The 129,654-nt window shown below is 46.7% G+C and overlaps 2 protein-coding genes and 2 long non-coding RNA genes across 10 annotated transcripts; 2 read left to right on the plus strand and 2 right to left on the minus strand.

Annotated features, from left to right (window-relative positions):
* Positions 1–3,005: 3,005 nt before the first annotated feature.
* On the minus strand, positions 3,006–9,078 carry LOC306812807. Its single transcript, XR_013776904.1, has 5 exons — positions 8,955–9,078; positions 6,624–6,785; positions 6,472–6,529; positions 5,321–5,916; positions 3,006–4,888 (listed from the first exon to the last, which is right to left on the minus strand). It is a non-coding gene; the product is annotated as an uncharacterized lncRNA (long non-coding RNA).
* On the plus strand, positions 8,822–51,698 carry TLK2 (tousled like kinase 2). 6 transcript variants are annotated; one of them, XM_079327657.1, is made up of 23 exons: positions 9,039–9,317; positions 11,119–11,207; positions 12,970–13,035; positions 19,615–19,686; positions 22,085–22,154; positions 23,182–23,225; positions 24,277–24,372; positions 27,037–27,204; positions 27,741–27,836; positions 30,632–30,724; positions 32,235–32,345; positions 33,476–33,612; positions 34,964–35,116; positions 38,900–38,966; positions 40,775–40,872; positions 41,241–41,322; positions 42,970–43,061; positions 44,100–44,189; positions 44,602–44,771; positions 46,219–46,357; positions 47,431–47,542; positions 48,455–48,562; positions 49,038–51,698. In XM_079327657.1, exons 2-23 carry the CDS (start codon positions 11,127–11,129, stop codon positions 49,209–49,211), a joined length of 2,319 nt encoding a protein of 772 aa, XP_079183783.1. In that variant the 5' UTR covers positions 9,039–9,317; positions 11,119–11,126; the 3' UTR covers positions 49,212–51,698. The 6 variants fall into 6 exon arrangements, with proteins under 6 accessions (XP_079183785.1, XP_079183783.1, XP_079183787.1 ...); XM_079327659.1 differs by lacking the exon at positions 12,970–13,035 and having other exon boundaries at positions 8,822–9,317; XM_079327661.1 differs by lacking the exon at positions 27,037–27,204 and having other exon boundaries at positions 9,042–9,317.
* Positions 51,699–58,201: 6,503 nt separating this feature from the next.
* Positions 58,202–87,605, plus strand: MRC2 (mannose receptor C-type 2). 2 transcript variants are annotated; one of them, XM_079327648.1, is made up of 30 exons: positions 58,285–58,511; positions 69,022–69,420; positions 69,695–69,868; positions 70,049–70,213; positions 70,370–70,483; positions 71,387–71,530; positions 71,960–72,148; positions 72,887–73,041; positions 73,318–73,425; positions 75,672–75,787; positions 75,925–76,073; positions 76,190–76,407; positions 76,635–76,777; positions 77,221–77,323; positions 77,412–77,550; positions 77,802–77,837; positions 78,310–78,470; positions 78,773–78,840; positions 79,131–79,231; positions 79,332–79,477; positions 79,860–79,974; positions 80,054–80,217; positions 80,418–80,526; positions 80,980–81,218; positions 81,306–81,474; positions 81,653–81,802; positions 82,821–82,940; positions 83,424–83,603; positions 84,011–84,037; positions 84,896–87,605. In XM_079327648.1, exons 1-30 carry the CDS (start codon positions 58,385–58,387, stop codon positions 85,114–85,116), a joined length of 4,449 nt encoding a protein of 1,482 aa, XP_079183774.1. In that variant the 5' UTR covers positions 58,285–58,384; the 3' UTR covers positions 85,117–87,605. The 2 variants fall into 2 exon arrangements, with proteins under 2 accessions (XP_079183773.1, XP_079183774.1); XM_079327647.1 differs by lacking the exon at positions 84,011–84,037 and having other exon boundaries at positions 58,202–58,511.
* Positions 87,606–95,452: 7,847 nt separating this feature from the next.
* LOC306812930 lies at positions 95,453–96,658 on the minus strand. Its single transcript, XR_013776918.1, has 4 exons — positions 96,520–96,658; positions 96,268–96,339; positions 95,857–95,937; positions 95,453–95,579 (listed from the first exon to the last, which is right to left on the minus strand). It is a non-coding gene; the product is annotated as an uncharacterized lncRNA (long non-coding RNA).
* Between the last annotated feature and the right edge of the window lie 32,996 nt (positions 96,659–129,654).

Here is a 129,654-nt window from a genome sequence, read left to right on the forward strand (position 1 = left end):
GCTGTGGCTTGCAGGCAATGCCAGCATGGCCTGATGAACCTCCCAAGCAGAAGAGATTATTTCATAGTTCTTCACACGTGCTGCACTGGCGATCTTGGAGCCAGGCGTTGTTTCACTTTAAAAAATCTGGTCTTGCCTCTTGCCAGAAGATGGTGGATTTTCTTGGAGATTCATAGAATATTTTGGCTGGAAGGGAACTTTATCATCACCTATTGTGACCCCTCACATAATCCTTTTATTTAGGGATAATGCCATCAAGCCTTTAACTTGGATTTGGACTTGGAGTCCTTTAGAAAGGACTTTGATCCAGCCATGGTACTGAGGGCTCCAGTGAAGGACAAAGAAGTTTTTGCCTCCCCAGGTACATAATTCTTCTCAGAATTCTTCTCTTGTGGTTTCACAGACAGGCTATGAATTGGGAGGCAGGAGGGAACAGGGGAGGTGATGTGAACAAGGGGCTAGGGGAGATTTTTGATGCTGTCACTTCAAAATTAGATAAATTTTTAATTCCACTGCAAATCAGAGCTTTCACAGGATCTTCCTGACAGCAACATGAGAACAGCAGTCATCTACAGTGATTTGGATTGTTAAAACTGGTCATCAAATTCTTATTACCGGGGCATGTGAGTTTAGATACAATTATCTTTTCTCCCAAATAATTCTGCATTGCCACCTTCAGGTGTGTCGCCACCATTTCTAAACTGCAGTGAGTTCTAGAGCTCTGGGATAAATGAGACCTGATTGTTTTCACTAGAAGAGAGATGTGAGCAGAGTGAACTTCCCTGTGCACACACAAGCAGCTTACAGCACTGTATCATAGCGAAAGCTGGAAGAGCTTCTTACTGTCATTGGTGTTGGGATGAGCCCTGGCTTGTCACCACTGCATTCCCTACAGGAACTGCAGATCCAAGCTGAACTGAACTGTTTTTCCTGAACACTACTGAAAGTTGCACAAGTTTTACTGCCTAGAAGCGAGGATGGGGCTGCAGGAATCAAGTTATTACAGGATTGGGGGACCATCCTTCCATCTATGTAAACACACATGAAGGGGAACTAAGTCATGCAGTCTTTGTTCTGATCAGTCTGCAGGATCTGATTTGTCAGTCAGAGAAGTGCCACCATTTTTGGTTTGTTGCTGTATTGGGGAAAATAAGTCCATGAGGGATAATGCTACAATCAGGACCATTTTTGCTATTGTACCTATTCCTTTTCCTTGATGGGGGTGCCTGGCATGCATCCTTGTGTGTAGTGTCCCTAGACACTGACTTCAACAGAAGTTCTGATTTTGACTGTTTCAGGGCAAGATAGAAATTACTAGAAAAATGAGGACTAGTAGGAGTTTTTTGGAGGACCCATCTGATAAGTGAGGTGCTCTGGAGGAAAAAGAGTTGTCAGCTCTGTGCTTAACCAGCAGAGCTCTGGAGTTTGTGCTTTTAGCTCTCGCTGAAGGCAGCAAGTTCCTGTGTGTAACTGCCTGGCTGCATGGGAGCTTGTGTTGCTTAAAAAGGGAGATGCATTGCAGGAAATTACCTTTGTAGGCAGCCCTGAGTGCTAATCTGAACTAAGCAGGATATAGTATGAGCCAGAAGAGCACAAGCCAGGCCTGGACACTTGGCTGGAACACAGGCAGGGAAAGGCAAGGGAATCTGAGCCATGTGTGCCTTGGCTTTTCCCTCCTGCTCAGGGATTGTAGGGATGGCAGTTGTCATGCCAGGGAAGGCTTTTATTCTTGGTCTCTGACATGCAGTGGGATGAGCAGGAAATGGCAGTGGTTGGAAAGCAGTGATGGCAAAGCTCACTGGCAACTCTTACATGTCAGCACCTGCCAGGAGATCCCAGCCTGTTGGCTGTTTCCAGGAAAGAAGAAAATCCTGGTGAGGTTTGAATCCTGCTGTTCTAAACTCTGGTCTCTGGTGCTAACCCCAAAAGTCCCTCACTGGAAGCACCAACATAGCATGGGAACTGCATCTTGATTTTGGGGTGGAGTGTGACTGCTGTATTCAGGTTGTCTTTGCTGTCCAGAGGACCCTTATAGCTCTTGCAATTTCTTATTATGTGGAAGTTAGGGAGTTCTGGGGGATTGCCAGGTCTTTGGAATATGAAACTTACTTTCAGCTCCTGTGAAGTGAGCTTCACAGCTCCCCACTGTGAAGTGGGGAGTTGCTATAGGCAGTACCTGGATGCAGGGATCAGGCTCATACCTCTGGGCTGTGTGTGGAACACAAGGGGATCTGCTCAGGTATAAAGAGAGAGGTACTCTTCCCTGGTGTCACTGGATGTGGCCTTCCTGGTTTGAAGATTAAATTGCCTGCTCTCCCCTCAGACTCCTTCTTCATCCCTGGGACCAGGCTCAAAGCATGCTAAATATCCCCCTCACCTGGGGAGCAGTACCTGAGCAGGGCCACCTCACTGTAGTCTGTAATTACAGTTACATGTTTTTTTCCACATGCAGTGCCAGTGGTGGGTGTGAAGAGGAGGTCACACAGAAAACTAAATCTGGCTTTTCCACAAGTGCAAGTGACTTCTTCCCTAGTGAGGTGAGCCTCGTTAGGAAGGTTAGCATGTACTTGCAGACATTCACAAAGAGGCTGAATATGCTTTAAAAAAAGGTGTGTGCAGTACCTCAGGCTTTACAATAAGATGTTGATTTAATTTTCCTCTTACACAAATCTCAGAGCAGTTTGTCTAATTAAGGTTTTCCAAGGCACTGTAAGGTACAGTGTTGTTATGTGTATCAACTGAGGCACGGGCTGAGCCCAGCAGGAGTCTGAGCCGTTTATTCACAGACACCAGCTGGGTTTGTACCTTCTCCCCAACACGCTGTTTCCATGTATGGCAATTGTCACTCAGCGCCCTATGGCACAGCGCCACGTCAGCAGCACGCGCTCTCCGTGTCCTTCTATGGGCTGGTGACGCTCTGGCCACCTCTGTCACTCCCAGCCGCTCCTCTCTGCAGGGCTCTGCCTTGACACCTCCTCCCCACGAGGTCAGCTGGAGACCTCCCTGTGCTGCCATGTGCTTCTGTGTGCTCTGCTGTGCTGCTGCAGGTGCACACCACAGCCTGCAGCTCAGCTCCATCCCATCGCTTCCCGCGGTTTTGCCCATTTTGTGCAGGAGAAAGAGAAGCACGGGACAAACCCATTTGAGAATAAAGTGCTCTTGTATTCTGGGAATGCGAGAGTTAGTGAGGACAGGGAAGGACTTGCTGGCACATTCAGGAGATCACATTTTTTCAGGTGCTTGCAGAACCAGTGGATATTTCCAGTACTGTGTGCTTTGGGATCACAGAGGTGTTCTTTTCCTGCCTGTGAGGTTTGGTTCTCCTGGCTGGGCCGTGGTGGCTGTGCAGTTCCACGTGGCTGCACACAGCTGCCATCCTCCTCCAGTGGCAGGACGTGTTGCCTTGGATCAGGGCTCTGAGGCTGCACATGGCTTGCTGCTTCTGTGGAGGCTGAGTGACCTGGATTCTTTCCTACTGGGTTTGGGTATCAAAGCATCCCTAATGGGATACCTGAAAATGTAGACAGAGGAAGGGGCAGGAACAACCTCAGCAATAAACTCCATTGTGTGAGAGGATGGAGGTTCTGAGAATGGCCTCAGGAAGTAGTCAGGCAATGGCATGTTATCTTTGATGTGCTCAAATACCAGTTTTCTCCCTAAGAAAAATGAGGAAAGACACTCTCAATGTTCCTAGTGTGGCAGAAGCCCTACCCTTAGCAGACATGAATCCGCACAAGGGTGACATGTTTTGAATGCCCCAAGCCTAGAAAAATCTTCACTGTCAGCTCATGCCTCATTAGGTCTAACAAAATCTGCTGTGCAGACAAGGGTCAGCCTCTTCAGGATGTGATGCCTAGAGCTGACATCATCCCCTACTGCTAAAATCTTTAAAAGTCTATTGAGCATTGTACTTTTGTGGGTTTTGGTTGAGGCTTTTTTTTTTTTTTTCACAGTGCTGTAATATGTTTGGATTTGAGGTCACCCCTGCCAGCTTTTATATTTTAAAGGTTCAGGCTATTTGTTGTTTTTCTCCAGTCCCCAGCTGTCTGTGTCCCAGTATCACTGAGGGATCTCAGCTTTTCTTTTGTGTACCTTATATCAATAGATTTACAGACCTTGTGGCAGTACAGAAATGCTTGGGCAAATGCAGTTAGTGTATTCCACAAGCCTGGAAAGCAGAAGCAAAGTCACCAAAACACATTTAAAATATCAGAATCTTGGCTTCTGACATGTTATCTTTTCAAAATTGAAGGCAGAAGGAACTTGTTATGTGCTCTGTTAAAATCTCTATAATATCTTACCCAATTTTGGTCTAATCTAACCTGTGGGTAGCAGAGGCTGTGGTGGGAAGGCAGGGCTTGCTGCTGTTTTGCTGTATGTGCTGTGCCTGTGGAGGGGAGCACCAAGCTCTGGTCAAATCCATTGACAAAGAAAATGGCTGTGACAGCTGAGTTGTTCTTCCAAACATGATACAAGTGCTGTGTAGGGATATTACTGATATCCAAGGAGGCTGAGACAAGAAGAGAGGAGCTACCACAGCAGTGTCATCAGAGGCATTAACACCAGATGATGGAAATCCCGGAGAGCAGGATGTGCACAGGAGCCATCTGGCAGAGCTGATGATGGGGGAGAGCTGGCTTGTCCCCATGGATGAGATAATATTTGGTCAGCCATGTACATACTCTGTTGCTCATAATCAGCTTCTCTGAAAGGACCAGAACTCAGGGGCTCTTAAAAAGTTAAGGAAAAAAAGGGAAAACAGAATAGTTTAATATGTCACCCAGGTGTGAGCTGGAAGGAGAAGTTTTCCTGCATGAGAATTCTTGGAGATCCAAATAGACTCCTCTTGCTGGGCCAGAATGTGAAACACACAGGAATTGCTCCCTAACTGTAATATGATGGGAAAAAACAAGTTGAGGTCAACAGAATCTTGATTTCTAACCTTGCATTGTTTTAGTTTTGAGGCTTTATAAGCTTTTAGAAGTAGTGTCTTAGAAGTTGACATTAGAATTTTTAATTGAATCAAAAAATTTCCTGTACAAAATTATGAACTACTTACATATTCCAACCACTTTGAAGAGCAAACCTTTCCTTGTAACAACAAACTGACCTTTTCTGACCAGAAGCACATTCCAATAAGTTGGCTTTTCTTATTTAAAATAAACCAACAACAAAAATACCACACAATTAAAAAAACCCAAACAAATAGTCCACCAATTCTCTGCTGAGTCCAAACTTGGGAGATCAGTTCCCAACAGAGAAGATGTTTTAAAAAAACAATTCATGTGTGATGTGTCAACACAGATAATTATATTTTTACCTGAGAGACCCTTGCTGTTCCAGGGAGCCCAATCTCAGATGTGCTGGCACAGCACAGTTGGAAGTGTTGTACCAGGCTGGACTGTGCAGTGCATCCCCATTCAGAGCTGTGTCCTGATGGAGTGCAGGAGGAGGAAGTTCTGACATTACTGGTCACTGGGAAATTTATCCAAGTAACTTCCTTCCTATTGTTATCTGACAAACTTGTCTAAAATCTCTTGTACCTACCTGTATTCTGTTGACAGCAAGTGGAATTCTTAAAGGCTGCTCTGAAATTCCTGCTTACAGCCAGAAATACAGTTAAAACTTGATGATTCCTTCCCTCACTGTGCCACAAAGACAGCAGCTATGCCTGGTGAGAGGTACAACTTCAGCATCTTGGAAACTGAAGCTGAAAGTGTTTCTCTGAGCTGCTCTTCAGAGGATGAAGGTGGAGAGGATCATAGTTGAGTGTGCAGCAGAGGAGCTTCAGGAAGGATATGACTGCAGCTGAGGATGAGCTGCTGGACATCCAGGAGCTGAGCTAGCAGAGCTCTTGGACTGCAAAATACAAAGGACCACCTTTCCAGAATGTGCTGAAGGGGATGTGCTCCAGTCCTGAATTTGAAAGTGAGAAGAGAAACCCCAATTATTTCAGAGGAATGCAGGGCAGGAGAAGGGGAGTCACAGGAGGAGGATGGTGCTGCCTCAGTTTTTCTGTTCCTTATCAGATGTCACCGCCTTCTGTTCCAGTCTGACCCATCAGAGCCCAGTGCTGTGGCCATAGTCCTCTGTGAGGCCTAGAACTCAGCTGTGCATCAAGGGATGTCTTAGAAAACATTCCTGACTGCAGTGGGTTCTCCAGGGGGCTCTCCCCTGGAATTTAGTCCTGCCAGAGGGAAGGAGAAGAGGGGCATTAGTCTGTGATTTCAGTGAAAATGACAGTGAGCAAACAACCATTGGGAAATGTCAGAGGTTGTGGCTGTCCCATCCCTAAAAGTGTCCAAGACCAGGTTAGAGCAACCTGGTGTGGTGAAAGATGTCCCTGCCCATGGTAGACGGTGGGACTGGATGGGCTTTGGGGTCCCTTTCAACATAAACCATTCTGTGATTCTCTGACAACAAAAGTTTCTTCTGGTGGCCTACGTGGAAACACTGATGGCATTGTGATACCTGGCAATGCAGTCTCTGACAATGCATGGAGAAGGAGGAGAAAGTGCTCTATTGAGTGCTGTCCTAAAAGCACAGGGAAAAATTAGACCAAAGCGACTCCCATCACTCCTAAAACACAAAGGTGGGGGACAGTACCATAGATTGGGTGTTACTGGTGTCCGGTTGCTGCCCAGCACTCCAGGGGTGTGAACTGCTCTCTTTGGAGTTGGAGGTGTTTCTAAGGGTAGTGAAGGGGACCCCAGAAGAGCTGGGGGGTTTGGTAAGTCAGTCCCTTTATTGAGCTCCCACAACTTCTCTCTCCATCCAAAATTAAACTGAAATGCACAAATGAAATTGAAACCTCCTTCAACAATGTTCACTGCAAGTGGTCCTAATTAAAGTTCCCTAAATGGTTGTAATTAGCTACCAGCTGATGTAATATTTACTCCAGGATTTTTTCTTTAAAAAAACCCCACAACCCAACACAGACACAAGCCACTATTTATTTAATTATTTATTTTACAAATTCCTGCCACTGGTTGTGCTGAAAATGTCACTTACAGAGCAGGAGATGAAACTGGAGTGGCTCTTGTATTGAAAAAAACCTAAACAGATTAAAGCACAAGAAAAGCATCTTGCACGAGCAAGCAGCGCTCCCAGAGCCATTTGCTGCACTGACTTAACAAAGTACTATCAATTAGCAATTTTAAAATAGCACAGATTCCCCCCTCGCCTTGCAGAAGCGGTTTCTCCATGAAGCTCCGCCAGCTTCTCTCCACATCCCTTTTGCCAAACTAGTCGGTTCCAGTTCGGTCATAAATAGCTGGATGTCACGCAGTGAAGGGAGGTGACGGATGTCCCTCCCAGCCTTGGCGAATCCTTTACCGAGCTGCAGGAACTCCGCTCCCATTGCTAGTCCGCGCCTGCCTCCCCTTGGACAGGGCTGGCCACTTCCTTTCCCAGCAATCCTCTCCTGCTTGTTTGCTTTTCCAGAGCTGATTCAGCCTTGGGGCGAGCGGCTGCAGCACCCGCAGCGCTTTGGCTCCTGCCCCCGCTGCCTGCAGTGAGCCCACTGAACCGGGGTGGAATTGCTCCACTCCAGCCAGGACATTATTAATCTTTATTAATCTTGGGGGCTGTTTTCCCGACTGTGGTGGCAGCTTGGCCTTGGAAAGAGCTGTGGACAGTGTGTCATGGGGGCTGCTGAAGCGCCTGGGCTGTGTTTCACATGTGATAGCCGTGTTGGATCAGCTCCCAACCAGGGCCTGTTCCTAGTGCTGTTCCCAGGGGGCAGGGATGGAGTGGGGGTGAGTTGGGGGTGCTGAGATGCCCTTGCATTCTCCCTTGGGGGTATGAGGGTGGTTTGGGGAGTGAGATTCCTCATGGGTGTGTAAGGTCGAGACTGGAGAGGAGGCAAAGAACTGGGGGGTGCATGAATGTCATACCTGCCCCCTCTCTGGGGCATCCTGGGGCAGGGGGTAGATCAACCTCTGCTCCCCTGGTGGTGACATGTCCCTAGGCCTGCCCTGCCCCATCCCCCCCCAGCCCTGGCTGGATCTGACCCCCTCCTTGTGCCTGTCACTCCCCACCACACTCTGGCCCCCCTAAGACCCTGACCCTTGCTGCCCCACCACTCGTGATTACCCCCTGTCCCCACCTTGCTGATCCTCAGCCCTGACCTCACCCCAAGGCTGGATCCAACCCTCCCCTTGTGCCTGCCCCTTATCCCTCCATGACCCCACAGTCCACCTTGACAATCTGTTGCCCCTGAGCCCTGTGTGCCCACCCTCCATACCTCCCGCTCCCCCCAGACCTGTCCTGACCCTCAGGTCCTTCTGACCCCACCTTGTGCCTATCACCCCCAGCCTTCCCGACCCCATGGGACTCTGACCTCTGCTACTTACCCACACGTGTGTGACACTCCAATGCCCCCCAGACCTGTCTTCATCCTGAAGCTAGATCTGACCTGCCCCTGAGCACGCTGCTCCCTCAGTCCCCCTGATACCCATAACACCATGCTCCATCCTGACCCCTTGTTGCTCCCCCCGTACCTGTGTGACACCTGCCATGCCCCCTGCCCCCTCAGACCTGCCCTGACCTCCAGGTCCTAATGACGGCCAAGCCCCGCCCCGATCCCACAGTACTCTCACCCCCTACTGCCCCCCCTGCCCCGTGTGAACCCTCCCATTCCTCCTGCCCTCTTCGACCTGCCCTGACCCCCCAGACCCCACTGACCCCCCCCAACCTGCCGCCCCCGCCCCTCCCTCCGCCCCCTTAGGCCCCACCCTTATTCAAGCCACGCCCCCATTGACCCCCGCCCCCCGTTCCCCCCCCCCCCGCCGCGCAACTCTCGCGAGACGCGGCGCGGTTTCCCCAGCGCGTGTGCCCCCATCGGCCGGGCCGGGCCCAGCGCCGCGGGGCGGGAGGGACGAGGGGCCGCACCTGCCCTGGCCCTGTCGCGCCCGCCGGCCCCGTGCACCCCCCGCCCCGCCCGCCTGCCCCACCTGGCCGCCGGATCCTCCCGCGAGGCCTTTGTCCTGCCGCCGCTGGCCCGCGCGCGCTCCGGCCCGGCCAGGCCCCTCACGCGAGGCCGGGGATCTGCGGCCTACTCCCATCCCAGAGCCCTCCCTCTCCACCCCCCGCCACCCTTCCCCTCCGCCCTTCTCAGCCCCGGTGCCCGCGGCACAGGCCGCGGAGCCGCCCCCGGCCTCCTCTTCCCGCCCGTGCCGCCGCCGCAGCAGGTTCCCTCCCTCCCTCCTCCTCCTCCTGCTGCTGCTGCTGCTGCTCCTGCCCCCGGCGGCGGCGGGATCCGCGCGGTGCCCGGGGAGCGCTGGGCCGGGCAGCGGCGGTAGGAGCGGCAGCGCCAGGTGAGACCCCCAGGGGCGGCGGGGGTAGCGCGGGGACACCTCTCGCCTGGTCCTCGCCCGGCCCGAGGCTGGGTGGGGGCGGCCACGGGGGAGGCGGTGGCAGGGGCCGGTACCGCCGGCCGGGCCGGGTCACGGCCAGAGGGCCGCGGCCTGAGCCCCAGGGCGGCGGCAGCGCGGCCCGAGCCCCTCGCCGGGCACGGAGCAGCGCAGGCCCCGCGGCCTGGCCCGGCCTGGCGGCGGGGGTGAGAGCTGGGGGCAGCGCGGGGGTGGCGGAAGGTGGGCACGGCCTGCGGAGCCTCGGGCTGAGGCGGTGCTAGAGGGGAGGGAGAGGGAAGAGGCCGAGGTGGTGCAGCAGCTGGCAGCGGGGCAAGGCTGCTCGCTCGGCGGCTGGTGCCTCTGCGTCCCGAGTGGGTAGGAGGGGGTGCTCCAAATCCTCTCCCAGGAGGAAATGCCAGCCCTGCCTGGAGGGGTGCAGCGGGTCGCAGGGCTGCTCCCGGCGTGGGGAACTTGTGTCAGCCCCTTCCCAGAGCAGCATCCCGGTGTGGGGATGTGATTCCCTGCGTTTGCCCCCCCATGATGGGCGAGAGCCCTGGGAGCACTTTAACATCTTGGCGTTTGCGGTTCATCTGTCATTTTCCTCGCTTCTCAGATTTCCTGTTTTGAAAACTGGGCTGAGAGCTTTGGGCTTTTAGAGCCCATGTCAGAAATATGGTCGTTTAATAAGCACTTTTAGGATCCCATTGGATTTTGAGGCCTGGGACTGATTTGGGAGAGCAGTTGAGAATGCCCCCGGATGGATTCACTTTGCCCCTGTGACTTGGAGCGCAGCGTTTGGAGGAAGCGGCAGGGACAAAATGGACAGTTCATAAAAGGAACAATTGTGCACTGCCTGTTCTAGAGGGCACTTGCTGCCCTTCAAGAACTTTCCTCACCGCATATGCTCTTTACAAATCTTTATCTTCTGTTTCTGGCATATTTTTTTTCCTTCTTTAGTCCTGAAAATGAAACTGGAACAGACATTTCTGGAAATGAAGTTGATTGGTGCAGTTGGGAAGATGTGATTCACAGTTACAATGAACATTAAATTTTGTCCCATTTTTTCTCAGTTTAGGATTTGAATTATGTCTTTCCTGATTTTTAACTTGTTTGCACAGTTATGCTGGGTAAATTTTTAATACTTCAAATAAGGCATCTGTGGTTTTGGATTGCCAAGAGGTACCCCAGGTAGCTGCTGTTATTTTAGAAGTATCTGATGCATTACCTTGTAAATTAAAAGGTTTAATCGTGCACTATTTTCTTCTTGTAATCCCACTCTGTGCTTGGAAGAAGCAAAGCTGTTATCAGTGAAATCTGGAGTTTGTGGAGATCGAGTATTTCCAGGATTGGCCAAAAATAAATTATGGGGTAAAGAATGTTGCTTTTTTTTTCTCCTAGTCATGCAGCACGGATGAAAAGCTCTGAAGCTTTTAGTCATAACACTCTGGTCCCATGTTTTCTTTTTAATAAAGCATCCAGTGGGAGAATGTGACATAATTGGTTTCTTGGATTTAGAGATCTTGAAATGGCTGGTACAACAGAGAAGAGGAGAGGAAACTCCAGCAGGGTTATGGTTTAAGTACTATAATATGGTCGCAAAGTCTTATTGTTACTACATGGTAATCTTGCATTTCTCTTGCAAGAAAATGCTCTCTATGTGCTTGTGCTGCAGAACAAGCACTTTTAAGTCTCGTCAGTGGCACAGAATATTAAATGTCTCTCTCCTTTCCTTGCATTGCATAATCTGAGTGTCATTCTTCCACAGCAGCAGAAATGATGGAAGAATTGCATAGCCTGGACCCACGCAGGCAGGAGCTCCTAGAAGCCAGGTTCACTGGGGTTGGGGTTGCCAAGGTGAGTGTGTGAGTACCTGTGGTGACAGGTATAACTGCTTAGCCATCCTGGCTTGTGCTTTGGTTGGTTTTTTTAATTTCTACATGGATAATTTTGCTTTGCAAACAAATTCTATGTCACTTGCTGTGTTTTGACCTCTAATTTGTTTGAAGTATGTTTGAGAGGAATGAAAATAGGATCTCTGTAGCAGGTGTTTTACTGTACAGAAGATTTTGGGCTCTAAGTTCTTAGGAGTTGCTCCATCTTAAGGCAGCTTGTATGCCCAAAAAACTCCATGACAACTCTGTAGAGGAAGGAATCTCATCTGTCTCTTCCTTTTTCCAAGAATACATTTGAGAGCTGAATTTGGCTGCTGGTGGGATACAGTTTCGAGTGTTGTGTGTTGGATACAACACATAACCAGACTGAAACATTGACTTCTCTTCTTTGGGGTGCAGGAGCTAAAACAATCTACCCCATCAGGTGGAAAACACACAAAAAGTCTTTGCAGAGCAGCTCTCCTGTGTCTGATCCACAGCCTGCCAATAAAATCCCTTTATCCTCATGTGCAGCTTCCACTTGGTCAGGAGCTATCTAAAGCAAAGCACCTGAGTAACAACCTTGTGTGGTTGCTTGGTGTCCTGGCATTAGCTGTGAGTTCTCCAGGTGTTGGTACTGTTAAGGTCAGTCTTTTTAAGCCATGAAATAGTGACAGAACTAATTTTAAACTAGGTTTAGGGATAATGAGTTAATTTTTGAGAGAGATAACTGAGTTTTGAACATCAAGGTAGATGGTAAAGCAACACATTCTTGGATGGTTTTGTGAAGCCACTTAGAATTATTCGGAGAAAAAGCATTGTAGATGCCACATTTCTCAGAGAAGCACAAAATCATTCAAAACTTGAAAGAGTTTTGAGTTGTCACTTTTTTTTCTGCTCTGCCTCTCAGACAAAGTTGAGTTTGGGAAGAGAGCACAAGAAAGCCAAAGGCTCAGCTGTAAGAAAGTCTAGTAAGGAAGATTAACACTAGAAGTTAAGAGGTAACAATTTTGGTTGCTGAAGTAAGAGTGGGGATTTTTTTTTTTTTATTTTCCCCTGCTCTTAAGACTTTTAACATATTAAGTTATTTTTCTTCCATAAAAGTTGATGGCATTTACTGTACTGTGTTCTTGCTTCATACAACTTTACAACTTATCATGTACTTTATCAGCTGTTTCTTGCCTCTTTTCCCCTGTTTTGTTGCTTTAGAATATTCAGCTGTAACAGTGTAGATAAACCCGAACATCTTACTGGTGCAACTAAAAGCATAGACACTGGTATAGTTTTAAAGCAGTGTCAATGTACTCAGTGTTTGCAAAGAATGTTAGGAATTCTTCCTTTTAAAGGAATAACCTTTGAGTGATACAGGAAAGCAAATCTTAATTATGTTTCCAGTATGTTTGGAGTAGAAAGTACATGCCCTTTTCTGTGGGGTTGAATATTGAAAACTCGTTTCTAAAGAAGTCAAAGGAAAAAAGCCTCATTTGTTGGAGGCCTCACTTTGGGCAAAGCTGTTCTGTTACTGAGTTTTATTTTTACTTTTTGTTATGTAGTTTTACCTTGTACTAGTTAGTAAAGTGTTAAAGTGCATTACACTTATTGCAAACAATGTATTTATTTATTTACTTGCATTTTTGCTAATTTGCAATAGATCAGCCAGCCATTGATATAAATTAGCATGACTCTACTATGTTGCAGCAAATCTTGGTTGCAATATTAATTTCAGCTACTACATTCCCTCCCAGGTTGGTGCTTCAAATTCCCTCCCTCCCCCCCCAAGCCTCCGTCCGTCATGCTCCGCACTGGCATTGGTAGGTCATTGTCTTAAAGGGAATATATTGGGAAAGCTGTGATACAATTTTGTGTGATTCAGCTAAGATTTTTAGCTGGCTCCAATGAAATGTTTAAGGAAAGAACCATGGAGTAAGTGGGTGCCATCTAGTGGGACAGAGCCTGGCCCATCCTGGGATGGAAGGTGTCTGGTGCTGTTTATTGCATAAAAGGAAGAAATGTCATCTCAGATGTGATTGGGTGAAGGCAGCAGGCAGTTGTGCTGAGCTTCCTGCCTTTCTCCCACTGGGTGTATCTCACTTCTTTCTTTAAATACAGAGTATATTTTGGATCTGTATAAAACCAAAGCATTAGTTTATACTTTAGTACGACTTCAGCTTCAAGCCCACAGTTCCTCTGTGTTATTTTGGCAACACCTGTACTACAACAGCAGCTATAGATGTTTTGAGATATGAATGAGAGCAAGCTGATCTAGAATAAGTTTTGAGGCTGGAAACTGGAATAAAGCTTCTAGCCATGGAAGTCATGGGATTCTAGAAGAGCTTTCCAGTAACAACAGTAGAGGACAGAAATCCTAAACTGTTTTGGAAACAGCTGTGTGCTTGTCACCTCTTTTGGTAGCTGAAGGCACAACCCAATGACTGAGATAGTTTGCAGCCCCAAAGCGTCAAAATTCCTTCACAAGTCTGTGATGAAGTTTCTTACTTAGCTTACTTGGCTGAAGAATGTATTTCACTAGAAGCTTGGAATTAATTCATTGAAACAAATTTATGAGCAAGGAATGTTTTTAGGCAACTGTTACACTCCTGTGCTTCACCCATGTGCTAGATAGCTTCAAAAAGCTGGTGATGCTGTAGATGTCTATTCTTGCCATATGGTGAAGTGCCATTCTTCCCCAAATTCCCAGAGCAAGTCCCTGAATTAACACATGACACTTTGACACCTACTGTTCCTGCTTCTTTAGCTCCCATTTATATTTACTTGCTGGGAAAACCTAAGTGCATTCCCATGAGTCTTTATCCTGACTAGACATCTTCCTTGGGTCAGGAGGCCCAGGAGACAAAATGTGAGTTGTTTCTCTAGGTAATGTTTAATTTAGTTTCTTCTCATCTTCTACCTCCCTTCTTCCTATTTGGGTACTGCCTTTAAGATGTCAGGTGGGTTAACTTGAAGGGATTTGTCATTTTGCACAAACTTTTCCTGGATAAGAATTTGAATAAGTAGTTGTGGTTGGTGAATCTATTTGCACAGAGCTCTGTCTCGAGCTTAACCAGGGTGGATCCTCAGAGCAGCACATGCATCTTCTACAAGTTTGGTTTTCAAAAGATCTCTGAACAAAGCTCTGTGTGCTGCTTTATAGTTAAACTAAAATGGCTGAAATACTTCTAGGGAGAGTAGCTGGGCTGTAGGAGTCTCGTAGATCCATCTGACTGTGCCAGAGTTGAAAAAAGTGTTGGTCTTGGTAGTAGCTAGTGTTCCCTTCCTCCTGCTTTGAGGTAATGATGTAGAATATATGCTGCCAAAAGAATTGTTCATAAAGAACAGTATTTGCTCATATTAGTTTGGTTTTACTTACTCTCTGTAACTTCTGAAGTCTTGATCACTTCGGTAGCTCCAGTTCTGGGACGTACTCAGGGACGTTACTAAAAAAGCAGTTACTATGTCGAGAATTCGAGTTTGAGGATAATCATGTCCTCCTTGGAGGGAAGTGGTGCTCCCCAACAGGTGTCACAGGCCATGAGAAGAACCAGTTGATAAGAGTTTTAAAACTTAGAATTGAATTTAGCAGCTGCCACAGAATGTGCCAGGACTTTATGCCAGATACTTGAAAATTCTTTGGATGCTTTTGTGTGCAGCTTTACTCCAAATGTGTTGTCTGGCTGCTAGAGCCCAGAAATAGTTGTCAGATCTCAGTCCTATTTCTGCTTCTGAGCTGAGGATTAGGATGAGTTGCATGACCCTTCTGTCCAGTTTGCCATCACTGAAATAAAAACACAATATTCCCAGCCAGAGAAACCTCTTGAGGCATAATGGAAGCCAGGCAAATCCTGCTGCAAATTTGCTTGCCCATCTGATTGAGTGGAGGTTACCTGTGAACATCTGAGAGAAGATAAACTTCTCATGGCAAAAAGACCTCAGTGATTCAGGGATTTCATTATCAGCAGTAATACTGATCTTTTCTAAAAGTCCAATTAAGAAGCAGGTTGTCATTCTCATGTTTACATGATGCTTGAAATAAGATAAGAATATGTTAATTGAACCTGAGACAGTAGCACTGGACCAGACTCAAAACCATTCAACTATTTCACTTTGTTGTAAACCTGTGTGGAGTCAGCAGTACCCTTTAGTGGAACTAAGGATTGATTGTTTGCCTTTGAAATCTCCTGATCTGCTACAGAATTCAGAGGGACTCAGGTTATCCTGGCTGGAGGTAATGAGGTATGTGTATCTCCATGTTTCCTTCATTTAGACAGCAAGAGAATTTTGCATGTTGCTGTAAGCCTATGTTGGAGACTCTGGCTAGGCAGCTGGAATTCCTAGAGATTCCTTTCAGTACGAAGAGATGGAGATCACAAAATGGAGACTGCCCAGGTTGAGTTATGGAGTGATCGATTATTTCTGGGAACTTGGAAAGTCTGTGGAAATGCACAAGTCATGGGAGGCAGGAGATGTTAAGGGGGGCTGAGTCAGCTTGGTGTTGTTCTAGATGATCTGGTGGGAGCTATTTGCAGGATAAGTTGTTTCTTTTGAAGTCTCCACCATTGAAGCCTCACTGTGGGCTTTCCAGGGCCTCTGTGAAAGGGACAAATGACTAACCAGCTCCTGTGAGTGGCCAGATTTTAAATTCTTGCCTCTTGAGTAGGAGTCTTCAAAGTGCCTGCTGCTGTTGCATCCAGTTCTCAACATGGAGGCTTTATTGTGCATAGGTAGGTCATAGACTTCGAAGCAGCAGTTGATAGGTGAATCACAAGGGAAAAAAAGCATGCCAGCTTATCTTGGAGAGAAATTCCTTGTGGAGGAGGAAGTGTGTGCTGTTCTTGTGCTTGTCATTTGGGTAAACACTATAGGAGCTATTAGCTTGTTTCAGATGACCCACGTATTTTGAATTTTTGCTGAGCCCCATCACCAATTGCCTTGACAGGGCACAGTGGATGAGTGGGCTGGTAGTGAGAGCAGAGAAGTGCAGTATTATCCCAAAGTGGTCTTTGCTAAAGAAGTCAGATAACTTCTGGAATAAAAGTCATAAGCCTTTCCTGTGTAAACTATTGCATGTTTATTATTCCCCACTGCTGCTTCCCTTGCAATGTACTCATGTTAATGTTCTTCCCTTACTTTGGGTTTTATTTTTTTTCAAAATTTATGTTAATTCTTTTAATTCCTTTTGTGTCATGTCCACTTAAATATGGTATGCTAAAATAAGCACTGAACCTTCATTCCAAGTCAGTTGCTGAGTTAATGTAAATGTTAAATGTAAACATTCAGGAAAGATAAAATATAAATTTGGAACATTTTTTATTCACACATTCACTGAATGTTAGCTGAGGGGAGATACTCAGGTATGTGGTTTCTCACATCCATGCCTAAACCTGTTGCTATAAGCAGTTGATACCTAATTTCACACATAACCTTATGTTACCTGGATAATTGAGAAAACTTGCTTTTCCTTTCTCTTGACTCAGTACATGAGGAGGTGCAGCTGAGCACGAGGTCACAGTCCTGAAACATCCTAGGTATTGCATCTTTATTGCTTTGAGTACAGCATGTTCTAATGAACAATTCGAGTTTCCATACCCAGAATGCCTCAAAACAAGACTTTTTGCCAACTTTGCCAAGTTCAGCTCTTGTCTGTAAAGGTCTAATTCTTTAGAGTAAGAAAGGTGTCAATGAAAGGTCCTCTCAAATGTTAGCAGGGAAAAGGGAAAGTCATGCATTTGATCCATTGCATGGGTCAAAACATGTCTGCAAAGAATTAATTATGCATTTGTTCATGAATCAATACATGTGACAGTGAAATTGCTGGGTACCTGTAGACATTGACAAGCTGTTCTGTTCCTGTTCCATAATGAAAATTTGGTACCTTCTCACCCTTTCTACTACTGCACTGAGTTGAATTTTACCACATCATCAGTGTGGGTTGTAGAGGAAGGTTTAAAAGAAAAAAGGGGTTTTTTCTGTTCAAGAATCTGACCAGCATCAAAATCCTCTTTTATTGCAAGAAATGGTTTTGATTCCAGCTGGTAGAGCTAAAAATGTCCTATGCAGGGTAGTCAGTACAGGTGCTTGTAGTTTTGGAAGTAGGAAAAACATTGTGGATTTTGTATTAGGCATTTTTCCAGCTGCTTGCATCCCAGAACTTTACATTCAGGTGCGGACTGAGTGGATTTCTTGTACCAGAGAAGATAAATTGTATTTCTGCAAAAAATGTTAGTATCATTTCTAACTATAAGTGATGCCATCAGTTAATTCTCCAGGTGATCCAGAATACAGGGGCCTTTTAGAAGAATTGCCCTGTGTAAGCCACTGACATTACCCTTCAGTCATAATGTTCATGGAAAGTTCAAATGTGGTGTTTTTGCAACAGCTGCTCCTGTCATTTGCTATCCATCTGCAAAATGCAGACAGCAAGATTTAAGCAAATACGGAAACAACTTTCACTTTTATCTTCATTATGTCAGAACCTCAGTGTGAGACTGGCTAATGCTTGTTTGGAGAGATGCTCCTTTATCTCAATAAATTCTCACCTGGCACAGGAGGCTGATTGGTGCCTTGGATGTGCTGTTGGGGTTGGAGTTCCTGAGAAAATGGAAAGTCTTTGGAGGGCAGCATTTGTGCAGTTCATAAAACCTATAAATGAGTTGGCTTTTTTTATGAGTAAAAAGATTCACCTTCTGTTACCACTTGCCATAAGATTTTACAATTCTTTTAGCAGTGAGACTTTCATGTGGCTGTAGCTAAGGTTAGTATTGACACTTCTGTTAAGTCCTGGAGTCCAGGAGTAAATTCCTGGAGTAAGCAGGAGTTGTACCTATAACATTTGTGAGCCATCATGTTGGGTGGTAAGAAGCTTGTTGCTTTACTTAAAATAAACTGTTGCTGAAGAGATCAGGTGAAACATTTTTCTGGTCCTGAGCTATTTGTGTGATCCTTTGAAGGAATAATGGTACAGCTTAAAGAATGTAAACCTGCAATTTTTCCTTAAGGGAGTACTAAAATGTTTAGCTTCTTGAGCTATTCAGGTGTTGGGGATTTTGTTTTGGTTTTTTTTCTTTGTTTGTTTGGGCATTGTTTTGTTTTGATTTTTTTGTTTGTTTTGTTTTGAAGCAACTGAGCTTGTCATTCTAGGAGAAACAAATTTGATATGTAACACTCACAGTGAATACAGAAGGCAAACTTTTACTTTCAGCAGGTGCCTGCTTAGGAATTGGAGTTAGTAATAGCTAGGTTATGTCACAGTTTTATAATGGTGTTGGTCCCTTAAACAGGGGAGGGAGAACTGGTCTCTTAAAAAATTACCTACTGGGGAGTTCCTCTGTGGTGTTAAGGCTTCTCCACCACTTGAATCTTCTGCTCTCATGTATAATGAGAAATGGTTTTGCTTTGAGGAAAGATTGATTGGTGGGAAGTGGTTACTGCAAAGTTAAAAATGCTAAAATAGAATGCATCTTGGGGAAAATACGCTCGCAGGTTATTAATGGACAACTGGCTTTATCATGTCATTCTTCCTGTTAATGCATTCCATCATTAATTGTGAATCTTGTTTTTACATCTTTGTCAAATTTGTCTTCGTTTCTTAAGTTACATCTGTAGGAGGATACTTTTGTGTCAGGATAAAACAGAGTGACTTTGCATGATTCATTTTTTCCTTTTCAAACTAGTTTTATTAGAGAGCTTAAATAATTTTCAAATTACTTGGATATGTAGAAATGCAGATGTGTATCCAGCAGAACCTGCAAAGATGCAGACTCTTGAGGTACTGGGTACAATTTTGATAAATCTATTCTGGCCTCTTGAGTTTCTGCTTTGGCCTGGTGAGAGGAGATGATCTGCAGGCAGGTCTCATATGGGTTTATAAAATAGCCAAGTGGGAGAGTTTGTATTATGGGTACCAGTTGTACTTCTATTAAGACAAGTTTCACTTGTTCACTTTTCTGGTGTTAAAAATAGCATAACATAACACGTTTAAATCAGTGGTACAGGCAGCATCCCATAACAGTAATAGCTGGCTTGCCAGATGAAGATGTGTTTGAATGCTTAGCTCAGGGTCAAGCAGATGCTTGCTGGAGAGCTGAGCTAAGAACTCCTGGTGCTCAACAAGTCAGGCTGTTTTGTGGATGTGGGTAAATAGACCAGTTAGGGTATGAACTGATGCAGAAATGCTCCAATGGCTGCATCATTTTTCTGAGGAAAAAATGGATTGTTCAACACAATCCAACTGTCCTGCTGCAAATGGCTTCTGAAGCCTCTTAGTGCCCCATTCCATGTTTGGGAGTTTGACCCATGATGCTGCTGTAACTGTAGTTAGCCCAGAGAGTGTTTGTTGGGATGGGTCTGCCTTGTAGGGAAGTTGTTTCTAACGGTCTTTACTTGCTTTTCACTAGGGTCCATTAAATAGCGAGTCTTCCAACCAGAGCTTGTGCAGCGTGGGCTCTCTGAGTGATAAAGAATTGGAGGTAAGCAGGCACAACTGCTCGGGGTAGTCAAGTTTAAGTTGAACATGATTGATCTCAAAGCTTGGAAGAAATTGTGTGAGAGTCAGTCACAGTTGTCTTAGTTTGGAGAGTGAAAAGGGACCAGGGAACTATTTAGCTTGACCCTGCAGGCTTTTGACCTCTCTATGAAGCTCCTCCTTGAAAATTCCCACCACTACAGGCAGATTTTATCCAATCTGAAACACAGCACTCCTAAAGCTCAGCTTGGGAAGCTGTTTGCAGTTCATTGGGATGCATTTTTGGATACATGTAAAAAGCCAGAGAGCATTAATGGATGAGTTTGCCATATCTATAAAATATGTGAGTTTGCCTAAACCTATACAAGGCAGAGCATTTTTTGGGATGCTCGTGGAAATGTGGGGAGGTGGAAATTGATGCTTTGTCCCTGGTTAGTCTCAATTCTTTAGGATTAACTACTTCAAAATGCTCATTAAAGCAGAAAAATTAATTATTTTTTTATTCCAAAGTTCTATGTTAATAAACGAAATTTCAAATTTAAGTGCATTTGCTTATGCATTTCCTATGAACTTCACCCATAGTTACTAGGTAACTTTTGGATCATATTTCCCTCTATTATATGACAATACTGGTATGAGGGGCTTTTGAGAATGTGGTATCTTCAACTCCCTAAAGTAAATGTAGTTAATAATGAAAATCTGAGTATTCGTTCTTTTAATTGTTTGGGGTTTTTTTTAATGAACTTTTGTGGAGAGAGTTAAATTGACCAAGTTGATGTTCTCCCATTCCTTGCTTTTTCAGTTGGTAAAATATAATGTTGTGTATCATTTTTGTTATGTTAGTACTTGAATGGAAAAACAACTTAAAGTGATTCTCATTCATACACTCACAGCTCCATGGAGGCTGCAATGGAGCCTGTGGTGTTAGAGTCACAGCAGCACTGTTCAGGGGCTGCTCTTCCCTACACAATGAGGAGACAGTGTCACTGACTTTTACACATACAGGGGCTGCAGCAGTGAGTCTCTAGGTAGCTTTGGAGTTTCCAGTCCCCTCATTGTAAAAAAGTACTTTGCAGACACAATAACCACCTTTTTCTTAATATCCCCTCCATCCTCTTACTAAAACAACATTCTGCCTGTGAGTGCCTAGGTGGTAACATGGGGCTGTAGATGTCCAGCACCTAGTGAGTATACAGCCAGGTTAAGATTCAACTTTATCCTTTTCATCCTACTAAAGGAGGGAGATTGATTTCTCTGCTTAGTATGTGTAATTCTTTTGGTAGAGATCTTAAAATAGGGTACTTGAGATTGGGTTTCCAAAGAGCATGAAACTTATGTTTACCACAGACTCTGGCCATGGCTTTCCTTCCCCCAGAGCTGTGTTTTGCAGTGTTTTTCTCTCTGCCTCCAGGCTATAGTTCAGTGGTGGCTGCAGTGATTGGAGAACGTACAGCTTGGGAATTATTTGGGGCAATATGGGATAAGAGATGTTTTTAAAATGTCAATGGTAGTGGGAATGACAAGACATCTCTTTCCAGCAACCTCAGTGAGCTGCTTCCAGCAGTGCTTCCCAATGTCTTCAGCAGGTTTGGCCACAGATGTGACCCTGGTGATGGGGAAAGCACTGAGCAAGGGTTTCCTCCATCCTCACATGTTTAGGTTTGCTAGCCTTGTACAGACAGATAGGCATGACACTTCTGGAGCCCTCAAGCCTGTCGGCTGTGCTCTGTGTTGTGCGTGTGCATAAATAAATTGGTTGTGCATAAATCTACTGATCAGCTGTCCATCAGGTGTCTGGGTGCTCACAGAACTGGCACATGCAACTGACCCTTGACTTTAATGAGAGCTGCTGAGGAGCAAACAGAAGTCTGGATGAATTGCTGCATCTGTAACAGCTTTGTCCTGGCTGATGTCCTGGGATAGTTCTTAAAGCCATCTGCAGTGGGCTTTGAGGAGCAGCATTACCTGCAGGTTGAAGTGAATTGACTTAAGAGACTGATTGGACTGCAGATTTGGATGTCAGTACTTAAACCTCCCATCATTGTTCCCCTTGTAGCTGTGCCACGATCACCTTGGAGGGGTTTACGTAGGTTTTTATAAATGTTGAGCTTGCTCTGCTAGCCCTGTGAGGTCACTGGACAGTAGAGGCTGGCTTTCAGCAGCTGGATAGAAAAATTAAGTTTACCTCCTTCTTAACTACATTCTCTCCTTCCTGCAGCACATCTATGAGAGGGTAGAAACTCTTTGAGAGCAGTTGTCTCTTTAAGTACCAGCAATAGAAGCAAATGCACCAGAGGAATGAAATGGCCACTGGGGATGTGGAACAGATCATTGTGTTTAGGCATTTTCTTTAAATCTTGGAATCAGTGCAGTAACGTTAATTTTGAAGTATTGTTTAACAGACTCCTGAGAAAAAGCAGAATGACCAGCGGAATAGGAAGAGGAAAGCAGAAGCCTATGAGACTAGCCAAGGTAATGCACGCTCCGAGCCTGCGCAGGATTGCCGCGCGCGGTAACTCGGCACAATGTGCAGTGTCCTGGGAAACTAATGGCCCTCCTCAAGGGTGTGTCAGGCAGCTTGTTATAAACTACTCCATGATGCTGTATTCTCTTCTGGGAGCCTTGTTATCCTTACTGGCAGGAAAATACTTGGCTTATTTGCACAAACTCTTGCATTTTTATGTCACAGGCTGCCCAGAGGCTTTGCATGCTGCTCTGAAGTGTTGTTTTGGTCCTGTGTCACTACATACACAGCAGCCAGACTTCAGAATATGGCTTGTACTCTCTTCCTTGCTTTCCAAGATGTGTACCTGCCCTGTTAGAGCAAGCTCTCCTCATGACAAGCCAGGAACAAGCTGTGCCCAGGGAGGCAGTGCCATCCTGAGTACTGTGGAAAACCTGGCATGTTCAACCCAAGTTCAGATTTTCTAGTAAATGGGCAGAGGGGCAGATTTTGATTTCTTTCATTCTTCAACAAGAAAGTAATGAGAATTGTGTAAACAGAGCTGCTTAGATAGTATGATACTAAGAAAAAAAGACTAGGTTTTAATGAGCTGATGTTAAGTCACTGCTAATTATCTCTCAAACTCTTACAGGATTGCTTGTGAGAGATGTAATATGCAGTAATTTATCTGAAGGCAGAGGAGTAGAAGTATCCTTTACTCTCCTTATCTTGAAGGAAATTTTGGAGAACCTATGCAACAGTCAAGACCTTTAGTGTTTTCTAAGTACTTCAGCAAGTGCAATTGCTGTTTGATTGGATCTTAGATGTTTGGAATTGAAAGGTAATTGAATTGTCAACTGTAGAGCCTCCCAAAAACAGCATAAGGGCTGTAAACCCTGGAATGGGCTTTTGTTGTGCAGAAGCTTTGTTGTGGATAGGTGTTGCACTGAACAGGAAAAGGAGTGTCAAAATGTAGGAGGAGTTTTTTAGAATGGCATGGTAACTTCTCTTCTTAAAACTACAACTCTTATTTTAATCCTTTGCTTTCCTTTTTAGGGAAAGGCACTCCTAGAGGACATAAAATTAGTGATTATTTTGAGGTAAGGATCTTTCCATTGGCAAATCTGCCTTAACTTGCATTTTGCAAAATCTGTAGGTAGAAGTTTCTGATGTGGCACGTATTACTGATCTGTCATTGGGATCACAGATTGATTATGTCAATCTGATATGCTCATAACTGATTAGGCAGAGGGTATGAGGAAGTTGGTTTTTAAATTAACATTTAGTTGAACAGTTGATACAGCATGTGTAGGTTTGAGATTGGTTTCCATTGAACCTGTATTTCATTTGAGGATTTCTCTGGGTTTGCAAACAATTTTGATAAGGGTCCAGTGTTGCAAAAGAGCCCACCTACACAATCCTGCTGATTGGAGTGGAAAGTTCTTTACAGGGTTTCCTCTTAAGAAAAGCTTCCTATGAGAGGCTGGCATCGTAGGGACCAAACCCCTCCCCAAAACAGAGATGGGCATTCTAAAAATAAGTATTCTTTTTGCACTGCATAGTATTGGAAGTTTTTCTAGGGCTGCAAATCCAGAGCTGTAGCTCTTCTCTTAAGTTTATTCTTTATTTTATGGAGTAACTCTTGAGTCAGAAATTACTCTTTCCTGGGTAAATTGTTTTATGAGTGGTACATTGTAGGGGTTTCAGTGCCAACTGGAGCAGTTCCCCAGGTCCTTACCTGTCCTGCCACTTAACAGGGACTTGCACAGGTGCTTCAGTGGAGGTGAACATATCCTACCATTCCTGTGGTGCACATCAGACACATCTCCTCACAGAGAATGGGCTTACTAATTCCAGAGAATAAATAACTGATCTATGGCCAAGTGTGCAGTTTTTTTTTTTTTTTTTTTTTGTATTAGAAAGGAAAATGTACTCAGTGCAAATAAAAGTGTTTGTCTTAGGTACTTCTGTTATTTTGAAAACTTTGTGAACATTAAGGCTTTCCTTGTAATTTATGTTAAGTTTATGTAAATTATTCCCTGAAGCCTATAAGGCTTCATTTTTAAGATAAATGTGTTTCTTCTGTGTTGAATTTGGTTAACTGTGTACCTGTGTGGGATTCCTGATGATCAGATCTGTTTGTGTGCCCAGTTTGCTGGAGGCAGTGGCCCAGGAACCAGTCCCGGTAGAAGCGTGCCGCCCGTCGCCAGATCCTCTCCACAGCATTCCCTGTCCAACCCCTTGCCGGTAAGTGTTCTTGGGGACAGAGCTGGTGGCCTGGCATCAGTTTACTTGGTGGCCATGCTTCAGACAGGTAATACAAGGTTCTGGACAGGGAAGTGTCTCTTGGTGAGTGATCTGGCTTGTTCTCCATTTTAAATCTGAAACCGGGTTCTGAGAGCAAAGCCGTGTCTAAAGCTGTGTCTAGGACCCTGGGACAGTGTCTAGTCCAGCGGTAGCTGACATGAATATCTGAGCTTAAATTGTGCAGGATGAGTGTTTCTGACATGCTGTGTGGGTCCAGAGGGATGCCAGTCCTTAATAAAGGTAGAACTGACCTGTTAGTTCCCCTGTATTCTACTGTAGCGCATGAACGTCTCCATGGAGTTGGGAGTATGTGTTTGTGCAGTAGTGGTCCAGGATATTCTGATCTTGATTGGACCCCTTGGGTATCTTGAACAGTGTGCCCACCACAATTACTTTGGGAAGGCCTTTTACTTCTGTTTGTGTGCACATGACTTGCAAGGGGCATTAGCAAAAGCTTGAAGAGAAATGTGTGTACATGCACAGCTGGTGCTGGTTTTTGGCATGTAATTCCACTTTACTTGCAGCATTTCTGTGAAGTCTGGATGTAAAAAAATAGCCAGTGTTTTTAAACCATTTTAGGACAGAGTAGCTAAAAAAATTTGTTGCAACTAGAAAAACAGTATTCAGAGATTCTGTTGCCTGAGCTTTAGTTTTGACTGTTGGCTGGGCACCTTTTTAAGAATTTTCAGTATTTGTCACCAAAGTCTGGAGACGTTGTGGGAAAGGTTAGTATTCCCAAAGCCAAATGCAAAGTCATTAGTGATTACATTATTCTGCAGAGACCTTTGTGCAGTTCCTGACTGTACTGAACTAAACTCCAACACTGAACCCTCCTCAAAATTCCATGTGTTGCTAGATTTCAGAAGCTTTGTAATGCTGCTTGAAGGGAGGGCTTCACATATGCTTCTAGATGTTATTTAATGTTTCTAAAAATTAAAATACATCTTATTAATTGAATGGACTTTCATTCTATCATGTATTAATTCACTAATGCATCTCTTTAAAGAGAAGTTAATGAAGAAATAGCATCTCTGAATGTTGCAGATGTGTGAGGGATTAGGAACAATTCTTTCTTCCAGCAGATTAGATGCTCCACAATGGGACAAGTGGATTCTTCCTTTGGTTTTCTTCTTCTATGCTTGTATGTGTTGAGTAGGTAAAAGTTGAACAGAGTGTTTCTGGTCAATATTGATGTCACAGTTAGTTTCAGCCAGGTCAGTTTGTCTCTCTTCTTACACAGATGCTTGTCTTCTGTTCTTTACTCTTGCAACTAAACCTGTGATGTTTGCTTATTCATAACAAACTATTCTGGGCCTTTGCAAGATCTGTCCTCTTCTTACAAACTGAATGTCAGTGGTTTGATCTAATCCCCAAAAAAATGGGGGATGAGTGAAAATTGGAGGACACTGAGTGTCTTAACCCATTACAGGTGTCAGTGTGATCTTGGAAGGCAGTAGAGTGTTAAAATGTCTTTCACATGATACAAACCTCCTCCTGAGCTGAATTAATCTATACTGTACTGGAAAATTTCTGCAATCAGACCTTGCAGAGGAATTGTAATGGCCTCAGGATGTTACTACTTCTCTTCACATCTCTTGACTGATTTGAGTTGCCTTGCTTCTCATTTGATTAGAATGATTTGCAGGTCTTGAGACTCTTGCAAGGCCACTCTCATGCGCAAGCATTCTTTTGGGGTAGGAAGCACACTCTTGAAATTGGTAATGTTAACCAGAAAACAGGTTGCAATGTAGGTTTTTTAAGAAAAACTGAAGCCTGACCTGACTGTTTGCTTTCTCAGAGGCATTTTCCTTGCCTGGAGTTACACCTTGGAAGGACTTGGATGATTATTACCCAGATTGCCAAGTTTTAGCAGTGGTGGTGTGGCTTTGGGAGCCAGGGCGTTGAGATGCTGTGTGCTGTAATCAGTATAGCTCAGATGATTCTTGCTGTTAAACTCAGTTCCTCCACCACAGTTGGAAAGTTAATCTACTACAGGAGAAAGGAGCTGGCCCTTAAGTGATGTAATGGACCTTTAAAGGATTTTGAGAATGAATTAGTACTTGGCTTACCTTGCAGGAGATGGGTCCCAGCAGTAATGACAGAAGTGAGCTTACCCTGGTGTCTGGGTCCTATACATGGTTACGTTGCTGCCATTTAGTGCTTCTGACTCAGTTTACTTTGCCAGAATAGCAATACATCATGAAATTAGCTGTTTGAAAATGAGTTCTTGAGAAATACAAAAAAATATAATTGTGAATACATTGACCAAAATCCCAGTGTAGATTCTTGAACCTGGAGTCTATTTTGCCCTTCTGACTCTGAAGCACATGTATTTGCAAAGGAAGAGGATGTGTTAACTGACAAGGAATTCTGTCCTGTAGGTTCATTTGTGAGGGTTTTTTCAATTGTTAACTTAATTTCCTTGTTGGTGTCTGCCATTGCAACAATCACTGCAGGAGTCCTGTTTGAGTTATCAGATCCTCGCCTGCTCATTCCTGAGCTGCTGCTTCACTGACAACAGTTTTGGCAGAGTCAGAGAATCGCTTTTTTTTTTCATTTGAGAAAAGAAAAGGTAGTTGATTGTCTGTTTTTTGACTGTTGCAGCGGCGAGTGGAGCAGCCGCTGTATGGGGTAGACGGCAGCACAGCCAAGGAGCCGCAGGAGGAACACTCTGCTCTGCCAACGCTGATGTCGGTGATGCTGGCCAAGCAGCGGCTAGAGACTGAGCAGCTGCCACAGAGGGGAGGTGGCCTCTGTTTTACTTTTGTCTCGGTGAGCAGCTATCAAATTATTTGAATCCTAAGGCATGTGTCTAGTTGAGGGATGGGGAATTCGAAGCTTTTCTGCCCAAGTGTAGCATTGTTTTTACTGACCCCAGTCTGTCACCTTCTGGTAAGTTCATCTTCCTTGTGAAGAGTTTTAGATCCCAGGCTTTGCTTGTTTAAGTTTTAAGTTAACAGCTCAAAATATTACATAGATCAAAATGATGTCATCTGAGAGGATAATCTGATAGATGCAGAAAAGCAAAAGATTGAAGTATAGTCTTGTTGTGAGAAGTGTTTGGTTTGGCCTTGCTTAATCTCAGCTCCTGTGAATTATATCAGGCTTTTAAAAACTTGGTCTTCAGTAGGTTGGGCCAGGCTTCCTGGAGGAAACTAACACTGCTTTTACTGAACTGAATCCTTAAACCTGAACATGAAAGTGTGGTACAGGCCCGGCTGCAGCTCCAGTGTGGAGATGAATGTATCTGCATGGGCACTGGTGGTCATGCCGAGGGACATGTAACAATACACAACTTTCTTTTTCAGGCCCAGCAAGGCAGCCCATCTTCTACTGGATCAGGGAACACTGAGCATTCCTGCACCTCCCAAAAACAGATTTCCATCCAGCACAAACAGTCACAGGTATAGCTCACTAGACAACATAGCTCTTGGATGTGAGGTTGAAGCTTGATGCAGCTTGTCTGCTGTGCTAGAGGGTGCCACTGATAGTGGACTTGGTGTTTCCAGTGGGAAGAGCCAGTATTCCCAACTCCATCTGTAACTACTGAGTGAAGTTAATTGCTCTGAGATTTGTTCCTCATCCTGTAAAGAATGTTTTCAGTTACTGCTGCTGGAGTTTGTCCAGTCTGGTACTGAGGCTTTTCTATGTCAGTGCTGTGGGCAGTTTGTCAGCTGTGTGTGATTGTGCTTGGGAGAGGAACACCTCAACTCTGTCTGTTTCTGTGCTGTTGTATCCTCAGGGTTCTTCCTCTGTCTGGAAGTGAAGGTGAGAAGGACACCTGAGTGATAGTTGTGAATGTCTCTGTTCAAGCACTGGGTCTGTTCAGGCCCTGGGTCATGGGATGCATCACATTGCTTACAGTACAAATAGCCATAGTCTGGCTGGCAGCTCTTCCACCTCTGCAGAGTCCACATGGAATAGTTTGTCCTGTCAAGGTGGAACTTGTTGTTTTCCTGAAAGTGCTTCCCAGCAACTTCACTGACCTGGAGTCTAGAAGAGGAGTAGGTCTTCTGACTGCACTGTTAGCTTTTTGGTACCTTTTAAATTACTGGATTATTTTAGCTTTGTCATCTTCTGTTGCTTTTACCAGGGTGTGCAGCTTCATCTGCAATGCATGTGGTTTATCTCTTCTCCAAGCCTGCTTTTAATCTTCTTTGGATTTTCATGTCAGATCTCTGTGTCTTCCCTTGTGCAATTCTTAAACAATCATTTCCTCACACTAGTCTGTATCAGAGATGATTTTGTTGCTGGCAGTGTCCATTCTCCATTTACCCTGCAAGTGGTATAAGTTCTCTGTTCACCCAGGACAGCAGTCCCCCCTCTGGAGGTACTCACTTGCTCAGGTCTGGGTTCTGTTGTGTCATTAGGGTCACATCTGTTGTCTGTATTGTTAAAATGCTAGTCTGGGAAGATCTGTTTCCTAACAGTGCATGGAGAGGTCTGTCTATGAGAATGCCATAACTCAAGAACTTGCCAGGGATTGTCAATCTTTTCTGTCCCAACACCCATGCTTAAACAGTGGTCCCACCTGAAGGAAGACAAGGTGTTTTTATTTTCTTCTGTGCTTAACATGTTCACAAGATCTGTGTTCCTTGCAAGACATTGTCTGAGCAAGCTTTCTGCCAGTGTTCAACTTCATGATATTCCCCAGAGGTCTCAGTGGAGCTTATATGTGCAGGAAAGAATCTAGGAAGATATTTGGTTACATGATGAGGACATGTACACATTCTTGGCTTTTCCCATCCAAGCCTATTTGGAGTTGATAGAGTTAAAAAATAGATAAACTTCAGTGATTGCCAGCTTGAGTCACTTGTGGCAGTGTCAAAAGCAAATTGGCATGATGTAAATTGCTCAGTGTTTTCTGTTAGTACTAGGGCCTAAGTGCTCTGAGGTGACTTGGGGTGAAGTTACATATAAGAGTATGTACCCTGACTTCATGGGACACAGGGTAAGCATGTCTGTGCATTTGCCTAAGTGAAATAAGTCACTTACTAAAGAAACTTTCTGCTGTTTGGCCACCAGCGGCACCAGGTTCTCCACAGACATCCTGCATAGTGCCTACCATGGCAAAGTTTTTTCTGCAGGCAAAGAAGCATGAATCAAGTCGAGTCAGAGGTGAGGTGACCTGCCCAGGCCACCTCTTTGTCTCTTGGGATTTAGGCCCATCTTGCTTGATGTGCTGTGCTGGCAGATGCTTGGTTTGAGCTTTTCCCTACTGGGCATGCCTCAGGAAGCAACAGTCAGCCAGGTTTGTCTCTTACTCCATAGTGTTGGCTTCCAGGGAAGCTTGACATTTGGAGAACAGTTTTATAACAGCTCCACAGGTAAGTCTCTGCAATCTCTTCTCAGAAACAGAATAGGTGCCTGCTAACCACAAATCTGTGTGCAGTCCTAGAGAGTTTGCTCTGTGTTGCCTTGGCTACTTTAGATTCTGTGTTCGTGTGCATACTGACTCCTTCCCCTTTTCTTCCCCACCCTTTAATTGAAGTGCTGAATCTGAAATACTCAAAGAATATAGTGTGGTTCTGTTCCTGGGTATAACTCTCACTTACCACTTCACTGAAGATATTTGAGATGTTCTGCACCCAATAAAACTTTCCAGATGGTTTTCACTCAACAGCTATAAAGCTTCTGTCCCCAATAGGTACTATTACATTGGTTTATCAGAAACAAAAGTTTGTGCCCAATACTCTTGCTTTCAGTCTGTTACAATATTTTAAAATAAATGCCTTCCTTTTTCTGTCAGAACCACTTTAGAGTCCACAGGTGTTGTTTTTGTCTGCACATGGATGTCTGTGCTCATGAAAGATCATAAATTTGATATTCCAGCTAAGGACTGGGATTTAGTGTGGGTTTTTTTAAGCCTTTTTTTCTGTACAAGCTCTCCTGCATAGACACTACCAAAGAGTGCAAAACTGAACTATAAATGTAAAATTCACAGGACACAGAGGATATGTTAGGCTGTTGAGAGTTACCAGTTTGTGCTCTTCAGAGGTCTGTGCTAGAGGAGCCCACCATGCAACAACAAAATGAGTAATGGAGAACATTCTTCCTCTGAATGCCAGATTGCAGGGGATCAGTTCTTCTGAGACCCAGCAGTTCAGATCAGAGGGGGGTACACTGGGACGTTAGTGCTGACTATTCAAAACATGACCCATTTGTCTTAAACGTGGTTTATGGTGATTTTTTCCTACAGTCTGACCTCACAATGGAAAAAATATCTGCACTAGAAAACAGTAAGAACTCTGACTTGGAGAAGAAGGAGGGAAGGATAGATGACTTATTAAGAGTAAGTATTTAAAGTGGGAGAACTCTTCTAAAAGCTGCTATTTCAAGATACTCAGAATGCTTGTGCCAGCCAGACTGTAAAGCAGGGGCTTGTATACCAGCTGTAGAACCAGCATGTGCAAGGTAAGACAAATCCAGTGATTCCTTACTGGCAGGATAATTGTCTGGCCTGTGGATGCTGCTTGGGCCTGCTTGAACCTAAGCAGTGTCTGGGGACATACAATGCAGAGTTGTTGTATCTCATTTGTGTCCTCAGCAGTGCTGACCTCCCTTTGATCTCTTGCATGCTTATGTATTTTGCTGGCAAACCTAACAGGTTTCTCTGCAGAATTCACAGAATCATTAAGGTTGGAAAAGACCTTGAAGATCACCAAGTCCAGCCATCTGTGTAGCACTACCATGTTTTCACAAAACCATGTCCTCAAGTGCCACATATGCACATTTTTTGAACATTTGCAGGGATGGTTCCTCCCTTTTCCTTCCACCCAGTTATTCCCTTCTTCTAAGTCCTGAGGAGCTGACTGTGCCTTTTGCTTGGCAGTGTGTCTAGTAGCCTGGGAAGCTGTGTTTTGAAATGCTCATTCAGGAGGATCAGAGGCATGTATAGAGATGAGAGCATGCTTTGGCCAAACTAAAGGAATAAAGCTCTTAACCTATTAGTATTCTTCAGTGAAAGATAAATCCCTTCAAATCAAGGATCTTGTCATAGTTGAGGAGTTCTAATTGACTTAGCTTTCATCAACTGGAGAGGCAGCTCTTGTGAAGTGTTGAAAAGCATTAAAAAGCTTATTAAAGGGAGTATGTCTGGTCTCAGCACCTGAAAGAGCTCAGTCAAATTAATTGGAGACATAGGGCACATGTGAGCTTGTGGGAAACAATTCATGAAGCATGAAGTATATTTTATTTTTTCATTAATTTTGTTTGTTTTTTACTAGACTATTAGTTGGAATGGAAATGGGTTACATTTAACTCTTGGTAATGAAAGTGGTTGCACATACAGTCCTGCTGCATGCTGTGGTGGTTTGAAGCAGCAGCAGTTTGTGTAGAAAGGCTGATGAAAAGTGACTCAAACAATAATTTAACTGAAAATACAGAGTTCCTCCATCCTTTTCCTTTGCCAATATTGTGGGCTAAAGAGGGAGGATAGTCCAGCAATGACTAAGCTATTTTCAAACTTGATAGCTGTGGCAAAGTCTTAAATGTTTAACAAAAAAAAAAACAAGCAAAAAAACTTTTGCTTGTCTTTAGTCTCTTTCTACCTTATTCCTTACATGTAAACAAAGATGATGGAACTTCTCTGTTCTAGAGGGGTGTTAAGATGTGAGTGAGTTAAAAACTTAAGAGTTTATCTTGGATGTTTTGCTAAACAAAACCAGTTCTTTTATCCTGCTGGTTTGCTGACTTTAATCTGATCCCCACGGCTAGCTGGAGAAACTTCTTCCGAAGTGATATTTAGTTTGGCTCTTCTGAGTGGTTTAAAGTCACAGGCTTTGTTCTTTGTTCACTTTTAGGCCAATTGTGATTTGAGACGGCAGATAGATGAGCAGCAGAAGATGCTGGAGAAGTACAAGGAGCGGTTGAATCGATGTGTAACCATGAGCAAGAAGCTTCTTATAGAAAAGGTGAGCAGGGCACATCTCTGCAGTCAGTTCATGTCCTTGAAAGCATCTTTTATCTTCTTAGCAGTAAAACCCTGTTCCTGTTGCTTTAGTGATAAAAGATAATAAAAATTCTGTTTTAAATAATTTCTCTGCAAACTGGAGTGTAATCCCAAGACTAAAGTAGTTCAGAATGTTCAGATTTGGTCACTTTGCACAGTGGCAGAGTGGTCTCTTGCTTAAATGAAAGATCTCTAAATGCAGCAGGCATTGCTTGATTTGGAAACCCATACACTTGAAAAACAACTCTGTGCAGCTCAGGAGCAGTGTCCCATTGTACGGTGGAATTGCAGATAAGCTCTGAGGCATGGGCAGGAGATTTAGATCTTTCCTTCTTTCAAATGGCAAAGTTGGAGATGGTTGCTTTGTGTCGCTTGTGTGTTCTGAAAAGAACACACTATGGACAGTGCCAGGTTCACCAGCATCCAGCCTGGTTCAGCACTGAAAGATTTCCGGCTTTCCTGATGGTTAAACGGTGTGGGGGTTCATTTGCTCTTTCACCTGTTGGCCAGTTACACCTTATTGTCTGTGGGCACTGGATGGGCAAAACCACCCGGCTGCTGGCTGGAACATGCAGTCTGTTTGAGTTTATTTTGTTTGAGCTGATTCTTGGCTGAGCAGGGCACTCCTCTCTAGAGTGGTGACCTAGCTGAGATTGTGTCCCTTCTGGACATAGTACAAGAGTAGGACTGTGCTGGCTGATCACTGTGTCTTAGGTACATTTTCTTTCTTCACTTCCTGAATAAGAGCCTGGTCAGAGCCAGCTCTGCAGTTTAGCTAAGCTGCTGATACAAAGGGATAATTTTAATCTTGCAGTCAGGCTGATCTCAACTGATCATTGGATGGATGAACTGCCTAGGTAGTCATCAGGAGGAAAGAGTGAGGCTGAAACATCATGATGGAGGTGAACAAATGCCTGCCAGACGAGTGCGAAGCACCAGCAGTAGTTTGATCAATGATATTCAGCTGGGTTTCAGATAATCAGAACTGAAATAATAGAAAGTGGAAAGAATAGGTGGTGATTTAAAATGCAGCACAGCCCTTAGCTAGTAGTTTATGGCTTGTACTTTTACATGGCTTTATTTTGCTTGCAGTCAAAGCAGGAGAAGATGGCATGCCGAGATAAGAGCATGCAGGATCGATTGAGGCTGGGGCACTTCACCACAGTGCGGCACGGCGCGTCCTTCACCGAGCAGTGGACAGATGGCTATGCCTTCCAGAACCTCATCAAGTGAGGACAAACAGGATTGTCTTTGACTTCAGAGGCAGAAATGAAAAACAGCCCTAGCAATTGTGTGTGATGTCTTGCACATCAGAATGTGAGAATGGTGTGACTGATGCATGGAAGGATGGTATAGGAACTCCTGACAATGGGGAACTTTTTCACACTGAAGTGAGAAATCCACTTCCACTGCAACTTCCGGAGGCTTGAACTGAAATGAAATGGTTTGAGTTGTTGTTACCAGTCAGGAATCGTCAGTGTGCCCACCTAGCTGTGTAGTGCTTAGGGTAGAGGGGTGAACCAAAATCTCACATATATCATGAGTCAGTCAATTTGATTTGCATCCTTGCATATATTAGTCAAAGCTAATTAGCTTGCACTTTAATTTTTTCCCTTAAGTAGAAAGTGGAAAAGCTTGAAAGAGAAAATCCATACTATTTAACTTGTTTTGCCTTCTGGTAACAGTGATCAAAGGGGCTGCAGAAACCTGGAAATGAAGATCAGAGATCCTTTATGCAGAATGTTAATGGAAATATCCAGTCAATTCCCACCTGGCCTAGACCTTTAAGTAGGACTTGGCAAATTAATTGCACTAGAGAGCTATGTGTGAGCCTATAAAATCACATCACTTCTCTGTCGTCTGATAGGGAGGTGCAGGCCTTGTTAGGCAAAGATTAAGAACTGTATAATTCTTCCTTAGTTTGTGGTGTAAGACATGGAAAAAAATACTTCTGGAATATTTAGCTGCAGTCAGCTACATTCCTTTTTAAAAGGGAATTAGGTATGCAAATGCTTAGATCATTTAGACTTGAAATTTCAAGAGTGCTTTTATTACTGTAAAATGTTTCAGGATGGTCTTTTTATCTTGGAGGAAAGACAGTTCCTTAGTGAAATTGGGAATGATGTTGGTTATATTCCAGAGAATTTTAGATAGTTAAACTGTACTTTTGAAGTGTAAGGATACTTTCTCAGACAGTGCTAGACTTCAGGAATAGTTTTAACAGGAAAGTCTGAGATCTCTAACAGAGGCTTCTAGGAAAAAGTGCGTGGAAAGTTAGTGACTTGCCATGGATCCCAGGTTTCCGTGGCATGTCCTCTGCATGAATTAAACCTTTCACTTTCTGAAAGATTTCTGTGAGCCAGGAAAAGAATCCTGTTTTATGTAAAAATACCTTTAAAACTCTGACTCATCATGTTCAGCACATCCCCCTTTTCTGTACAAAAATATTTTGTTACAAATCTTACAAGTACAACTGATTTGAAATTCATGGCTCAAATCTGGTGAGAATAAATGCTGAAGACAACCAAGTGTGCAACCTTAGTTATCTGTGTCATGTTTTTTCTCCTCTCTGCTTTTCAGGCAACAAGAGAGGATAAATTCCCAGCGGGAAGAAATAGAGAGACAACGAAAAATGTTAGCAAAGCGGAAGCCGCCAGCGATGGGCCAGACCCCGCCAGCGAGCACCGAGCAGAAACAGCGCAAGAACAAGACCAACGGAGCAGAAAATGAAACGTAGGTTCTGTGGCCTTCTTGGTGCATGGCAAAGCCACAGGCTTTGATTAGAGCACAAAGTATCTCCTGGGAAATGGAAGCTTGCCCTTGCCTCCAGGCTTCACTCCGTGCACAAATGAATGTTGTGAAATTAGCCTGGCATTCAACAACATCTGGCTCTAGTTCTAAATAGTTTTCATTGAACTAAAGCAAGGATCATTGCCGAGTCCAGACTTTGTATGAGCTTAACTTTATTTTTTTATGAGTCCAGTAAAATTTTCAATATTCTTGTTGTGGTCAGGTTTAAAAAGTGGGCTCTGACTTTAGTGTTGCTAGTTCAGAATTTATGTTGGTGTCCGGGTATACGTGGTGCTTTATTTTTTCAGGAAAACAAAATTATACACATTCAGAAGCCTTGATTTCTGTGTATTTAATGTAGAGAATTCTGATTTAAGAGTTTTGAAACAATTCATTTGGGATGCTGGAGGAATAACATGCTTCCTGTAGAGACAATGCATTGAGCATTGGCCTGTTTTCCAAAACAATTCTTCACACATACATGACTCAGGGAAGTGGTGGAAGTGCTACTCTTCTCATGGATTTTTTTTTTTTTTTTTTTTTTTTTTTTTGCCTGCCCTGCCTCTTTTGAAGTTCCTGATGCTGTAAGAGATTTGATATTGTTCTAAAGTAAAGCTGGGGCTCAAAAGAAATTTATAACATTGTTTTTTCAGGAGTTTTTGTGAGTTGAAAATACATTTAGTCAGAGACTTAGCCCTACCTTCTCCTAGTTCCCTTTATAGACTTCATTTTTTTGCTGTAGGCTAATACCATAACCCTCATTGAGACTTTCATTTTTCATTATAAAATCTCCTGGGCTTCACTTGACCTCAAAGTTCCAGAAGGCTTTTGAATTCTTGGTCTTAATCTTTAAAAGGATGTGTGGAGCAAAAGCTCCCACTGCCTTCACAGTCTCAGCAGAGATGGCACGAGGCTGGCTGTGGTGCACTCGGCTCCAGGGCTGTGCCCTCCAAATTGGGTACAGGTACCTACAGATCAGGTGGGTTGTGTTCAAGAGCACTGTGTGCTTCTTGCAAATAACTAAGTTGGTTGAAGACATTTTCCCCCTTGTTCTGGCCAAGGGAGCCTGAAAAGAACTGAACAAAACTTTAAAATCATCCTTTTGTATTGCCTGGTTTGAGCTGAGAGAAATAAATAGAATGTACATGGATATTTTGAAACATTGCTATTCACTGTGGCACCCTTTCATTTCCAAAGGGCAGGATGAGCTTTCACTATTTTTGTGAGATTCTTTGTCTCCAGCAGTTGGTGCAACTGTAGTGTGACTTATTCTGGAGACGTGGCAGCACAGGTCCTGATGTGCCCTGGAAGTCCTGGTCATGTCTATGATGCTTCTGCTTGTGCTGCCAGCCTGCCCTGTCATAATCCAGCTTTACCATGCTCTGCCAGGAAGCCTCTTGGCCTCCCAAATCTTCTTTTCTGTTTCTTGCTGGTTTATCACTCTTCACTGATACATTTTAAGGTGATACCTTTGTGGTTTAGGAAACTTCATTTTGTGTGCTTGATAAAAACTGCTTGCCAGGGTATGGATATGGTTCATGTCGAGCATTGTAGCTTATGTGAAAACACTGGGGTTTTTGCAAGTCATCTGTAACCGCTGGACTGACTGACTGACTGACTACTTGCTTAATCATTAGTTATCCAGTAAGTGCATTTGTTGGACCACTGTGTATCAGGAGCAAAATTTTATGACTTCTGGAGGGAGGCTTTTCATTGTGGAACTCTTACAGAGGCTGACTTTTAGGCAATTTACGTATAAATATCTCTAAAATTGAATGAGAAGCCGGCACCCAAATTCCTTTTTGGTTCTTTCTGTGTCTTAAAAAGGAGAGGAAGGTGCTGTGATGCAAATTTAAACACAAGCTCTCCCAAAATGAGTTTTCTAGCCTGTGAATGAGAAAAGAGTTTTCATTCAGGAAGGTGCTGGGGCTGGGTGGAATTCATTAGGGCAGTTTGGGCAGCCTTCAGCTACACTAGAGGTAGGTAGGGTGTTTCCAGCATGTTTCTGTGAAACAGGATGGTGTTTGTCTCACAGTCCCCCTTGATTTTTGTGATGATTGCTGTGGCAGACTATTTTGGGCATTCTTAGCTTGGTGGTCCTAGTTACATCCCTGCCCTAATGAGTAGGCTGATGGTGTTTATTATTCATGCATGAACATATGTACAAACCTTGTTGCTGGTTTATTCAATTTTCTCTTTATTCCTTACACAGCAACACAAGAAAAGAATCAGCAAATCACAAAGACCTAAACTCTTGTGACAGTCTTCTAGATTATCTGAATCTAATTCAAATTCAGGCTCTGTGTGTGAATTGGAATCCTAGAATCACAGAATATCCTGAGTTGGAGGGGATTCCCGAGGATCATCAAATCCAGCTCAGGGCCCTCAGCTGTTTTATATGAAATGAGACAATGTGTGACTGGCTTTGTTTTCTATGTTTGTTTTTTAATTTGCAATAAGCAGTTCCTACTGCTTGAGATTCTTTCATAGGGAACTTGGCTTATGAGTTTTCCATTAAATTTATCAACTGCTTTAGGTCTTGTTTCAAGTAGCTGGACACAGTGCATTATGAGGGAAAGAGAGGGAAGCTGAAACAATTCAAGATGAGCACTTGATGAGCTGAATGCTCTCTCCTCTCAATTTACTGAATAAGGTCTCCCTGCACAGATGTAAGACTCGGTCCCCCCTTGAAAGAAATTGAGGTGTTGGTGCTCTGGAGGCCTCCTGCACTAACCTTGTGTGAAATATTGTGTAGAGTATAATTGCTGTTGCAGAAATCCTCCTGGGATATGCTTTGAACTCGCTTTGGGTTTAAAAAAAGATACTTATATGCTGTCACATGCAGGTCCTGTTTACAGAGTGAACAGATGCAGCTGATAAGGGCATCATGTTCACATGTGATATTTTTACCAAATTCCTTGTTGGTAGTAATGAGACAATTGCTATAGTGATTCATTTTTCTGATCCTAGAGATCTCAGCATGTCTCACTGCATTTCACTAGTGGTGGTCTCTGTCACTGTTTTAGTGTGCATTGCCCAATGTGTACTTGGTGTGGAAGATGTTGAAAACATTATGAAGCTTCTTTTGACCAACCAGCTAGAGCAGAAACTTTGCATGTCATTTACTATCAATAAAATAAGGAATTGTTCCCCTTACCCATTGCTTTTCCTAACTACACATGAGGTCAAACATAAAATAAAGTAAATTTCCCAAGGTTTCCCTGGAAGTCACCTGGCAGAACCTGAAACAGGAAAAAGTTCTGAATCCCACTTGATGTTCTGTTTCCAGTGGCTGTGTGGCCAGTGTGCTTCTAGTCTCAGAGTGAATAGCTCTGAGTTGAATTATCCATCTTTTATTACAAAGAAAAATTTGAAAGTGAGTCAGTAAAGCAAACTTTACGTGGAAAAATAAGATGTGGAATATTTAGGCTTCACTTTTCTATGTTTAGATTATGGTTTAGCTGTCTTCATTAAAAGTCAGTAACCTAGATAGGTGTTATTCAGGACTTGAATTTGAAATTAATGGATGTTGTTGAGGTTTAAGGTTTTGTTCTCCTGTAGACTTATTGTTAAAAGATATGGGTTGCAGAGTTCATGTAAAAAAATTCATGCTGGCTGTTGATGTACTCTCTGGCGTTGTTACTTCCACTGACAATGTGTATCTGCAGATTGTTCGCTTTATCACATTTGGAAACTTAATGTGTTGAGTCTTTCTTTTTTATGCAGGTTAACATTAGCAGAATACCATGAACAGGAGGAAATCTTCAAACTCCGACTAGGTCACCTTAAAAAGGTAAGGACTAGCTGCAGCAAAGGCTTTTTCTGTGAAAAAGAGCATTTCTCTGTAGAGACCACTACTTTTTTGATAATCAAGAGGGTTTTGTGCTTGGAAGGGATAGCCAGGATTTGTAATAACTTTTTGGATGGTGTTATTCACAGAAGATGTTCTTTGCTTCAATAAATAGATTTCTGTGTCCTTGCAGTTAGGATTTTGTGCAGAGTTCTACTTTTTTGATACATCTGTCACTGTTACCTGCCTGGTGGGTGCTGGGCTCCAGCATGTATAACATGGGGGAGCAGCAAGGAATGGACCAAGGGAAGAAAATTATTAGAACACAGCAAAAAAAAAAGCGGAAATCATTGACTTTTCCTGTTCTTTGCAATATTGAGTAACCAGCGTTATCAGTCCAATAAAATCTCTCGGGCTGTTAAAAACCAGTCGTGTTCAGGCAGCTGCAATGCGCATTTGTTCTCAAATACTTTGGCCTCAGTAGGAACTGTACCTGCAAGTGAGGCTATATTTAGATAAGCTGTTGGTTACCTTGAAAGTGATTGCAGTGACTTACTTAGAAGTTTTCTGGGGCACTTCAACAGATGAAATACTGGGGAAAAATGTAGATGTCTTCTGCCGTTTCCTGGTTAGGTGCAATCTCTGCTAAGGCCAAAGTTTTCTTTTGGAAATGAGCCAAAGAAGAACCAAATGTCTTGCTGGAGTGCCCCTTCCCTTCTCAGGTAGTGCTCATTAGATTTTTTTTCCTGTAACCTTGACACACAAGCTGAATGCAAGGCCTCATTAATGCGTCTGTACTCCACGTTATTTTCTGTGGAAGGGAAAGTTACTCCACACCCAGAATCTGCTAGCAGTCTGCCCATTATGCTTTATTGACCTATGAACAAAGAGAAGTGGTATGGGCAGGAGGTATGCTGGCTCTACAGCTCCTACATTGATCCAGGGGATTAACTGCAGATCCATCTATCCTGGCACGTACTGTTGCCACCCTGGAATGGAGGAATCCATTTGGAAATGGACCTTAATGGAAAATGAAGTAATATGTTGGGATTGTGGCATTGTCTGAAGTTGTGCTTATCCTTCTCCACTTTTGGAAACTGGCTCATTCTTTATGTCTAAAAATAGAACTGGTTGGAAAGGGAAGGAGCAGAGTCACAAGACAGATGGGTAATGGTGTCACATACACAAATTGTATTGCTCAGGGAGTACATTTGAATGGAGGTTTGCAACCCTGGCCACAGCAAGGTAAATTCTCGTGTCATTTTTAAGGGCACCAAAACTTCCATCTAGACAAACACTGTGTCAACACTTCCACATGACATTGAGGAACACTCTGACCTGCTGTAGCAGTTACTACTAGTAGAATATAATGTCATTCTCTCACTTCCCATCCTGTCCAGATGCTGCCCCATCCCATGTGGCATCATGACATCCCTGTTCTTACTGCTGAGGGCTGTCTTCTTTCTATTGTCCAACCAGAACTGAAATTCTTTCAAAAACAGTTGCATAGAACTTAGGGAAGGAGCAGGACCACAGCAACAAGGCTTCTTAAGTACAGAAAATATTACAAACAAGGATGTGTAAAGGAGGTTTCTTCCTGTGAACAGAATTGCCCAGTCAGTTGTCATTCCTGTTACTTGCCGCATGATTGCAAATTGACTCTGACCATCTCTCTGATCTCCCAGATAAGTTTTATGCTAATAACCTCTTCAGAAGTGGAATTGTATTTGTGTTTACATAAATCAGGTGGAAATACTACCTGCAGTACCTTACAGAGTGCTGTGTTTTCCTTTTGGTTTTTCCTTGTGCAGGAAGAAGCAGAGATCCAGGCAGAGCTGGAACGGCTAGAGAGGGTTAGAAATCTGCACATCAGGGAACTGAAAAGGATACACAATGAAGATAATTCACAGTAAGCACATGGGATTCAGGGATAAGAACTTAAAGTAATTTTTTATTTGTTCTCTTCATAATGAGAAACAATCTTTTCATCATGGGAAACACTTAATACTTTTTAAATTGATGTTATAACTCACTAGTCACTTGATTGTGTGGTGCTACAGTTACAGTTTGAAGGTCACATAAGACAAAGGATTCCAAATGCAGCAAGGTGCCATTAAATAGTTTTTCATTGGTGCAGAGTGATCAAATAGCATCAAATTTGTCAGTCATTAACATGATTATATTTCTCTGTCAGTTTCTTAGCTGTGCAGTAGCTGTAATTTATTGTGCAGAGGATATAATTATTTCTGTCTTCTTAAACCATGTCTTTCTCACCAGATTTAAAGACCATCCAACGCTAAATGATAGATATTTGTTGCTACATCTTCTGGGTAGAGGTGGCTTCAGTGAAGTATATAAGGTAATTTGGAAGTGGCAATCTGGTGTAATCTGTATCTGCAGGAAACACAGTTTTTACACTTGTTTTCTCAATGCTATGTGAGTTATGGAGAAAAGAAAGGAGGATAGCTCATGGTGCATCTGGCTTGCATTAGACCTCAGAGTTGAGATTTTTTAGGTGCTGGTCTTGTCCTCAGGGGTCAAATTTCCTTGAAATATGTGTCAAAAATTGTTGTGCCAAGTCTTCAGTTTTGATTAGGACAGAGAAGCAAACCACTTGTTTCTTCAAATGCTGCATACAAATAGCTGCAGTGACTAAGTGTTGCTGAGATGGCACAACAAGTCTGAACATCTCTGTAAATAAGAGAAAATAGCTCCAATAATAAGAGCAAAGCCTGTACTTCCTGGGGGTGTAAGAATTTGTTTCTGATGCCTTCATTTTACCCTCAGAAATAGCAGACTGGGGACAGTGTATGTTTGTGTAGTTTTGAGACTTCCTTAGAGCTGAGGGTTCCTGGTGTGTCAGCAATCTTAACAGCCAAGACCTAGGATACTTTGGTGCTTGCTAGTTGGTGGTTACACTTAGAGCTATTCCAGTTCTCGATATTCCCCATTTGTACTCAGAAGTTTGGAATTCTTGTTGAATATGGCTAGAATGGAAATAATTGTGCCAATGCAAATACTGGAAACTTCATGGTGCTTTATTATTTTGATGTGGCACAACAATAGGAACCTAAACTAAGGGGACTAGACTGCTCAGATGGGGGAAAAATCAGTGTGAGCTGAGTGTAAGTACTTTGAGCTGCTTTGCTGACTAAGCAAAAGAAAGTTTTAGCTCCACAGATGAAACCAAGAGAGTATGAATGTTTTCTAGCTGCCTGCTCTTAAGAGTTCTAACTGTTATTAAAACAAAGAAATACTTAACCCTTCTTCTCCAGGATCTTGGCTAATCTGTTAAGCATTAGGAATTAAGTAGACAACTTTTGAGATAAGCAAACAGGCATAATGTGTGTTCATCACAGCATTTTGTCCCATCCTGAAAATCATTATATTATTGTTGCTGCTTTCAGGCAAGGTAAAAGATTTCTGCATTGTTTTGTGAGTGCAATTTCAGACATCCATTCTACAAGGATTGTTTAAATAATAAAAAAGTAGAGGGAAGGATAAAAGCACAAGATCACACAGCTATGCTGTTGAATTCTTCAGCTTCTATAGGTGCTGAAACATTATGCTTCAAGCTGAGCTACCAGTGTGAAACAAAGCACTGAAAAATCTTCTGTATTTTTGGTAGTGGCTTTTTATTAACCCAAGTGTAGAAAATGAATTTTGGACATGGGAGAATAATAGCAGGGTCTTTTCCAGTATAAAAACTGTCTATATTTTAGTAATTTGGTCTTCCTGGGTCCCTGTGTAACTCTGGTAGTAAAATGCCAAAATCAATGCAGCGTGAGTTAGATTCTGTGGGGAAGGTCAGATCAAAGTACAGAATATTCACTTGTTTTCAGAGATCCTTGAACTCATTAGTGAAACTTACTGCATTAAAATGTGGATTTTCTTTTTCCTCACTATGTTTTAATGCTAATTTTCTGGTGGGAATATTGGTTGTCTGCTTTTGCAGTATTAACTTAATCCTATGATTCCTACTGATTTTCAACTCTTCTCTCTGCAGGCATTTGATTTAACAGAACAGAGATATGTAGCTGTGAAAATACACCAGTTAAATAAAAACTGGAGGGATGAGAAGAAGGAAAACTACCACAAGTGAGTGAGTTTACGAAGCAGCCAGCCACGTTTCCCAGTTCCTCCTGCATTTGGTTATCCTGTGAACAGACTGCCAATTTTCTCCTGTGTTTGCCACATTTCAAAAGCCACTTTCTGTCCCAGTAGCTACTTGTAAAAGTTCTGGTCAGATGAGAAATGTTTTAAATGTGTGCATACACACACAGAGTTTTGTATAAACCCTTTACCTCCGTTTTAAAGCATCAGTGCTCTGTGAGGGAAATGCTGAAGTGCCTTCTCTCTGAAACATCCAAGCAGTTCCAAGGGAAATGGTTTTTCTGGCCCATCTTGCAGGTATACACCTGCATTGTGCTCCCTGGAAGCCTCTCCCTTCCCTTTGTTTCCTAGAGTAAATCATCCTAATTGTGGCTTTCCACTACCTGAAGGAAGCCTGCAAGAAAGATGGAAAGAGACTATTTACAAGGGCATGGAGTAACAGGAGAAGGGAGGAATGGCTTCAGCCTGACAGAGAGCAGGATTAAATTAAATATTAGGAAGAAACTCTTCACTGGAAGCCTTTTGCTGTTGGTAACTTACTCCTTAATGCTATGGATTAGACAATTTTTGCAGAGTGACAGCCAAACCTTCTCCATAGGACTTCCAAGACAAAGCTGTGTTCTTAATTCCCCAACAAGTCACTGGGACAAACTGAGCTGAATTTGAAGCCTAGAGATTAGGCTGTTAAACATCATGGAATTCTTCTAGAACTTGCTGATTTTTGTATTCAGCTATCTTGGATCTCTTAAGGATTTATGAGGTTATTCTATTTTGGCAAACAGTACCATTAATCAAGATGAGTTATTTTGTAGCATTGCCAGGGTTGGAGCTGCACTCAGGTTCTGTGGTTCCCAAGAGCTGTTCTGTGCAGTTCCTTCTTAGCTTAATTTTTCTGAAGCTGTCTGAAGAATGTGCATGGGTTTAATTGAAGCTGGATGCTGTGTGGTATGTCTGGATACACTATCTGGAGAAATGAGAATTAAGTCACTTGTATGACTAATGCTCAGGCTTTGCTGTTTTCAGGCATGCATGTAGAGAGTACAGAATTCACAAAGAACTGGATCACCCTCGAATAGTTAAACTATACGACTACTTCTCACTGGATACTGACTCGTAAGTTGTGTTGCTCTGTCCTTTCCCATGGTTTACCTCTTCACTTTACTACTGAGATAACTGAGGCATACTTGCAGCATACACTGGTTTTCTAGGGACTCCAGCTCACAAACCAATGTGGTGTATTCTATCTGCTAAAATACTGGTAAATCCTGCTCTTGGCCCTGGGCAGATGCCACAGCTGATACAGCTTTCAGCCTCTGGATCTTTAATGGGGTGTCTCTGACCTTTGTACTCTTGAGCATTGAGGCCTGTGCTCCTGGTAGCTTACTTTTACAAAGGGATTAATAGGCTGAAGGACTCTTAATTTAATATATTGACCACATAGGTGAGATACAGATGAGCAGTCACAAAATATTCTGGTTTCTATCAGATGGTATGTTAACTGCAACAACACCTGTTTTTCTTTCAGGTTTTGTACAGTGTTAGAATACTGTGAGGGGAATGATCTGGACTTCTACCTGAAACAGCACAAGCTAATGTCAGAGAAAGAGGCACGATCCATTATCATGCAGATTGTGAATGCTTTAAAATACTTAAATGAAATCAAACCTCCCATCATACACTATGACCTTAAACCAGGTATGCTGTGCTGTCATGCTAAAGGATCCTAAGGAAATGTATTCAGTTACAGGTAATAAGAGGAAGTTTCCTTTGGTCAGACAGCAGAAAGAAGACAGAGCTGTCTGGGAAAGCTAACTTGGAACAAGAAAAAAAACATAAAAGGCATAAAACATTTGGAAAATGTGTAGAGGATGTTGTCTCCCAGAACTGCAACATAAAACAAGGAAGTGTAACATGTAAAACGAGGAGGTGTTAACATTTTAGACTGTGAACCACCAAGTGGCTGTGTTTGTTTTCTTAATGTCCTGCTTGTATTCTGCTGTTGAGAGCTTCTGTTATTGCTTCATAAAGGTTCCCACAACTGCTGGTGTGCTTCATGTTCCCATTCTTGTGGCTTATTCTTTCTGTAATCATCTGCCTGAAAATTTGATGGCAGAAGCTAGTTTTGAAATGTTCATTTTTTTATATTGTGTCTCAGCTTCCAAAGCTGAGGATGTACAGTCTGCTCAGGTTTGCCTTTGAATTAATTCAGTTACATCTGCCATGGAGAAAATCCTCCCCAAATGGTGGGGTATATTTTCTTTCTACTACTAGGGCAGAGCCACAAGGGGAAAAATGGAAATGCTCTGTTTTGGGATGGTACATTTTGGCTACATAGCTTTTTTTTTTTTTTTTTTTTTTTCCTAGTCCAGTAAATTCATTCATCTCTTTGGGCACTTATCCCTGGCTTGTCTCCTTGTACTGCTGGCACCTCATTGGTGTTGTGTAACTGGTTTGTGATGTGGTTTGTTGCAGCAGCATGAGGAGTGTGTACAGGAGATGGTGCTGTTGCACTGGTTGTAGTGACCACATTTCCTCCCTGACTGTTCCCAAGTTGTGTGAGTTCTGTGTGCAGCTGCTTAGAGCTGTGATTCATCTACTGCCATCACATACAGTTCTGCTACTTTATTGTAGGCTTGGAGAAAAACACTGATGATTTGACTTCTTGATGGGTTTGTGAAAAACCCTTGCCTAAGCAGTAATTGTCCTTTTTGAGCTTAGAAAGTCACTGGGGAGCACTGTCAGGAAGGAGAGAGTTTCTGGCGTGTTGAGAAGACTGGGCAAGTCAGAACTTCTGGGCAGAATGAGTCATAACTGTGTATGTGTACTTCTCTCCTTAATCCTCCTTTTTGACCTGCCCTTCCAACAGGAGCTTTGGGAGGGGTCAAAACAGCCTGGGCTTGAAGCTCATTTGGCTCAGGATCTGGAGGCTCCATGCAATATGAGGTCACTAAGTCATTCAAGATGGGCAGATCAGCTCTAGCACTTGGCAGTCGTGGAGTTGTCTCTGAAGTTCAGGGTTTTGAGAGTTTAAAACATCAGGTGCAGCTCACTGTAGGTCCCTTGTCCTTGTGCAGTGCAGGGCCAATGCAATTTTATTCTTCCTAAATGTGTATCCTAAGGGTTGTTTCCTTCCTCTGTCTAGGTAACATTCTTCTAGTCAATGGTACTGCATGTGGAGAGATAAAAATCACAGATTTTGGACTTTCCAAAATCATGGATGATGACAGCTACAACTCAGTTGATGGCATGGAGCTTACGTCGCAGGGGGCTGGTACTTACTGGTAAGTGATGCCTGGGGCACTTGCGACAACAACATCAGTTTGTAAACAGCTCTGGAAGTGTGGCAGCTGTGTGTGTGCTGCCATTGGCTGTGACAGCTTGACACACTGGAGGTTTGAGAACCTGGAAACTACTCTTGTTACACAGTTCCTTTTGAGGCTGGCAGCTTTTCACTGTTCAGTAGGTCAGTGTTTGAAACCAGCTTATATTCAAAAGGCTGATGAAAAACTTCATATGCTGCTGAAATAGCAAGCTCCAGAGTGGGACTTGGCTGTTCTTTCACAGTCCAGAGTGCCTCCGTCTCACATCTTAAGCAAAAATGAGGAAAATACTGTATCTATTTGGAAATTCATGTGCATCAGAGAGGTGAAGAGAGTATTCCTCTGAAATGAGGTGAAGGTCTGTAGTTAGCTTTCAAAAAAGATGTAAATCTCACAGTGTTGTGTATACCCAGAGATTCCTTGAATTTTGTGTTTCCAGCACTTATTTATCTTCTGTGCCAAGTGTCAGTGTATCACCCTTGCCTGAGAGCAGATCCTTGGTGAGTGCCACCAAGTGTGACTCTTAAATGTCACCCAAGCTGCAAACAGTCACTATGGGCAACAGAACATTTGTTGGGCCATTCTGTGTTGTACACCTTAGTTCTGTTCCTAAAAATGAAATTAGCTGTACCCTGAGTGAAGCTGAATGTATTTAATTGGGGGATGGCATCTGGGGTTGTATTTCCAAAAATATGTATTTTGGCTATGTGCCTTCATTGTGGAATTGTTAGCCAAACCCTTTCAACAGCAAATACCAGTTCTGAAGATAAAAGAGAATGGGCTTGTTTTATGTGCTCTGTGAAAAGAAACTGACTGTGCTGACTAGCTCAGAACACGAGTGTCTGGAGAGTCCTTGAGATCAGTGTTCCCAGAACGAGTAGGCAGTGGTGATCTTGGCCCAGAGATGCACAGGAATGAAATGGGACCCCTGAGTCCCAAGCCAGTATCTGATCATAGAATTTTCTGTTCTAAAGGAAATAATGGAAAATACTTGAAGCTAATCTCATAACTTCTTAACGCTTTCTTCTAATCAGGTATTTGCCACCAGAATGTTTTGTGGTTGGGAAAGAACCTCCAAAGATTTCAAATAAAGTTGATGTCTGGTCAGTGGGAGTCATCTTCTATCAATGTCTATATGGAAGAAAGGTAAGAAGGTGTTTTGTTACTTTTCTTAGTGGTTTTTCCCAAACCTTTTGTGAGGCAACCGAGGCTTCTACTTTCTTCTCCACAGACTTTGAAGGTGCTGTCTTGTCTCCTTGCCATCAGTTCCAGGGCAGAGTCCATGCTAATGAAAGGGGGGGGGGGGCATAGACTAGGCTGTGTTGTGCTCCACCTTTAGCATTTTCTTCAGAAACTACATTCTGCAGAATATCCCTTTCCACTGGGCATGTTCCCACTGAGGCCATTTTGAGCAGGTGTGTCATTTGTGGTCTGAGGTTTTGGTCTGGTCTTGTCTGTGAGACTGTCAATGCCCTGAGTCTTTGTTGGTCTTGATGGCTGCAAGGGAGGGGCAAAATAGATACGAAGACCCACTTTAGAATTTTTTAGGATAGCTTTTGGAAGGGAAGAGTGTGGATCCAGAAAAGGCGATTTGTTGTGAGAAAACACAGTTTGCTTTATGGCAGCAGAAGAGATAGGATGGAGAAGGGAAAGGATTCCATGGGCTCGTTTTTGGGAGTCCCTTGTAATCAAGTGTTGTGGAAGCCAGGGCTGACACACGTTGCTGCTCAGTGCTGTCAGTCAGACATGTGGAAACAGCCCAGCAGAGACAAGTGGGTGAATCTTTGCCAGCTCAGATGGATGACAAATGCTGTTACAGACTCACAAGGTCTGGAAGGGACCTGGAGATCCCTACTGGCTAAGCAAGACGTGTTCCAGCTTGATCCCTTTTATTCAGTTGGGCATGAGTCCTGATCCCCTGGTATCTGCAGCACCTTCCCAGCTGTTGTGGGCTGCTTGCCTGGAAAAATGCTGATGTCAGGTGATGATAAACAGTAGAGCTGCAGGCTTTTTATGCCTGACACCAACCTTTAACAACTTTTTTCTTTCTTTTGGTAGCCCTTCGGTCACAACCAGTCACAACAGGATATTTTGCAGGAGAACACCATCCTAAAAGCTACTGAGGTGCAGTTCCCTCCAAAGCCAGTAGTCACACCAGAAGCAAAGGTAAATCTGCTTGAGGCTCAGGCAGCACAGGCAGTCCCTGCCTCCTGATTTCCATAAAACAAGCAGGAGTCCTGCATGTAATGCTCACCCATCCCACAGTGATCAGAGGCTTTGTATGTTGCATCCTTGAAGGTGTTCAAGGCCAGGCTGAATGGAGCTCTGAGCAGCCTGGTCTAGTGAAAGGTGTCCCTGCTCATGGCAGGGAGGTTGGAATGACATGAGCTTTAAGGTCCTTCCAACCCAAACCGTTCTGTGATTCCATGATTACTGCGGCTGTTGGGCTGAGCACTGAGCATTGGTCCCTCTGCCCGTGCTTCTCCTGATACAAGATGAGCTTTAGTGCAGGAGCTGGGCTGTGTCTAGGGCAGGAATTTCAGCACTGGGGTTGTCATGCTGGCCCTGCTCCCAAAGAGTCAAAAGCTTCCTGTTTCTGTCAGCAGAAGCTAATTGTTGCTTTGGCTTTGGGGTGCTGCAGGCGTTCATCAGGCGGTGTCTGGCCTATCGAAAGGAGGATCGGATAGATGTCCAGCAGCTGGCCTGTGACCCCTACTTGCTGCCGCACATCCGCAAGTCTGTGTCCACAAGCAGCCCAGCTGGAGCTGCAATTGCATCAACCTCTGGATCATCCAATAACAGCTCTTCAAACTGAGACAGAGTAATAGGCCAAAAACTGCTTGAGAAACTGTCAAAAAGACTTTCAGAAACACATTTGGAACCGAGGAATCTACAAGGGTCTCAAGAAACCTGTACCAGGTGCTTTTTTCTCTTGCTTTTTTCCATCCATAGAGCATGACAACATCAACTCTCATCAAGAAAGCCTTCGGCATCTAGGCCAAGCCATGTGGATAGGAGATGGCTTGAGGTTTGTCCAGTCAGTGACCACAATAGGGTGGCTGCTCTGAGCAAAGAGGAGAAACTCAAGAAAAAATATTAAAAGCATAGTTCCATGTACTGTGAACTTCTGAACATGCAGCCTTGGGGAATCCAGGACGCCGTGTGTGCTTCATATGAAGAATGTGGACTTTGGAAAAAAGACTGGGCTAGTCCAGTGTTGATATTTAAACATTGTTCTTTTTCTTTTAATAAAGTTTAGGTAACATCTCCTGAAAAGCTCGAAGCACCAAGGTTCAGCTGGGGATGGTATATGACTCTTTGCCCTTTGGAGGGGAAAAAAGTTGATCCTGCCTGTTCATGGCACTAGAGTTAGTGTTTTACCCCTAATTAATTTCAATTTTTTAAAAATAACAATTTTTTGGAAGAAAAGATTTTTCTGGTCTCAGTGAAACCCGTATTAGCAGGTTTGTGGCAGTGTCTATTCTGCAGCTGGTGCATCTCTCTGCTCCTTTGGGGTGGCCTCTTAGGAATGATTCACCTTCTCAGGAGGGTGGTGAAGCCCTTGGAGAACAGGCCTGCATCACTCTGTGATCAGAGTGGGTCACAGCTCAGGTTGCCACAAGATCTCAGCTGCTTCTTCATCGCTCTCACAATGGTTGCACCTTTTTAATGTGTTGAAGTGCTGTTGTTTTTGCAGACCCAGCCCATCATGCTCATCATGCAGAATGAGCTCTCCACACTTGTGAGCCTGATCTCAGCTGACAGGCAGAGAGTGGTCAGGAATTGGTGCACGGCTCAGGTGTCACAGGTGTGATCTGTGCCCACCCAGCTCTCTCCTGATGTGGTTCCTGTTAGAGCATCCAGAGCTGAAGCCTTGTTTGGCCCTCTCTGTTGCGTGACTTGGCAGCAAAGCTTCCTCTCTCCCTTAACACTTTTCAAACTTGCTGACTCATGAAACTTGCTGCCATCACTGCATCTGATTTCAGATGGCAGGGAATGAGATAATGTCGTTGAAAGGAGAAAACAGCCTAATTACTGTCTCCCTCCTGTAATCTGCCTGGAGGGATCTTGTACCTTCAGCTGGATCTGCGTGCTGTGAAATGGGAGTCTCCCATTCTGCTTCCTTTTCCCTCCCACATTGAAGAAAAACTGAAAACACAAAAAGTGCAGCATTGAACATGTGGCAGCCAGGTTGAAGTGCTCCTAACATATGGCAGGAGTTCTTAGCCAGAAATATTTAAAGATGCAGTGTTGGAGGAGTAGGGTTTGTCCTGGATGGGGGAGGGGGGGGGGGTTGTAGATGAGCACTGTAAAACAGCAATCCAGGATGGTGGTTAAAAACCAAACCACCCTATGTGCACTTCCTAACTCAATCCCTGGAACACTGTGGGCTGGGGAATCCTTTGTGGAACAATTCCAAAATTGTCCCCACAGCTGTGGCAGCTCTTTGGGTCACTGCATAACCCCAGTGGCATCTCCTGGCAGGTGCTGTTCTGCATCATGCACTCAGAGCTGCCCCTTGTCCACCTTATTGTAAGCCATCATCTGCAAATACTGTGCTTAAAGCTGATCAGGAACTTGCCAACAGAGAAATGGAGCAGTCTGTTGGAATTAAGCAAAGGCCAGGGAAGTGGAGAACTCTGCTGCTTTGGTTTGTCTTACTATTTTTGTAGTGACTCTCGGGCTTTTAGTTGGTTTTACTCCCTTGCAGCTGTATTTAAGGTGGTGTCTAAACTGCTGTAGTGTTTTAGACAATGAACAGAAATGCTGCATCTTTAAATCCTCTGCCATGCTCTCTTAGCCTTCTCCATGCCTGCTGCTCTAAGCCGCAAGTTAATTGTCCAGTGAGCAGCTTCAACATGTTTATTCAGCCTGTGTCAGGAGAAATCAGGGTTGGTGCTTCATCTCATTTGCCAAAATTGGTGATTTGGTATCTGTCCACATCAGGGAGAATTCTAAAAGGGTTTTTTCTATCCTGGTCCCATTGTTTCTTGGCCATCCAGTGTGTGCATCTCTGGGGCTATGATTAGTTTTGTGTCAGAAGCATTTCTTCCTGCTGTGTGACACCCATCCAGGGCCAGGGGACAGCAGGGGCTGACAACAGGGAAGAATAACCCTGGTAGAATTCTGGCTGCAACACTTCCCTTGTTAAGATGGGTTTCACTTCCAATAACAGACCCTGTTGCCACACTGTTCATTTACTTAAAGTGTATGAAGAATTTGTAACTTGAACCAGGCCAGACTGTTTTGGCTCTACCCAACAGATGAGACATGGATATTAAAATAAGTTTTAAGAAACTGATTTTGCTTGGCTTTTACTGTTTTCCTGCTCTTGGCATTGGCATGAGCTCACTTGCAGTGGCTGCATAGAGCTGACATGTGACAGGATGAGGCAGGATGGGGGAAGAATGCATTCCATCACTCAGAGCAGTGAGATCTCTGCATCACAGGGGGAATCGCTGGAAATTACTGTGTCACTTAATTACTGATATTGATCTTGTCCTGGAACATAATTTAGAAAGCTGAGGTGGGTTTGTCCATCATTTCCTGCACAATAGCAGCTGCCTTTAGAAGCCATACAGGGTGAGGACATAAAAAACACCTTTTCTGTTGATAAAAATCTGTGGATCACGACCCCTCCCCCACTCCCCAGCCCACATGCATCCAAGTCTCCCCTCTCAGTCACCCACACTAACCACACTGCACAGTGAGGAAACTCAGCTCCTTTAATTTCTTAGGGCTGTGCCTTGTCAGCTTTACAAAAATACACAACAAAAAAATGAAAAAGGACCTCAGCAGCTGAAGAGTTGAGTTTTTGTATCTAGAATGGAGAGCGCAGGGGCCCTTGGCACATCCAGCTCCTCCACAGGCAGGTGGAGCCACTGTGCTGGGCATCCCCTAGGAGCCAGAGCCACACCTGCCTCCAGAGCTGCTTCCTCAAGTGAGCAGTCACCAGGCCCCAGGTTACTCTGCAAATCTGACCTGACCTTCACTGTGCCTGAAGTCAAACTCAGTGAGTGCAAGCAAAACCAAACACTGAGGGAGCTTGGCTCCCTCCCTACCACTGCAATTGATCATTTTTCAGATGCCTGTACCAGTTTAGATGATGTGGCACAGATTTGGGCCAGGAGAGGCAGCAATGGTGCTTTAATGGCATCAGCAGCACCATCATTGTCCTGCATGGGAAGGCAGGTGCCCACATGTGCAGGGACGTGTGTGGGGAACACACCTTGACACTCGCAGGATCAGGATTCAACAAGGGGCTGCCTCAATGGATGCTTTTCCTCTTATATTCACAGTGGGGAGTCATGCTATAAATGAGCTTCCCTCTGCTAACTGGGCCAGTCCCAGTTCATTTTGGGACCTGGCAAACCCGCAGTGTGGGCTTTGCAACCGCTGCCGGTGTCTGCCTGGGGTCTGCTGCTGGAGGATGTTGTTTTCTGGGTGCTACAGAAGCTTGCCTCAAGCAGCCTTAACCTAAACTTCTTCCTGCTGCCAGCATGGAGGAGGAGACTTTAGAGTGTGTGAGAGCATAATTAGGCACAGCCTTCACCCCCACCCAGCCTGGACCTAACCTTTGCTGCCATGTGCTGATGCATCTTTGCACCAAGACACTGATTTTCCACAGCTGCACATAGCTCTGCCTGTGGTCTCTGCTTCTCTCTGGCCCCTGCACTGCCCTCAGGGGCAGCTGGGTGTCCCCCTGGCCATGACCCTGGGTGGGGGCAAAAGGCCAAACAAACACAGAGCAACTCAGCCTCTCCTCGCTACATTCACACCCAGGACCAGGCTCCTGACCACAAGGACACTATTGTCAGTTCTAAGAGCAGGCTGAGACACACTGCCAGCTTTAGCTGCACGGGGGTGTGAAGGCCAGGAGAAGCTGCTGGCATGTCCTGATGGTGAGAAGCTTCATGCTGCCACCAGCTTCTTAAGCTCTTCCCTGCTCCTCTGTGCTCCCACCTGCATCTCCTCCTGGGATGGGTTACTGTAGTCTTTTCTCCCTCCGCCTTTGGCTGCAGCTTGTGTTTCACTCATTCTGTTGCTACTCACTTCCAGTGAAGGGAAGCCTCAAGTGCTTCGAGATGATTCAGGAAAGCTTGAAAATAGAGGCTATCCACCATCTACCCCACCAGTGTGGGATAAGCCTCACTAGCCCCCAGCCAGCCCTGGTCAGGAGCTGCTTTCCCATCCTCTGTTGCTTGGGCTGCAGGAATGGTGCAGAGCAGTGCCATGGTTCAAATGGAGTTAAAATACAGGGATGGAGATAAAAACACAGGAATGAAGATAAAAATGCAGGGATGCTGTGAGCAGCAGCAGTTTGAAGACACAGGAATTCAGCCTCGCGTTCAGGCCAGATCTCCCATTCCCACCTGGGCTGCCGTGGGGAGCACCAGCAGCAAAGTTAAAAGGTGATCAGCTCTGCTTTGCATTCAGGGGAAAAAAAAAACCCAGTGCTCTGCTCAGCCCTGTCCTCTCCCGACTCAGGCGCCGGCTGCGTGGGAGCCACGAGCACGAGCTGCCCCGTTGGCAACCACCTTGCTCTTGGCTCAGCTCCACATCAGGACTCCAAACCTGCTTTGTTCAGCCTTGGCTCATCCCAGCTCCCGCTAATCCTGAAAATCCACGCACTCACACCCAAACCCAGGAGAGTGGCTGGGATTGCTGCCAAAACCCCTCCAGGCTAAAGGAACTGGTGAGAGATGAAGTGGAAGGGGACACGTCCGTGGCTATGAGGTAAGGCAGTGGCAGAGATTGAAATTAAGCACTCTGGGTCAACTGGGCCATGCTGCTCTTGCTGAAAAGGGCCAGGGAACAGGGTGAGATTTCTGCTCTGTGGTCCCATACCCGCTTCCGGCAGGAGGAAGGTGCTATTCAGGATGTGCTGTCCTCCACTACTCTCCAGCTGTTTTCCCTCCCCACTCTGCAGCCCAGACCAATTTGCTCTTGAGTCATGCAGAGAAATTGTTCTTCTAAAAGGCATATTTTTTGTAAATGTCTGCAATTCCGTCTCAGCCCCTTTCCAGGAGCCCTCCAGGGGAGGCCAGGTAGGAAGGAGAGGCAATGGGCTCAGAAGGCAGCACTTCTCCTTGGGCAGTCCCCAGCCTTGTCTCGCCCCCGCAGCGGAAGGCCAGGATCTCAGCGCTGGCCCTCACAAGGCTGGAGCGCCCTGAAATTCCTCACGGCAGCTCCAAGCGAGCACATCTGGTTTTAATAAATTATTTGCAGCTTGAACTTGCCTGACTTTTCAGAAGACAGAGCAGTAAAGAGCTCTGAGAGCTGCTGTGTGGGGCACCCACAAAGGGTCCCCCTTTGCAGTGCTGGGAGACAGCAAAGGTGGGAAGGAACTCGGGGGGAATGGGGCTGACCAAGGACATTAAGGGACCCTGGCAAAGCTGATTCTTGCAAGAGCCAAAGGGACAGCTGGGCTGGAGGCAGGGAAAGGGCCCTTCATTTTGGCCAGGATCCCTCTACCCGCAGCTGCGTGTCCAGGCGCTGATCCTAAACATTGTATTTCAGCTCCTGGGGGAGGAGCACGGGAAGCAAACAGGCGGCGCCTCCCGACACTTACTGCTTGATGGAGCCTCAGCCGCCAGCACCAAGACTGCTCTCCCAGTGTTGAGCCCTAATAAGAAAACAAACCTCCAGGAGCACCAGCATGGGGCCCCAATGACAACCAACGTGCCTGGGGCTGTGGAGGAGCTGAGCCCCTGCACGGTGTCCCCAGGCTTGTCCCTAAAGGGAAGAGTGCAAATGCAAAGCTTGGGGATGAGTCCCTTGCTGTACCCCAACGGTGTTCCCCACCAAATTCCACATCCCACCAAGAGGATACCAATCACCCTTGTTGCAATGCAATGCAATGCAAAGCCTGGAGTTTGGAGAGGGAGCTGGACTGGCTGTTCCTGCCTGTCTCAAATAGAGTGAGCAACGTGGCCGTTCCCTGCTGCTGCTCTGCCGCCAGCACGAGTGAGAAGGAGCCAGCAGACGCCAAGATGGCCTCTTCCCCAGGCAGTGACCTAAGTGCACAGCGCCTGCCAGGTGGGTGTTGATCTTGGCCCAACCAGTCCTATTTGAGGCCAGGATGAGGCTGAGGCAGCACTGAGCTCTTGGCAGAACCTGGCAGGTGCTGCTGGTCCTCAGCAAAGTGAAGCCCCTGACACGAGAGTCCCCTGACAGCTGCTTCCCACAGGCTGGGCTCTGCTCTCCTGGGGCACTCAGTTCCAGAGAGAGCCATGGGCTGGGGGGAACACCCTTGGAAGAGCGCAAAGAGTAGGACATGCTGCCTGCCTGATCATACAATAAGTAGACCCTTAGGACCTGCCAGTCCTCAGAAGTGGCCAGACTCTTCCTTCAGATCTGATGGCTACAGATGCTGTCCACAGGTCCCCAAAACAGTTTCCTCTAATGCCTCTGGCACAAGCAAGCACCAAACATGTCCCAGGATAGCTCCAAACTTAGTAAGTCATGGGGTGCCTCACTGCCACTGAGCACCCCAGCTCCAAATCTGGGGTTTCTCCCCCAGCCCTATGGTTGGGTCCTACTCCACGTTGGTTACATATTTTTACAACCTGCTGAGCATTCTGACTGACCTGTTTTCTCCCAGGTGTTCCTGACTAGGTCAATTCCTTCAGCCAAAGGAGGGCAAATGGCTTGTATCTATCTCCAGAAATGTTTTTCAAACCTTCTGCAGGATGACGTTCACTTGAGCTAATGCTGTTTCATCCCATTCTACTGCAGTCCCTCCACTGTGACCACTCCCTACATGGGCTATTGCTTTGGCCAAAATCCAGAATTTATTTTTTTAATTAAATGACAGATACAGATGCTTCGCCTGTGGGAATTACACATTGACTATCCCAAGTTCTGTGTAATCCTGGGATAAGCCCATTGCTCCCCGTTGATCTCCACAGGCAAGGAGCGCTCCTGAATTTGTTCCAGAGGCGCAGTTGGCCATCCCCTGCACACAGCCATGTCCCCTTGTCCTTGTCTGGCAGCAACTCATTAGGGCCAGAGGGGTCAGACAGCCTGGAAACGTCCCAAAGGAAAAACACATTTCCTCCCGATCCACTCTGTTGAGTGGTACTAACCAGATTAGGAGGAGATAGGTAAGGAGCTGTTTGCCTGTGTTGCAGAAATTAATTGAGAAGTGCTAATTATCTGCTAATCACATGCAGCATAAGGGCCTCCAAGACACAGGATGAACCACGACAGAAAGCAACAATGTTCCATGGGATCCAAAGGCTTTTGACTCTGCTATGTTCCTTCTTTTGGATGGGTTCAACTTCCTTGAAAGAGATGCCAGGTTTGTCTGGGATAGGTGAAGGGTTCCACTCACAGGACTTCACAGCCCCATCATGTCCAGTCATTGGTGTCTCGGTGGGTGGTATCCTCATGGAGTGGTCCCCAAGTTTTTGGGGTAGGAGTGAGGATCTGGATGATTGCTTCCTCTCCTCTGGACTTGTCATGCTTGTTTCCTGTGGCAGCCATGGAGGCCAGTCTCAGTGCTGCTGCAATTAAAAACTAATCCCTGCTTTAGTAAAAGCAACAGCCCAGGCGCTTATGTCCTTAATTAGCACTCCCAGAGGGTTTGCATCCCCAAAGCCCATTCTGGCACCAGCCTGAAGGTCCTTCCTGCCCCACTGGGAAATAACTGATTTCTTTATTTTCTGAAGAATAGCCAAACTCACCCCCTTAGGGGCTTGTGCCATCTCGGGGCCAGATCCTGCTCCCTGCTCAGGGGAGCCTTGCCATCAGCTTGGTCTCATCAAAAGCATCATCTCCCCTGAATTCGTAGGGCAGGGTCTGTGTGTCAAGGACTGACTGACCCTCCCTGCACTGCTCAAATCCCAGATCTCAAGGAGGTGAGGCTTCCACACCCTCAGGGATCTGCCACAAGAATGGCATCATCCAAGTGCACCAAATGTATGTAGAAAGCCAGGAATATGCCAACATCCAGTGTTTTCCATGTATACTGCCTTCTTTGGGTGGTTTTTGGGACCATGAGCAGCCCTGTTGGAATAGTGGTGTGAAAATAAAAGTTTAAAAGTTCTTTAGAGGTTTTTAAGAGCCTTTTATGTTCAGCTCCTGGATGTGGGATATACCTGCATCATAAATTGTAAGTGTTCTTTGTCCCATGCAAAGATGTGCTTTGTCCCATGTCTCAGCCAAGCACCAGAAGCTGGAGGGCTGGAGGAACTGGGCTTGTGGTTGAATGTGCTGTGAGCATCCACAGTTCAACTGGGAGCTGCCCAGATCTGTGCCGCAGGGATGGATGGAGGGAGGGTCCAGCTGGGCTGGCTGTGCTTGGGATGAGGCAACTCTGCCGGGCACCCAGAGGTGCAAGTGACGAGGTGTGGTGGGAGTTCGCGCCAGCCCTTGGCTGCTCTCCCGGCGAGGTGGGGTCCCACGCCGACGACCCGCAGCGAAGCGGGACTGGCGGCACCGCGGGCATATTCCCCACACTCTCCGCCCCGTACCGGAGCATCCGGACCACCCGAGCTGTGGAGAGGGCTGCGTGGGGACTCTCCTGGGGAGCCAGCCATCCCCGGGCGCCTGCAGGGATGCCCTGGCCAGGCGAGCCTTCGCTTCTGCCGTTTCCCCGCTCACCCCCGGACTCCCGCCCCAGCGATGCGCTTCAGCGGGCGGAGCCCGCCGGGCTCGGGCCTCGCCCCACTCTCTCGCCGCCGCTGGGCCGGGCCCCGGTCTGCTGACGCAGTGTCTGAGCCCGGCGCACAAACTTCGGGTTTTTTCTTATTTTATTTTGTAACTTTCCCCCCCCCCGCCCCCCGCCTTTCTTTTCCTCCCTCTCCCGCTCACGTCCCTCCTCCTTCTCCTCCTTCTCTTCCTCCTCCTACTCCATCTGCTCCTTCTCCTTGTCCTTCTCCTCCTTTGCCCCCTCCCCCCATCCCCCTCCCCGTGGTGGCCCCGGCGCGGCAGGAGCGGCAGGAGGGGCCCGAGCGGAGCGGAGCGGGACGGGCAGCGCCGGGGATGGGGCGCAGCTCGGCGGGACCGCGGCCCGGCTGCTCCCCCATGTGCGCCCCCCTCCGCCGCCCACTCTGCTGCCTCCTCTGCTCCCTCCTCGGGCTCCAGCTGGTGCTCGGCGCTGCGCACCCAGGTGGGACCGCTCTCTCCCTCCCTCTGCTTTCCCGAGTTTTCTTATCGGGGGAAAAGGGGGGCGAGGAGCCAAACCAGGGCTGGGGGACCCAGCCGGGCCGGGCATCCCCGGGGAGGGAGCGGCGAGACCCCGGAGGCGGCGTGCAGGTCGGGGGGGGCCGCATGAGTCTAACGCGGATCACATCGCTGTGGCTTATTTCCTCGCGAAAAGTTTTATTTGCTTTTACTACTGTTTGGTTTAGTCCATCTCTCTTCGGTCGTGGTGCCTTCCGCCGCGTTTTGTTTTCTCCAGTTTGGTCGCGCCGTGTTTTCTTCTCGTTCCGCCGCGTTTTCACTCCCTTTTATCACTTAACTCCCCGCGCCGAGCGGCCGCGCAGCGGCGGCCGAGTGTCCCGCTGCGCCCCGCAGCCCCGCTCCGGCCCTTTGTCTCTCCGGGGAGGCCGGTCCGCGGAGCGGGAGGTCGGGAAGGAGCCAAAGGGGTTTGTTAGAGCTTGCCGCCCTCTCCAATCCTGACCTCCCTCCCCTCTCCCGACGTGTTACTCTTATGAAAAGCGCCCTCCGGGATCGGGGCCCGAGTGGGCATTTGCAAATTTTTTTTTTTTTTTTTTTTTCCTAGTAACACCTCACAATAAAGTTAAAGGATTTTTTTTTTTTTTTTTTTAACCTTCTGAAGGCATCGTGAAGCAGACACTGGAGGCTTCTCTGCACGGCCCCTGAAATTGCCAAAATGTCCTTATCCCAGGACAGTCTAGCCTAGAACTAAGAAACTGCTTTTGGGTCTTCCTTGAATTATTTTGGCCCTATTTATTTTATTTACTTTAAAATTTCATAAGAAAGCAAAATTGCCAACTTTTACCTGAAAATAATAGCTTTGCCTATTTTATTAGAGCACATTTAGCAAATCTAAAGCAGATTTGGAAGTGGCAGCATAGGAACAAACTGATGCCCTGCCCCCGCCCCCCTTGCCCCCTTGCTTTCCCCTCTCCCCCTAGGCTCACAGTGCCTGGGGCTGAGCTGCCTCACCCAAGGGGCAAACATGAGGTCATGGACATGATGACAGTGGGCAGCAGTCCCATGCCAAGCAAGAGATCTGTTTTGGGGTCAGAGGAAAAACTGCTTGGCTGGGAGATGGAGAAAGTAGGAAGCAATGGGAAAGGAGACCCCTGTACCCTGAGGAATTTGTAAGAGCAGTCAGGGTTTGCTGCTGTTTATAGCTATCTCAGCTGGACTTTCCACAGCTGAAATCCTGTTACACCTTCCCATAATTTACTTGAGGGCCATAGATTCCTCCTTCTGTGGACTTAAAGGGGGTTATTTCATTTCAGCAAGGTTTTGCCACCTTTACAGGCCACTTCTGGCAGTTTCATCCCAAAAAATGTCAGTGGGATCCAGGTTTGCAGCTGCAAGGACAGAGGCAGCTCTGTCCTGGCTGTGAGGCAGGAGCACGGTGGCAGCCGACCCCACGCTGGGCCCAGGCGAGGAACAAGGCAGCTTTCAGTGGCCGCCAGCCTGCAGGGCTGTGGCACTTGCCTTGCTAGTCTGAGCTCCTTCAGCTCTTTCTCCTCCTCTTCCCTCCTTTCAGCTGCTCCAGCCCTGCATCAGTCCCGCTTCACGTGTGGTGGATGAAGGGGGCAGAGGGTGGCGCCTGTGGAGGTGCTGCATCCAGGCTGGTTTGCAGCTCAGAGAGGATCTTCACTGGGAGTGTGAGATCAGGATGGAGTAGTCCCAAGAGTTCCTTGTTTCCAAAGACACTTTCAGTGGGGGCCAGCCCGGCAGTCAGCATTGATTCTCCTGGGGAGCTCTTGCTTCCTTTGGAGGTTTGTGCCAAACCCTCACCTCTGGGTCAGCCAGAAAGGTGGAGCAGAGCTCTTGGCAGGAGGTTTAGGGCTCCTTACTGGGGTATCTTCTCCAGCTGACCCATCTGTGCAGCACAGTGTGGGCACCCACATGCCCTTCCTAGGGAAACTGAGGCAGTAGCTCCCATCCCGCTGTGGCTGCAGGCAGGACAAGGTCCTTGTCTCAATGCCAGAACTTGATGCTGAATCGACTTCCCACCTATCCCATGCTCAGTGTAGGTCCTGCCATGTCAGTGTGGGGCTAGAGAGAGCACAGGAGGGACCTGGAAAGAATTTACAGCCTGTAGAGCAAACAGAGCAGTCTTTGCACGAATCTCCCCCCATTTTCCCCTTCGTAATGGAAATGGCTTGTTGCATGGCAAATGCAGCCCCAAAAATTTTATCTCGATCTTCTTTGGACTGTTTGGGAGCAGGAAAAGGGGTCAGAGGTGTCAGCTTTGCTGCTGGAGCCTGGCAGGGCAAAAGGGAGAGTGGAGACCTCACCTCCCCTCGGTCTGCAACCACAGCTGCCTCTAGGACGTGGCAGCAGGGCTGGGGATGTGCTTGCGCAAGAATGACAGGAGTGGAAAGAGATTTAATTTAGCCCTCCATGCAAAACCATTCCGTCCCCTAAAGCCACCCAGCTGGTGTGGGGACCCCAGGAGGTTTCCCATGGGGAGGTGCTCCTTGCCAGCATGTGCAAAGGCATTTTCAGGCTTGAGGTCTTGATGATAGTTAAAGCCAGGGAGAAAAATCTGCGACGTGGCTTTATTTTCTCTCTGGCTGGATTTTGCACCTTTCCTTGCAGGCAGAGGCACTCTCCCTAAGTCCTGCTTCCTTAAGTATTTTCCAAGGAAACATTTTCCTGCGAAATCAAAGCAAATGTGTGCTGAGGATGTTATCATCCCTCTGTACTAAATAATTTTTTCCAGATGATAAATCTGTCACAAGAAGCTGTGGTCCTATTGCCTTGGTGGGTGCTTGGAGCAGGGAAGGGAAGGCTTTGGTCCAGCTCTGCCAGAGGTCCCACTGTTACCAACGGGGTCATCATTCCCTGCTCAGCTCCATGAATGCATCTGGGTCTTGGGTGGGAGTCGGAGTGGTGGCCGCCCTTCCACCTACTCTAGCCCATTGTAAGACAGCATTTCCTGAAGGGTTGTCTAAGCAATTTGTAAAATTTGGTTCTTCATGTGCAGTGAGGAGCAGGATTTTAATTAATCTGAACTGTGCGCAGCTTGCAGAGCATCGACATTTTTCTCATTCCAGAGATTGCTTGGAGCCCAAAAGAGACCCACACAGATGTTCTTATTCTTAAAGAACCCATTTGTAATTTCTTAAGGATTAGAAAATGATTAGTGGATTGACTTACAAATTCCTGGGAGCACTCTTTAGTCTAGGAGCAAAGGTTTGGTTGTTTCAGGGGACACAGGGTATTTTCCAGTATCATCTCCATCCCACTGCTTGCTGCTGCACTGTGCCTTGTGCTGTCGCAATAGGGACGCATGGGGGATTTTCCATGTTTCCTTGTTTGGAGGATGATGCAGAGGTGGAATGGACAGACTAGTTTTTCCCATTCCTTCACCTGAATCCGGACATGGCAACTTGGAGCTCTGTAGTAATGGCCCTGTTATGCCGGTAATGTCTGGTGTGGGAGTGCTGGGCATGAGGCAGGCGAAGGGCACCCAGTGAGAAGTTTCATGGTAAATATAATTTTAATTACAAACAAATATATGTGTGAGACACCAGAGACTGCCCCTGGTAGTGTGAATGTTCTTGGGTTTGGTGAATAAGGGGGTCCCTGTCCAGAGACAGTGCTCAGAGAAGTAACTTTAGGAGTGGTACCAGAAAAACAAGTGAGGAGAAATCTAAGGATCTTTCATCATTTTGGGTGGACTTTCTTTAGTAGTTTTGAAAACTTTGGTAAGTCTTCAGCCAACTGTGCTTAAAGCACCTGTCTATGAGGACATGTCAGGCCTGTCCTGCACATCACACCACACCACTGGCCAGTTTGCTGGCCAGGGAGTCTGGCTGCTGGTGGATGAAGGAAAAAGAACAGTCAGAGAATCTGGGGCCAGAACAGTGCTCAGGGGTAAGTGTTTGGCCACTGTGTCCTGGGAGGGAACCTTTGCCTCTCCCACTGGGTCCACTGCACTCCATCCTGGCTGGAGCCCATTCAGTGGATGGTGCTGCCTTCATCTCCCTTCATTCCTGGGGAGTCAGAACCTCTGGATGAATGCAGCTGCTGCAGGGCTGGAGCCTGGGCCAAATCTAGGGAGAAACTGGGGAAAATTTCTATCCTTCTATCCTTTGCTGGGTACCAGAGGGCAGATTCTGGGGCTCTTGTCTCCCTTATGGCCACTGCTGTGGTGAGTCCCTTGGGCTGCCCAGGGACAGGCATCCCTTCTGGAATGCATTAATTTGTCTGTGTCCCAGGCAGAATGCTGGGAGAATGGGCTTCTTAATGTCTGCAGAGAGGCTGAAGTATGTGGCCCCCTTCCAAAACCTTTACAAGGCAGCAGGAGTGAGCAGAGTGGTAGGTAGCCTTCATCGTCACAGCCAAGTAAGAAGCTCATATCCTACAGCTCCCACCATGTAAACAGCAGCTTCTCTCTGACTGCTGGGCCGGCCAAGAGGAGTTTCTCAGCTCCAAGTGCACATCCTGCTGCTCCATAGCCCCAACCAGAGTGTCAGAAGCTTCACTTTCTTCTTTGTAGCAAGAGGTCCTTTACTCCCTGACATCTGTTTTAAAAAACCAGGATGACAGCCACCCACGCAAGTCTGGCCCCAGCCGAGCCCCAGGGTTGTGCTGTGCTGGGTGAGTGTGGGATGTTGGGCATCATTGCTCCTTTGCTGCAAATCTCTAATTTAGGAGTGTCGGGAGTGGGGGTTATGTCTCCTCCCAGCTCTGGAGCAGACAGGACCGGTGCTCTTCCTGAGCCAGATGTGTCCTGGGGCTGCTGGTATGGCTGCATTTCCTTCCCTTTTGTTTTTTATTAGTCTGAAGTTCCTCTCTAAGGAGTTGCATGGAGTTACCGATGCCAGAAGCAGCTGGAGGGGAGGTGCAGCTGTGACGTCCTTCCCGCAGGCTGGGAATGCTCTTGTGTCGTGTGATTGCGAGCAGCAGGGATGCTCCAGCTTTGCTGTTGGGAGTTCCCATGGACACAGCTGATGCTTTTATCACTGTTTCCCATTCCCAGCCCACAGAAGGATGCACAGGCTCCTTCCTTGGGCCAAAAGTTGATGTTCTTCATGGCAATGGCTATGCTTTTTGCTCTTCTCCACACCAAGACTGTAAAGATCTTCCTTGGACTGACTGCTGGAGCTGGGCTTTGCTGGGAACTTCTCTCCAGGAAGGGGATTTTCCTCCAGAGGAATAAGATGGAGTTGGGGTGTTTCTATGATCCTGCTGTATCTCTCAGCAGAGCTGGCTGGGCATGGTCAGGGGGACAGTCCCAAAGGTCGCTGGAAGGTGAATCGTCGGGCTGGTCGAGCATTTCCCTCTCCTCTTCAGGGCTATGCAAGCTGGGCCTAGCTGAGGCTGTCAGGTGAAACTCTCCTGTTTTCCATGAACAATGATTTTTGGTTCTTTGTGGAGTCCCAAAATGGCTTGGGTTGAAAGGGTCCTTAAAGACCATCTCCTTCCACTAGGAAGGCAGGGACACTTTCCACTAGACCAAGCTGCTTCAAGCTCTGTCCAACCTGGCCTTGGATATTGCCAGGGGTGGAACAGCCACAGATTCTCTGGGTAACCTGTGCCAGAGCCACTTGACCCTCACAAGGAAGAATTTCTTCCCAACGTGCCATCTAGCACTGTCCTACTCCAGCTTAAAGCCACTGTCCTGTCACTTCGGACCCTTGTCCAACATCCCTGTCCTGCTCTCTTGGAGCCCCTTTAGGCACTGGCAGAGGCTCTGAGGTCTCCCTGGAGACTTCTTTCCTCCAGGCTGAACAGCTCTCCCAGCCTGTCTGCATTTCTTTTTGTCATATTTTTCTATGGTTTTTTTTTATTATTATTTCTGAGGAATTTTTCTTCTCTGTTGCTGATCTTTCCCACATACTTGGTGCATCCCCACCATGTTTATTGTGAATGAGTTCCCACTTTCCACAGTTTTTCACCAATTGGTGCTGGGTGGGTTTCAGAGCCTTGGGCTGCTCACCCTTGGGCTGCAAATATAGGCTGAAAAGATGGTGGTTTGGAGTAGGTGGCTTGGGGCTGCTGTGCCGTTTGCTGGAAGGTGAGACACATTTCATGAGGAGGTTCAGGCTGAAACAGGGATTCCTTTCTGCACTGTGTGAGTGAAGGGTGGGTTTCTTACTGCGGGACATTACAGGTAAAACATTTTCCTAGGCTCACAAATCCAAATGAAGGTGTCAATTAGCATACGGGCTGCAGCCCCTGAGGGAGCTTGTGAGTCTCAGAGTGCCAATGGAGCCCTGTTTGCTGGCATGGCTGGGGCACCCTGTGGGCTTCAAGGCTTTGCTGCCTTTGCTGGGTGGTCTGGAGCAAACCATATCTGTGATGTGTCTGCAGCACAGGAACCTCCGAGGGATTGTCTCTGGGCTCTGGATGTGCTCAGCCTCCTGCACAAGGGATTTGTAGCTGTGTTCTTTGGGGCATCCAAAGGGGAACCTTGAATGAGAACAAGGGCAGGGAGCGCCGTTGCCATGGTGGCTGCATGGCTTGCAAGGTTTGCAAGGGGCTCTGGCATCACACAGTGCCATGGTCACTCTCACAGAGGAGCCAAAGACGTGGCAGGGCCTGGCAGGGATGTAGTAACAGAGCCTCACAGTGCTGACGTGTTGGGGGCAGCTTTTGCTTTCAGTTGTAATTGCAGCCAGAGCCCTGGAGCTGCTCCAGTCCAGGATAACTGGGACAAGGGTCCAGCTGTAACTTCAGTCCTTTCTTGAATTTGCTCCCTGCGTTTGTGGCCGGTGATGGGAGGGTGACAAATGCAATGGAACAAGGATGCACTGGGTGTCCTGTTATGCGTGGCTGAGCTGGAATGTGCTTGGGGTTGGGTGGTGCCAAGGATGCCCAACCATGTCATGCTTCAGGGCTTTCTCTGTCTGCTGTCCTTGTGGCTTCTCATCCGGTGCTGCCCACAGTCCCCAAAATTGCTGCTTATGAAGCTTTCCTTATTTGCTTGGGGGTCATAATGCTATTGTGGGAAGGGTTAAGCTGAGTTCCTTCAGTTCAGGCTTCCTGCTGGCCAAGAACTTGCTTTTTTTGATTAAGATAAAGAACCTGGAACCAGAACAGGGTGTAAAATCTCTCCTGAGGGCTGCCTCAAAAGGTGGCAGCTTCTCCATCCCTTCACTGTTGAGCCACCAGTGCAAAGAAAATCTCTCCCGCTGTGCTTGGGCATGAGTATCCAAATATTTCCCACATGAGAGAGGAGAGTGTTTCTGCTGGCAGAGCCAGTGTCCTGCTTTCAGTCCCAGCTCTCCCCATCCCCCCCATCACACTGTCTTGTAGCACCAGCTGCTTTCCATGATCCCAGTAGGCTGAAGGCAGCATCCCAGTGGGTGCATAGCTGGGACAAGACACCATCCTTGATGGGAGTGTGTGGATTTTGCTTTGCTTTCAGAAGTCCTCCCCAAAAGAGGAGGAGGAGGACTGGGATGTGATGAGTCAGAGCTGCTCCTGCTCAAAAGAGAGAGGATGCAGGAGGGAGAGACAGAATGGGCAATTCCAGAACTGGTTTAATTTTGGTGATTTCCAGGCACAACATCTATCGGCATTGCGTTTTCCAGTGCTCTTTGTCCTGTGCCAGAGGACAGCTCCTCTTTGAGAAGGATCTGCAGGTGTTGCTGTGGGTGGGTTTCCATAACTGGGGACAGTTGAAAAGCTCTGCCTGTGTGATTTCAAGTCCACAGGTGGGTACCAAAACCTGAGGAACATCTCTGAAAGGAGTCAGCCATAGCTGTGTTATGGCTACTGAGAGTGGTGCTGGAGAGCAGGCCCTGGAAGGGATGGGGACATTCCCAGTCCCTTTAGGATACTCCTCTGGAGCTCCCTCCAGTAAGGATTGGGTTTACTCTGAAGCATACCAGCTTGGGGAAAGGGATTAATTGAGCAAACTTTCCTCCTTCTACCCAGCTACACATCTATCCTGGGGTAAGGAATGCTGAATAGTCCTTTCAGTGCCCAGGAGCCTATCCAAGCACCAGTGCCAATGTCATGGACACTGTGGACCCAGTCAACCTCAAATTCCATAGAAATAAAGGAAAGAAAGGTGTATTTTTGCTGAATCACTGCTGTGCTGCCTTGTATTAAGCTTATGCGGGTTGTCGCCCCAGCTCCTCCCCAGCAGTGCCCACCGAGTGGTTTTGCACAGCAGTTTTGCTGGAAGAGCTCAGGAGGTGCCAGGGCTGAGCTGGTGGTGGAGCTTTCCCATTCCTCCATGGCCCAGCAGACACTGGGGACACACACTGTGTGGCCTCTCCTGCCTTTTTTGAGCCAAGGGGCTGAGCTCCTTGCAGCATGCAGCCTAAATCCTGCAGCCTCTAATTTCCTTCCTCCAGCTCTTCTCTTTTTAGAGTAAAATGGTTATTTTGTGCTTCTCTGGGCCCAGGCCTGCCCCCTTCAGTCTGGATGGCTTTCTTGAACATGGTGCTGCTGCAGAGCCACTGGTGAGTGTGGGCCTTGCATAGTGCTGCCAGCCCCACCATGGCACTGAACACCCTGACACTGCTTCCTGAGATGCTTCAGGGCTTTTTTAACCCCAGTATTAATTTTCCTAATAAGGCAGGGCCTACAGATAACAGTGAATGGTGTCCTGTTGCTGATGCTCCCTGTGGTGATGTTCATGGTAGAGCAGCTTTTTCTATTCTAAGAAGCAAAGCACTGACTCTTTGTAGAGGAGCCACTGTGGCATCAGGCTGTGCCCCAGGGAGGCCTCATCCTGTTCCAGTGGGTCACAGCACTGATGCTACATCACCCAAACCTGCTTAAAGATCCCCATGTTCCTGGTGCTGGAGGGGCTGCACTGCCCTCACTGTAGGTGGGAAGGGGAGAGAATGGACTGGGTGTGGCACAGGTGGTTCTGGCATGGGTAGAAGGTGTTTGGTGGGGAATGGGCTGGTCTTGCACTGTCCAGATCAGGGTCAGGCCAGTTCCAGCTGGAGAAACACCAGCACCAGCTTAAGGAACCTGAGCTTCAGCCAGCCAGAATTAGCCCTGTCTAGATTTTTTGCTTATTTTCTCACTTGCCATGGCTCTTAAAATATTTTCAGAGGAATGAAATGTTTTCCTTTAATTAAATAAAGCCCTGCAAAGAAGCTTCATTTTTGTTTATTTGACATCATCAAATAAATGTCATCTGGGCTGGGGAAGGGGCCTCTGACATAATTGCTGTCCCAGAGCTGGGTCAATGCTTGAACCAAAAGAAATGGGGATGTCTATCTTCCTCTACTTCTTTTTCCCTTTCATACACAGGGCAGAGAAGTTCTGTGAGCCAAGATGTTGCTTGAATGTGCCAGAGCTGCCTGTAACAACAGAACTGGGGCAGGGTGAGGTTGTGGGGAAATAGGAAATGAAAACTTTTTCAGCCCAAAAAATGCATACAATGGCAAAAAACCAAAGCAAACCAAAGCTAAATATAGTGGGGCCCTCTTGAGTTCACTTGGACTTCTGGTGAACGTTTGTGGTGGAAAAAATTGGGATCTTTTATAACAAAAAAGAACAACAAAAGTGGTGGTGTTGATGTGGTGTTTTGGGAAGATTTTTACTGGAGTGTTAAGGCAAGAAGAGGCAGTGAGAAGCCCTGAGGTGGCTTTTTAGCTTAGAAACATTCATTTTAATAAATAAAGTATCTTTGAAACATAATACATCAGCTGGAGCAGCATGTCACAGCATAATGTCTGGGATCTACTGGCTTATGCAGGTTTGGGGATAAAGTCACATAGTGAAATGACCCCCAGTGATGCTGGGGGTCAGGGAATTTCCTTGGGAAAAGGAAAGTTGGCACAAGGCAAGACTATGGGATGTGTTTGGAGTTGGGGTTGATCTTGGCCTGTCTTCCCTCATCTCTTCCTGCTGGCAGCGATTCCTTTTACTCGGCTTCCATCTCTCAGTGCCTGGGCTAAGATACCAAAGGGTCCTGACATGACATTTTGTATTTGCTGGTGCTGAGGCTGTGCAGGCATTTTCCTTCACAGGATGGGAGACCTTCCCCAGCAGTTCCCCTTTTGCTCCACAGCTTTTAGCCAGTCCCCAAACACTCATAGCAGTGACAGATGCGCTATTTCCCTGCTCTGTTTTTCTCTGCCTGGAGCAGATGACTGGTGCCAAAGCCATTGGCTTCTCCAGCACTGGCATCATTGCTGTGCCTGCAAAGGCTACAGCCAAGTACTGCCCATGGGAGGTCAGTTTTGAGCAGCTCTAATGATGCAGTTAGAGTGGGCCAGCACTTTGCACGGACTCTGATGCCCAACAGCCACCCTTGGTAATGCCACACTGGATACATTCTGCCCCGAGCCCACCAGCAGGGATGAGCACTGGGGCAAACCCTGAGTCAGTGCTGAAGGGGAGGGGTGGTCCACAGCGTCCTGGGTGCTGTGCACAGGGATGCATGCCAAAACTTGCTTTGCAAGTTTAGGCTCAGGGTCCTGCATAGCACATCCTGAATCCCTAGTGAGTGATGCTTTCACGCTTTCCATTTGTTCTCTCCCCAGACTCCAAAGTCTTTCTCATCTACAACACGGGTGTGCAGAGCTGCCTGGAGACCAAGGACTCACTGGTGCGCCTGGCCGAGGGCTGCAACGCCAGTGCTCCAGGCCAGCAGTGGAAATGGGTCTCCCGAAATCGCCTCTTCAATGTGGGGGCCATGCAGTGCCTGGGGGTGTCGTGGCACGGGGCCAACACCACGGCAGGGCTGCACCTCTTGGCCACCTACGAGTGCGACCGTGAGTCGGTCAACATGCGCTGGAGCTGCCGCGGGCTCGGAGAGCAGCTCTCGCAGCATCTGGGTGCCCGCCTGGGCAATTCCTCTCTGGACAGGGGGGACCAGGCGCACAGCTCACAGTGGAGGATGTATGGCACCGAGGAGGATCTGTGCTCCATGCCCTACTCTGGTAAAACCTCCCTGGGCATTAGTGTTATCCTGTAACCCAAACCAACCCCAAGATGTGAGCTGAGGCTGTGGTCCTGCAGCAATCGGGTACTGCCTGGGAAGCTCAGTCCCAGCTTGCTGGGGCTATAGAACCAGGCAGGATCAGGGCAGTGGGGAGCGGGAAACTCTGGGCACCCCATAATGCCTCACACTGAGCCAACCCACACCCTTTACCCCAAATCTCCCTCCAGCCCCCACTGACACATCCTCAAGCAAGGGCTCCTCTTTTCCCTCAGAGATTTACACCATCCAGGGCAACTCCCATGGGAAGCCCTGCACCATCCCCTTCAAGTACGACAACCAGTGGTTTCATGAGTGCACCAGCACCGGGCGGGAGGATGGGCACCTCTGGTGTGCCACCACCCAGGACTATGGCAAGGACGAGCGGTGGGGCTTCTGCCCCATAAAGAGTAAGTAAGGGGTCACATCCCATGGGAAAAAGCAAAAACTCCATGCCAATCCCTCTTGGGGACTTTCAGGCTTCTCCTCTCCCCTTGTAAGCAATCTGCAGTGCCAGAGCAGCAAGTTATTGGGGTTTACTGGGTTGCTGGGGGTTTTTTGTGTTTGTATTGGGTGGTTCATCCCCACAGGCAATGACTGTGAGACCTTTTGGGACAAGGACCACCTCACAAACAGCTGCTACCAGTTCAACTTTCAGTCAACACTGTCATGGCGAGAAGCCTGGAATAGCTGTGAGCAGCAAGGGGCCAACCTGCTGAGCATCACTGAAATCCATGAGCAGACCTACATCAATGGTAAGATTCTGGCAGCCTGGCTGTGCAGTCCTCATCTGGGGCAGAGTTGATTGCCACTGCCAATTTGCTCTGCCTGTCCCAGGTTTGGGGGAGTGACAAGCTGGGGACCGAGTTGGGCTTGGGGGACTGATTCTTCTCTGGCTGTGTTGGTTCCAGGTCTGTTGACTGGGTACAGCTCCACGCTCTGGATTGGGCTGAATGACCTGGACATCAATGGAGGCTGGCAGTGGTCAGACAACTCACCCCTCAAGTACCTCAACTGGGAGAGTGGTGAGACAGGGGAGGTTGTGGTCATGATGGGGCCTGATGAGCCACCAGATATGGCCCCATGGCAAGGAGGGTGCTGCAGAGTATCCCCTGGGCTGCATGGGGACCGTGAGCCCCAGGGGCCTGTGTTACAGCCTGGGAAATCTGTGGAGCTGGAGCAGGCCGACTGCTCCACAGGGGGCATGTGTATGCTTGCTGTGTGATAAGTGCAGATGGTGGTAATGAAACAGAGAAACATTTCTGATTTATTTGTGCATTTACCACTCTCATTTCTGTCAGAAATTTTCTATGCTATTGTGAATTAATACAGAAAACTGACAAAATCATTTCCCCAACTAATTCAAGTTAATGAGAGGTTCTGTTGTCTTACCCTGGAGAGAAGAAGGACCTGAAGTTAAGTGGGAATATGAGGGTGCTAAAAGGGAACTGGCCCTCTGCAAACACTTGTTGACTTTGTGGGTAACCTGGATTGACATTCCTTGTTTGGTGAGTTGGTGCATCCCTGCTTAGTGCTGGAGTGTGACTGAGGAGTGGTCCCCAGCTGCAGACATCCATCCCTAACCCTGGGGTACTCAGAGGGAAGAGGGCCCACTGGTTATGTCTGGTGCCATCAGCCAAAGGCACTTGGGTGATGCCTTCACAGGAGGTTTGAGGACAGGCAGGAGCAGTTCAGCTCTGGTACTTTGACCCCCTGACTGCTATTAACATTTCCAGGTAAAACGGTGAGCCTTTGGGTTCTTGTGCATTGAGACACTGTAAATAATCCTGGGCATGTTGGGGTCATGACTTCATCATGCAAAATAGCAAAATAAGAGGGGTTTTACTGGTGTTGAAGCAGGGAGAGCTGCATTGGTTGCTGTGTCCTGGCTCCTCAGTAGCCTGTCCCCTCCTTATCCCATTCTCCAGATCAGCCTGACAACCCCAGTGAGGAGAACTGCGGGGTGATTCGCACCGAGTCATCCGGGGGATGGCAGAACCGTGACTGTGGCATTGCCCTCCCCTATGTTTGCAAGAAGAAGCCCAATGCCACGGCTGACCCCTTCCTGACGGGTGAGCAGGGGATGACAGCAATGGGAATGGACAGCTCTGAAACCCATCTGGGTGTGCTCCCACCCCAGTATCATCAGGGGATGCTGCCCATATAGGTGTCCATGGTGTCCTCAGCTTGCTGGTGTCCTAGGTGTCCCTCCCCTAAGGGAGGGATGGAGAGCAGCAGGTCCCTGTGGTTCCCAGGGGAGGGGATGCTGTCTGCTCTGCTCTGCCCTCATTCCTCTGCAGACAGAAGGGATTTTGTTTTGTCCCTTGAGCTCTGAAGCTGCCATTCCCATACCTTGCACCACCTGTTATATTTTGGCCATGACTTTCCCACTGCGCCTTGGCTTGGTCTGCTGAGCACCCGCAGGACTGCTGTCCTTTCCCAGCCAAGGAGAGGGCTGGATAGCTGGGCAGGAACCCTCAGGCTGCCTTGTGTCCTGCCAGACTTGTGGTCGGAGGTGAAGGTGGACTGTGAGCCCAGCTGGCAGCCCTTCCAGTCCAACTGCTACCGGCTGGTAGGAGAGAAGAAGAGCTGGCAGGAGGCAAAGAAGACCTGCCTGCGGAGTGGGGGTGATCTGGTCAGCATCCACACCCTCTCTGAGCTGGAATTTGTCACCAAGGAGATTAAGCAAGGTAAGGAAAAGCTTGCTGTGCCAGCAGCCCCTTTCCTGTCTAATGGGGTCCATGGAAAAGTCCCTGGACGTGCTGGAGACTGCAGAGCTGACTTTTTGGTTGTGCAGGGAGCAGAGGTTCCAGGCTGCAAATTGCTATGTTCCTTGGAGAACCCCATAATCTGGGTGCATCCTCCACCCAGCAGATGTAAAAGCTGTTCCCAGAGCCTACAATGCTGAGTCAAAACTACACAGCTGCAGCTAGGAATGATGCTAGTCCCAGCTGGTTAATGTGGAAAAAAAATTCCTGCTGGACTTGCTGGAGGAGGCCAGCAAGGAGATGTAGGAGAGAGGAGGAAGGAGAGGAAATGCTGCTGCCCCCAGACTAGGAGAAGACTGGGATGTGCTGAAAAGGAATTGTTGAAAACCAGTAGTTCACTGGACCTGAACCTTCAGACCTGGACTTTTACTCCCATACTGCTAGCCCCTCTCTGAAAGCTGCAGGCAAATGTCCCTGTGTTGCCCACTCTGGGGGTCCGTGTCCTTGTATTTCCCACTCTGAGCTCCGTACTTGCAGCCAAGAGCTGCTCTTCCCTGTCCTGCCCTCTCCTGCCCACTGGCACAAGGAGGTCAGAGCCCCGAGTGGGCTTTGGCAGGTGCTGTGCAGAGACCAGTCCCATCATGAGAGCTGAGGTCAACAAAGGGTTCTGCACAGGGCCAGCCAGGAGGGGGGAGTTTCACTCCCTTCCTGTCCTGGCAGATGTGGAGGAGCTCTGGATTGGACTAAATGACCTCAAGCTGCAGATGAACTTCGAGTGGTCGGATGGGACGCCCGTGAGGTTCACATACTGGCACCCCTTCGAGCCCAACAACTTCCGTGACAGCCTGGAGGACTGTGTGACCATCTGGGGACCAGTGAGAACCTGGAAGGGATGGGAGGTTATCCTGCACCTCTGCAGGGGGCACCACAGCATCCTCATTGCTGAGGAAGGCATCTCTTGGGAAGTGTCTCCAGCTGGGTTCAGCCTAGCTCATCTGAGTCTTTGGGATGGGATGAATCCGTCTCATCATCCTTGGGGATTTGGTGTAGGGAAGGAAAGTCTACCTACTACCCAAGGTAGGGGTGAAGGGTTTGGGACATTCCCCAGGCTGTCAGATGGGCTCATTGCCATTCCTTTTCCCACCCTGCAGGAAGGCAGGTGGAATGACAGCCCCTGCAACCAGACCCTGCCATCCATCTGCAAAAAGCCTGGTCGGGTGAGCCAGGAGAAGGAGGAGGATGACCACGGGTGCCGAAAGGTGAGGGGCACCTGGGGCAGCAGTGCCTCTGGCTGCTCCATGGCTCTGCATGGTTCTCAAGGCTTCAGAGAGCCTTTCCCTAAAACCATTTTGAGGAGCCTTGGGGAGCAGCACCCAGAGCAGCTGGTCTGTGCTTGAGAGCTACTGAGCTGGAGCACTCTGGGGCTGCTGAGCTCCTCGCTGCTGTGGTGGAGGAGTTCATGGGAAGAAATTGGGACACAAAGCACATGATGCACATTATCCAAGACCCTCCCCAATCAGGCACCCTTGGCTGCCAGCAGGGATGTTAATTTTTTCCCTCCTTGCCTCTCTTTGTGCCGAAACACAGGAGCACATGAGAGCCTGGCAGGATGGATGTGGCTGCCAGCCCTATGCCTTGACATGATGGAAGGTTGCCTTCTCCAGGCAGGGCATAGGCATTTTGGGGACACCAAACCATTGGATTCTCACTCAGCCTGTGCCCTGCCTGTTGCCCCAGCTGTCAGATGGGCCTGAAGCTACCCCATTCCCACATTTGCTGGGAAGTGGCTTTTGTGGTTCTCGGCAAAGCCTCCAAGCACTGAGTCTGGCAGTGCTGTGGCTCTCGAACCTCTCCCAGCCTTTCATAGCTGGCCAGTGCACTTGTGCCCTGACTAGCAAGCAACTTCTGCAGGCCAGCTCCCAGGGGTGATGCTGGGCTCCTCCCGTGTCCTTGCCCCATTTGCAGCAGCTGCTTGACTCTGCTGGAGCTCAGGGGAGCACAGCAGCCAGGAGAGCTGCCATGCAGGGTCAGATTTGAGGGTTGACGGACATAGCTGGAAGAGCCCCAGTGTCCAGACATTCTGGGGATGAGACACTGGTGGCAAAGTTCTGCTACCACAGGTCTGTGTGTTCCCAAAGCACTCCCTATGCAGATTCAATTCCCTCCCAGCTCTCTAGTCACAGTCTTATCCTGGCCTTGGGTGTCCAGCAGAGAGGCACTGAGAAACAAGCTGCAAGGAGCAAATGGACCAAGAACCATCCTTCCTCTACTTATTCATTCTCAATGAAGACCTTTGCTACCCAGAGGCAGAAGCTGGTGGAGAGGCAGCACATCTTGCTCAGGAGTTTGGTCCTATCCACTCCAGCCACTCTGCTGTATTTCAGGGTGGCCTTGCTGCTCTTTCCCCTCTTTAAAAATCTCTATTTCAAGAGCAACCTTAAAAGAAGCGATAAAGGGTAGTGGTTTGGGCAATGGGAAAGGCAGATCAGGAGAGGGATGTGGGGGCACAGTAAGATTGGGAGCTGGAGGCAGTAGTTGGGGTTGGGGATCCTGTCCTGGCCCTCTTTTGGATCACTTGCTGTGGTGCTCAGTGTGTGGGAGTGTACACTCGGGGTATTAGGGTGTGCTGGTTGAAGACCCATCTGGGGACATTGCACTGTCCCAGGACAGGCTTCTTTCTTGGCTGCTCAGTTGCATCCATGCTGTTCCAGAGGGATCCAACTTATGGGTCTGTACCTGGATTTGCCAGCTTCAGAGAAAGGCTGCAGGAGCAGGAACTTGGAGAAAAAACTGTAATTTGCAGTTGTTTTAATTTCCAAAAGATGCTCTCCTCCTTCCCTCCCCACTATGCTGATGACACTGCATATAGCGTGATCCCCCACTGTCCTTCCAATGCCCAGGGGACCCTGGACTAGAACCCTAGTGATGCTTTTCCTTCCAGGGGGTGCCTAAGCTTGGGACCACTTGCCTCTTTGGCTGAGCCATTTCACGTATGTCAAGGGTTTGTGTCCCCTCTTGCAGATGAGCCCCCCGTGTCCCTCCTCACTTTCCACCACTGCTGCCAGCCCCAGAGCTACCCTGCTCCCTGCTCTGGCAGATAACAGTCACTATTGTGTCTCCAACCCCGGAAAAACTCCAACATCAACAATGTGGGGGCTTAAAGCTGGCTGCGGTGGTACTCACTTCAGACTCAGCCCTGCAGCGCAAAGAGGAGGATTGTGTTCCCCTGCCTGCCCCCTGGCTGGGGCTGAATGCTGGCGGACAGAGCTGTTTCCCCAGCTTTGAAGCTGTCTGGATGTTTGTTTTCCCTGTAGTCATGCCCTCTGAAGCCAGAGGTCAAAGCTGAGCAGAGTCAAGCTGGGGCAGCTGGGGGCAGATCTCCCAGGAGAAGGCAGAGGCAGTGGTGGGGAAGCTTGGGATGTTGTTTTCATACCCTGGGATTGCTCCCACCCTTCTTGTGAGTCCAGCTGGGCAGTGGTGGACGTTCCCTGTCACCCATCCCCAGGGCTGGAAGTGGCACAGCCCATCCTGCTTCTGGCTGGGTGAGGACCGTGTCCCCTACAGCGATGCCCGCAAGATGTGCTCTGACTACAGCTCCACGCTTGTTACCATCACCAACAGGTCAGTGCCACGCCAGTTGTGGTGGGTTTGTCCCAGAATAAGCCCTGCAAGACGGGGAGTGATTTTCAAGGGCTGGAGCATCACGGACAGTTCAGTGTCTCAGCTAGCTGCAAGAGCCACTCTCACTGTCCCTCCAGGTTTGAGCAGGCGTATGTGAGCAGCCTCATCTATGGCTGGGATGGGGAGTATTTTTGGACAGCTCTGCAGGACATCAATGAGACAGGCTCGTTCCGCTGGCTGAGCGGTGATGAGGTGATGTACACTCACTGGAACCGCAACCAGCCCGGTAAGGGATGGGGATGGGATGGGGACTCCCCATTCATGCAGGGCAGGGCTCACAGTGCCCCCCAGCACAGTCCATCCCTAAGGCTGGCATCTCCTCTGCTCTCGTGAGCACTCCAGGTTACAACAAGGGTGGCTGTGTGGCCCTGGCCACCGGCAGCTCCATGGGGCTATGGGAGGTGAAGAACTGCAGCACCTTCAAGGCCAAGTACATCTGTCGACATAACCTGGGCACCCCAGTCAATCCTGAGCTGCCTGGTCCTTTCCCCACGCCCAGCCTCACTGCCACCTGCCCCCCAGGATGGAGCTCGGACCCCAAACTTCGTCACTGCTACAAGGTGAAGGGGGTTTGGACAGGTTGGTGTGGGGATGCACATGCCCCCCCAGTGCAGGGGAGTGAAGGGGCACATTTTGGTGCTTGCAAGAGGCACCCCGCAACCCTGGCTGGGACTGGATGGCAGGCAGCACTGTGCCCTGGGACATGGCTGCCTGAAGGTGGGAACACTGCTCTGCTCCTGTTCTGCTGCTGAAGAGCTCCCCATGCTGTGGGTTCCTTCTTTCCCAGGTATTCAGCTTTGAAAAGGTGCAAGAGAAGAAGACATGGATTGCTGCGCAGGAATTCTGCCGGGAGGTGGGGGCCCAGCTTCTCAGCCTAGGCAGCTACGAGGAGGAGCATTTTGTTGCCAACACCCTCAACAAGATTTTTGGGTGAGAGGCTGGCAGCATCAGTGTGTGTCCACTGCCAGAGTGTACTTGCCACAAGCCCACAACCCTCCTGGTGCTCTGGCACATGTGAGTGGATGGATGGATGGATGGATGGATGGATGGATGGATGGATGGATGGATGGATGGATGGACGGACTTCTCTGAGCACAGACTGGTGTACAGAAGGTGCATCAATTAGTGTGGCTGATGTGGGAGATGTCCAGGAAGTTCAGTGTAATCTGGAGATGGAGCTTGTGTTTAAAGCAGCTCCAGCCATGAGACAGCATGCCTGTTACTCCAGTTCCTGCCTTTAGGTGTGTGGGTATGGCAGGCTTTGAAAGCAAACAGAAAAAAACCTGATTATAAATATATATTTGTATATAAATATGAACCCCTCTGGGTTTGAAGGGGGTTGTGTACTCACCTGTTCCCCTGGGTCTCCATAGGGAGTCAGAACCAGAGCTCCATGAGCAGCACTGGTTTTGGATTGGCCTGAACCGGCGGGATCCTGCTGGGGACCAGAGCTGGAGGTGGAGTGATGGGCTAGGGGTAAGTCCAGGGGGCATGTGGGTTATGGGAGGGACAAATCTGGTGCTGGTGGAAATGTCCAATACCACCCATCTCTCTCAACCCCCAGTTTTTCTACCACAACTTTGACCGCAGCAACTATGATGACAATGACATCCGGAGCTGTGCAGTGCTTGATCTGGCCTCCCTGCAGTGGATGCCAATGCAGTGTGAAGCCCAGCTGGACTGGATCTGCAAACTGCCCAAAGGTACTGGAAAAGGGGTCCCCAAACCCATCAGCTGTGACTGACCTGGAGGAGCATGGGCTGTGGGGTGGTGGAATCCCTGGGAGGAGGGAGAGTGATTCCTAATTCAGGGACTGGGAGAGGTGATGTCACTTCTGGGGGAATTCAGGAGGGGCATCCTGCCACTGGATGCCCATGGATGGTTTCCAGAGAAGCGTTAATGGTAGCATCCCAACCTGCACCCCACTGACAACTTCTCCTTGCCCTTTCTCCAGGTGCTGATGTGAAGGAGCCAGAGATCACGACCCAAGGTGTGTTGTCCACTGCCTGTCATCACAAACACAGAGGATTCTGGGTTGGACAGGATCCACAAGGACCATTGAGTCCAGCTCCTGGCCCTGCGGCCACACAATCCCATCCTGCCCTTGAGTGTGTTTTCCAAGTGTTACTTGAGCTCTGGCAGCCTTGGAGCCATAGTTACTGCCCTGGGGAGCCTGTTCAGTGCCTGACCATCCTGTGGGGGAAGAACCTTTTCCTGATGCCTAACCTCAACTTCTCCTGACTTGACTTCATGATGTCTTCATGGGTGTCTGCTGCAGTGTTATTCAGAGGAGGATGGATCCGGGGCAAGGTTGTGAGAGGGAAGGGAACCCAGGCATTGTGCTGCAGCTCTGCTGCAGGAGAGGGACAAAAGCAAAGCAGCCCAGTAGGCAGGGACCAAGGGTCAGGGTGACCATGGCAGGGGTGTCACAGTCTCAGTGTGACTCTGCTCCCTGCCTGCAGGCAGCAAAGAGTGGGTGAAGTACCAAGAGGCTGAGTACAAGTTCTTTGAACACCACTCAACATGGCTGCAGGCACAACGCATCTGCAGCTGGTTCCAGGCTGAGCTGACGTCGGTGCACAGCGAGGATGAGCTGCACTTCCTGGGCCAGAACCTGAAGAAGGTATCAAAGGGATAGGAACTTCTCTGGGCTCTGCTGCCTTGTCAGCTGCTTTTCCTTGTCTCCTTACATCCTTTTCTGGAGGGACAATATTTGGGGATGCTGGGCTTTGCTGGGGTCATGATGGATTTGTGTGGTGGCTGGTCCTGATGCTTGGGGGTGGGTTTGGGGATCAGCAAAGTGATGGCTTTTTGCCTTGCTTTTGCAAGCTGGGGAAGGGTGTGTGATCCCCATGGCAGCCTCAGTTGCCCCCAAAGACCCCCCAGTCCCTGAAGGGCACTGATATGTCTTCTCTGGGCATGCAGTTCTCCAGGGGCCAGGAGCAGCACTGGTGGATCGGGCTGCACACCTACGAGAATGACGGAAGGTTCAAGTAAGTCACAGACAACCACTGTATCCTCAGACATCCCCACACTACGGTCACCATCACACTCCCACAGCACTATGTCCCTGCATGTCCTTACACTACTGTTTCCTCTCAGAGTCACCTCTCAGAGTGCTGTGACTCAACACCTGCATCTCAGGGTTCTCATCCTGGGGTGCTGGGTTGGAGGTTCCTCATCCAAGAGGGCAGGAGTGGGACACACTCTCAGTTAGGGCATTCAGGTGGTCCCATTCACCAAATCATTGCTCAGCCTCGTGCTCCTCCTGATGCTGTTCCAGGTGGTCCGATGGATCCCTCCTCAACTTTGTCTCTTGGGCACCGGGCAAGCCTCGGCCCATCAGCAAGGACAGGAAGTGTGTGTACATGACAGCCAGCCGAGGTGAGGGCAGGACAGGGCAGGGCTCCCTACAGGGCTCTCAGGGGCAGGGGCATCAGTACCAATGTAGAGGAGCATCATACCCAGCCTGTCCCTCCCACAGAGGACTGGGGGGACCAGAAGTGCATGACGGCACTGCCTTACATCTGCAAGAGGAGCAATGGGACAGCTGTGAAGCCTTCCCTCCCTCCAGTACCCGCTGCCACGAGTGGGGGCTGTCCCCAAGGCTGGCTGCCCTTCCTCAACAAGGTACCACTAGAGGGAGAGGGGACAGCAGGATGGGGAAGGGGATAGCTACTTCCCAGTCTTCCGCCAGCCCTGTGGAGGCACAGAGGGGGTGGCTGCAAAATGGCAGGATAAAGATGGATGCCTGCGAATGTTTTGTGGGGAATGCTGAGGGATGCATTTACAGAGATGCTGTGGGATGGGGAAGGCAAGGTGTGTCAGGTATACCAGGAGAGATGTGGGAGGGCCAGAGGGGTTGGGGAGTGACAGGTGTGAGGGTGGGAAGGGGAGAAGGCCTGTTGGGGCAGAATGGGACTTCAGAAGATGACTGGTTGTGGAGGGTGCAGGGCTCAGGGTTGGGGGGCAGCTGCACCTCCTGGCCCATCCTGTACTCCCACCTGTGCAGTGTTTCAGCTTCAATGGCCACAACAAAGGCGAGATAGTGAAGTGGCCAGAGGCGAAGCAGGTGTGCGAGAGCCAGGGCGCCATCCTGGCTACCATTGCCAGCCCCCTGGAGCAGGGTAGGTCTCCTCTGCCCACCACCCCACCAGGGCTCTACCTGCCGTGGGTGGTCCTCAGTATCTCACTTGTCACTTGCAGCCTTCATCACATCCATGCTGCCCAATGTCTCCTTTGACCTCTGGATTGGCCTGCACGATGCCCAGGGCGAGTTCCAGTGGGCGGAGGGGGTGCCGCTGAGGCACGTGAGCTGGGCACCTGGAGAGCCCTCAGGCTGCAGCTCCTCCAGCCCCCGTGATGAGCCGGTGAGGGAGATTCCCTGTTGCACCCCCATTCCCCAGGAAGGTCTCAGTGCCAGGCCCAGCCTTGGAAAAGGAAGGATTTAACGGGCTGGGCTGGCTCTCCAAGGGCAGCACAGGATGCAGCTGTGCAGGGTGGGGGTTTGTGGTATGGGGATCTCTGTGGTGTAGGAGGACAGTGCTGACCTTGTGGCTTGGCTGTGCAGACCAACTGTGTCGTGGTGTGGCATGGCTCACCCCCGCTCTTCACGGGACGCTGGGATGACCGCAGCTGCCTGGAGGAGAAACATGGCTATGTCTGCCAGCGGAGCATAGGTAGGAGGGGAATGAGGGGACAGTCCCAGCTTTCTTGGCTGGGGATCTGCCACTGCCAGCATGGTGACCCATGCTTTGGTGGGACTGGAGAACTTGGGGCAATAGGTTTAACTTGGGAAGAGTTGGGGAGATAGAGTTTGACTTGGGCGGGGGGGTCCCTGGTCCCAGCCTTTTGTGGGACAGCCTCAAACCTGTGGATACCAACCTGGCTCAGTGTGTCCTGCAGGGACTTGCATTCCTGGTGGACAGTTCGCAGGTGGGGATGGTGCTAGGGTGTCACTGCTTGTCATGCCTAGGGATATCCCTCTGTCCTCCTCATTTGCACCAGGAGGTGCAACAAGCACAATACTGCCAGGGACAGCTTGTCCTGGGTAGAGATGGACAAGGGTGTGACCTGTCTGGAATGCAGGAGTGTCCTCTATGCCCTCTCACTGTGTCTCTTTGCTCCTCCAGACCCATCCCTGAGCCCTGCACAGGCACCATTCCCTGCTTCTCCTACTGGCACCCTCTTTTACCACAACAGCACTTACCGCATCCTGCAGAAACCCCTCAGGTGGCACGAGGCACTGCTGCTCTGCGAAACTCTCAATGCCACCCTGGCCACCATCCCCAACCCCTACAGCCAGGCCTTCCTCACACAGGCTGTCAGCAGCCTGCGGGCTCCACTTTGGATTGGGTTGGCCAATGATGAGGTGAGGGAAGAGGGCAGGCACCTGGGGCATGGGTTCTCGGAGGGATGACAGCAGCTCCCCAGGCATCTCCTCCCTGTGGTCTTCCAGGGAGGCCGGAGCTACTCGTGGCTGTCAGAGGAGAACCTCATCTACACCAACTGGCAGGATGGGGAGCCCCAGCAGATCACCGGCTGCTCCTACATGGACACAGATGGGAGCTGGTGCACAGCTAGCTGTGACACCAAACTGCAGGGAGGCATCTGCCAGCTCCAATCAGGTGCTGACCAGGGGTCCTGGAGTAGTGTGAGTGGGATGTGACCAAACATTGGAGATAGCATCCCAGCAGGGACTTTCTGGAGCGTGTGGGTCCTTGTGGGTGTGGGTGCCCCAGTGTGCTGTGGGACCCTAAAATCCTGTGTGCCCCACACACTTCTAATGTACTGTGTGCTCCCCAGGTCACTCCCGCACACACAAGTGGAGCTACAGTGGCAGCTGTCCCAAATCGCTGGAGGACTCATCCTGGATCCCCTTTCGCGACCACTGCTACACCTTCCACATGGAGATTACCCTTGGGCAGAAGGATGCCATGAGGAGATGCCAGAAAGGTATGAGGGGGCTGGGGTGGTTGTTTCGATTTGAAAGACAGGTTTTTTTTAGGGAAGGCAGTAACCTCCTCTGGATTGGAGAATGTAAACTCTCTCTCTTCGATTATTATGATTTTGAAATTAAGGGGCTGTCAGGCAAAGACGTGAGGATAGGAATAACAGTTCTTTACTAGTGTGTACAACAAAGTAAACCAGACAAAAGCTGTGGAATTAATAACAGGCAGAAGCAGGGTCCCAGTAAGTCCTTTTGGCCGCGGGCTCTTTCCCCTTTGGTGCAGTTCTTGGCACAGCCTGCAGGGAGCGCTGGTGGCTCCCAGTGGACAGGGCAGGTGCGCTGATCCCCGCGCGGCTGCAGGGGGCGCTGTGGCGCGGGCTCGGGGAACACGCAGTGATGGTGGCTGGGCCCAGACGGGAAGGGGTGGAAAAGAGAGGCTTTGCTTCACGAACGCGGGGGCAGTGTCAGTCTTGGTGCTCCAGCAGGACTCTCAGAAATAGCATGCCCAAATGACAGGGGTGTGGGGTCCAGCAACTGAGCTAATGGCAGTAGCAGCAGCGACCCTCCTCCTATGAAGCCAGGAGCAAGCGAGGGCTGGCAACTGCCTCTGCTCTTTTCTTATTTGCTTTTAATTTCACGGATTCTCTGTCCCTCCCTCTGAGAGAAACTGTCAAAAACCAGAGGGGTTCCCCCTCCCCTGTCTTAAGTACTTAGCCATCAGTTCTTTTTTAGCAACTGGGTGGGAAAAATCAACCTCCAACAGTGATAAAGGAGGGTGGTGCATCCTTAGAAATGGAAGAGAGTGGGATCCTCAGGATGTTTGTAGGGTGCAGCAGAGTCCCTTTGTCCCTGTGCCCATATCTGGCCTTGGTCAGCCATTGTCTCCTTGCTGTTCCATGTTAGAATTCCCCAGTTGTTATGTGGTTTACGGGTGGTTCCTCAACTTTGTCCTCTTGAGCACTGCTACTCCCTAACTTGATCATCTCAGTTCTGGGCTCCTCCATGACAGTCTTCCCTCTGCAGTTGGCGGCACAGTATTGTCCATCCAGGATGAGATGGAGAACATCTTTGTGTGGGAGCATCTTCAGGCCTACGAGGGCCTTTCCAAGGGGGCATGGCTGGGCATGACCTTCAACCCCAAAGGTACAAAGGAGGAATGAGGTTTGAGATACTCCCCCAGGCACCTCTATGAATTCCCATCAAGTCTGTGGTGAACATAGAAAGCCCTTGGTGGTGGCACAACTGAGGAGTGTTCGTGTCATAGTGTGACTGGGCGCACCAGTGTCTCAGGCTGTGCTGGACATACTGCGTGTGTCTTCCTCTGGCTTGATGGGATAGGAAACCCAAAGCCTTCTCCAAGGCACTGAAACCTGCAGATTCAGGAAGGTGTGCTATAGCCCCTAGTCCTCCCCATCACACCTCCCCATTGTCGAATCACAGAATCACTGGATGGTTTGGGTTGGAAGAGACCTTAAAGCCCGTCCAGTCCCACCCTCTGCCATGTTCAGGGTCACCTTCCAGACCAGGTTGCCCAGAGCCCTGTCATACCTCCTTGTACTTTCTGAACTAGGACAAAGGTAGGGTGTCCTCTTCAGCATCCTCAAGACTAATTTTCCCATTTTCCAGGTGGCACCTTGGTTTGGCATGACAACACTGCTGTGAACTACTCCAACTGGGGCCAGCAGGACACAGGGCCCAGCATGCTTAGCCAGAACAGCTGCTACTGGATCCAGAGCAGCAATGGCATGTGGCGTCTAGGCTCCTGCACAAACATAACCATGGGGGTCATTTGCAAGATCCCCCGAGGTAGGGCCCCCTCTGCTGCCCAAGGCTCCCGGGCTGATGTAGGGTGAGCTGGGGGTCTGGGCAGGGTGCTGCATGGCAGAGCTGTCACACTGGCAGTGCCAACCACATGTTTTGGTTAATTCCAATGTGCAGGGGCTTGTATGGGTTGGTGTTGGGGTCTGCAGATCCCCATTGGGCTCGGTGATTGGCTGTGCATGTCTCAGTGGCTGGATCAGCTACTTGGGGTGGGATGAGGCCAGTGGGACAGTTGTAAAGCAGAGCCAGAGGACCACCCCAGCTGTTTGTCACCCATTACCCATGTGGTACGGCACTGGGAGCAGTGCAGGGTGTGAGTTGGGTGGTGCTGGTGGTGGGAAGATGGGAGGGTGTTGTGGCCATGCATTCATGTGTCTGTATTGTCATTGCAGTGAAGGAGAGCAGCTTTTCCAGGGCAGGTGAGTGTCACCATCAGCCTGGGCAGAGTACTTGGACTGGAAGCCAGGACTGGGAGCCTGTGCCACAGCCCTGTTTGTGTATAATAACCTAAGTAATGGGGTTTGTAGGTGGGGAATGCCATTTCCAAGTGACTTTGGCCTTGACTTAGTACTCCTCAATAGCAGGAGCCAGCCTTCCATGAAGATGTGTGTCTGCCCAGCCACTTGCCAGACTCTCCTTCTTATGCCCACACTGCCTGGTCAGTCTGGGGGATGGCCAGCATATCTGCTGGTAGGATCCCAGGCAGCTGCTAAATGTTCATACACACAGGAAAGATTTAGGGAGTCTGCCCAGCCCCAGAAGCTCTGCCAAGAGCAAGATGTCCCCAGAAAAACCAAAACAGATTTGCAGTCACAGAATATGCTGAGCTGGAAGGGACCCAGGAGGATCATTGAGTCCAACTCTTTCATTCACTCAGGTGAATGACCTATATGGCAATCAAATCCACAACCTTGGTGTTGCTGGCATCATGCTCAGCAAATTGAGCTAATCTCATTCCAGTAATCTCCTGCTCTGACCCACCACAGGGGAAACAGGCTCCCCAGGGCAGTGGTCGGTCCCAAGACTGCTAGGGCCCAAGAAGTGTTTGGTCAGCACTCTTAGGCACAGGGTGGGATTCTTGGGATGTCCTGTGCAGGTCCAGGAGTTGGACTTGGTGTCCTTTGTGGATTCCTTCCAACACAGGACATTCTGTGATTAAATGACCCTGCCCAGAAAAGCGGATCTGGCTGGAGCCCCACCATCCCCAGCCTCTCCTGCAGGCTGAGGAAGGAACAGGAGCCTTCTGTCTGCCTCTCAACAGCCTTTCCTCCCTGCAGCTCTGCCAGAGAACACAACAACCATCGCAGTGGTCGTGCTGTCAGTGCTGGCGCTGTGCGCCATGCTGGGCGTCGTCGTGTTCCTGTACAAGCGCCGACAGAGCGCAGAGCGCAGCACCTTTGAGAGCGCTCGCTACAGTCGCACCACCTCCAGCCCCAGTGAATCTGCCGAGAAGAACATCCTGGTGTCGGACATGGAGATGAACGAGCAGCAAGACTAACGGCAGAGGGGACGCTGGGGACAGAGACCTGGGGAGGGGGGAGGACAGAGAGCATCACACACGCTTATCCCCATGGTGCACGGGGCAGGGGTGGCAGCAGGACTGGTGTGGCAGGGCAGGGAGAAGGGCTGGGGTCAGGGTTGGCTTCCAATCAGGTGGGCAAAAGGAAGGAGCTAGGGTCCCTCCTGCCCCACATGTCTCTGCTGTCACCTCTGGGCTTGTCCCCAACTGCCAGCGTTTTTCCTGCAGCAGCTGAGGGGGCAGTTTCAGGGCTTCAAGTTTTTGAGGGAAGTTGCTGCACAAGTCTGAGAGCTTTCTAGTGACATGAACAGGCTCCAAGACACCTTTGCCTTGGGAGAAGGCAAGCGCAGGTATTCAGGGCCCTGCAGCAGGCTCTTCCCCCCAAGAACTGAGCTGGTGTCCCTGAAGACATTCTCCCAGGCAAGAGGTCTCCGAAGCTGATCTACCTCCCCTCCGTGTGCAGTGGCAAGGGCCCTGCCAGCTCCAGCCCCACCCCTGTGCTGCTCCTTTCCTCTCTTCGGCCCCTTCCCCCGCCTCCAGCAGACACACTGTTGCAGTGATCCAACTGTGTGCCCTCCAGGCTCAGCGGTGGAATCCTCCTTTCCTCCCTGGCACATTCCTAGGGCCGTGTTGAGCCGCAGTGAGGCTGTGGCAGCTTCCCTGATCTGCAAGCCAGACCTTGTCCCATTTTCTTTGGTGTATGTGTCCCCCCAAATAACTGCCTGGGGGAGCACCATGGCAAACTGCTGGCCCAGCCCCTCTAGTGGGAGCACCCTCAGCACCCCAGACCCCACAGGAAGAGTTGGGTGCCGAGGCAGGAGATGCTGCCAGAGAGTGCCTTGTCAGGCAGGGATGGCGTGGGGTTGGGGTCACTTCCCACGGGTGCCTTGTTGGGCCCAGAGGGCCGAGGCTCAGTGCTGTAGGATAGGGAGGATTTGGAAGTTTTGTTGGTTATTTTGAAGTTGGCGATTTGTTGGGTTTTTAAGGAAATGATGGTAGCTTTTGTTGCTATACTGTACTGAGTGCGTACTGAATATATACACTTTTTCACACAGCTGGCTGGGTGTGTGTGGTTGCCTGTTTCCCATGTAGGGTGTAGCAGAGGAGAAGGTGGAGGAGAAGGAGGAAGGCAGTGTGTGACTAATCCCCTGCCTGGCTTTTTAGCTGTGCAGGAAGGAGTGGGGGGTGCCTGGGACTGAGCCATCCTCCATCAGCTGCATGCAGCAGCATCCTTGGGATGAAGGATGCCTGGAGACAGCGAGACTGTTAGGTCCCCGACAAAGATTCCCTGCTGGGAATGGCATTCAAAGAGCCCCTTGGACCTCTGAAGTGGGGTGACACAGCCCTACAAGAGATGCTGCTTTCAGCCCTCTGCCTCTGAGGCTCAAGTTGAGATTGGTTTTGCTGCAAGAAGAAGAGGAGCAAGCAAATTTTTGTAAGTCTCCTTTTTGATACCTGTGTGGATTTTAAAATCTGTTGATTTCACTTAAGCGGGACATAAAGTGTTTAAGTGTTGAAGTGTTAAAGTGTTGGGGGTGGGATGAGGGAACCATGGTTTTTGTTGACTTTTTGGCAACCTCCAAAAGCTGCCATGACATTTCAGAGTGAGGAAGAATCTGGAGACATGGTCCTGCCCCAGTTCCATTTCTCTGTCTCAGCTATCTCTGCCTTTATTTCCTGAGGTGCTTTCTCGTTTGGAGCAGTTGGTTCTGTCCATGGGCCCGTGGCTTCCTGATATGGGAGCTAGATTCTGAAAAGGAAGTTGTGAATCCCTTCTCATCCCCAGCTGCTGGAATTCCTGCTGCAGGGGTGCTTGGAATATCATGCTGTGCTGGAAGCTGTACTGCTGGTGGGGATGGAGGTCTAGGATAACTCCTTCTGGATGGGCAGAGGAGTTAGGAAGTCCTAACAAAGATTGAGGTTAGGATTGATGGACAGGTGTGAGGGAGGAGCAGTGCTGAGGATGCAGCTGGGCAGGATTGGGGCTCCTTTGAAGTGATGAGACCTTGGGCAGGGTAACACAGGGCATTATGGGTGTGATGGTGGGGAGTAATAGGTGCTAGAGGAAATTCTGTGCCATGGAGAAGCTGAGAAGGAGCTCCCACAACCATGCAAGAGGTGTTAAACTTGGCTCTCACCCAGCCCAACCTGGAAGATTGTTTTTTTTTTTTGTTTTTTTTTTAAATTCTGGATTACTTTGTACTTTTTCCTTCTCCTTTGCTTTTGAGAAAAGAAATCTGCACAGTCTAAGAGAAATGTTGTCTGAGAAGAGTTTTGTGAGCTGTCAGCAGTGATCAGGATTACAGGGAAATGCATATATGGTTATGTGTTATCTCCTATCACCATTAGATAATGTGAAGAATTGCTTAACAGGACCCTGTCAATTATATATATATATTTGCTTTTTTTTAACTCTCTGTGGTTTGTAAAATCCTTTTAGAAGTTTGGAAATAAAATTTCATTTCCCACTTCTTAATTTTATTTTTTTCCTTCATTTTAATTGGGAGAAGCAAAACTTGTCTTTCCTTATGTCTCCAAGAAGTAATATATATGAAGCTGAAATTACACTTACCTACCTGCTGCAGAGGAAGTTCCAAAGTGCCCAGGTGAGGGGGATGCTGTAGTGATTCCTTGTGGTTTTTGGTTGCATGTCCCATAGATATGATGTCTCTCCTCCACTGGTTGGTTGGAAGTGTTGGCTGGTGCACTCCCACACACCAGGCTTCCCCTGCTTGCACCAGTCACTCGGTGCTATTTTCTCATCTCCCTCTTTTTTAGGGCTTCCCCATCCCTTCAGTGACCTAGGACTGTCCACATCCACCCCTCCCTTCCCTGGGGTCAAAACCAGCACTGTCCCCACTCAACTGCTGTGCTGGGAAGAGATGTGATTTCATAATCACAGAATTACATAATCATAGAATTGTTTAGGTTGAGAAAGTTCTCTAAGCTCATCAAGTTCAACCATTCCCCCAGCACTGTCAAGCGTACCATTAGCCCATGTCTCCAGCTGCCTCATCCACACAGCTTTTAAATTTCAGTGAGGTTTCATTTGGGCTTACTTAGGCCATTTGGTTTTGTCTTTGATTGGGTGAAGAGCACAAGACCGGCACCTGGAGCAGAAAATATCAGGATGCTTTGGAGGAAGAAATTATTTTTCTCTTCTATTGTTTTTCACCCAAGAGGTGAGAGGATCTCAGGAAGGGCAGCTCCATTTAATAACAAACAGCAGTGGAAATAACATGGAGCTACACTGCACTGTTGCAAGGAAAAGGAGACTGGTGTCACCTTCCTTATGGAGCTTCAACTCTCTAAGAGTGACCTGACCTGAATATAGGTATGTGTTTTCTCTTCAAAGGAAGCTCAGCAAAGCTTGTACTACTCATGTGAAACAGTGAATATCAGAATGTGTTTTTTTTATTTATATTTTAATCTAAAAGAAATGTGGCCTTTGGGGAAAAGCGCGGTTTGTAGTAACCAGAGGCCCTTTTACGGGCATGAAGAATGTTTGCCTTTTATCAACTCTTCTAAACTTGAATTGAGCATGCTCATTTCAAAAGACTCATCAGAAAATTCTATGAGATCTTGTTCAGAATGGGTTAATCTGGAGAAGAATACAAAATAGCCTTGTCGTTTTAATCCCTTTTAATTTCCCTTCTGAATACCAAGGTATCAGACAGAGAGAAGGCAGCACCTCCAAGGCAGGCAACTAGGACATTCTAAATTAGCCCCTGGCAGGTGAGCTGCCCATCAGCCCACAGATCAGCCCACAGATCATGGGCGACTGTAGGGGTGTGGAAGGGAAAATGTCCCTTTTATTTTCAGAAGCAGTTTATAGCACATGTAAGTGCAGCACACCACACCAAGACCCCAGGTTGGGCTTCATCTGATAAACCTGAGTCAGCTTCAGATGTTGGCACAGCCTGAGCCTTCCATTGTGTCAGCTCTGGTGCAGTCATTGGGCTCTGGCAGATCTAAACTGGGTCATGTGAGCAGTGACCTAAAGTTCCCTCTTCTGAATAAAAACAGGAGACTGGGGCAGCTTGGTGAGTTACAGTTACACTTGATGCAGGTGCATAGAATCCTGCCCTCAGAGGCTAAATCCTTCCATTTGATAGGTAAAAGCAAACCTAAGCTGCTTTGTACTTATTCATCATCTGCACTGAATACTTATAGCCATGCACTGAGATGGTCCCAAAATCCACGGTGTGTGGAAAGCACTCTAATAGATTTGTGAGCCTACAGCACAGACAGTGCAGAATCCAGTGTGCCACGCTCAGCCCTACTGAAGTAATTTAGCGGGTTTGTCTACAAGCTGCAGCTAGTAGAGTGTAGAGAGGGCGAGGAGCTGCTCAGTGATCTGCTCTTTTTCACTTGGATCCAACAGAGTGGTGTTTGTGAAGGTCACAATTCAGTTAAATGTTCAGGAACACAAACGTGCTGAGGGGCTGCAGCACAACAGAAGGTCACAGTTTTGCAGAGCCACGGACGTGTCTGGGCTGTGACCAGTGGCCACTGCCTTTTTGAATCAAATTTCACTTGGCAACTGTTTTCATTTCACCCCATGGTAAAAACTGCTACTCTGAAAACAACCAGTTTGTGCAAAACGAGTCACCACAAGACCTTTGTTTTCTCATACCCAGAAGTGAGACATAAGCCTGACTCAGAAGGTATTAATCCGCGTGGGATAAAGGAGGAATCCAATGTTCTGTGTATACGGTGTCTGCTTAGTAAGTAATTTTGTTCAGGAATAATCAAATATGCTGGGTGCTCCTCAATTGGGATGGTTACTAGTCAAATTATCACATAGAGTTTATGCTTAACTGTTACCTTCTAATTCATGCAGTCAGTACACAGTTTGTAAGGTCCAATATTAACACCAGTGATCATGGTCCCACATATGGATCAAGTTTCAGTGATGTAAAATAACTGGTATGATTTTAACCAGCAGCACAGGGGATATTAAGTCCCTCAAACTTTACAAAATTATGCCATCTCATCACAGAGTAAAAAGAATTATAATGTATTAAGCGTTATGATTCAACTTCATGTAATTGAGAAAATGTGTAAATCAGGCAAGAATTCAGAAAGTTCATGTACAAATGCAAGCCTTAAAAAGAAGCTTAAAAGGATTTATAAAGCGAATTTGTACTGATCAATTATTTTTCTGAGATGGAAAATCTCCAGGTTTCTTAGTGTACAGTGCAGTGAAGCCTTCAGGCTCTTTCCTAGCTTTACTTCCAAACAGCGGCTGTATTTTTTAGTTGTTTTCCATGGATTCAACTCTGTGTGTCAGCATTCGAGTCAAGTCTGCCTACATTTTCCCTTGTAAAACAAAGGAAAATCCCCACTTTGTTGATGTTGAGGGTTATGTTTCTTTTCTTGTTCCTTCTTACCTATGGAATTTTTCCCATGAGTTGGTGGGAAATGCTGACTGCTGGCACTTATGGGTACCTGAGAAAACAAGGTTGGCCAGGCCCAGGTAAAAAGGAGCTGGGAGGGGTCAGTTGCTCTCTTGGTGTGCGGTTTTCAGAGGACACACTTGGAAGCTGCTGTTGCTCAGAGAAAGGAATATACCATAACTCGGCCCGGGATGAGCCTCTGCTCGTGAGAGGTGCCACTGACCCAGGACCTCATTAACACCTACCTCACTAAAGGAGGGCTCTAGCCCCATGTGCTTGTGTTCCTGGGAATCCTGATCCCCCATCCCTGCCCTGATCCCCCATCCCTGCCCTGATCCCCCATCCCTGCCCTGATCCCCCATCCCTGTCCTGAGCCCCCATCCCTGTCCTGAGCCCCCATCCCTGTCCTGAGCCCCCATCCCTGCCCTGTTCGTGCTGGGCCATGCTGCCCCAGCCCCGCCACTCCTCTGCCTGCTCTGGGTGTCTCTGCTCTGGGTGTCTCTGCCCTGGGTTTCTCTGCTCTGCAGCCCCGCACCCCCTGCCCTGCCAGCACATCCTGCAGTTCCGTCACTGCCCAGAGTTTTGATCCATCTCCTCTACCAGCCCGGGATTTCTGCTCATTCCTGCCATTTCAGCTCGGTGCTCCTCAGAGTCCTGCTGGGGCACCAGTACTGATCCCAGGGCATTGTGAGGCAAAGCCTCTCCTCCATTCTTCCCATCTCAGCTGTCATGGGGTCCCTGGGATTGTTTGTTCTTAATTCCATAGCTGTTGTTGTTTTGTTTGCCTTGTTATACATACTAGTAAAGAACTGTTACTCCTATTCTCATATCTTCACCTGAGAGCCCCTTAATTTCAAAATTATAATAATTTGGAGGGAGGGGGTTTACATTCTCCAATCCAAGGGAGCGTCCTGCCTTCCTTAGCAGAAGGCTGTTCTTTCAAACCAAGACAGTGGAGGCCATGGTAGTTGTTAGAGAAGGTTAAATACAAGATTTTTCCCAAAAGTTCATCCCACTCCAGCTGAGAGAAAGCCCTGTGTGTGCTATTTACAAATGTAAAAGTGTGCTCTGGTCTCCCTGGCTGGAAGCTGTGGACAGGATCAAATCACTTTACAGCTCAAACTCACATCAGAAGAAACCTCAGAAGCAAAGAATGCCAGTGTTAAATGTGATTCCAGATGCACATCAACAGACCACAGGCATCTCCACAGCTTGTGATTTTAAAGATTAAAGGAGGCCAGCTAAAAACACAACTTACTGGCCAACTGTTTCCCATTAGGTGAGGCAGTTTAGGGACATAATCAACAGAAATGCTGTTGACTTCACTACTAGGTACCTTGACCTGTCATCTTTGAATGTCATTAGCTATCAGTGTTTCGACTTTAAAATACAACAGTAGAAGTTCAAAAAGGACTGCGCAACATAAACACACTGTTTCAGCTTTAAAGTCGGAGCATAAAAAAATAGTGAAAGGGTACTTGATACAAAAGCTTCTTAATGGAATTCCAAGTTCATGAGAGATGTAATTGTTTTTATCAGAGTCAGGATCTTTAAATGAAGAATGAAGGCTATTTAGAATTCCTTTCTTCATCAACAAGAAAAAAACTAAGTGAAGTTAACAATATGAAAAGCCATTGCCTTCTCTTAAGCTTGGAAATAGAGAACAATCACTGAATAATTATTTTGATTGCCAATTATCTACACTACGTTGCTGTTCTGTTCTCTAAGGCATGACCCCTTCTGAACTTGGTTTTGCTGCCCATCTGAAGGTACAACAGCTTCCTCCATATTCAAAACTGTTTATCAAAGGCTGTAAACTGATGTAGCCTTCATTTATACAGTTGGACTTACTAAGTATAAGGTGTAAATAAGGTTTTCTCATTACACATAAACTGCTAAGAACTCCACTGCCTCAGAGTCTTTTTTTTTTTAATGGGAATTTTGTAATCCTTACAAAATTGGTAGCTATATTGAAAATTGGTAGCTATAATCCTACAAAGTTGGTAGCTTTTAATATGTGGAAAACCTTTTCAAGTCACTGGTTGCAAATCAAGCAAAACCTGCAGAGTCCTGCTTGCTTAGATTAACTATTATTTACAATACAACTGTGTCCTGGTTTGAAATACAGTTATCTGCCAGAGAAAGGCAGAGGCTTCTCTTTGAAATTGAGAATGTAAACCTCCCTGCCTCCAAATTATTATGAATTTGAAATTGAGGGGCTCTCAGGCAAAGATATGGGAATTAGGAATAACAGTTCTTTACTGGAAAAATTAAAATGGAAATAGAGTATTTCAAGAAACAACCCCAACCCTGACAGAGTCAGAATCCAACCTGACACCCCGTCAGTTAGTCAGGGTGTTGGTAGCAGCCTGATCAAATGGTGGCTATAGTCCCCCTGCAGTGGTAGGTGTGGTTTAGCTGGAGCAGTGCTCCTGTAGAAGGGTGCAACCTTCCTCCAAAAATCCAGGGATGATGTAGAAAGGTCTGGCTTCTCCTCTGGAATCCAGTGGAAAGAAGGTAACTTGCTGTCCAAAATCTCCGTTTTTCTCTGAGTAGGAAAGGCTTGGGTCCTCCCCCTGGCTGGAGCACCTCCCAATGGGATGATGTAACTTTATCAGTCACACACTGGGACTGAATGGCCCAGCAGCAGATGATGTCTTCCTGGAGGGAGGATGGGTTGTATAAAAGCTAAAAATGATTGCCCCATCTTGTCGTAAAGATGGACCCCACCCAGTTTTAACAGATAGTGATAGGATACACATTTCTGGCCTCATCAACCCAACACAAGCTGAACAGTTTTCTTTTGGATGGTATTGGGGGTTGGGTTTTTGTTCTTTTACTGTTCCAGTTTAATGAATTTTTCCCATTATCATGTCAATGGAGCCTGCTGGCTAGGCCCAGGTGCAGCCCTCCCAGCCAGAAGGTGGGGGACCCAGATGCGATCGGACTGCCCTGCATCTGCCCCGCTCCAGCCTCCTACCTCTGAGGACATGGCTGACAACCAGAATGCAAACAGTGAGCGTGGAGCTGCCCCTGCACCCTGCTCCCACCTGAGACACAGCGTGGCCGCTGCCGCTGCCCCCGCCCTTCCGCTCCCATCTGCTCTCCGCAGTTGTACGGGCTCTGCCACGTTTTCCACCACCAGGAACAGACACAGGCCGAGTGTGTGTGCAGCTAAAGAAAGGACTGAAACTGAGTTATTTGTTCTGTTCTGTTGGTAATTTTAATAACTACTGTTGTTTCTGTTTGTACATTTAATATATTAGTAAAAAGCTGTTACTCCTAAACCCTTATCTCTGCCTTGGAGTTTCTGATTCAGACAATTATAATATTCAGGAGGGAGAGGAATTAAATTACCTGTTTCAAAGAGGAGCTTCTGCCTTTTTGGGTAGACTCCTGTCCTTCAAACCACTGTTAACTCTTCAATATTATATAAGAAGTAAATTTAGTCGGTTCAGTAATTACCAGATGTAGTTTTTTGGCATAGTGGCTTCATGGGGGACAGTGTTAAAAAAAAAGCAGTAATGTCTATTTACAAGAGACATGATCATTAATTAATTAAAATTTAATTCAAACCACAATTTTATATTCTAAGGAGTGTAGCAGTGTGATCAAGTCAGTTTTTGTCTCTCTCTGTTTGAGAACATTTTGCCCCATGCTCTTATGGAAGGCGATATGCTCGTAGTGGAAAAGGTAAGTCCTGCTGTAAGAATTCCTCACTGCTGGAGCTAATGGGAGAGAGCCTGTGAAAGTTCCAGCTGTAATTAGCTACGCAGTTACTAGATATCACTGCAGCCCCAGTCAACAGAACCAGAAAAGCTCTCCTTTTGCCAAAACCCATGGAAGAGGAAGCTCATTGATCAGGAACAAGACTCACTCCAGGTGTTAAATTGAATTGTGTTATAGACAGAGGAACTGAACCCTTGCTTCTCTCGCTTGGCTTTTTACATTGCTTCCAGACATTGCAAGCCTTTTAAATCCTGTTTATATGTGGTGTTTTTTCCTGTAACTGGCATGTTTGAAAGAGAAACGTCACTTTAACAGCAGCATTACAATCTGTAACTTCATAATTAGCTCTTAGGTAAATGGATATGCAAGATAACAAATATCTATCAGTCACTGGGAAAATTTCTATTTAAAATATGCATTCTCATTTTTCTCTTCACTACATGGACAATGGATTGTAATAGGACCTGGAAGGTAAAGGAAAAGTACCTGGTTTGGCCTAAGAAGACAAATTCACACTCTGGAGAATATAATTGTGCTACTGTAATAAATTATTTACTATAGAGAAACTGTTCTTACCCTTGTATTTGCATTTCATTTCAAACTTTTAAAGAAATACAACCGCCCTCCTATTGATGGAGGGTCAGGAGTCCCTGTTTTGTAAAACAATTCAGCAGTGTTACATCAGGAAGAGGAAGTTATTATTTTTTTAGCCAAAAACAATTATCCACAAAACTTAGTTAAATATGAAGTTTACTCTGCCTAAATAGCCACTAAAAATCAGATGTGGGACAAAGAAAAGTATCTCTGTAATGGAAAATAGATAAAATACCTGTGCAATTGATAGTTTAATTCCAAGATCAAAGTGAAGGTTGTGAGTAGGAACTTTGGAGGCAGTAAATTAATAATTACAAGGCAAAGAGCAAACGCAAAGTGTATTGCATTCAGACATGGAAGTGAATGATCCCTGACTCACCAGGTGATAGAAGTATCAATAAAAAGCAAGTTTCATGATTACATTTAATTTTTTTCTTTACTTCTCATCAATTCCAAGCTATATCCCGAGGGTTCAATGCTTGCCAGTTTAAACGTGAGTCCTACTGCTTGTGATCCCAGCTTGAGGGTGTCTTTTCCATCACGTCCTTCATGCTGGTTTGCTGCTGCACCTCTGCTGCTTGCCTGAGAACAGGGCACTCGGGAGAGACACAGATCTCTGCTGATCTGCTCCACGGAGCCAATACTTACAGAGAGCTCACCGAGGGCAGCTTGAAGAAGGCAGGGTCAGCAATGAGAGCCAGCGGGTTCCGGCTGAGGATGCTGAGAAACAAGAGAGCTCTGTCAGGGCTGCTGGCAAGGACGTGAGCTGGGTGTGCCAGGCACGTGGGCATGGCCTGGCCGGGCTCAAGGAAGCCTTGCAGGAGATGAGCAGGGCAGGGGAAAGGGCCTTTCCAGCTGCACGCTCCTGCCGCTCCCTGGCCGACATCCACAGGAGCAATCAGCACTTTGCAGAGGGCAAAGTTGCTCTGGCCTCCTGACCCTGCAGAGAGGCTGCAGAGACTGGCCCTGCCATGCCTTTAGCCCAGGTGCCACTTACAGCTCCTGGAGAAACTGCATCCCATGCCAGGCCTGGAAAGTGCCGCTGGGGATGTGCGTGAGGCCATTCCCAGAGAGGTTTCTGGGGAAAGAGGAGGTCACACAAAGGAATGGGGCCTGTCCCATGAGAAGGGCAGCAGGAAAAGGACAGAGGAAAGCAGGATTCCCTTGTATAAAAGCTGCAAATCCAAGGGGGAAGACGGAGGAAACTGCTGCTTTCTCAGGTTTTGTAGCCTGTCCAGGAGGGGAAGTGAAGGGCACAAGTGCTGACTGACTTCTGCAGCTAAGATGGGTTCTGAGCAGGGCAGAATTAGGGACTGTGGGGAAAACAACAGGAACATTTTCCAACACAGGAAGGGTGCCCAGTGCAAAGACTGTGCTAAAAACACCAGAAAGGAACTTGATCACTCACAGAAGCTTCAGGAATGGCAGTGGCTCAAAAGCCCGTTCCTCAATGGACACGATCTCATTGCAGGACAAATCCCTGTTTCACTCAGAAGACCAAATGTCACTTCCATTTGCCCTGTCGCTTTTACTTGCCTCTGCAGCCTTGATCCCAGCAGGGACAAAGGCCACGTGCCCACGGCTGTGGCTGGGCTGAGCATCAGGGCCCCAGGAAGGGGCAGGCAGGAGCCCCTGGCCCTGGGCAGGGCACGGTGCTTACAGGTGCTTCAGCAGGAACAGCCCCTCCAGGGAATGGCTCTTCACTGCTCGCAGCTCATTGTCCCTGAGCACTCTGCAAGGGGACACAGGGACATTGTGACAGCGGCCACTGGCCAGCAGCAAATGGCACTGTCATGGGAAAATCTCCTGCAGCAGTGTCACAGTGTGACTTGGGTTTGCCAATTTTAATATATTTAATTTCTTTTAGAGGTTGGATTTCAGAGTAAAGACAACGCAGGCTTAAAACTTAAAAATGTACAAGGAGAAATTTATTAATAACACAAAAAAAAATTCGGAGTAAGATTTCTAGGTTATTCCCTCCTCCCTTCATTCCACATTTCTTACCAACAACATATAGAGAACACTTCAGACAGTTATCCACCCAAATAATCAGTTCAGTTCACTTAAGAGAGAAGAGCTCCTTTTTTTTAGTTATGGCTTAGGGAGTGTCTTCACCTTCACAGTCTGCATCCACCAGGACGTACCGAACCATGAATTTTCCTTCCATTTTTACAGTCCTTCCAGAGCTGTGTTATGGGTTACAATGCATGGGGTACTACTTTTAAAGGCAGGCTGCTGAAAAACAAAATTCTCTTCATCTCCTTCTCTATCAAATGTCTCTGTTTGTATTCCAGTCCCAAAACAGAGAGCTCTATTTCCCCGAGGCAAGAAAAAGTCTTCATGTCAAGCACCTATCCTCCCCAAGTATATTTCACAATTTAAAGAAATTTTACTGAAGTCACAATCCCCTCATAGCCCCACAAAAAAGGTTTTCAGCTACTTATCAGTTGCATGTTTTCAATCTCTTCCCACCAGGACCTTTATCTTGATTCTGCTGACCTCTGTAGTCTCCATGTTTTATTTCTTCTCATTCAGGGGAGCTCAGGAGATCGAGAATCTTATCCAGGCATTAAAAAGAGTTAAAATTGTATCCATATTGTGGAGAGCCAAGCCGGGCAGCTGGAGGCCTCTTCTGGAACGTGGGTAGTCGAGCCGAGCGGAGCTGGGGGCCAGCAGGGCTGGTGTCACGCGGGGGCGCTCAGAGCCATGCGGTCGAGTTGGGGGGTGAAGGTGGGGCTGGGGGCCGGGGCCACGTGGCCGAGCCACGGCCCTGCTCAGTCAACCCGGGGTGCTAAAAATAACCAGGGCCGCAGCCTTTATTAAAGCAGTGGGGACCCGAGGGATGGCCTATGCCGCTGCTGCTCAGCCAGTCCCAACACCGGAAAGGAGGTGCCACGTTGATCCTGTCAAGCGGTAGTGTTGGGGGCTCCAACCTCGCGGGCATGCTCAGGAACTAGAAATGCACTCACTGTTAGTGGTTGTCACTCTGCAGTGTCACTTGTAGTGATGGTGAGACAAGGGATGGAACAACAGAAGCTATTTCTGGTACCCAGATGACTTTTCAACTAGATGGTACTGGTGCAATCTTGGACTTCGGTGTCCACTTGCTGCTTTAAGGATTTTTGATTGTCCGGCAACTTCCGTAGGCAGAGATATTACTTGGGAGCCTCCTAGATTTACATAAAGGGCGTGGTGTGGTGGTTGACAGATAGGCAGGGAGCAGCAGCAGCCTAACCAAAACTAGGGGTACAAGAACCGGAGCAAGGAAATGCCAGGGATGAGGAATACACCAACTTGGATCTGAGAGTAAACTGGGGTGTATACACAGTGAAATGAGCTAAGGGGTTGTTGGGGGTTGAGTGTTTTTCTATTACTGTGTCAATTGAAAGAATTTTTCCCATTATCATGCCGATGGAGCTGGCCGGGTTACAATCAGGGTCTCTGATGAGTCCAGACAAAAGGGGTAGGTGGGAACAGCTCCCGGAGGGGCCTCTGAGGTTTCTGGGAGGGGACTCGTATTTCCGGCAAGCTTGGAGGAGGACGCCCGGGATCTTCAGCCCACGCGGCCGAGCACAGCAGAGCCAGACCCTCTGCGATCACCTGCCCTGCATCTGCCCCGTTCCAGCCTCCTGCCTCTGTGGACACAGCTGATCACCCGGACACACACGGTGAGTGAGGACCCGCCGCTCCAGCCCGTTCCCCCCGAGACCGGCGTGGCCGCTGCGGCCCTCCCCCCCCCCCACCCCCCTCCCCCCACCTCCATTCCCGCCTGCCCTCGGGAGATTCGGACTGGGAATAAGCACAGAAACAGCGTGCTTGCATCTAAAGGGACTGACATCGAGTTATCTATTCTGTTCTGTTAGCAATTTTAACAACTGCTGTTGTTTTCTGCTTGTACATTTAGATATATTAGTAAAAGAGCTGTTATTCCCACCCCCTTATCTCTGCCTCAGAGTCCTTGATTCAAACAATTATAATACTTGGGGGGAGTGGAACCAAAGTCTCTGATTCAAAGGGAAACTTCTGCCCTTATTGGCAGACACCTGTCCTTTCAAAATAGGACAGATTTTGGTGCCCAACGTGGGGCAGAGGGCACTGAGTTGAGAGTTAAGACAGGAATAACAGCTCTCTTAAGTGGCAATATGTTGTCTGGTTTAATCTGGTTTGTGTTCCATGTAGTCACAGCCATCTCCCTCCCATTTGCAAGCCCTTATTTGAATTTGGGCCCCCTCACCAAAGTTACTGTAGCTATTATCTGATTCGTTTGGTGGATTGATTATGTCAGGAATTCATGGGGTTTTAATTTTTTCTGGGAAGCGGTTGCATGGATCCGGAGCTATCGTACTCTAACTGCATGTTTCTGGGGTTATTTCAGTAATGGTACTTACTGTGAGATAACGAGTGCAAGGGAAATTTTCTCCCAACCCATCACCCAGTTTTTTGAGGCTACCCCACTGGTTCTCAAGGATTTCAGATCTGTTTTAATTGCCACTGTTATTATACAGTGGCTGGTGTTGGTGATAGGCCTGTTCTACTTAGCATTCAGAAACAAGGGAATATTGGCTTGGACAACAACTCTGATACCTGTCCCAGGGACTAGGGATGATGCCCCAGAACCTGCCTCTGCCCCAGGGACTAGGGATGCTGCCCCAGAGCCTGTCCCAGGGACTAGGGATGATGCCCCAGAGCCTAACCCTGCCCCACAGCCCACCGCAGAAATGAGCCACCCAGAGTGGGTGCGGGCTCTAGTGAAGGATATAGGCCAAATGCTGAAAGAGCATAGCCAGATGTGGAAGGAATATTTTTCTCCAGCTGGTGAGAAACCCTCCCCCTGCCCTAAAGAGGGAGAGTCAGATGGTGCTGCAGTGGAACCCGTAGATGTTGTATCTGTCCAGGTTCCAGCTGGATCACAGGAGCAGCCACAGCCAGCAGCAGTTGCTCCTGTGGAAACTAGGAAATCTAAGATTAAAACGAGGCACTTAGATAATGGGTATTACAGGAAGGAGGACGATCTGTCAGATCCCCAGGAAGGAACCTCCACTATGTATGCCCAGGAAAGAAATAATAACCAGGGCTAGAGGGGCCCTGCCTCTAGCCAGGGAGAGGCATGGGATGACAGGATTTATTGAATAGTGTGGGTGCAATGGCCTGGCACATCAAAGCCACAGAAACATAAAGTGCTAGTTGTTACTGGTTCACAATGCACCCTGATACCATCAGAACATGTGGGGAAGGTACCTGTTTCCATTGTTGGGGTGACGGGGGGATCACAGGAATTCACTTTGCTGGAAGCTGAGATTAGCCTGACAGGGAAGGGGTGGCAGAAACATCCAATTGTAACTGGCCCAGGGGCACCGTGCATTCTAGGCATAGACTTCCTCAGGAACGGCTACTACAAAGACCCAAAGGGGTTCAGGTGGGCTTTTGGAATAGCTACTGTAGCAACAGAGAGCATTAAGCAGTTGAACACCTTGCCTGGACTGTCAGAAAACCCCTCTGCAGTAGGACTCCTGAAAGTGACTGAGCAACAGGTGCCAATTGCCACCATGACCGTGCACCGCCGGCAGTACCAGACAAATTGAGATGCTGTGATCCCCATCCACAAGATGATCCGTGATCTACAGAGCCAAGGGGTGGTCAGCAAGAGCCACTCACCCTTCAACAGTCCTATTTGGCCTGTGCAGAAATCTGATGGAGAATGGAGACTGACTGTGGACTATCGTGCAATGAATGAAGTGACTCCACCTCTGAGCGCTGCCGTACCGGACATGTTGGAACTCCAGTATGAGCTGGAGTCCAAGGCAGCAAGGTGGTATGCCACCATTGACATTGCAAATGCATTCTTCTCCATTCCTTTGGCAGCAGAGTGCAGGCCTCAGTTTGCTTTCACCTGGAGAGGCATGCAGTACACCTGGAACCGACTGCCCCAGGGGTGGAAGCACAGCCCCACCATCTGCCGTGGACTGATCCAGGCTTCACTGGAGAAGGGTGAGGCTCCAGAACATTTGTAGTACATCGATGACATCATTGTGTAGGGGAACATGGCAATGGAGGTATTTGAGAAGGAGAGAAGATCATCCAGATTTTGCTGGGAGCCGGTTTCGCCATTAAAAAGAGCAAAGTCAAAGGACCTGCCTGAGAGATCCAGTTCCTGGGAGTGAAGTGGCAGGATGGACGGCGCCAGATCCCCACTGAGGTCATCAATAAGATCACTGCAATGTCTCCACCAACAAGCTAGAAGGAGACACAAGCTTTTCTAGGTGCTATTGGCTTTTGGAGAATGCATATCCCTTAGTACAGTCAGATTGTGAGCCCTCTCTACCAGGTCACTCGTAAGAAGAACGATTTCCACTGGGGCCCCGAACAACAACAAGCCTTTGCCCAGATCAAACAGGAAATCGCTCATACAGTGGCCCTTGGCCCAGTCAGGACAGGACCAGAGGTAAAGAATGTGCTCTACTCTGCAGCTGGGAACCATGGTCTGTCCTGGAGCCTTTGGCAGAAGGTGCCTGGTGAGACCCGAGGCCGACCCCTGGGATTCTGGAGCAGAAGTTACAAAGGGTCTGAAGCCAATTACACTCCCACAGAGAAGGAAATCTTGGCTGCCTATGAGGGAGTTCAAGCTGCCTCAGAAGTGATTGGCACAGAAGCACAGCTTCTCCTGGCACCCCGATTGCCAGTGCTGGGGTGGATGTTCAAAGGAACGGTTCCCTCTACCCAGGACGCCACATGGAGCAAGTGGATTGCCCTCATCATGCAGCACGCCCATAGTGGCAACCCGAATCGCCCTGGGATTTTGGAGATAATTACAAACTGGCCAGAAGGTGAAGATTTTGGTCTCGCTGATGAAAAGGAGCAGAAGCAAGTGACCCGGGCTGAAGAAGCTCCACCGTACAACCAGCTGCCAGCAGATGAAACGTGCTACGCCCGTTTTACTGACGGTTCCTGCCGCATTGTGGGGATGAACCGGAAGTGGAAAGGTGCCATATGGAGCTCCACACGACAGGTTGCACAAGCTACCAAAGGAGAAGGTGGATCGAGTCAACTTGCTGAGCTCAAAGCTGTTCAGCTGGCCTTGGACATTGCTGAGAGAGAGAAATGGCCAAAGCTCTACCTTTACACTGATTCGTGGATGGTAACCAATGCTCTATGGGGTTGGCTAGAAAGGTGGAAAAAGGCTGACTGGCAACATGAAGGAAAACTAGTCTGGACTGCTGATGAGTGGAAAGACATTGCCACTCGGTTAGAGAAGCTCCCCGTGAAAGTCCATCATGTGGATGCCCATGTTCCCAAGAGTCGGGATAACGAAGAACATTGACACAACGAGCAGGTAGATCAGGCTGCACAGATAGAGGTCTCAAAGATAGACTTAGATTGGGAACACAAGGGAGAAGTGTTCCTGGCCCGATGGGCCCATGATGCCTCAGGCCATCAGGGCAGAGACACCACCTATAAGTGGGCACGAGACCAAGGGGTGGATCTAACCATGGACAGCATCTCTCAGGTTATTCATGACTGTGACACTTGCGCTGCCATCAAACAGACCAAGCGGGTGAAGCCCCTCTGGTATGGGGGGCGGTGGTCCAAATATAAGTACGGAGAGGCCTGGCAGATTGACTATATCACACTGCCTCAGACCCGCCAGGGCAAGCGCTACGTGCTGACCATGGTGGAAGCCACCACTGGATGGTTGGAGACCTACCCTGTGCCCCATGCCACTGCTCGGAACACCATGCTGGGCCTGGAAAAGCAAGTCCTCTGGAGGCATGGTACCCCTGAGAGAATTGAGTCAGACAATGGGACTCATTTAAAAAATAGCCTTATAAACACCTGGGCTAAAGAACATGGCATCGTGTGGGTGTACCATATTCCCTACCATGCACCAGCGGCTGGGAAAGTCGAATGGTGCAATGGTCTGCTTCAAACCACCTTAAAGGCACTTGTTGGGGGGACTTTCAAGAACTGGGAGATCAATCTACCAAAGGCCACATGGTTAGTGAATACCCGAGGTTCCAATAACCGAGCAGGCCCTGCCCAATCAGAGCCCTTGGGAGCACCAGATGGAGATAAGTTTCCAGTGGTATACCTGAGAGGCATGTTAAGGAAAACTGTCTGGGTGAACTCTGCTTCCAGCAAAGACAATCCTGTTCGTGGGGTGGTTTTCGCTCAAGGACCAGGTTGCACTTGGTGGGTGATGCAAATGGATGGAGAGACCCGATGCATACCCCAAGGGGACCTTGTTCGAGGGTGAACTATCTATGATACTGTGCCTGTAACTACATGTATGTATATAATTTAAAGGTTTCAATATGATGTAGCATGTTGACATGGAAAAAATTCGGGGTGGATAATGTAGGGGATTGATTGTTTTTCTCTTACTGTGTCAATTGAAAGAATTTTTCCCATTATCATGCCAATGGAGCTGGCCGCGTTACACCCAGGGTCTCTGATGAGTCCAGACAAAAGGGGTAGGTGGGAACAGCTCCCGGAGGGGCCTCTGAGGTTTCCGAGAGAGGACTCGTGTTTCCGGCGAGCTCGGAGGAGGACACCCGGGATCTTCAGCCCACGCGGCCGGAGCACAGCAGAGCCAGACCCTCTGCGATCACCTGCCCTGCATCTGCCCCGTTCCAGCCTCCTGCCTCTGCGGACACAGCTGATCACCCGGACACACACGGTGAGCTAGGAGCCGCTGCTCCAGCCCATTCCCCCCAAGACCGGCGTGGCCGCTGCGGCCCTCCCCCCCCACCCCCCTCCCCCCACCTCCATTCCCGCCTGCCCTCGGGAGATTCGGACTGGGAATTAGCACAGAAACAGCGTGCTTGCATCTAAAGGGATTGACATCGAGTTATCTATTCTGTTCTGTTAGCAATTTTAACAACTGCTGTTGTTTTCTGCTTGTACATTTAGATATATTAGTAAAAGAGCTGTTATTCCCACCCCCTTATCTCTGCCTCAGAGTCCTTGATTCAAACAATTATAATACTTGGGGGGAGTGGAACCAAAGTCTCTGATTCAAAGGGAAACTTCTGCCCTTATTGGCAGACACCTGTCCTTTCAAACTAGGACAGGGGTACAACAACTTAATTGACAGAGTGAATTGGGGGTCCTATTCAAACGTTTTTTATAATACCATTGATAACTGCCCATAATCAAACACTCTTAGCAGCAGATTATCTATCACAGGGGTGCTGTCCCGGGCCCCCTGCTGAGCCCAGAACCAGGCCGAAAGAGGGGGGCTGGTGCCCCAGCCGGAGGCCACCCACCCCTCCAGAGGCCGGAGGATGAAAGAGACCGGTTAACTCAATCTCGTGTGAGCTGTGAAAGTGAAATAACTTTCAATTGGTTTCCCAAGCTGTCCATCACCAAATCAGCTCTTCGATTGGTGCCAGCCGCTCACAGGGGAAGCTCCCAGAGACTGCAGAGTTCCTCCCACTCCCAGCCTCATGGTGCATTCCCTGAGGGAAATCCACCCCTCACCTCTGGCGCGTGAAACCAACACAAGCAGCTGGACTGAAGCATCCCTTTGGGTCACTGCAGCCATCGTTCCCACTCCTGGCTAGAGCAGGCATTTGCTCTTTGCCAGCTGAAGCTGACCACAGCTTGATCCCTGGGCAAACAGACACAGGGACAGAGCTCTGGGCTGCAAGAGACGCAGCTCATGGCATTTCCTGCCATGCTGGGAAGCCCTGGTGATTCACAGCTATCCTTGCAGTGCAGCAGAGCTCTGAATTACACTGGAAATGGTGGTGCCAGGGCTGCTGCTGCAACCCCAGAGCAAAGGACGGAAAATACCCAAACTCCTGACAGCTGAAATGCCGCAGGGCACTTACAAGGTCTCAGTCCATGGGTAGTGCTTCCAGGCTTTTTTTCCAACAGCAGCAATGGAGTTGCCAGTGAAATCTCTGCAAAGAAACCAAAGAGCCCGGCCGCTCTCAGGAAAACCCATTTCCCTGCCGCTCAGCTGCTGAGCTGGAAGTGGGCTTGGCCTGCCCAAGGCCCAGCGTGCCCAGCCTGCCTTCACCCTGCTGCTGAACCCACAAACGCCCCTGTCTCTGGCCAGGGAGTCCCCCGGGTGTCCCACATGGGGTTTGCAGCACCAGGGAGCCAAGGAGGGGCAGCTGCAGGGCTCAGTGGGGCGGAGGGACTCACAGGACAGTGAGGGGCCAGTGGCGGCTGCCCGGGGGCACAGTGGCCAGGCCGGCGTGCCGGCAGTCCAGCTGCCCACGCCGTGGGCAGTGGCAGGGCTGTGGGCAGAGCTCCTTGGCTACTCCTGGGGAGGGAGCTGTAATGGAGAAAACTTAAGTTTTGTGTATTTCTATAAATGTTCCCAGTTGCTGGTGAAGCACAGAAATAAACTTCACAACCTATAAAGTTGTGGAGTAGGTACGTATTTTATTCAGCACTGGACGCAGAGGGAGAGCATCTTCCCAAATCCTGTGTACCTTACATGATTTCTAATCTTCTATTTATCTAGGAAGTTCATGCATATTCTAAATCGCCTATACATATTGATTATCTGCCCCGCCTGTTCCCCGATCTGTATGGAAATCAGCTGCATATTCATTGCAGCTGCGTAGTTTATGGGTTGGTGGTCTCTAGATGAGTCAATGGGCTGGAAATGATGAAGAACAGCAGTCTTCCTCGCTGTTGAACTTCTCACCTTGCCTTTCTACGCGTGCGCTGTAGTCTCTCGGTTGTGATATTTTGCAGACTCTGCACTTTTATGAAGAGGGACCCCCTTTATTTTTGCAAGCCCAGCAAAATCTATAAGTCAGGGGTCTCTTATCGTACATTCCTTTCCTTATAAGCACACAGTAACTGATACCATATGTTCTACTCTTCATTCTATTTAACCCTTAAATCCCCTGTTTTACTGGTGATGGTAATTGTTAATGTTAAAAATTCTTATCCTCACCTTGTTTCACCCCAATTGTCCTGCCCCATGGTCTTTTCCCCTCATCCGTTGGATTGTTCTGTTGCTGCTTCCTCAAAATGGCACCAGTAGCAAAAAGAGGAAATGACATCAGTAGAATGTATGCTAACAAAGCAAAACACAATAAATGCTGGGACTCTTTTAAAAAACTAAAACCCCTAAGACAACAAGCCCAAGTAACATCCATGACTAAAAGTAGGGTTCGCCAGTTGGGAAAGGCAAAATCATCATCCGAAGCTGCTCTGTCCTCTCACCATAACATGGACTGTGACCTACCATCACAACCTCCCCCTAAAAACGAGCCACTCCGAGTTCCTAGGAACCCCTGTGAGGATGGAACCCCTGACTCTGCAGTGTCAGCAGCAGATTCGGCTTGCACCTCCTCCTCTGCGGCGTCTGGTGGGAGCAGCAGTGGCGTGCGCAGCCCCTTTAGAAAGGAGATCTGTTTTGTGGTCCTGTTTTTAACAGCTTGGGGGCTCGTCCGCAATAGGCCACGCCCAGAAGAGGTCCTCAGACGGGAAGGTGTCACTCGACCTCGGGCTGTACCGTAGTTCTGGACTCCCACAAGGGGGCCAGCCAGGACCAGCGGGAAGTGAGTGAGGCCTACTGAGACCTACTGAGTGTGTGAGGCGTCTCCAGGGGTATAGTGGGCCCCCCCACCTCCGTGCGTGTGGAGGAAATTTGGCTAGTGAGTGGCATGCACCAAACAGCTTAGGTGACTCCGGGCATGTGGAGGCCTAGAGCAAAGTGTGGGTCGCACACAAAAGTGTGGGGGGGGGTGTAGGGAGGGGCAGCTAGCACCCTGCTGGGACCTAACCCCAAGAAAAAAAAAGAGAAAGGGTGTAAGGAGGGGCAACGGGGCCCTGCTGGGACCTAACCCTAAACGGGGGAAGAGTATAGGGACAGGTGACTGGGACCCTGCTAGCGACTGGCTCTAACCCCTGTTAGGAGTGTGGGGAGGGGCAAAAGGAAGACCCCACTAGGGATCCAACTCCTGTTTGTTAAGAGTGTGGGGGAAGGGCAGCCAACCCCGTTGAGACCCAACTCCGATACTCAGTCCCAGTGTGCCAGTTAAGTTGCCCGTCAGTAATTTTCTGTTTGAGTAGGGACACCTTATAATTTTCTTCCATAATAAAATTTATATTATAATTTTTAAAAAAAGGGCCAAATAAGTTTTAGTTGTCTAAAGGTTATGTGTTACCAGTCAGTAATATTCTGTTTGGGTAGAGGCACCTTAAAATTTCTTTAAGGCCTAATTTGAGCCGCAGCCATGGGAGCTTGCATGAGCAAAAGTGATAGCATTAAAAAGGAAAAAGGAAGGGTGAAAAACATTCCCCCTAATAGTCCCCTGTCAATAATGTTGGATCAATGGGACACCCGGGAGGCCACAAAAATTTTAGATAAAGTTAAAATGATCCATTATTGTATAGAAGTGTGGCCTAAGCTAAATTTGCCAGGAAAATGGCCCTGGTATGGAACCCAAGATCTGTGGATGTGTTCCCTATTAAGCCAGTACTTAAAAACTTTGAAGGGTTCTAATTCTGAGCAACTTCAGTGCGCATCCTGTTGGGAAACAAACACCATAAATAAAGAACCTGTAAAAATATGTAAAGTACAAGAACAAAAAAGCAAAGAACATGAAAGGGAAAAAGTTAAGAATAACTGGGATCCCCTTGATAACCTACCTCCTCCCCCTCCCCCTGTTCCTCTTAGTACTCTACCAAGCTCCTTACCTCCACCTTTAACATCATCATTTCCTCATCCATCTTCAATTGAGCCCACAATTCCCCTTCCTCCCAAGCCCTCTGATATTTCTCCTCCTCCACCAGCCCCCCTTAACACCCCTGTCTCAACTTACCTCTGCCACTACCCTCTCCACCTTCCCTAATCTCCCCCCTGCTAGCTTGGTCCCTGCACCTCCACCAATGGCGGTCTTCTCACCCCCTTCTAGTTTGGAATTAAATCTGTCCCCAACAGATAGCAACATATCCTCCAATAGCCAGCAAACATCTACCTACATGCCAGACAGTAAATTTATGGAAGGGCCCTACTGTAATACACGATCTAAAGCCACGAGGGCAGAAAAGCTATTCCCACTTATGGAGGTTCCGATGGTTGGAATAGCTGGTGGAGTAGGGTTTGTAAATGCCCCATTATCAGTATCCGAAGTTTGGGGGTTCAAAAAGGAAATGGGGAATTTAGTAGAGGATCCGGTGGGCATCTCAAAACAGGTGGATCAATTCTTAGGACCCAATATCTACAACTGGGGAGAGATGCACTCAATCATTAACATATTATTTGGCCCAGAAGAAGTCCGTAGGTTACAGGCAGCAGGCTTACGTATATGGGAGAGAGAAAATAGACAGGGACCATCTGGTGACGATAAATTACCCCTAGCAGATCCTGGGTGGGATCCCAGTCAGGAAGAAGGGAGGAAAAATATGAGTGATTACAGATCTTTAATAATCAGAGGAATAAGAGAGTCTGTTCCCCACAGTAGTAACACCAAACTAGCTTTTGATGGGGTACAGGAGAAGGACGAAACTCCGGCAGCCTGGCTTAATCGACTAAGAGGGAATTTTCAACTTTACTCGAATATAGACCCGGATAGTCCCGAAGGCCAAGTATTATTAAAAGTACACTTTGTTACCAAAGCTTGGCCCGATATTAGAAGAAAATTGGAATAAATAGAAGATTGGCAAGAAAGCGGCCTTAAGAGTGTACTTAAGGAGAGAGGAGTAAAAAGCAAGAGCAAAAGTAAGAGTTATGGTGGCGGTAGCCAGAGAATGTGTAGGAACAAATAAGGATCAGCTGGAAAGACCATTTAAATCCAATGGGGAAGAACCCAAACTCTTATTAGGGGGATCCAGTAACAATCCTGAAATGAATAAAAATAAAAGTAACATCAAAAATTTTGGAGGGTTCCAAAATGAAAGAAAAACTACTATTGTGGGGAAGTAGGCCACCTAAACAGAAATTGCAGAAAACTTTTACTAGATGAAGCCATTGCCAGGGAACAAGACACCCTAGAAAAAATTTTAAGAGGTGATGATTAAGGGTGTCAGGGGCTCTACCCATTAGGAGACCCCATGAACCATTAAGAAGAGCCCTTGGTAAATTTTGACGTTGGTCCCCAAAGTTTAGAACTTGAATTTTTAGTTGATACAGGAGCTGACCGATCTAGCCTGAAAGAGCTCCCAGCAGGAGTTAATATAAGTAATAAAACCTGTGAAGTAATAGGAGCAGGGCCTTTCAAAGCTGCCATAATAGAAGGTGTCGAAATAAAAGGAAATTTTAGGCAGTGAGTGGCGGACTTAATTTACCTCCCCCACTTAGAAAGGAACTTGTTAGGGAGAGATCTACAAATTTCAACTAGGGGTGGGAATCATCCCAAAAGATGGAAGGATGATAGTTCACATCATGAAACTAACTGAAGGAGATATAAAAGAAATTAATTCTGAAGTATGGGCAAAGAAAGGAAAAAGTGGTTTTCTAAACATCCCACCAATAACTATACAAATGCAGGCAGAAATTCCCCCTATCAGAATTAAGCAATACCCAATATCCTTGAAAGGCAAAAAAGGTTTCGCGCCAGTCATAGAACATCTGTTGGTGGAAGGCATCTTAAAACCATGTATGTCTCCCCATAACACACTCATACTGGCAGTTAAAAAAGCAGACGGCAAATACAGATTAGTCCAGGATCTAAGAGAAATTAATAAAAGAACCATCACCAGGCACCCTTTCGTGTCCTACCCCTACCGGGATTGGTTTGCTTTTGAATGGGAACATCCAAATGGAAACAGAAAACAACAGTTAAGATGGACACGTTTACCCCAAGGATTTACTGAATCCCCATATCTTTTTGGGCAAGCTTTGGAAAAGCTATTAGAGCAGTTCACTCCAGAGAATGAAGTCCAAATCCTCCAGTATGTAGACGACCTGTTAATATCTGGAGAAGAACAAAACCAAGTAAAGGTAGATAGTATCAAACTCCTAAATTTTCTAGGGGCAAAAGGCTTAAAGGTATCCTGGGATAAACTGCAGTTCATTGAATCGGAAGTTATTTTCCTCGGCCACATAATTGGAAAAGGATATAAAAAAATTAAGTCCAGAAAGAATTTTGGGAATTCTATCCATACAAACCCCAAAAACCAAACATGATATAAGAAAACTTTTAGGTCTTTTTGGCTATTGCAAATTTTGGTTGGACAAATATTCTCAAAGTGTTAAATTTCTCTATGACAAGCTAGTAGAGTCTGAACCTATAAATTGGACAGTTAAAGATGAAGAGCAATTAAAAGAATTAAAAGAAAAATTATCCTCAGTGCCAGTCCTAAGCTTGCCTGACCTTAAAAAAGAGTTTCCTCTATTTAGCAATACAGAAGGGGGAGTTGCCTATGCGGTATTAACCCAAGAGTGGGGAGGTTGCTGAAAACCAATAGCTTACCTCTCAAAGTTATTAGACCCAGTGGCAAAAGGGTGGCCTACATGTCTCCAAGCAACTGCAGCTGCAGCTATCCTAATAGAAGATGCCCAAAAAGTAACTCTGCAAGGAAAAATTAAAGTACATACCGCACATGACATTAATACCATCCTAAATCAAGGAGCTCAGCAGTGGTTAACAGAAGCCAGAATATTAAAATATGAAATCATATTAATGAATACTGATAACTTGAAATTAGTCACCTCTAAAAGTATAAATCCTGCCCAATTTCTTTTGGGAGAACCTATACAGGAGCTAGAGCACAATTGTCTAGAACTTAAAAATTTACAAACTAAAGTAAGAGAGAGGATCTTGAAAGCATACTACTGCCCTACAGGAAAATATTATTTATTGATGGGTCATCAAAAGTAGTAAATGGAAAAAGAGCATCCGGATATGGTGTAGTCAAAGGAAATGGATGGCAAAAACCTAGAGGTTTTAGAAAAAGGGAAACTGCCCTCTAATTGGCCACCTCAATGCTGTGAAATCTATGCCTTAAAAAGAGGATTAGACTTGCTAGAAGGGGAACAGGGAACTATTTATACCGACTCAAGATATGCATTTGGGGTAGTTCATACATTTGGAAAAATCTGGGAAGAATGTGGGTATCTAAATTCAAAAGGGAAAGATCTAGTACATAATCATTTAATAAAGTTGGTATTAGAATCTTTGCTTAAACCTGCAGAAATTGCAGTAGTCCATATAAGGGGGCATCAAAAAGGAAACACTTTTGAGGAAAGGGGTAATCAGTTTGCCGACCAAATAGCTAAGGAAGCCACTTTAAGTTCAGAAAAGCCTGCAAAAGTCCTTAAGTTAAATGAAGCACCTAAGTAATCAGAAAAAAGGGAGCCCATTTTTAGTGAAAAAGAGCTAAAAGTAATAAAAGAACTAAAATTACATCAAGGAAACCAAGGGAGTGGTTAATGTCAGGTGGACGTAATTTTCTAAATAAAGCCCTAGCACAAAAATTATTATCAGAAATACATGAATTAACCCACTGGGGAGTTCAAGGATTATGTGACCATTTACTAAAAGAAAATTTTTGTGTTGGAATATATGACCTAGCAAAAGCAATAACAAAAGGATGTCTAATCTGTCAAAAAGTAAACAAAAATGTAATGCCTAAGACTGAACCTGGGGGAAGAGAATTAGCCCTAAGACCATTCCAAAGTATTCAAATCGATTTTACTGGGATTCCCCCAGTCCAAAAATATAAACACTTATTAGTTATAGTCGACCATCTCACCCATTGGGTAGAAGCCTTCCGCACAGTAAAAGAAACATCAGAAGTGGTCATTAAAATAATTCTGGAACAAATTATCCCCAGGCATGGGTTAGTTAATAATATTGACTCTGATAGAGGCCCACACTTTACCTCCCAAATATTACACCAAGTCATCAAGGCCCTGGGAATAAAATGGAGACTGCATACTCCATGGCACCCCCAAAGCTCCGGAAGAGTAGAGAGAATGAATAAAACCCTAAAAAATGTGTTGACAAAATTAATTGAAGAAACACAAATAAATTGGCTTAAGTGCTTGCCTCTCGCTTTATTACGTATTAGAACAAGACCACGTGGTGACATAGGGGTTTCCCCTTATGAAATGATGTTTGGGCTCCTCTTTCTAATTACCCCTTCAGTTTGGCAAACTACTTGGAGGGGGAAGCTGCTATCCAGGAATACTTAAGGGTTATTGGGAAAACTATAGAAGTTCTTAAAAAAAAAGGATATTTACCTCAAACCTCTCCTCTTGACTCAGGTGCCCACCAAATTAGCCCAGGGGATTGGGTTCTCTTTAAGTCCTGGAATCACACTCCTTTATTTCCTAGATATGAAGGCCTCTTCCAAGTCTTACTAACCACACACACACTGCAGTGCAGACCCAAGAAAGATGCTAGACCCACATTTACCGAATTAAAGGACTGGTTTCACCTCCCACCGGCGAACCAAACCCCGTAATATCTCAGCCAAAAACACCCGAATGGACCATTGTCAAGAGCCCCACAGACCTCAAACTTACTTTTAAAAAGACAGCAAAGAACAGTTAAAAAAATTCAAACAGTTTTGGTTTAAAAGAATTTTTTTTTAAAAAAAGCAATATTTAATATACTTTCTGTTGTTACCATAAAGTTTAAAAGCAACTTTGTATAACGGTAAGTTCCTGCTAGTTTAGTTTCCCGTTGTTGTAACCATAAGGTTCGAAAGTAACGTAGTATGATGCTAAGTTTTTACTAGTTTAGTACAATTCCTATTGCAGTATAGTAGCCATATGTAAAGTTTATACATTCTCCTCTGAGTTTATATAGCACCTAGTCCTCTATCACCGGATTAAACCCCAATTATAATATAAAGTCAGTTCTCCTGCAGAGCATCCCCCAAAAGCCACAAATTCAATAAACTGGGAAAAAAAATGGAAAAACCCTGGAAAGCTGTTGTTTTATCCAAAGGCATCTCCATCTCCAAGAGGCAAGACTGGGTGAGACCCAAAAAGTTTCATGCTGGACTCTTGGGAGGAATTTTAATGGCTCTGCTTGCAAGCAATCTCGCAAAAAGTGAGGAAACAAAGTGCACTAAGTGCTACCACTCACTCTATGATGGAGAAACCCTGGGGTCTCTAATCAGGGTCCATACCAACACAAATCCCAGTTGTTTCAACAACTCCCAAATAACCACCTGTCAGGAAAGTGGAAAAACTTATTGGATTGCTAGAAACGCTGCTACCTTTTGGCAGCACTTACTTGGAGAATGTCCTGTAGGAGAAGCCTGGTTTTGTTTTGAACATAAAACCAAGAAGGACTAATAGATCTAATCAAAACTCCCTTGTTCACAGAAGATGTACTAGAGTAGGTATTGCTGTGGTTTAGATGTGCTGGAGGATTGAAGATGATTTTGTTTTACCAGAATAGTATCACATTCAGGAACAGCTGTGAGGCAAAACAGTTTGAAGGGTGGGAAAGGGGACACAGACTGAAAGAGCTTGTTGAAATGAACTACAAAGACTGCTGAAAACATAGTTTTTGAATCAGTTACACCAGCATCTCTTTAAAATTCGTGTCTGGAATGCAAGGCAAAAAAAAAAAAAAAAAAAAAAAAAAAAAAAGAAGTTAAAATTGCAGATATGTTTTAGCAAGTTACAAGGAGTCCCAAAATCCTTCTGAACTCAGCAGGGATGGGCACCTAAAATTCAGTGGCTTAATGTGGTTGTAGGTCTTGAACCTTGAGAGAAGAAACAACTCAGGAAGTTTCCTCAAAGGATGAAACTTCAGCTGGTCTTTGTTCAGACACTGAACCTGGTGTGGAAAACAACTTGGGGATCCTCCTCTGTTTGATACAGCCCTGCTCCTTGACATCACAACTGTATGAATAAATGCTCAATGTTCTAACCTGCAGAATCCAAAATCATCTTGCTAGTAAAAGCAGAGCATTTTCTTACAGAAAATGTAAGAAATCAGAAATTTTAGTTTGTCATTGCACCTTAAAAAGTAATCCAGCTCCTTGCCCTTGTTTGCATATGTCAATGCCTCAGTGTTAGCAATGCTCTGGTAAACAGAATTTTGAATTTCTTGATCAGCTCAAAGGAAAGAAAACACTGATAGAATTAGATGAGGACAAAAGCCTTATTTAATGAAAAAGTCTTCAGCAAGATGCTGGCATTCTTTCTAGATGTTCCAGAAAAAGATTGTAAGAAGTGCTGGTACAGGCAATTTCTCATCTTATTGATATGAGTAATCATGGAGAGGCCAGCACATAAAACATGTAACCAATTGAATTTTACTGCAGCAAACTTTTAAAGAATTAAAGGACTAAAGCCCAATAGCCAGAATTTGTGCGCTGTGGGGAGTTTATGTTTTCTTGTCATTGTTTATTTTGTGAAGAACTTCAATTAAATATACTTACTTCACAGTTAATATAATGTAAATTTTCCTAATTTCTGGAACTAGCCTTTCTGAAACTTTCCTGAATTTTTTCCCCTCCCTCTTTTTAATGTCTATTGAGTTTCATTTATATCTAACATCTCTCTTGATAATTCATGAGATTGTTCATATCTAATGGGAACAAGTTAAACAAGAATTTTGTAAAAATTTAAGATCTTTTGGAGTTCTAGGCTCCAAAGCTGACTTTCATTTTCCTCTGCTTTAGGCTGTCTTGAGCACTTGGAGAAAGATTAATAAAGGTTTCCCATTTTAATATGGATTAGATGTACAATTTAATGTAGTTAGGAAAAGCTAAGAGAATGCTTTGTAAGAAAATAAAGTATGGAAATGCTTAAAAACCAGGACAAATGGGGAAATGTTTAAGATACAGTAAAGCTTTGGATTACTTTCAATATCAAAATTACTTGTAAACAGACCTAACTGGTTTGCCATTAAATTTTGCCCAACTTTATACTTAAAAGACTTGTTTCATTTAAGCATATGGTAACAACACAAATCTAAAGTTGCACATTTTTATGATTTTTTAAGAAGTTGTTTGCTTTGGGAATTAACTTTATACATGAGGAAAGACTACCAGAAACCTCAGATATTTTTACAGATTTAATTATGTGCTAATAATACTCAAACTGTGGAGTAAAACTGAACTTAAACTAGAAGTAGAGAATAGAACATGTTCTGAGATTCATGTGGGAGAGAGTGTGGCATCTGCACTTGGTGTTTGTCATTACCAAGTCCAATTTGAACTCAGACTGAAAGAAGAGAGGTGTATGATCACGACATTTGCTGATACAACCAATGTGGTCATTTCAGCTCTAAGGTCTTTTGCCTCTTTCTCACAGGATGTCACCTGGAGCATGAGGAAATCTCTATCCTCCCTTTGGCTTTGACTGATAGGAGGGAGGTGGACAGGGCTTTTTCAAAACCCGAAGGTCTCCTATAACTGAAAGCTCTTGGTTTCACTCTCCATTCAAGCTGTAGAAACACATACCTACATGTGTAAAATGTGAAATTATGCAAACAGCTCAGCAGCAGAAGAGTACTAAGGGTAAACTTTTATTAAAACAGGATCAAATTCTCATTAATTGTCCATAATGGATGCAGCAGTTCCACCACTGTGCCACCTTTGAGACAGTGCCTCTGGTCCTTTATTTTTCCTGAAATGATCTATTTGCATGAAGTGGACTGACTCAGGTATCAAGAAGCGCTTGGACTTCACAACTGAATGTAAATGCTTCTGTATCAAAAAATTTGAATGACTAACTGACAAAAGATTGTGAAAATCTCCCTGAATCCCTGCCACAGCTCTGTGTTTTAATTCAGTATTATCTCTGAAGTGCTTGTTTAAGTCGTTTCTCTTTCTGCCTGTTGCTGACAGCCTCCTCGGGAGAGTTTCCAGCCAGGTCATTTGTAACCTCTGGCTGCAACATTACATCATTTGACACTGTCCTGGTTTGAAGGACAGATGTCTGCTAGTAAAGGCAGAAGTCTTCCTTTGAAATAGAGACTTTAATTCCACTCCCCCTAAGTATTATAACTGCTTGAATCAAGGACTCTGAGGCAGAGATAAGGGGGTAGGAATAACAGCTCTTTTACTAATATATCTAACCGGACAAGCAGAAACAACAGCAGTTGTCAAAATTGCCAACAAAACAGAATAGATAACTCAGTTCCAGTCCTTTCTTTGACTGCAGGCATGCTCTCTCTGCGCTCGGTCCTGGTGCTGCAGACAGAGCAAAGCTCAGCAGCTGCAGAGAAGCAGTGGGAGCGGAGGCGTGAGGGGCAGCAGCGGCAACGTCGGTCTCAAGTGGGAACGGGTTGGAGCGGGCGGCTCCTCACTCACCGTTTGTGTCTGGGTGATCAGCTGTGTCCGCAGAGGCAGGAGGCTGGAGACGGGGCAGATGCAGGGCAGGTGATCGCAGAGGGTCTGGCTCTCCTGTGTTCAGCCACGTGGGCTGGAGATGGGGCATCCTCCTCCGAGCTCGCCGGAAACACGAGTCCCCTCTGGGAGCCGCTGCCACCGACCCCTTTTGTCTAGAGTCATCAGAGATCCTTGGTGTAACCTGGCCAGCTCCATTGGCATGATAATGGGAAAAATTCTTTAAATTGACACAGTAATAGAAGAACACTCAACCCCCAACAGACACTAAAGCTGTCACTTCAATTCCTGATTCTTTTAGGAAAACTATGGTAAATTGTAATATTTGGCATTTTGTACTCTTTCTCCTGCTTGCAGTAAATGTACCACATGTATGACCTGGGCTTGTATTACAGCAGAGGGAGTTAGACTAATTTAGAGCACATGTGACCATGTAGTCCTAGGGCATTAACTAATAATTGAGGCTGCTCAAAAAACAGATTTATTCTGGCTATAATTCTGTCCTGATGATGTTTGAGTCCCACCAACCAGAGCAGATTCTACACTTAGTATTCTCACCTGTTTCTTGGTATCTCCCACCTGAACCCAGCATTTCAGAGGTATTTCTATATTACCTGGTTATGCTCTTAAAAAGATGAGATTTGCCACAGCGAGCCTCCTGTAACCAGTTTAAGTTATCTTTTGCAAGGGAACATGAACCATATCTAGAATGGAATATTTCTATATCTTAGACTCTACAGAGATCTTTATAAAAGTAGCCAACTGATATTGGCTTTGGGGTTATCTCAAATTAATCTCCTTTTGCCCAATTTTTGGGAGTATTAAATTCTTCGTTGAGTTCAGCTGGCACTGGCACTGCAATCAGCTTTCTGAATGGCAAATGGAAGGATTTTATTACTATTATAATAGACAGCCAAAATGAGATTTTGAGTGAGAATTTGTGGAACTGCCAAGACCTAATACACCACAGAGAGGGGGCTTAAGTGCTTCATCTCAAAATTTTACTTCACTTTTTATTAAAAATATTATCCTGGTTTCTCAGGAGAAAAGTGTGAGGTTGCTTGGTCCTTTGGGGTTTTTTTGAGAGATGTTGACTTGCTTTTAATGATGTTCAGCCATAACTGAGCCCAAAATATCCACTAATTGCAAGGGTACGCATATAACAACAATAAAAGAAAATAGTTATTCTTATCAGAGTGCTATTTTAAACTGGATATTTCAAAATGAAAAGACTAGAAAAGATTCACAAAAATCCAATGTCTCATAGCCTGGGTTCTAATTAAAATCCCTCCCAACCTCAAAACAGTCAGGACAGGAAGTCACTATCCCTGTAGTTTCAGGATGACTGATGAAAGACTTTAGACAAATCACAAGCAGCCACTGGATCAGTTGATGTGACTTTTTTTTAGAGCAGGTAAACTACAGTCCTAATGCTCCTGAGAAAATACATTTTATAGATTTAAAACCATCAAAAATGTCATTCTAGAGAGCTTTGCAAGGTACAGAACACATTTCCATGCAGAATTTGACTGCCAATTAACTGGAAAGTTTCATTCACTATTTTCAGCTTGCAACAAGCTAAAAAAAGGGAGATGGGTTCTAATTTGACATGTCCATGGTGTTGACTCCCCAGCCTGGTCACAAATGACAGCACCACAAATGGATCCTCACTCTTTCTGTGTGCATGCCTTAAATTTTTGAGTTTTTGAAGAATGCACATCTCTGAGTACAATCAGATTGTGAGCACTCTCTACCTGGTCACCCGCAAGAAGAACGATTTCCACTGGGACCCCGAACAACAGCAAGACTTCGCCCAGATCAAACAGGAGATCGCCCATGCAGTGGCCCTTGGCCCAGTCAGGACAGGACCAGAGGTAAAAAATGTGCTCTACTCTGCAGCCGGGAACCATGGTCTGTCCTGGAGCCTTTGGCAGAAGGTGCCTGATAAGACCCGAGGCCGACCCCTGGGAGCAGAAGTTACAAGTTGGATATTTAGAAAGAAGAAGTTAGAAGTTGGATATTTAAAGGAAAGGTTCCCTCTACCCACAATCCCACCAACGCCACATGGAGCAAGTGGATTGCCCTCATCATGCAGCACGCCCATAGTGGCAACCAGAATCGCCCTGGGATTTTGGAGATAATTACAAACTGGCCAGAAGGTGAAGATTTTGGTCTCGCTGATGAAGAGGAGCAGAAGCAAGTGACCCGGGCTGAAGAAGCTCCACCGTACAACCAGCTGCCAGCAGATGAAACACGCTACGCCCTTTTCGCTGACGGTTCCTGTCGCATTGTGGGGATGAACCGGAAGTGGAAACATGCCGTATGGAGCCCCACACGACAGGTTGCACAAGCTACCAAAGGAGAAGGTGGATCGAGTCAACTTGCTGAGCTCAAAGCTGTTCAGCTGGCCTTGGACATTGCTGAGAGAGAGAAATGGCCAAAGCTCTACCTTTACACTGATTCGTGGATGGTAACCAATGCTCTATGGGGTTGGCTAGAAAGGTGGAAAAAGGCTGACTGGCAACATGAAGGAAAACTAGTCTGGACTGCTGATGAGTGGAAAGACATTGCCACTCGGTTAGAGAAGCTCCCCGTGAAAGTCCATCATGTGGATGCCCATGTTCCCAAGAGTCGGGATAACGAAGAACATTGACACAACGAGCAGGTAGATCAGGCTGCACAGATAGAGGTCTCAAAGATAGACTTAGATTGGGAACACAAGGGAGAAGTGTTCCTGGCCCGATGGGCCCATGATGCCTCAGGCCATCAGGGCAGAGACGCCACCTATAAGTGGGCACGAGACCGAGGGGTGGATCTAACCATGGACAGCATCTCTCAGGTTATCCATGACTGTTGTAATCTGATACCAGAGGTATAAGGAATGTCTTACCTGTCCCTCCTGTCCCTATCCTATTGGCAGATGGCCAGAAATCCCCTGATCCTTTCCTAGAAAAAGCCAAGACCTGAGATCCTCTTCCTCTTTTGCCCTGCTACCACCATGCAATAAAGAAAAGGCAAAGAGCCACTCTTTTGATCCTCGTGCTTGTCTCATATGCTAGACCTAGCTACTTCTTATTGATTCAATAGGAAGAAGTTACAGTTTGTAGCACATGACTGTGACACTTGTGCTGCCATCAAGCAAGCCAAGCGGGTGAAGCCCCTCTGGTATGGGGGGCGGTGGTCCAAATATAAGTACGGAGAGGCCTGGCAGATTGACTATATCACACTACCTGAGACCCGCCAGGGCAAGTGCTACGTGCTGACCATGGTGGAAGCCACCACCGGATGGTTGGAGACCTACCCTGTGCCCCACGCCACTGCCCGGAACACCATGCTGGGCCTGGAAAAGCAAGTCCTCTGGAGGCATGGTACCCCTGAGACAATTGATTCGGACAATGGGACCCATTTCAAGAATGGCCTTATCAACGCCTGGGCCAGAGAATATGGCATTGAATGGATACATCACATCCCTTACCATGCACCAGCAGCTGGGAAAGTTGAACGGCCCACTCAAGTCTACTCTGAAGGCACTTGGTGGGGGAACCTTCAAGAACTGGGAAACAAACTTAGCAAAGGTCACCTGGTGGTCAACACCCAAGGGTCCATCAATTGAACCTTTCCTACCTAGATAGAAGCAGAGCTGTTGGACAGCAAGTTACCTTCTTTCCACTGGATTCCAGAGGAGAAGCCGGACCTTTCTACATCATCCCTGGACTTTTGGAGGAAGGCTGCACCCTTCTACAGGAGCACTGCTCCAGCTAAACCACACCTGCCACTGCAGGGGGACTATAGCCACCATTTGATCAGGCTGCTACCAACACCCTGACTAACTGACAGGGTGTCAGGTTGGATTCTGACTCTGTCAGGGTTGGGATTATTTTTTTAAATACTCTATTTCTATTTTAATTTTCCCAGTAAAGAACTGTTATTCCTAATTCCCATATCTTTGCCTGAGAGCCCTTTAATTCCCATATCTTTGCCTGAGAGCCCTTTAATTTCAAATTTATAGTAATTTTGAGGGTAGGGGTTTACATTTTCTATTTCAAAGATAAATCTGCCTTTATTGGCAGATACCTGTCCTTAAAACCAGGACATCACCAAGCCAAGAAAAGCTTTCACATGGATTGAGATGCTTGTCATAAAAATAAGTGCTGGAAGACAAACCCCATCAAAACCCTAATTTTCACCCTTAGTTTTTTTAAGGTTCCCTAATTCATTGCTGCCAAAACTACTGAACAGAGTTGGTGACTTAATATTGGCCAGAGAAGTCGAAAGGGATGTATCTCTATTCATGTTAATCAGTAGTGTCAAAAAGTCCTTATAGGCTTCATTTCTTAGTCATTCCTGCTAAAAAGAGCTCAACAAAAGAGAACCAATGAAGTGCTGTAACACTCAGAAGAAAACAGTGAGGATGTGATCCTGTAACCTTGTAACCCTTTAACTACAAGGTAACTGGAAATTCTGTATATTTGCTATTTCTCTTATCCTTTTTCTAATAATCAACATGTTGCTCAGTTTCATAATTCTGTAAGTCTTTAAAAATAAAGGTGATGCAGTCCAAGAGGCAGGCCTTAATCTAAGTTTGTGCTGTGCCTGTATGTAAATCACAGATCTGTGCTTGCCTTCTTGGTGACTGCTTTGTGCTGAATTACACGAGAGTTGGAAAATCCCTACAGAGACACGGCAACTGAGAGGCATCTTAAAAGGTTTTACTCCATTATAAGTCCCATTGAAGGGTGATACATAAGAGATCTAAAACTCTACACTATTCTATTAGAAGCCAAGTTATTTCCTGTTTGCAATACCTTATAAATGTTTTTCAGCCTATTAGCTTTGCCACACATTGGTGCTTCTAACACCAATCATCTATAATTTTATCCCATGTGGTCTTGCTACAATGCATGTTTCACAGCTCTAATTCTCAAAAATATCTGGTCTTTTGCAAGGCTATCATTTGAAACTTGTTTCTAGTTCAATCTCTCTCTCAACGTCTTCTCTATTCCATGGCGTTTTTAAGTCAGGACATCTTATCTCAGAGTTTGTATACAGATGTACAGGACTGTGTGAGCTGTCAGTCAGGCTTTGAGAATCCTTTACAAGTCCATTTCTCACACATGAGAATGGTAGAACTAACTACACTCAAGCCATGTTACAGTAATGATAACCTGTCTCATGGCTGGGTAGATGTTTAACCCTGCATTTCATTGATCTCTCTTGCATGAAATGACTAAATAGGGTCAGAGATATGGGTCTGGCCCAGTGAATAGTAGTGAAGATCAGGAAGAAAGAAAATGTTAAATACTGACTAGATTTAGAGCAATGGCAACTACCAAGTGTCTATTAAAAGGAGTAAGTGATGGTGCAATTTGAGACTACAGATGTAAAATCCAAAACTGAGAGAGGGTACACATGGATGGTTTTTAGAAGGAGGTGGCTGCTTCATTTTTTAATCTAATAGAACTATAATGTAGATAATAATCACTAATATGAAAAACAAGGAATTAATTTTGTGCATTGCTAGATGGACGGTCTCTAAGAAAATACTAGAACAGTGGGAACCCAGGTGCAGAATCAGATGTGTTAAGCTTCCCTGAAAGAGATCTGAGCTGTCTCTAGAAATGCCAGTTCTCAGGTAGATACAGCAAGAGATTGTGGCTACCTGTGGGTCATGAACATTTCATGGTATTTGTAACTGTCGCAAAATGAAAAGCAGGACCCTGGAAGTGTTTTATGAAGGCAATTGATTTTACCTCTCCAATTTTCCACGCTATGGTTCTAATTGAATGCCTTTCCTTAAAATAGTGAATCTTGTCGCAGCAGACCTCTCATTAGAGGCAGAAATGAACCAAGACACATGAATAACATGAAAAAGGTAACAGTTAATTGTTCATTACAGCTTAGCCATCCTGACTCTGACTACAGCAAGCTCTTACTGTAGGGTCCAACTGTGAACTCTGACTGCTGGCTATTTCCTGCTGGACTATGACTGCAAATATTGGTTTGCAGACTCTGACCACAGGCTTTCACCTAGCTAAACTATGACTGCAGGGTCCATCAGACCCAGACTGACTTCTACTAGATCTTTTACTACAGCAACTTGCTCCCTTGTTTTATTCTTCTCTATATCTCTCTGGATCATTCCTTCTTCCTCAAAGCTCCTCTACCTCCTCCAGGCACCTCTATCTCCTCAAGGTCCTTTTTCTCATCTCCTTAAAGATCCAACTGACTAGCCAACCCGCCCCTTTTATCACACTTATCTTTATTAGTCATAGCTGCAACCCATTAAGGGCAAAGCTGTTGCTCTTCTTTTGTAATTAGTACATCTGTGACTTATCAGGGGTGAGGTTGCCTGTAATCCCTTCTTCTATACCTATAAATCTAATCAATCCTCAGGGCAAAACATTTATTTTGTCTCACTCTTGACAAACAAGTGTTTTGTTTACATTTCCCTCTGTAATTAAAACCTCAGCTGCCAATAGTGAAATGATCTATAGAAATTAATAATTCATTCCTCTGTAAATATACTGTACAGTATTTCTGTCATGGAAGACTAACCCTTATTTCAAGACAGAGATGGCTCTATTCCACTGATTAGGGACCAAAAATGTTATTTACATATGGGGGCGGCGGGGGGGAGCTGAAGGGGGTTTAGAGGAAGCATGACTGACAGGAGGGATTTTTGTGCCTGTGCACTTTCAGAATGCACACGCTGGATGTTGAATGCAAATTCAAGCTTGATAAAATCCACATTCAGGCTACTAATGATGTTTCTGAGAGCTACCATACTCCTTTTGATAACTGTAAGTAGGAAGAAGGACCAGCTAGCCTACAAATAGAAGCAGCATCACCCTTAACTGTGAATTTATCTGACACAGGACTTTGAGCAAAACACCTCTGATTTTTGTTTAGGTCGTTTGGGGATGCTGGTGTATCCCTCTCATGGGTCAACTATTCTGGTACCCCTAGGAGAGGCTGTAACTGGGTTGGTGTATTCTTTGTGCTATATTATTCTATGCTTTAGTGTGATTATAAGTGTTCCTCAGATTGTTCTTTTAACTGTTGTCTCTTTCTCCACCCTTTCTCCCCAACTCTGTATATTGTTTTCTTCTCAAGCTGTAATGATATTCTTCAGGCTTTCAGTGTCAGCCAATCTCAGCCTAAGTGAAAGGCTTTGTGTTCATGTGTATTTTACAACATACTGGCAAATCAACCATCTAGAAAATAGTTTGCTGGTGGACACTTCTGTTGGAGTATTCTGGGAAATAATTTTCTTTTATGAGTAAAACTAGAAGGCATGCAGACTTGGAATATACACTTGTTTATTGCAAATAATATGAGAAATACACTTCTACCAGACTGTGCATCTTCTCTAGCTAATAGGAAGGACTCTGACAGATTGAATTATTTATTTGTATGAGTAGAAATGTTGAAAAGGACATCTAACCATATGTTTTGGGTTCTTTTGGCGTCACTAGGAATGCATCACAAATAATAGCCTAAAATTACAGCAATATAATAAGACATAAAATACCTCAAGAAATAAACACAATCTTAATTACTCTAAATAATATAGCAATAATGCACACTTGGAATTCATCCCAATTTTAAAATGTGGGGGAGGGAAGGAGCCTTACAACTTCTCGTTGTGTGGAATGTGTAAGCAGGATGTTGTGAGTTACAAAATGAGATTTGAATACAGGTATCAGTTCAAATTCAAAGCTTCAAAACCAAACTCTGTGTCCTGGTTTGAAGGACAGGTATCTGCCAATAAAGGCAGAAGCTTCTCTTTGAAATGGAGAATGTAAACCCCCTCCTGCCAAATTATTATAAATTTGAAATTAAGGGGCTCTCAGGCAAAGATAGGGGAATTAGGAATAACAGTTCTTTAATGGGAAAATTAAAATAGAAATACAGTATTACAAAGAACAATCCCAAAACACTGACAGAATCAGAATCCAGCCTGACACCCCGTCAGTCAGTCATGGTGTTGGCAGCAGTCCCATTCAATGGTAGCTGCATCCTCCTGCAGTGACAGATGTGGTTCAGCTGAAGCAGTGCTCCTGGAGAAGGTGCAGTTTCCTCTGAAGGTCCAGAGATGATGTGGAAAGGTCCAGCTTCTCCTCTGGAATCCAGTGGAAAGAAGGTAACTTGCTGACCAAAATCTCAGTTTTTGTCTAGGTAGTAAAGGCTTGGCTCCTCCCCCTGGCTGGAGCATCTCCCAATGGGATGATGGAATTTTATCAGTCATACAGTGGGACTGAATGGCCCAGCAGCAGATGATATCTTCCTGGAGGGATGATGGGTTGTGGAAAAGCTAAAGATGATTGCCACACCTTGTCTTAAAGATGGCCCATTAGCAGATAGTATGTGCCATGGAGAAAAGAAATCACTACCCCACCTGGTTTTAACAGATGGTGATAGAATACACATTTTATAGCCACATCAACCCAACACACTCTATGCACAGGATTCACATGCAAACATTGCTACTTGGCTGCCAGTACCAGAAAACTGTAATGTGTGAAAGTGGGGATTCATACTCCTACCAGGCATTCAGAGGAAAGCCAAAACTCTGGAGAAACGGTGGAGAAGGCAATTTCTATTTGCAGTTTGCTAAAAAGCCTAGTTTTAATATCTTAGTTTAGCTTGCAATGTGAAGTCCTGTCTGTGACTTGAACTCTTTTGAGTCAGGGAAACTTGAGAGTAACAATGAAAAAATAGAATTTGTGCATTAAAATCCAATAATAGTGTTTACCATCTTACCTAGAAGTCCATTCTCGGTTGTGGAGCTTCTGTCAGGAAGCAATCTTCAGATGCTTGCAGCTTTAGGAGATGGAACCCCACTTTCAGTCATGGGTGCCATGGAAGTTGACAGGACTGATAGGTCTCACCGGCTTTGGCTTCTAAGGGGCCATATCTCAGCTCCCCCAAAGACAGTCGGGCATTGGGCTTTCCTCACTGGAGAAAAGAGCTACACTGAATGGCCAGGCGCCTGTGGCTGAAAGTGCAATTCTCCCTCCTAAAATAAAAGAATGAGCATTTCTCCTGGAAGAAAGCTGCCAAGAGCTATGGCTCTGGCTGATCTTGGCTGGACTCCTGGGGGCCATCTGAAATGCCTCCAAGACCCTGGGTTGCCCAGTCGAATGTAGTTGTGGGAGGTAATGGTTAAGGTGGTAGCTAGGGTAGTGGTCAGGTATAGTGGTTAGCATAGTGGTTAAGATAGTGATCAGGGTAGTTCTAAGGCCAGTGGTTAGGGCAGTGGTCAGGGGAATGGTTAGCAGTAGTGGTTAGGGCAGTTAAAATGTAACTTTTCTTATCTTTTTATATAGAGTGATTTTTTCTAAAAAATAAAAATTTATTTCCAATTACAACCCCATATCTACTGCTTTATATACATCATCTTAGAGAATAATAAATTCTAAATACAGATATATAGGGCTTGCAAAATGCAAATCTAACTTTTGTATGTATAAATTAAATAATAAAGGGCTTGAAAACAGAAAATATGACCTCTGTGAAGGCAACAAAAATCGCTCTGTGTATCAAAGCTTTTTCATGTGGCGGAAATGCCATTCGAGATCTTGGCTGGGACTTAAGTGGCTGCTGCCACCTGGTGATAAGCACGAGGTATTGCGCATGTTACACTATTTTTAATGAGTCTGTAGTGACACCTACAGACTAAAAGCTAAGAAATGTGCGGATGAGTAGTGACTTGACGGTGACTATGCATTTGCCATAGCTTTTACTCTGATGCTGCTGCCCAGCAGAGAAACATCCAGCACTGAGTCAGAGCACTTTGGTGCCACTTTCAGTGCCTGATGCTGCCTCCCAGCCAGCCCTGGTGCATGAGCAGTGCTCAGGAGCAGCTTGGAAGCACCAGGCTCAGGTCCCAGCTGCTGTGGTGGTTCTTTGAGGAGATCATCCATTTCACAGTGTCAGCAGGGCAATGTAAGGAGATATCTAAGTCGAAATAGAGAAGTCTGGCACTAGTGTCAAAATAGTCTAAACAAATCTAAACAGTCGAAATATACGATTTGTGTGTTAATACAAGTTAAACAGATACATGTGAATAGCTTTCGAAGTATAAATCGATATTCTATATTGTAAGTGCACAAAGATATAGTCTAAATAGATTAGGTTATATAAATTATATACATATTTATAAAATTTTATATATTTTATATATAGTATACTCTAATATATTTTAATATTTTATTTATACTGCATTTATTTACATGTTTATGTTTATATAAAGTAATTACATTAATATATGGAAGTGTTTTGGGGGAAGGTTATGATTTCTGGCAACATAAATCCAGGCAGATATGTCTTTCCCCAAAGCCCCAAACTGTGAAGTTTCTTTCAGATACTGCCTGGGATTTATGCACCCAGAAACCAAAACCCCTTACACTCCAGGGTGAGGACGAAAACAAAAACAAAAATCACTTCAACAGGGTTGTATAAAGGTTCAAACACACTTTTTCTCCACAAGACTCAACTGAGCTGACTGAGATAATACACAGCTGCTTCACTGGATTCTCTGGGTTAAGTCTTGCCAGATTTTTTTTTTAAATTAGGTTAAATTGCAGTGACTCTGCACCAAAAACCTGAAGCCGTGAAGCTCAATAAGCTGTCCTGCAAAACCTGGTGCACTCCGTGTATCCCTGCCTGTACCTGTTCAGGTGTTCACCTACTGTGTTGTCAGTGCTTCCTGTCAGAGCAGGGGGATCAGATCCAAAGAGGTGGAGTTGAACACCATGGAGGCATTTTGAAGAAGATGGACAGTACCAAGGCAGAGCTGCATAGAGATGGCAGGTAGAAACTAAAGCCCTCACAGCTAAAAGTGTCTGACCACAAGAATCTTGGATTTTTTGGGTTTTTTTGTTTGTATGTTTTTTGGGTTTTATTGTTTCGCTTTCCTATGACAGCAGCTGTCCTCAATAATTCCTGCTATTTTCAGGAAGTAAAAAAGTCACACTGGGGATTTCTTCTGAGAACAGTGATCCATCTCCTTATGGGAATCAACTGAGTATCTGTGAGAAATGAGGATGCTGCAAATGGAGTGATGGGAATGGGGAGTCTGTAGTGAATATTGCTAGCTGAGTCTCGTGATGTACCTGTTCTAACACTGTGCTGGCACCAAGTGACCTCATTCTGATGTGAACTGCCTTGAAGTGTGTGCTGGAAATACAATAAAATGCATGTGGGAAGTGCTAAAAATAACCAGGGCCGAAGCCTTTATTTAAACATCCCTTTTATTAAAAGCAGTGGGGACCCAAAGGACGGCCTATGCCGATGCTGCTTAGCCAGTCCCAACACTGGGGAGGAGGTGCCACGTTGATCCTGTCAAGCTGCAGAGTCAGGGGTTCCAGGCTCATGGCTGTGCTCAGGAACTCAGTGTGACTTGTGTTGTTTAGGAGTGTTTTCTCTGTACGGTCACTTTAGAGAAGATGGTGAGCTGATGATCGGAGGACGAAGGCAATCTTTGGCAGTTGATTACATAGCTAGCTGAATGGTGTTTTGAGGGTTCTCAAATCTTGTATTGGCTCGCTGTCTCAGGGGCTTTTTCTTTTCACGGGAACTTCTGCTGAAGAGTGGTGTTTCGGGAGTCTTGCGATTTTACATGTCTTTCAATTGAAGGACAGGCCGGGAGCAGCAGCAGTAAGGCTGGAAATGAGGTAGGGGAGAGGACGGAAGTGGGAAGTAACAGGGAACCAACTGGAACAGTGAATACAACAAACTGGATTTAAGGAAGGGAATACAACAACTGGATTAAAGAATGAACTGGGGTCATACAGAACAGCGTATCAAACAATAAGGTAAGTGACAATTTCAACTCTTTAACAATTTTCATTTATTACAGGAAGCTTGGTGTTCTTCTTCTCATGTAGGTTTTTATGTACTTGGAAACAGATTTTGGGATCTATCAGTGAATTCAGTGCATTGTCCCAGTCAGAGACCTTTTTGTTGACTTAAAAGTAACTTTTAAACCCCAGAACCACAGGGTTTGTAATATTTTACAATAGCAGAGTGAGACCCAATGCATTCAGTGACGCAGCTGCCACAAGGGCTGGGTCATCTGGGACAGCCCTTGCTGTCATGTGTTTTCCTCTCTCAGAGGAGACTTTACCATAAAGGGTACACTGAGGTTGTGGACTGCAATCCAGAGCATATTCAGACTCCTAGTGCTTCAGGCTGTGGTGTCTGGTGTGCAGAACACACTCCAATGTGTCTAACTTGAGTTTAGATGTACATTTCCAGAGTTACTCAGGTTGGGAAAAGGCAAAGAAGGTGGTGGGAAGGGCTTATTCCCAGGCCTGGACACCCTCAAGGCAAGGGATGACTTTTAAATACTTGTCTTTTGTTTCTCAGCGCAGAGCTAACTTAGTGTTCCCTGAATTGGATGTGTACTTAGGGTGCTCAAAGAATCGTTGCAAGCAGAGGAAAAGTCAGGAATAATCAAAAGAAGAGAACAGCAAGTGAGAGAAAGCAGGAAGGACTATTTTTAGATTTGACCTTGGGTTCCAATTCCTCATGGTGGGTCTGTGGTGTCCAAAGTACAAAGGCAATAAATCCTGGAGTACCTGTTTTTTCATGTCTTGAGACTGGAAGATACGCACTAGACATGAAATTCCAGGGAAGCTGCACTTGCAGTAGTGGCTGCAATGAGAGGCAGTGGAAGCTGTTCACTGTCTGATTGTTCTTCACCTTCAGCTCAGTTTCCTGGAGCCCCAAGTGATCACACAGTGATCACAGATTACCTTTGCATTTTCCAAGATGTTTGCTGAAGGGTTTCTAAATGTGGTAGTGAGATTTTCCATAGCTGGAATTTATTTCTTTTTCAGGAATTGTGTCTTGTTGTACAATCTGTAACTTAACAGTTCCCATGCAAGGATAATTGCTGTGGAAGAAGGCTACTGAAGCCAAGACCCTGGATGAGGATGCCCCAGGCCCCTGTCAAGCACAGGTTACAAAACAGCAAAAAGAAGCTGACAAAAACAAAACAGACTGGGAGTAGCACAGAAGATACACAAAATATAATGACCATTAACACCTATTCCTGATCATCAACTCCAAACATCACCCCTGGTGTGGTCGGAGACACCTGGAAAAGCCTGATGAGAAAACCAAAGAATGAGCACCAAATTAGCATCGATGGCAAAGGAATCCGTAACCAATAGCAAACCAAATGCTAAGAACTGCATAATTTGGGACTAATGAACATTGAACCAATGACATTCTATGGGATTTGACTGTATAAAGTTTAGGAAAATTCTAGTAAAATTCATGTGTCATGGGATGATTTTCCCTACACACCAGGGCCATGTGTGGATGAAATTATTTCTGTTGCACATCCTGGCCAGAACAATATCCTGTCCAGAACAAAGGAATGCTTTCATTCTCTAACACTAAAAATGTTGTTGGAGAGGGGATTTTTTTGTTTGTTTTTTTCAGCAGCTTCAGTGACACTGTGACTTCCATAAGCTAAAGGTATTACTTGAAACTTCAGTTTTAGAAATATTCAGCCCCTCAGAAGCAGTATTTCTCCCAACCCAATGTTTTC

This window comes from Erithacus rubecula, assembly GCF_903797595.1.
Source record: "Erithacus rubecula genome assembly, chromosome: 27".
NCBI classification, from domain to species: domain Eukaryota; kingdom Metazoa; phylum Chordata; class Aves; order Passeriformes; family Muscicapidae; genus Erithacus; species Erithacus rubecula.

Excerpts from the sequence above, each read along its gene's own strand:
- TLK2 (XM_079327657.1), top strand. The coding sequence starts at position 11,127 with ATGATGGAAGAATTGCATAGCCTGGACCCACGCAGGCAGGAGCTCCTA. Across the intron at positions 13,036-19,614 it reads CATGCTCCGCACTGGCATTG|GGTCCATTAAATAGCGAGTC; the intron begins GTAGGTCATTGT and ends GCTTTTCACTAG. Across the intron at positions 22,155-23,181 it reads AGCCTATGAGACTAGCCAAG|GGAAAGGCACTCCTAGAGGA; the intron begins GTAATGCACGCT and ends TTTCCTTTTTAG.
- MRC2 (XM_079327648.1), top strand. The coding sequence starts at position 58,385 with ATGGGGCGCAGCTCGGCGGGACCGCGGCCCGGCTGCTCCCCCATGTGC. Across the intron at positions 81,219-81,305 it reads TTGGGTTGGCCAATGATGAG|GGAGGCCGGAGCTACTCGTG; the intron begins GTGAGGGAAGAG and ends GTGGTCTTCCAG. Across the intron at positions 84,038-84,895 it reads GAGCAGCTTTTCCAGGGCAG|CTCTGCCAGAGAACACAACA; the intron begins GTGAGTGTCACC and ends TCCTCCCTGCAG.